This window comes from Chionomys nivalis, chromosome 14, assembly GCF_950005125.1.
Source record: "Chionomys nivalis chromosome 14, mChiNiv1.1, whole genome shotgun sequence".
NCBI classification, from domain to species: domain Eukaryota; kingdom Metazoa; phylum Chordata; class Mammalia; order Rodentia; family Cricetidae; genus Chionomys; species Chionomys nivalis.
Window position 1 is genome coordinate 37,127,064 of NC_080099.1, and position 144,179 is coordinate 37,271,242.

Genomic DNA, 144,179 nt, shown 5'->3' on the forward strand with positions numbered 1-144,179 from the left:
TGAACTCTCAGAATTCTGCTTACCTTTGTCTTTTGAGTGTTGGAATGGAAGGAGTTTAGCACCATGCCTGGTAGTTTTTCCTTTTGACCATGTCCAGGATCAACTTTTCCAGACTTTAAAATGTGAAGGTCCACCATGTTGCTGAGAAGCTCACTTGAAATGGACTTATGCTGTGGAATAATACTCTTTACTCTGTAAAGATTTATCTTTCATGTTGGTTTAATTAAATTGGCCAATAACCAGGTAGGAAATATAGGTGGGGTGGCCAGACTAAAAGAATTCTGGGAAGAGGACAGGCTCGGTCTGCAGTCACCAGCCAGATACAGAGAAACCAATAAATATGAGAATGCCTCATTGAGAAAAGTACCAAGCTACGTGGCTAACCATAGACAAGAATTATGGGTTAATTTAAGTTGTAAGAGGTAGTTAATAATAAGCCTGAGCTAATAGGTCAAACAGTTTATAACTGATATAAGCCTCTGTGTGTTTCTTTTGAGTGAACAGCTGTGGGACCATGTGAGACATAATCTTGTGTCTATAGACTCACATGATATTTATTGCCTGGTGATTTCAGATTCATGTTCCCATGTAGTCAGAAGTTTTTCTGTCCTGACCACCTGCTTTCTGTTCCTACAACTGCTTCCAAATTACCACATAGAGAGTTAATATCATTTATAAATGTTCAGCCAATAGCTCAGGCTTGTTACTAGCTAACTCTTACATTTAAATTAACCTTTATTTCTAGTTGTGCTTTGCCACATGACTCATGGCTTGTTATCTCATTTTTATACATCCTGCTTGCTCAGAGGCTGGCTGATGTCTCCTCTGAGTCTGCCTTTCTCTTCCCAGAGTCCTCTGTTTCCTTCTGTCTCACCTATCCTTTCTTTTTTGTGTGTGTTTTTTTAAAAAATTTTTTATTATTTATTTATTTTTATTCTTTTTTAATTAAAATTTCCACCTGCTCCCCGTTTCCCATTTCCCTCCCCCTCCTCCCATCACCTATCCTTTCTACCTGGCTACCAGCCTGTCAGTTTTTTATTAACCAGTGAAAGGAATACACAGTCACAGTACACAGAAGGATTATTCCATAGCACCCCACCAAAGTAGAGATAAAAAGAGTACTAGGCTGTGCTGATCAATCTTGCCCTGACTTCTTTGAAATGTTATCAATTTAATAGTGCTACCAGAGGAAAACATGGCTCCTTCAGGCAAACTGAAGAAGCCTCTCTCATTAGAAGAGATGGGGCAGGGTATAAGATGTTCCTTCTCGAAGAGTCTGCAGTTTGACAACCTGAAGTGGTAACTTTTCATAGCTTGCTAGACTCGGGTTAGATTATGACCCTGCTACACGGTCTTTCTAAGTGTATTATTGTTTCCTTTCCTGGTTTACCTGGATGGATATTGGTAATGGTTTGCCCAGGGATCCATGAGAAAGACCCTTCCTCGTTTTCACTGTTGTAATTTGTGTTTTTTTTCTCTGCTTTACTTCTTTCTTTCTTTCTTTTTTTCTTTTTTTTTATTCTTTTTTAATTAAAATTTCCACCTGCTCCCCGTTTCCCATTTCCCTCCCCTCCTCCCAAATATTGCCCGCTCTCCCCACTTCCCTCCCCCTATCCCCACTCCTCTTCTCCTCCCCCCACTCCATTCCCCCTCCCTCTCGATACTGAAGAGCAGTCCAAATTCCCTGCCCTGCGGGAAGACCAAGGTCCTTCTATCTACGTCCAGAAAGGTGAGCGTCCAAACAGGCTAAGCTCCCACAAAGCCAGTTCATGTATTAGGATCGAAACCTAGTGCCATTGTCCTTGGCTTCTCATCAGTCTTCATTGACCGCCATGCTCAGAGAGTCCGGAATCAACCCATGCTTATTCAGTCCCAGACCAGCTGGCCTTGGTGGGCTCCCAATAAATAAGTTCCACTGTCACAGTGGGTGCGTGCATCCCTCGTGGTCCTGATTTTTTGCTCATGTTCTCCCTCCTTCTGCTCCTCATTTGGACCTTAAGAGCTCAGACTGTTGCTCCAAATTGAGACTCTGTCTCTACCTCGATCCATCGCCAGATGAAGGTTCTAAGGTGATATGCAAGATATTCATCAGTATAGGATAGGGTCATTTCAGGTTCCCTCTCCTTAGTTGCCCAAGGTACCAGCTGGGGACATATTCCTGGACACCTGCGAACCCCTCAAGAGTCAAGTCTCTTGCCAACCCTAAGATGGCTCCCTTAGATAGGATATATACTTCGCTGCTCCCGTATCCATCCTTCCTATATCCCAACCATCCCAATCCCCCGAGCTCCTCCCATCCTCCCCTTCTCATATTTCTCATCCCATTTCCCCTTTGCCCCATGCCACCTCACCCGCAAGTTCCCAGTTTTTGCCCTGCAATCTTGTCTACTTCCCCCTCTCCATGCGGATGACTATATGATTTTCTTTGGGTTCACTTTCTTATTTAACTTCTATAGGATCACACGTTATATGCTTAATGTCTTTTATTTATGGCTAGAAACCGATTATGAGTGAGTACATCCCATGTTCCTCTTTTTGGGTCTGGGATACCTCACTCAGGATAGTGTTTTCTATTTCCATCCATTTGCACGCAAAATTCGAGAAGTCATTGTTTTTTACTGCTGAGTAGTACTCTAATATGTATATATTCCACACTTTCTTCATCCATTCCTCCATTGAAGGGCATCTAGGTTGTTTCCAGGTTTTGGCTATTACAAACAATGCTGCTATGAACATAGTTGAACAGATACTTTTGTCATTTGATGTGGCATCTCTTGGGTATATTCCCAATAGTGGTATTACTGGATCTTGGGGTAGGTTGATCCCAAATTTCCTGAGAAATCGCCACACTGATTTCCAAAGTGGTTGCACAAGTTTGCATTCCCACCAGCAATGAATGAGTGTGCCTCTTTCTCCACAACCTCTCCAGCAAAGGCTATCATTGGTGTTTTTTATTTTAGCCATTCTGACAGGTGTAAGATGGTATCTCAAAGTTGTTTTAATTTGCATTTCCCTTATCGCTAAGGAGGTTGAGCATGACCTTAGGTGTCTTTTGGCCATTTGAATTTCTTCTGTTGAGAATTCTCTGTTCAGATCAGTGCCCCATTTTTTTATTGGGTTCATTAGCATTTTAAAGTTTAGTTTCTTGAGTTCTTTATATATTTTGGTGATCAGACCTTTGTCTGTAGCAGGGTTGGTGAAGATCTTCTCCCAGTCAGTGGGTTGCCTTTTTGTCTTAGTGACAGTGTCCTTTGCTTTACAGAAGCTACTCAGTTTCAGGAGGTCCCAGTTATTCAATGTTGTCCTTAATGTCTGTGCTGCTGGGGATAAACGTAGGAAGTGATCTCCTGTACCCATATGTTGTAGAGTACTTCCAACTTTTTCTTCTATCAGGTTCAGTGTGTTCAGACTAATATTGAGGTCTTTAATCCATTTGGACTTGAGTTTTGTGCATGGTGATAGATATGGATCTATTTTCATTCTTCTACACGTTGACAACCAGTTCTGCCAGCACCATTTGTTGAAGATGCTCTCTTTTTTCCATTGAATACTTTTAGCTCCTTTATCAAAAATTAGGTGTTCATAAGTTTGTGGGTTAAAATCAGGGTCTTCTACTCGGTTCCATTGATCGACTTCTCTGTTTTTATGCCAATACCAAGCTGTTTTCAATACTGAGGCTCTGTAATAGAGTTTGAGGTCAGGGATGGTAATGCCTCCAGACGATCCTTTATTATATAAGATTGTTTTGGCTATCCTGGGTTTTTTGTTTCTCCATATAAAGTTGATTATTGTCCTCTCAAGATCTGTGAAGAATTTTGATGGGATTTTAATGGGGATTGCATTGAATCTATAAATTGCCCTTGGTAGAATTGCCATTTTTACTATGTTGATCCTCCCTATCCAAGAGCAAGGGAGATCCTTCCATTTTCTGGTATCCTCCTCAATTTCTTTCTTCATTGACTTAAAGTTCTTGTCAAATAGATCCTTTACTTCCTTGGTTAGGGTTACCCCAAGATATTTTATGCTATTTGTGGCTATCGTGAAGGGTGATGCTTCTCTGATTTCCATCTCTGCTTCCTTATCCTTTGTGTATAGGAGGGCAACTGATTTTTTGGAATTGATCTTGTATCCTGCAACGCTACTAAAGGTGTTTATCAGTTGAAGGAGTTCTTTGCTGGAGTTTTTGGGGTCGCTTATGTACACTATCATATCGTCTGCAAATAATGAAAGTTTAACTTCTTCCTTTCCGATTTGAATCCCTTTGATCCCCTTATGTTGTCTTATTGCTATTGCTAGAATTTCAAGCACTATATTAAAGAGGTATGGAGAAAGTGGACAACCTTGTCGTGTTCCTGATTTTAGTGGAATAGCTTTGAGTTTCTCTCCATTTAATTTGATGTTAGCTGACGGCTTGCTATAAATAGCTTTTATTATGGTTAGGAACGACCCTTGTATTCCTAATCTCTCTAAGACCTTTATCATAAAGGGATGTTGAATTTTGTCAAATGCTTTTTCAGCATCTAATGAAATGATCATATGGTTTTTTTCTTTCAGGTTATTTATATGATGGATTACATTGATAGATTTTCGTATGTTGAACCAGCCCTGCATCTCTGGGATGAAGCCTACTTGATCATAATGGATAATTTTTCTAATGTGTTCTTGGATTCGGTTTGCCAGTATTTTATTGAGTATTTTTGCGTCGATGTTCATGAGTGAGATTGGCCTGTAGTTCTCTTTCTTGGTTGTGTCTTTGTGTGGTTTTGGTATCAGAGTAACTTCAGCTTCATAAAAGGAATTTGGCAATGACTTCTCTGTTTCAATATTGTGAAATACATTAAGGAGTATAGGTATTAGGTCTTCTTGGATGGTTTTGATCGGTCTTTGTGTGAAGTCTATCCTCCTAAATGTCTTAAAAGCATCTCTGGTGGATAACAGTGGTATAATTCTGGGAGTCCGTGTGTCTGAGATTCCTAGAAGCAGCACTAGCAATGCTACCCACATCTTCACAAGGACCAAGTATAGACAAAGGGGCAGGGGTTATGCTGTCATAAATCACAGCTATGCACTAAACTTTCGGCCAATTTATTTTAAACTTCAGCTACAGTAGATAGCTCTCCCATCATGTTCAGGGCTTATCTGAAAGTGTTTAATGATGTCCTTTCTGTGAGAACAAATTGATGCCATGATTCAAGTCGCATCCATGTTTGAGGTTAATAAAATTTTCTACCTTTCATGATGGGATTGGATATTTTACAACTCGGTGGCCCTGAGTTTAATCTTCCTCACCGCAAAACAACAGCTTAGCACTTTAAACTCTGAACCAAAAGTCAAAGACAGCCTAGTACATGGATGAGCTTTTTTTAAATTTTTAGTTGTAACCTTGGAGCTTCAAATTTAACTAACTTAAAAATAACAGCTTGAACTTCCTTTTAAATTTTCGATAAAATATCTATTCAGGTATTTATGAGGAAAAGCATGTTTTTCATACTTGGTAGAATTCATTTTTGGCTAAGAATGGCAAATTTTGGTAAGATAAAATATGCTGGTTATTTGAACATGGGCTTTTAATTTTCAAAGGAACTTTGAAACCCCAGAGCAGATTTGCATTGTTTCAACAATCTCTCTCTCCACTTTCATCTTCCTTCCTTGTCCCCATTTCCATTCTTTTATTTTTTCTTTCCTCCCTCTTTGCTTTCCTCCTTTTCTCCTATCTTCCTTTCTTCTTACCCCCTGCTGCCCAAAGTATGCTTTATGAAGTCTCCAGCTGTGTTAAGTGTGAACATGTCAGCACAGGCTACACAGCCTCTGGGATGCCAGTTGACATCAGATATCAAAAGGTGAATTTCTCAAGCTTGGTATGTGTCTCAGGTTTTCTATTTCAGTGATGAAACACCATGGCTGAGAGCAACTTGAGAAGGAAAGGGTTTATTTCACCTATATTTCTACATCCCAGGCTATTATCAAAGGAACTCACAGTACAAGGCAGGATCCTGGATTAGGAACTGGAACAAAGACCACAGAGGAATGGTGCTTACTGCCTTGTTCCTCATGACTTACTCAACCTGCTCTCTCTCTCTCTCTCTCTCTCTCTCTCTCTCTCCTTCTTTTCTTTGTTTGTTTCTTATATTTATTGACTTAATTTTTTTCATATATTTTTGTTCATATTCTTTCCCCCAACTCTATTTCCTTGGAGCTGAGACAAGCTGGAGCACAGACCCCACAGGGCTGCCCGAGAACGCAGCGTAGCTGCAGGACAAGGAAAAGGTAATGGCAGTTTTAGGTTCTGCACGCCGCAGAAGAGTCTGCGACAGAGCGAATTTAAATCAAGAGACTGCCCTATTGTAAGAGCAGAATTGTCTAGATATCTTTTAGGTAATTGGTCTGGTGAATTCGAACAACAACTGGAAAAGCTGCGAGTGACGATTGCGACTGTGAACTCCACACGCATGGATACCAGCCTGGCAGAAGGACTATCCTCCTGGATCACTCCATGGATCATCTGAAGGAGTGGGCGGGAGTAGGTGCCCTAGCAGGCTTAATGGTGCTTGCCTCCCTGGTATACCTGTGGTGCGTCTGTCACATAAGGGTTTCACAGCATCGCAATGCAGTTATGATCATTCAGGCCTTCACGGCCATTGAAGCAGGACAGTCCCCTCAAGCTTGATTATATTTGAGCACAGGATGCGAGGCTTGCGCACTTCACTTGAGGTAAGCATACATCAACCTCAAGAAGAGCAAGTCTGATTGCATGTGGGTTGGTGTCTAGCTCCCATCTCTGTAAAAGGACACCGGACAGGTCTAATGTTCTCTGGGTGGATGACACCTGGACAGACACTAGTATATGTTCCATTTTTAACAGAGATCAGACCTCTACTCTTGCCTGTTTGCTTTACAAAACAAAAGGGGGAACTGTAGCAAGCTGTGTGAAGCCACATCTGATAATCAGCTCCTAATTATGGCTAAGACCTGACTTATGCTGTGATCACGCAATGATTGTCAGCTGCTTGCATATGCGTGGACCTATGGGCAGTGCCCACCTGGCAATCCAGGGTTGGTTGCCCATGCCTACTTAAGGGCTGGGAGGTTTTGCCTGAGAAGAGAGGAAGAGAGAGAGAGAGAGAGAGAGAGAGAGAGAGAGAGAGAGAGTAGTTGTGAATAAAGTCCTGAATAAACTGCAGCAGGAAGAGCTCCGGTGTTGCGTCCTTCTTGCTGGCCGAGAGGGACCGCGACATCTCTCTAGTAATCACTTATTGCCTATAAATACTTCGGGAGGGGTATGGCATTTCAAGCCTCCCCACCCACTGCCACAACAGACTGTTGCTAGACCCCAGTTATGTGTGATAATTACAGGTACTAGGGAGTGCACCCAACAGTCGCGCTGTGCTGGGAAGACAGCGTCCCACAATACCTGTCCGCCACTTTTTTGGGATCTTACATTCTTTCTGTCCCTTCTCTCATGGTGGCCACTGAGCTTGGGAGGGTGTGTTGTGGACATGTCGCTTGGAGAGGAGCATTCAGTAGCCACTTATTCTCATTACTTTGATTAGTTATGAACCTCCAATAACAATGTTCACTGCAGAAGGACGTTTCCCTGACCAATGCTCATAGCAGCAATAATTGAGGCCCATAAGCATAAATGTTTGAGAGGTGATTTGACAGACACATCATATCTGTTTAGCAAAACCACAGCAGTGGCTTTCCCATCAGGACGTGGCCTTCCCTGCTTTCGAGCAGTAGTTAACCCCAGCTTTATATTTAACCCAAAGTTGTTTTCATAAAACTTCTACTCATACTACCAGAATTTAAGCCTAGGACTGTGTGGGGAAATTCAGTATTTTAGAGCTAGAAAGCAAGAACGGGTCCCTCTTGCCTCTTTCTGTGAGCTAAATAATTCTTGTTCTACCAGCCATGTTTTTTTTTAATTATTAATTTTAATTTGTATTATTTTGTGCTGAGAAAGAGAATCTTTTATTTTTTTTAAATTTGTTTTAGAATTAGCATGCAAAGTAATAAATTTTCTCATGGAATTTTTATGCAACCTTTGCTTTCATTGATCCTCCCTTGCCATTCCTTTCCTCTATCTCCCTACTGACCCCTTTGCTTGTCACCTTCCGCAGTAGTCCCTGCACTGCTTTCATGTCATAAGTGTTCTATTATTCTTTGCCTGTTTTCTTCAACTCCTTTTCTTTGCTTATCACATCCCCTTTTTAGCTTCATGACTTACATTCATACACACACACACACACAGAGATACAAAAATTAACAGCTAGGCTTTATGTATGAGGAAAACCTTGTAGTATGTATCTTTTTGAGTCTTGACTTAATAGCATTTCCAGATCCATTCATTGTCCTCCAAATTTCATGATTTTGTGTTTCTTAACAGCTGAATAAAATTCCATTGTGTCTTTGTTCATTTTCGTTATATTTATCTGTTGATAAACATCTAGACTCATTCCATTCCCTTGCTTTTGTGAACAGAGAAGCAGTAAGCATGGATACTGGAGGTTTTTCAAAAGAACTGGAAATGGGACTACCATATACCACAGTACCACGCTGTAGCTCTCCTTGGTGTATATGCAAAGGACTCTATTTTCTACCTCAGAGAGGCTTGCATATCCATTGCTTAATTTATAGAAACGTCATAGGCTCCTTCCAGAGAATTTGAAGGGGTCTAAGGTGTTGACTCTGACTCCCTTGGAGGAGGTGACATGGTGGGTCCTGGTGGAGACAGAAACCGCATGCGCTTTCACGTGGTCTAGGGGTTTCTCCGCTTAGGAATATCTAATGAACTGACTCTTGCAGATACCTTTAATTGCAAGTGTTCCTGGGAAGGGAGCTCCAGTTCAAGGAAGGGGTTAACCACATGTCAGAACATACATCTGTTGTCCATTTCTAGGACTGGAGAGCATCCATAGCAGGCACTGCTGTAATCCGGCAGTTATGTCCCCATTCCTCCCTTCCCATTCCTCCCTTCCATTCCTCCCTCCCCATTCCTCCCTCCCCATTCCTTCCTCCAGAGCCTGCATTTGTTCACACAGATATCCCACTTTCTCATGACCAAGTGTTCAAGGAAACAATCTCTTCTTTGAGCTTTGTGCTGCTGGGTTTTTGTCTTTCACTCTTTACTCTTTGGGGATCCTGCCACCCAGCTACCAACTAAATATGTGGAGTCTTATTCTTATTTATGGATGCCTAGCTTTGGTTTGGTGTGTTTCTAGCCAGCTTTTCTTAAATTATCTTTTGCCTCTGGGCTTTTATCTTTCTCTATTCTATATACCTTTCTTTACTTCTTACTCCATGATTTGCTGTATAGCAGCTGTCTGTCTGGTCCCTGTTGTCTTCCTCTCCTCTTTTCGTTCCTCAATCTCTCTTCCCAGATTTCTCCTTCTATTTATTTTTTTCTGCCTGCCAGCCCCGGCTATCCTTCCTCCTGCCTAGCTATTGGCTGTTCAGCTCTTTATTAGACCAATCAGGTGTTTTAGGCAGGCAAAGTAGCACAGCTTCACAGAGTTAAACAAATGTAACATAAAAGCATGCAGCACATCTTTGCATCATTAAACCAACGTTCCACAACATAAACAAATGTAACAACTCTTCAACTAATATTCTACAACACAGCTGGGCTCCTGGTTAGTCTTTGGAAATAACATGTCCTATTCCTTTTTTCAGTGGCTACTTTAAATGTGGGGTTGTTGCCCACCTCTGGTTAGTAGGATGTAAGGGGAGAATGCTATGGGAGGGGAGGCATCTGAGACATCCTTATTGCCAAATATGAGATGCCAGGAAAGGTAGCAATACTGTGCTTGTGGACTTTGGTACCTCTGGATTTGAGTCTAGGCTGCCTATGACCATCTGGCTCCTGGCTGGGGGATGAATGCCATACATGAAGAGCAAAGTCAGGCATACCACAGGAATAGCAGTGTTGGGCTTCTGAATGGCTTGTTTTGGAAATCATGGACGAGAGTTTTAGCAGAGTTTTCAGTGACTAGCAGCTGGGGTCAAATTAACAGTCATGACTCTTTCAAAATGAGATACTAGAAGAAGAACATTGTCAGGATAATGCTGTGTCTAATATTTCACACACAGTACTTCTGGGCATGGGCTGTGCATGAGAACTCCTGGAAAGAAGCTGTGTCTGCAGAGGCTGATTGACTGATCAGAGCTCCTGATGGAGAGAGGTTGAAATATTGCAGGCCCAGAGCCCAGTTAGTCATAACTTATCTCAAACCATCATTAGCCTCCAAAATAATCATCCATTGCCTACCTCTGTGTCAAAGCTAATGTACTGTGACTAACACATAAAAACCTCTTGGAATGCATCAACTTAAGAAAACCTTAGTTTTTACCAAGCCAGAGGGTTAAGCATCATCAGACAGCATCTGAGACTGTAGCCAAAATTCCTCTAGGTTCTTAGAATCACCTCCTTAGTATTTCTACCAATGTAGTAAAGTGCAATTTATGGCTTTCTTTGTTCTGTCACTATTAAAACAGCAGCAAACTACTTCAATGTTAAAAAATGTAAATGATAAAAATCTATGTTTCTTGGCCAAGGGCACTCATATTTGCCTCCAAAATAAACTACCTCATATCTCCATTGAGGCCAGAGCTGTGTTTTTGCTCCAACAGAGGCCACCCACTCTTGACTGCTTTAGTTTGATCATGGTAGCAGCACCTTTCATTTGGCCCTGGCTGTTCTTGTGGGTGGTAAGGGCCTTCAAGTGTTTCGCCTAACATGCTCCACTCTTCATGCAGTGAAGTGCCTTACAGATCTTTCTGCTTTGTGCTCCAGAGTCTGGGAAGTGGCTAGAAATAGGGTAGGGACATTGGTAAGTGGTCAGGAACTCTGGAGAGGGCCATCTCACTCATGACATGAGGTACATAGTGGAAACAGGGCTGTCCGTTACTCTTGGCAAATCCCCCAGTTGTACATATGTGTGAGGAGGTGTCCGTGACTGCTACCAGTGGCTCTGGACCCATTGGTAGCTGGTCAGAGGACCACAGGCCTTGTTCTCTACCCCTCTTCCTAAAATAATCATCCATGAAACACCTGCCCTTGATCGACATCAGTTGACCTACCCTTCCAGGGATGTACCTCTGTTTATGTACCTAAAGACATAAGAACATCTTTCCTAAAACCGTTGTCCATTTGAGCTCACTCTAGATGAGCGATTTTTTTCAACCTGGTGACTTTCCCCTGCTGTGAATGGGTTTATCAGGGCTCACTATGCAACCGTGGATGCTGAACTATTTCTTCTCACAGGGAGGGATCCCTGTGTTCTGATTTAAGCTGCCTTTAAATGCATTTGCTTGTGTATGAAACCAGTGCAAGGGAGTGGGGGAGACAAAACTTTTGACATCTCGTTTTAAAAGAATAAGCTGTCAGCTACCGAAAAGGCATTTCAAAGCCTCCTACCACCTCCCCTCTCTCACCCTAGCAATTGGGATTTGATGATTCTTGTATAAAATTCAGATGACCGTTTATTTGGGCGCTGGCTATTGCATAACCCCAGATGGCAGAAAGTGTCCTGAAAGAACCGTCCTGTAAAATTATTCAGCTAAAGCAGTGGGGAATGAAGAGCTCCAGGGCAAACAGCCAATCATTGTGAACCCTGCCAGTCACCTCTTCTGCTTCAGAGCCTCCATCCCCTCTGTGAGAGACAAAGGGACCCAGATGGGAGGAGTGCCCGCAGGCATATTGGACACACTCCTATGACTGGCTTGTCCTTGCTGTGCCATTGTTGGGCACATGGTAGCCATGGCTTGATGAGTAGAGGGAACAAGCTGCTAGTGGGCTACAGATCAATGTCCAGTGACATTCACGAGTTGCTTTTAACTTCTGTGACCATGAGCATCATGGCTACCATGACTAAGCTACATAGCTGAGGAGGACACGTGTCTCTCTGTAATAGATACAGTAAGTGTCTTGTTTTGTTTTTTTTTTTTTTTTTGTTCAGAGGAGAAATGCTTCATTGTTTTTTATTGCAATGGGTGGAGTATATAGAAATTTTTATTTTCTTACCTTTGACACCATGGAAACTGTTTTTCAGTGTGGCTTCTCTGGATGACCTCCTGGCCATATGGAATTGCCTTCCTTCTAGAAGAGGGAAAGCTCTGCCTGTGTTGTCCCATATTGTTTTGTATTCCTGTTAGGTTCCCACAGCATCAAGTTCATTACTTGCTCATGAGAAGTAACAAATTGGACCTACGTGAAGGGATCCAAATGTGTCCATCATTGTGAAAGACAGAACAGTTGCTTAGGGCTTCTTCAAAGCTGGAGCAAAACGAGGAAGTAGAACAATCCAGAAATCTACTTCAAACATAAGTCAATGCTGTATTGCTTCATTTTTTTTAAAAAAATATATAAATTTTATAATTTTTATAAAAGGAGATTTTATAATCTTATTGCTCATGTGCAGGTGTTTTGAGACCTTAGTGCAGCCACGACCTTCCCCTGGCAGAGGTGTGAGAGCAAGCAGAGGGGTTGCTGATGCTGAGCCACAGCTTGTGCTGTGCTGGGCCCATCATGTAAGAGAGCCGTGTCTCAGCTGAACTGTCAGTGCAAAGTGGCTCCCCCTCAGTGGTCACATGCCCCATTAATCCACACCAGCTCCTCGGTGACAGAAAGGTTGTGGGCGGGGAAGGACATTGGTAGGGGAGCAGAAGTCACCAACTTTACTATGTTTGAGTTTACCATGATAACTTGTTAAAACACATATTGTCCAGCCCGATGGAAGTCACAAAATAATCCCACATATCCCCACCTTATTTATTGGTCAGCCTATTAATCTGGGTTTGCAGTTTTAGACTCAGACATCATTTTTGTAAAATTTAGGCAGATACAGTGATCCTTTTCAGATTTACCTTCTTGTCCAAAAAATAATGACACCTAGCAGCAGAGATGCCTGGAAGCTAGGGCCTGCTCTTAGGAGCCTTCGCCAGGTGAATGTACTTAATGGAGTTATTTGGTAGGAAGGCAACAGTTCATATAAAAAGCTTGTTACATGTAAAACTAGCTTATTTCATGAAATTTGAACTTTAAAAATACCAGACGTCCCTTTCTTGATAAGGTCTTATGTAGCCCACCCAGGCTGGTCTCAAACTCCAGCTGTAACAGAGGATGGACTTGATCTTCTTATCCTCCTGCCTCCACCCACCAAGTTCTTGGGATGACAGGTGTAAGCCACCATTCCTAATTTACATAGTGCTGGCATGGAACCCAGGGTCTCAAGCATTGCTGGCAACCACTCTCCCAACTAAGCTACACCCCCAGCTCCCATCATACATTTCAAGATTTATGTATTTAATTCTTACTACACAGAAGGAGATTTCACAGAATAGCTATATGGTATGTTATTTAATGAACAATCAATAAATTTATTTTAGCATCTCTGTTATTATTATTGCCAATGTTGTCTAGGTTTCTGGTTTTATGCTTTTTATGACCATATATTTAATTTTGGTCACTTGTCAGTGGTCTGCTGACTCCTGGTTAGTCTCTGATCATATAACATGAGGGAAACTTTAGAGTAAGTGAAAATAAAATTGGATTATTACTTCTCTTTTAGCTGCATTTGCATGCAAGGGAAATTTTTTGCAGTAGATATTTGACTAGCAATATTGCCTTTAGGGTTTAGAGAGATAACTTAATGGTTAAGAGAGCTTGCTTGTTTGAGGCCAGCCTGGTATACAGAGTGAGTTCCAGGACAGCCAAGACTACACAGAAAAACCCTGTTTCAAATAAACCAAAAAAAAAAAAATGCTTACTTTTGCAGAGGGTAAGGATTTGGTTCCCAGCACCCACATCGGGTGGCTCATAACTGTGTATAACTTCAGCTCCAGGGGATCCAATTCCCTGTTCTGGCCTCCACAAGTACCACACTCATGTGCACAACCCTTCACTCATGTGCACAACCCTTCACTCATGTGCACAAATCCTGCACTCACGTGCACAAACCCACACAGTCACTCACCCACACACTTAAAAATCTTTTTAAAATGTGACTTTTATGTGACGACGATATCTTGGGCTCTGCACTGTAGAACAACACTTCTCGGAGGTACAGGTAGAGTTTGATGAACGATCTGTCATAGCGTTCCTCCTCCACCCGTTGCTGGTGCTGTCTAACTTGGTCTTTCAGGTGAGCGGTGTGGTGAACAGAGCCAGGTTCTCTGTGTGGAGAGGGCAAACAATATGCACGTGTGTATGATGCCAACTGTTGATGTCTCTGTGGAAGAATCAAAGTGTGCAGTCAGGCCAGGTGCTGCGTAGGCCACCATCCCTTCCATTCCTCTTGCTCTCCCACCTATAAATTGTCAAAGCCTCTGATTCTGGCCTCCGTTCTCATGGTCTTCAGAGGCAGCAGCAAATGCCTTCCGCAGCAGATTGTCCTCATTTGTGGTGGGTGTTGATTTTCTCCCGAGAGATCTGAGTCTGGGACTGTAATCAGTGCCCTTGGTGAGGATGGCCATGTGGCAGTGACTTCATTATCAAGCTGGCCATGCACGCAGACCCATCACTCAGCATCACACAGCAGTCCTGCTTGACACTTAGTCGACAGCCATCATCCGCGGCCAGAGCACAGCTTGGGCCTCATTTCAAAGGTGACTAATTGGCAGTTCCTGCACATCCTCTTAGGTCTAGCTAGTGTATTTGTTTCTCTGACAGATAACCCAAGCCAGGAAAACCTCAGAATAAACACGTATTACTTCTTGAGGACAAAGGGGCTGTGTGCTCATTATATACATTCAAATGCCCCAGACACCTGTGATGGAGGAGTCCTTCACATTATCCCATGCATCCTGCGCAAAGCAGAGGTCTCAGTAGTTGCCAGTGTGCTGAAGGAGCTACAACACTGACTTCTCTCCACCCACACTCTTGCTGGTTCTCAAACTCAGTACGAGAGTATTAGTGGGACAGAGGAGAGGTGGATTTATGGGGAGGTAAATATTTCATTTGTTTTCAGGGCTGGGGATTGGACCCAGCTTTCCTTCTTGCTAAATATGTACTAAGCCATTGAACTATAACTCTAAACCTCATATTTTATTTTAACAGTCTGCATTTTTTTTTGTTTAGTATATCAAGGAAACATTCACATTCAACTCAAGACTCATTTATTATAATTACTTTTCAGTTGAGGTTCATTCATGTAAAAATTGATTTCAAGAAAATAGTTATTAATGTCACAAATAGTATCTCAATACCTGAAGGAGTTAATATTTTTTATAAGATTTATTATTATTTCAGTTATCTTATTTTTTTACAATTATTCTATAATTTTATCTTTCACATATACTATATTGAGCTTGTATCTATCTCAGAACACATTCATTTCCTTATTTTTAAACATTTTTTTGGAGTGTGTGTGTTTTGTGTGAAGGTCAGAAGGCAGCTTGTGGAGTCCGTTGTCTTCTTCCATATGAGTTATGGGGTTTGAATTAAGTTGCGAGCCTTGCACGGTGAGCACTTTCACCCTCTAGGCTATCTTGATGGTCTTAAAGTCACTCTTTCCTATCTCTTTTTCTCCTTTTATTGAAAATAGCTTCCCCCTTCACATACTATATCCTGATTCTACTCCTCCCAGTTCCTCCCTATCTCTCTTCCCATCCAAATCCACTCACTTTCTATCTCCCATTAGAAAATAAAAAGGCTTCTAAGGGATAACAATAAAACAAAACAAAATATAATTATAATATAAAACAAAAACTAATATATTGGACTAAGACAAAACAAATAAACAGGAAAAGAGGCCAAGAAGAGGCCCAAGAAACAGATAGAGACAGAGATCACCTCATCAGCACACTCAGGAATCCCATCAAAACACTGAGTTTGAAGATATAATACACATATACAAAGGACACCCTTTCTGTCTTCTTTTCCAAAGGGTTCCCTGAGCCTTGAGGGAAGGAGTTTGATGAAGGCATTCCATTTAGAGCTGAGTGTTCAAGGTCTCTCATTCTCTGTGTAATGTCTGGCCGTGGGTCTCTCTGTTTGTTTCCATCTGCAGCAGGAGAAGGTGTTCTGATCTATGAGTATGGGAGTCATTTTATTACTACTTTAAAAAAAAGGCCCATAGTATTTTAGTTTACCCTAGGTCCTTGGGCTTTCTGTTCTCAAGTTCTTGGTCAGCCAAGCAGCGTCAGGTATGGGTTTCATCTCATGGAGTGAGCAAATCAGACATGGGTTAGTTACTCTCACAAGTTTTGAGCCACCATTGTCCTAGCATAACTTATAGGCAGGATGCCATTATAGAGCTAAGGGTTTGTGGATGAGTTGGTGTTTACATTTCTCCTTTATTAGCATGCAGAATATCTCCCAGTACCACAGATGCTAACTCGTATATACGATGAAGTCTCAGCTTCTTTATGCTCAATGAATTGAGTATCTGTTGTCTTAAAAAATGAGGCCTTTTTATGGAGAGCAATCTATAGCTGGGTTGTTTGGGGAGTCCCATGAGATCCCCTTAGGCCAATTAGATGAAACCCAATTTAAGGACGGGAGGCTTCATTTGGTGACAAAAGATGTTCAGCTGGGGCTCTGCCGCCCAGTTTTGGTTATTTCATTTAACTTACCTTCTATTTGTATATATTTTAGGAAACCTCTACTGTATTAGATGGGGGCAGAAAGGAAGGAGAGACTGAAGCTGGTGGTCCGTTACAGAGCTGGGGATGAGACTGGGGGATTGGATATGAAGTGGAGGAGGAAGAGGTGAAGATCTGTAATTAGCCTACCTGCTTCCCTGTATGCAGTGCTCTGAGGGTTTCCAGGGAATTCCTGCTGGAGTTGGGGCTCTCATTTCATTCTTTTAAATGGATACATTTAATGGAGTGATATCGTCTAGATGGATCAAAGTCATTTAGTACCATATGATGAAAATTGATTATGCCAAACATTTTTGCTATTTTTTAAAAATTGTTTTTACTGAGCTATATATTTTTATCTGCTCCGTTCTCTTCCTCCGCCATCCCTTTCTACCCTCTCCCATGATCCCCATGCTCCCAATTTACTCAAGAGATCTTGTCTTTTTCTACTTCCTATGGAGACTAGATCTACGTATGTCTCTCTTAGGGTCTTCTTGGTGGTCTAGGTTCTCTGGGATTGTGAATTGTAGGCTGGTTTTTCTTTGCTTTATATCTAAAAGCCACTTACGATTGAGTACATATTATATTTGTCTTTCTGGGTATATGCTATGCATGTGTACTGTGTGTATTTACACTTTTATTTATCCAGGGCTAATTCCTCTGAATGAGAGCTAAAGGATATTTACTAATGAAGAATATAATTAAATTTCCCTCCAAAGGTACAATGTGAATTTACACTGCTACTGACAGTATGAGATTATTTCTATAATTTTTGGATTATTTCATCCGAACCCAGGCATGATGCACCTCTTCAATCCCTGCTGGATTAAGAATGATATTGTTTCAAGTAGTTGTCTTACTGACATAGACTGCTTCCTTACACATTTCGGTGGCAGCTCTGCTTCCTTTATAAGTTGCTAGTTTATACTATTGCCCATTATATTTTTACATAGTCTTTTTCTATCTATGTGTAGATTTTCATAGTTTTCTTCATAACACAACAGTTCAGAGCTGGGAGTGGTGGTACATACCTGTAATCCAGTTTGGGGGTTGGAGGTAGAAGGGTCAGGAGTTCAAGACTGGCTTCAGCTATATAAGGAGCTTGAGGTCAACTTAGGCTGTGTGAAGCCATGTCTCAGAAAAACCAAAGAGAAAAAAAAAGCCACACTCTAAATTAGTCTATTTATTGTTTTGTTCAGTCTTAAAGAACTCTCTTAAGTGTCCCTGAACATAGTGAATTATAATTTTGCTAAAGTTAGAGACATCAATTCAGTTAGATGGGTTCACATTATTTATTTTTATGTGATTATTTCAAGGGATAGTTTTAGGAATTTATCTATCTTTTAAGTTTTAGAATCATTATTTATCATTGAACCAAGAAGTGATAGTTCTATGTAACTTCTTTATCCAAACTCTATTCATAAGAAACTATTGAATAGAGTATCAAATAAAAGTCCCATTGCTAAAAAGAGTAAGTACTACTACAAGAGTAATAAATAAAGTATTAATGGAGGCACTCACATACATGCCAAGTCCTTGTTAAGAAAGGTGGATACAAGGATAAGAAGTGTCTCTCCTTTCAGATGGTTGCTCCATAAGGAGGACATACATGTTTGAACATGTAACTGTGGTAGGATATGAGGGGTGCTACCTGTGTGCAGGGCACAGTGTGGGTACTCTCTAGTGAAAGACCCTTTCTACCTGTGACGTCACAAAAGGATGGTGATCAGGCAGGTTCAGAGATAGGTGTCTCTGAGGCAGAGTTCTGGCAGATGACATGGAAAAGAACCCCCAGAGGTTTTGAGAAATGCCTGGAGGTGCCAGAGAGTCTCATGATCTTTGCATTATATTGAAGTTGGTGGGTTAAAGGGGAGTAAGCAGGAGTCTGTGGGGACGCTTTTACACCATCAAAGTCTTTGGATTTTTCCCCTGCAGTAGTGGGGAGCCACTGAAGTCACAGAGCAGGGGGGTCCTGTGGGGGACGTTCATGTTTAGAGGGCCCACCGTGATCGGGACGCTGGAGTGCCGGTGCAGCATGCATGGCCCGGGGTGGGTTCGTGATGAGGGAGGAACAGAGCCCGGAGTCTGCAGCTGGTAGGGGACAATAGCAGTCAGTTCCTTCTAAGAAAGAGAGCTGATGTGGGTGGATGGCAGTAAGAGCTGCTGTATAATGGATTCACATGTGACTTGCCTATGAAGGGCCGAGGCAGCACTATCTTTGAGTTCGCCGTGTGTATCCGTGCACCATTCACATACCTACACCCTGTGCCTTTCTCTAAACAAGGACTTTCTGCTCTCGCCACAGCCACATATATACAGTTTCCCTGCCACTCCGAGCCACTCCTGAGGTGGTTAATGTTTGTTACTTTTTTCGTTTCCAAATCTTATTCTCAGTATTGTATGTTCACCTGTTGTTTCCATAAATGGGCCACACATAGAACAGAATCAATAAAATAGTATTTTATACATTAAACATGTGTTTTTATGCTGGCATCTCATGGTCTTGCCAGTTTTTTTTTCTTCAGGTGTGTGGTTTTGCTGAGAAGTCTTTAATCTGGTAGCTAGCAACTCCACTACAGAGGTTCAGATCTTATCTGGCTATGTTGAGAGGTGTTATAAAAAATTAGTCACAATCTATGGCTTTACCATCCAAAGCATGCCTGATCTTGTCTGAAAAGTCAGACACCTACCTGAGTATGCATATATATCTGAATATACATATATATCTATGAAAATGCATCTATACTTTTATTATCAATGGGAGCATTAGTGATGAAGAAACCCAGTATTCCCAGCATAGCCCCAGTACCCTTTGTTGGGAAGGGATGTGATGGCTGGTTGTGTTCATACATCATCCAACTTGTAGACTAACAGATTTGTTACTCCTTGCATTCCCTTGTTTTCTCTGTATACTTTCTCTGAGCGATTCCACCTGCTGCATGCCTTTGCTTGTCTCTCACAAGCCAAAGGTTTTTTTAAACTAAAACATCTGAGTTCCAGAGAAGTTAGTGCCCTGGTCATTGGTATCTTAAATTTAACCCTTCTAAAGTTCCATCATCATCACCCCCCACGTTTGCATCTCCTCCAAGAGTCCCCCCTCCTTGGAATGGTGTGAATCGGCAACCTGGAGGTCATTCTTCCCTTATTCTTTGTTACCCCCTAATCTTCAAGCTGTTTCTAGGTTCTGTTGGTTCTGCTTCCTAACTCTCTGTCTCTCATGCGTTCTCTCCTCTGCTAAAGCCTTAGTTTGTGTTTTTACCATTTGTGACCTGGATTATAGCAATCGCCTCCCAGCCAACTACTTCTCCTCGCTTTCCTTTTCCTTCCAATTTCTTCTCTCCACTCCCTTGACACTGAGCCTTGTAAATACGAAACTCTAGTTTTGTTGTTCTGCACACTGTTTACAGATGCTAGCACCTTTCCCTTTTGGCGCACTGGGACAATGAGTAAGGCTTTGTTTCTATGTCGTTTAATGCTCTTTCTTACCCCTTACATATCAGACTTATTCCATTTTCACCCTCTGCTGTGAGTTCTTCTCCTTGGATTTCTCTCTTCCTAACCTCCCTGCTTGGAACATTCTTCTATCCTAATATTGTTGTTCATTTCCCCAGCTTCATTTCATAGCATCCCGGGTTGTACATCTGCCGGCATCTCCTCTCTCAGGCTATGTGGGGAGCCTCTCTGTGTTGTGAGAGCTTCCTTAAATCCCACCACCAGGGCACACACCCTGCTATGCTCTATATTTCACAGAGGCAAGCAGGAAGTATATTGTTCATCACTGTAAAGCTCAGTGCCCAGGTAACTTTCTGTCAAAAGGCAGATGTTCAATAATTACTAACTAAATATAAATGAATGAGTGGATTTAACAGCTGGGGTTAAACTGGATTAACCTCTAAAGTCCATATTCTGTCTGCTCCCTGAATATCTTATTTAGAGTCTTTTATGACACATCTTCTTTGACTATTTTTTTTTTGTTAACTTGACACAAGCTAGAGTCATTTGGGAAAAGGGAAACTTAATTGAAGGATTATCTCTAACTCATTGCCAATAGTCAAGTCTCTAGAATGTTTTCTAGATTAATGATTAATGTGAAACGCAAGGTCCACAGTGGGCAATGCCACCCGTGGGTAGATGGTCCTGGGAGGATAAGAAAACAAGCTGAACAAACCATGGAGAGAAGGTCAAGAGTCACCGTTCCTCCATATCCTCTACTTCAGTTCCTGACTCCAGGTTCCTGCCCGGCTTCCCTCAGGGATGGACCATAAAGTGTAAGGCAAAATAAACCCCTTCCTTCTCCAGATTGCTTTTGGTCATGGTGCTTAGCACAGCAACAGAAAGCAAACTAGGGCGATATTAAATTGAAATTGATAAAGGAAGCACAAGGCACAGTTTTACCTCCAGAACCAGATGCACAACTGGATTGAGCCCTCAAGCCAGCTGCAGGACTTGCACAGGAATCAGGGCAGGCCTGGTGGAATAGGGGGGGGAGCCATCTGAGCACATTTGGTGCAATTATAGACACTCTTGGGGTATACACATTAAGCTCCTAAGCCCATTTCATAAAGTCAAAGGAAACGATATCTATTAGAAAATGAGCATCATCCGAGCAGCCTCAGAAGTGGACTAGCCTTTAGTGCTGCAGCTGCAGTTGGAGCCAATTATAGGCTAGAAATAGAAAGCAGAGGAGGAGCTGAGAACAGGCTATCATAATAACCCAAGCATGTTTCCTCTGAAGCCTAGGGCTGAGTCTTTAAGAGGGAAGAGGCTGTTGAGGACCTTGGGATACAGACGAAGCTCGACCCGGACTATGTCAGGCTCTGATACCCCAGGCATTGGCTCTTTTCTTCTCCATTAGGAATCGATTTGTCTTTCTCTTGTCTTCTCCTCCCAGCCAAGTGTCCATTTCCTAACAGTTCACAGGCACTAGTGATTATTTTCTATGATCATGACTATTACTTTCACATTTTGTTTTTTTTTGGCAGCAAACTGACTTTGGATAGACCACATCTAGGGTACACAACAGGGTGTTTATGTATAGACACTGTCTCAGCTTGTGTCTGTGGTGCCTAGCACAGTGTGAACTGGAGCTGAGCCAAAGGTTCAGACAACCAGAAATTAAATTACAAGTGATCATGAATGAATATTCGCTCGTTAAATTACAAGTGATCATGAATGAATATTCGCTCATAGTGGGATTCATATACAAAGGTAAAGTTTACAGTTCCTTTAGATAGGTCCAAATATGGTGATGCAGTTGCAGCACCTAGAGCCTGTATCTGAATGATCGACTATGGGGGAACTGTGAGAGCAGGGATATGAGTACAAGAACATGACTAAGTGTTGGGCAAATTATACAGACAACTGGTCTTCCAAGCTCAGGAACCAATCTGTTTTGGAAAGGGTTTCTGAGGGGTCAGATAGACTGAAGTACTGTTGAGTAGAAATGTTAGAAGCATAGTTTAGTGTAGCTCTCATACCAGGCATGCATGAAGTCCTGGATTCAATCTTTATGTCCAGAAATTTGGAAAATAACAAGCAAATGTTTTGTGCTGATTCAGCTTGAATGGATAGCCAGTGATCTTGGGTTAAAATAGCCTGGACATCTTTGAATGGTTAAGGAAAAGTAGAGAAGAGGCAACAAAATTCGGTGGACATTTTCTTCCTCTAAACACAAAAGATTAGAAATTTATAAATTTCTTGTGAAATGAAAGCTAACCAGAGCGTTCCAAAGTGGTTTATCAGACTGTTGCACTTTTTGGAGACCATGTTTTTTTGTTTGTTTGTTTAACTCAGCTCAAATGTCTTAACAAGAGTGGTTCCATGTTTTGTGCTCTGTTATTTACTATCCTCTGCTTCTTTTCATAACTCCCTGGAAACAACGTAGTAGAAGAAAACCAGGAGTATTTAAGCAAGAAAATGGGTCACATCTATCAGCCTAGACCTGTTCCATTTTAAGTAGGTCTGGCATCATCATGGTATTGTATGAGCCTTGAGCCCATGTGTAACAGGTGTGAGGCAGGAGGGACCCAAGAAAGGCTCCTTCCTTGCGCGTTATTACTTTGCACTCCCCTTTGATAGCTCCTGTAAGTTTAGGAGGGAAATGTGTTTCTTGGTGTCCCTAGTAGGCAACAAACAGAACGAAACCATGTCAGTCTTATTTCTGTGACTCTAACCAAAGACCTGATGTGGAAAGGTTGTGATGAGGTGATCCTATCCTGTCACATTCTGGGGACAGCCCCTTTGTTTGAGTTATAATAGTATAGAGAAGCAGAAGAGGGTGCAGAAAGGCTGAGCTTGTGGAATGGCCTTGCTTTAAATAAGCAACACTTTCTTGAGCAATAACTGGGGTTCTGATTCCACCGTTAGGCTGTCAATCTCCCACTAAGCCTCACCTCTTAAAGGCCCCACTACTTCTCCAATTTTACCAGACTATGGGCCAAATTTCCAGCATCTGTAATGTTAACCTAGATCCAAACCACAACAAAGCCAAAATAGAGTTGACAGTTGGTGTTTACTGGAGCTGCCCCTGCTCCCCTGCCTTTTTTTTTTTTTTTTTTTTTTATACCCGGTTCTACATCAGCAGTGTTAAAATCTTGTTTGAGCATCCTTTTCGGATGTGCCTAAGAAGCCACCATGGTGGGTTTCTTTGAAATTCTTGGCTAACTGGTACTATTCATTGTATCACATGATTTCTGTGAAGAATAGCGACTCCAAGGTTGAGGACATGTCTGAGGCAGTCCGACATTTTTGCCTCAAGAATATCTGTGCTTTGGAAACCAGACTTGTGGAAGTCCATTTCAGGATCTCCCCCAACGCTGTAAGACATTGCTTAGAGAAGTGTTCCATTTAAATGCCTGCTATTAAAAACCACTCCTGCTATTTCATAGTTTTTAGGGGATCACATGCCTTTCTAAGTCTCCTGACGTCAAACTAATTGTTTTCTGCTACAATATCATCTGCTAAACTGTTATCAGTAGAAATAATCTTATTGATGTCACTCTTATTAGCCCTTTACCTATTTAAAGAAAATCACTAAGTTTCCCCTGAGCCACTTCTTTTCTAGGTTAAATAGACCTCATTTCTTTCATATTTCCCTCTTGGGAGCATGTTTTTGATTTATTTTTTTCTGAAACCCTTCCAGATTTTTCGTGTTGTAGTCCATCTGTGGAGCCAAAATATAGGCAATGGCTAAAGTTTTACCAATCATAGTATGTGGATTTCCTGGGCTGTCTTGAAGTTTCGTATTGCTTTAATTGACTTCTTTACAGGTAACACACATGTCTAGTTGTGCTTTAACTGACTTCTTTACAGGTAACAGAGATGTTCAGTTGTGCTTTTGCTTGCTTATTCTAGATTCTGTTTATTCTGATGTTATTTGTTTTGTCTGAAATAAAAAAGAAAGAAAAAGAAAAACAAAAGGCAGTCAGGCAAGAAGGAGCTTCCAGTCTATGCCCATGTCCTGGATTTGTGTTCACATCTCAGCAAAGTCTCTCATCCCTGGAGGCTTTACATAATACTCTCATTATTTTGTTTCTTACAACCCCTGACCGGTAGATCTGGGGAAAACTGTATTTCACTTTGAACATCAGCATCTGCAGGAATTTGGAGGCTCTCGCTTTGGCAACATCAGCTCCTCAGAAGGCATCTCTGTGTATGCTCTGCCTGCTCTCCATGGGCATCGGCACTTCAGTTTCTGAAGTGTCCTAAGGTTTTGGTGTGAATTCAATTTCATTTCACCTCACTAACCATTTTCTACAGTCATGACTTGGAAAAGCAAAACTATGTGTTATCTGAAAGAGCACTCAAACATCCTTCAGTAGGTTTACTGGGGAGAAAAACCATCGAGTCTACTAGTGCGGGCCACAAACTAATGAGAAGCTCTGTATGTAGCATGCCCTGCCCTCCATGTCTTCCAAGGGTTAAAATCCTGGCTGCAAACTCTTCCCCAAGTTTCTGCTGCTTTAGCATTTTTGTATTTCTGGAACTCTAAGTCTGACACTGCTGGCAAGAAGATCTGCAAACAGCTGGAGGGAACATCTGTTTCACATATTGAACAACTTTCTCTCTGTGTCAATGAGTTCCCAGTTCCTCATTTCAGATAATTTCATTATTACTGATCTTTGAAATAATTTCCCTATCATCAGATACTCTGTGTTGTGGAGGGAGGGGTGGAGGGGGGTGGCAATGTAGATATGACAAGATTTACTTTCTTTGACTCTAAAATGAAAAAAAAAGAACTGATTTTAAAAAATAGTTTAAATTCACAGAAAAGCTGAGTAGAAAGTAGAATCCTTTTATAGTTCTGCCCTCATGTTTGCATAGCAAACCACAACATTGGTATCTTTCGCCAAAGTGTATGTTGCTACAACCAAAGTCCTGGATGGTTGTGTTATTACCTGAGATCATAATTCATGCTAGGGCTTACTTTTTGGAGATGTACACCCTACTGAAAAATATGTATTGACATGAATCTATAATTAGTTTTACATACAATGTTTTCACTGCCCTGAAAAGACAAATCTGTGTTCTACCTATTCAGCCTTCTCTCTTCCCCCAAACAGTGGCAACCGCTATTCGTTTACCGCCTCCTTGGTTGACCTTTTCCAGCGTGTCAAGTAGCTGGAACAAAGCAGAATTTAGACTTTCAGAATGGCTTCCTTCGCTGTGTTCCATGCTGTTGCTGCCTTCAGGGCTTTTCGTGGCTTTCTAGTTCACGCTTATCTGTCTGCTTACTTCATGAAGGTCACCCTGCAGGGACATGTGTGGTTCAAGGGTCCCACAAATGTGATTAAAGCTGCTGTAAACCCTCACGTGCAGTTTGGTTTGTATACTTGTGTTCAGCTCAGTTTGGAAAAATACCAGCACGTTTGCTTGTCAGATTGCTTCAACCCTGTTAAAGACTTATTTTCTTTGATTGTATAAACTAGCATATGTTTAGGACCTACTAAGTGTAAGACATTTCTTTTCTTTTTGTTTTTGGTATATTATTTGCTTTTTTAAAAAATTGTTTTTATTGAGCTATATATTTTTCTCTACTTCCCTGCCTTCCTTTTCCCTCCATTTCTACCCTCTCCCATGATCCCCATGCTCCAAATTTACTCATGAGATCATGTCTTTTTCTACTTCCCATGGAGATTAGATCCATATATGTCTCTCTTAGGGTCTTCTTTGTTGTCTTAGTTCTCTGGGATTGTGAACTGTAGGCTGTTTTTTCTTTGCTTTATGCCTAAAAGCCACTTATGAGTGAGTACATATTATATTTGTCTTTCTGGGTCTGGGTTACCTCATTCAGTATGATGTTTTCCAGATTCATCCATTTGCCCTCAAATTTCAAGATGTCATTTTTTTCTGCTCTGTAGTACTCCATTGTGTAAATGTACCACATTTTCTTTACCCATTCTTTAGTCAAGGAACATTTAGGGTGTTTTCAGGTTCTGGCTATGGCAAATAATACTGCTATGAACATAGTTGAGCACATGTCTTTGTGGTATCATTGAGAATTTTTGGGTTATATACCAAAAAGTGGTATTATTGGGTCTTGAGGTAGGCTGTTTCCTAAATTTCTGTAAAATTGCCATACTGGTATCCAAAGGGGCTATGTGACCTCCTGAAACTGAGACGCTTCTGTAATGTCAACAAGACAAAACAACAGCCTACAGAATGGGAAAAGATCTTCACCAACCTCACATCAGACAGAGGTCTGATCTCCAAAATATACAAAGAACTCAAGAAATTGGTCATCAAAAGAACAAATAATCCAATAAAAAAGTTGCATAAGACCTAAACAGAGAACTCTCAACAGAGGAATCTAAAATGGCTGAAAAACCCTTAAGGAAATGCTCAACATCCTTAGCCATCAGAGATATGCAAATCAAAAAAATTCTGAGATTCCATCTATCACCTGTAAGAATGGCCAAGATCAAAAACGCTGATGACAACTTATGCTGGAGAGGATGTGGGGTAAAGGGACCACTCCTGCATTGCTGGTGGGAGTACAAAGTGTAAGACATTTCTAAAGATTGTGTTATCTTGTCTTAACTACTGCTGTCTTTCTACACACAAAGAAACTGATCCTTGGAAAAGCTGAACAATTTGGGGTTGGGAGATGACTCAGTAGGTGCAAGAGCTTTCAGGCAAGCATGAGAAGCCTGATTTGATTGTCTGGAAGCCACGTAAAAGTTGACTATGTAGTCAAGCATATGCCATCCTACTGCTTCTTCTATAGGAACATGGGAGGCAGAGACACAGATTGATGGATGTCTTGAGAGCCAGCTAACATGGCATATGCAATCTGAAAAACAAAGAAACCCTGTTTCAACCAAGATAGATTATGAATACTGATACCTGAGGTAGGTCCTGTGACTGCTGCAGGAGTGCTATAACATATATATCCACAGTCACATGAATGCACATACACACATCATGTATGTACACACACACGGAACAATTTTCTGGAGGAGAAATTTGAATAAATAAAAGATTTAAACAGAGGAACATCTAGTATCAGAGTTCTATTCTTTACAATAAATTTGAATTTAGGAATATTTGGTCTTGAATAGATACAACTGTAGCATTTCTAGAGCTTAGAGCAGAATGTACAGGGGAGCCCACATGCCTATTGTTTCTATCTGTAGAAATGTGTAATCATTTTTATATGAGATATTCCAACAAGACCATTTTCATAGTCAATGAAGAGCCTAGATTTGAACTTGAAATTTTCTGACTTTCCAGAGTTCAAGACAAGACTGTAGGAGAACTGGCTTGTTGCTGCCTGTCATAATTAGCTGCAGTTGTTAACCTGAGGTAGACCTAGAGTCAACTGGGAAGAGAGAAACTCAGCTGAAGAAAATAGCTTGTTCAGATTGGCCATATCTATGAGGCATTTTCTTATTGCTAGTTGATGTAGGAAGGCCTAGAAGACTATGGGCACTGTCATTCATAGGCTGGTGGGCCTGGCCTGTATAAGAAAGCTCATTGAGCAAGCCAGAGAGAACAATCCATCTGAGTAGCAAGATGAAATCACATTACACTTTTCTATCCTGAGAAGCAAGCCATCCTTCTATTGGTCTTTTGATACTTATCTGCTAAACTCCTAGTAGCTATCTTGGGTGTCTACTGATTGACTATATGTGTATAATAGTGCTTATTTCCAAATAATCATTGTTTGACTTAATAGTGACCTCAAAATGCAAGGCCAGCAACAGTGATTGTTCAGAAAGAGTTTGCAGTTTTCCAAAAGCAAACTGTAAAGTACCACTTTTTGGTATATTCTCACATAACCATAAGAAGGGTAGGTAAAGTATAATGCATTGCTTTGAGAAAGAAACCATGTATACTTTTGAACAAATTTTTATACTTATTTAGTTATTGTTGATTTTTGTTTTTAGTTAATATATAGTAATTATACATATTTATGGAGTACTTTGTGATATTTATTTATTTCTTTGAGACATAGTTTCTCTATGCATACCAGATTGGCCTTCAATTCCTGCCTCTGCCTTTCAAGGGCTTGAACTAAAGGCACACACTACCATACCTGGCCAATGTGATATTTTAATATAAGGGAACTTAGCAGTTTCTTCTTTTTATCGTTTCTTTATGTTAGATTCTATCTCAGTTTGCTTTCTATTTCTGTGATAAAACACTGACCAAAAGCAACTTCAAGGAGGAAAAATGTTTATTTGGCTTACAGTTTACAATAGAAGGAAACCAAGGCAGGGACCTAAGGCAGAAACTGAAGTAGAGACCTTGGGAGAATACTGATTATTGGCTTGTTTGCCCCAGATAAGCTATCTTTCTTATATACCTAAGGACCTGCCCAGGGATGATATTGCCCACCATAGGCTGGGCCTCCCACATCAACAATGAAGAAATGCCTTACAGATGTGACCATAGGACAACCTTATGGGGGCAATTCATTGACTAATATTCCCTCTCCTGCGGTGTGTCAAGTTAACAAGTAGGATTAGCCATCACAGAGCCCCCTCGCCCCTCGCCTCTAGCTTTGTTAACTCAATAGTTAGGTTATATGAACAGTCACTCTCTTAGGCTGTAGCGTACCAGAATTCAGGCCTGCTGTCTGTTTCAGTGCCTATCACATGACATTCTTTTCTTCTGCCTCTATATGCTTCCTAATCTCTAAGCTTGGCTCTTCTATGCTTAGACCATTTTGGGGAACTTCTATACATGAAAGAGAACATGTAATACTTCTCTGTGTTTGGTTTATTTCACTTGACATAATGCTCTTGGGCTCCTTCCATTGTGCAGTAAATGATATAACTTATTCTAACTACTGATAATCTTTAACTGTACCTGATATGTAAGCATGTAAGCCGGTCTTTATCGGAAGTAGGTTTTTATTGAAAAATTATAGACTGCTTAGAATTTGGTGTTACTGTCAGTTTCGGGTGTCTACTTGAGGCGTACCTCCTCCAGACGAAAGGAGATGCCTCCAGGTGCCTCTGCATGGCCCCATCCCAGAATGGCCTCTAGTTCCCAGAGAGCTTAAAACCTTGCCGTGATATGACTTCTCTCCACAGCCAGGTGCTCTGGAATGAGCAAATATCTATTTACTCTTGTAAGGTGACATTCCAAAGCAATCAATACCTTAGGAGATTTCTAAAGGCTAATTTGAAACTTTGGGGACATCAATCACAGGACAGTGCCAGAATCATTTCCTAATTATGTCTTATGGAGGTCAGCTTATTGATGTGCATGCGTGAGTCAACAGGCTGGCTAGGAAAGCACAGTGAGAAATGTGAGTAACATAGACTTGGTTGAAATAACTAGCAGATGTCTTTGACGATTTGCATATGAAGCCGTCGCCAGCTTTAGAAATCCAGCTTATTAAGGGCTGAGACTATTTCAGACATTTTTTTTTTTCCTGCTGGAACATGCTGAAGGAAGCTGTCTATTAAAATGTCATGCATAAATGTCTTCCAGTATTGGGCTTCACTTGGCATGGGTAATTCCTGATAGTGTGTGCCTACACATTTATAAATAGCTCTCTCGATATATTAACATTTGCACATTACTCATTTCCTATAATGCCTCTTTGGGAATGTCCCCTGTTCTTCATCTTACAAACAGCCTTCAAGGTAGCCTTGGCAAAGGTGTCACCTTCTGGGTGTTTCCAGTTGGGGATGTTGAGGTGGCTCTCATAGCCCGTAGGTGCCAAGCCGGAGCTTGACTTCCAACTCTGTACACTTCACATCATGACACAGCTTTTTCTACTGGTGTGAGTCCCTCAGTCCCTCTTAAAGCTCAGAGCGGAGTGACTTTACATTCTGGGCATTCCTGTCATGTCCGCATTATCAGCCTAAAGCAAACAACATTTATATGAGTCTATGAAGCCTTGCTTCCTTGGCTTCCAACCTGTGACTTTCAAAATCACACAGTTCAAATATATTCTGGAGCTTTTTTTTATAACCATAAGCTAGTTAATAAAATATAAAAAATGTACGCTACCACTTCTCATTTGTAATTCAAATAACTGTAGTTATCATTATATATTTTATTCCTTACTTTGTAATCAGTGAATTTTTTCTCTGTGTGTATGTGTGTATGTATGTATGTATGTGCATATATGTGTGTATGTGTGTGTGTGCACATGTGTAATAAGCCTGGCTCTTTGTGGGTCCTGAGGATCGTAACTCAGGTTCCCACTCTTGTGCAGCAAGCACTTTACCCCCTGAACCCATATCCCCAGCCCCACTGAATTTGCATCTGTGTTTTTATGCTTTGAAAAGTCAGAGTGAAACCCAGGCATGGTGGCGTATGCCTACAAGCCTCGCACTAGGGAGATCAAGGCAGAGGACTGAGAGCTCGGGGCCAGCTACAGATACATGCTGAGAACCCTGTCTTAAAAAGCCAGGGGAAACCCGCAAGGAAAAATAGCTAGAAAAAATCCTCTCTGAACTTATGTTTGCCTGCTCTAAGGCTGGTTTTCTTCAGCCCAATCAGAATGGCTACCAAAACCAGTGGACCTGCAGAGGGAAGGAAGGGAAAAGACTGACTCTGTTGGGAGTACTGTTGACTAAGCTATCCACTTTCTCCTTGAGCCACAGAGTGTGTTCCTGCGATAAGGATATTATTAGTAAATGTAAACACGACAGGGGGAAAGTAGAGAAATCTAAAGCAAAGGAATCTCTCTGGTGGGAAGTATTTCTGGCACTCCTATAAGAAAATAGGCTGAACACTTTAATCATTTTGCTGAGTAGAAACAGGCAAGTGTTCTCCATCTTCTGCCTGGATCCAGATTCAGCAGGTGATCAGGTAGGAATGGCTCTGATCTCACAGGGCAAAGCGTATGGATGCTGAGACAGGTGGAGAATGGGCTCAGTCGGCCTTTTCCTGTAGAGGGTCAATAGGTCCAGAATCTCTGTCACTGTTGATAACTACTTGACTCTTGTAGCACAAAATCAGGCTTTTCCAATAAAACTTCAATTACATAAATAGACATCCAGTTACATTTGTCTCACAGATTGTAATGTAGTTTGCAAATCCCCATAACATACTTGAGCTGCCCCGTCAAGGTTACACCAATATCTCAAAGGATGCCATTGTGACCGTGTGACACTAGGGCCTCCCCTCCCTACCACTTATTATTGTCCTAGGCACACAGCTGTCTGGCTCCACATATACCGCCTTTGCTTCAGTTGACAAAGTCTGGATCCAGCAGAGAATTAGACCCACGTCTTCAGTGTAGCTAGCTGCAATTTCTCACGGCAAAGAGGATGGATATATAGGTGGGCAGTTGGCTATTCATTCTGCCAGAGTCGTCGTCTAGGAGATTTAACCTCTCTGCAGCTCCACTTCTGTATGCCTCTATTCCTTCTCCAGACTTCTACTGCCTGAGATGGACACATAATGATTCTCCTGTATTCTTTTTCCTGCTCTCCAGTGTCGCTTTTTTTGTGGTTGACCTCTGGTGGTATCAGTCCCATAATTAACGAATTCAGTGTCTACCTACAGATTTATCTTGGGTTAATTTCCTAAGAGTCCTCACTGGTTAGATCTATTTACTTTTCTGCTTTGTGTCACCGTTAGCGGGGACTGCTCCCCTGTTCCCCGCTCTAACCATACTTCACCTTCTCTCCCTCCAAGCCTTTGGGTGTTTTTCTTTTCTTCCTGTCTCTGATTGTTGAAGTTGTGTCTCCTTCCAGAGGAATCTCAGATGCTAGCCTTTTTATTTATTTTTATTTATTTATTTTTTAAGACTAGTGCAGGTCTCCTTCCCTGTTGGGGGAGGGCCACTGCTTACAAACCCAGGATCTTTCCCTCTGGTCTCTATCAGCGTTTGGCACCTTGTGTTTTGACCTAATGCTCCCAGCAGACTCACAGATGTTCCTGGTATGTAATGTCACAAAGGGGACATTCAGAAGAGGTCTGTGGGAAAGATGGAACACTTGAATGAAGGCAACAAGGAGCAGGGGTCTCAGCCACCCAGGAAGTAACGCAGTATTTGGCTCTCACAGAGTGCTTCTATCACTTCAGGTTCCGATGGAGAAGAAACCACTCTCCTTTCATTTATATCCTTGTAAAGCCAAAAAAGCCAGCACAGGACTGAAGCCAGCTCAGCATCTGCCTGAGGCTGGAAAGGTTCTCTCTCCTTGCATTTTAACCATAACCATCCTGTTGTTGTTAAGATATCTTTCTCTAAAAAGGACCCTTGGCTTGAGGGAGGAGTACGGTTCTCAGTTGCTGACTGTGTTGTGTGTAATTTCATCTCACTAGGATTTCTGGGCAGAGCAATGCTGAGAATCTAGGACTCATCCCTTCTGTCCTCCTTCCTCCATCGTGCCATGACCTCTGACCTCTGATGCTAGCTCCTATGCCTTACATGTTCACCATCGTTGGCTGGCGCCATCTTCCTCTGTCCTCATGGCATGGGTCCCACCACTTAGGTTCTGATTATCTGCAGGAAAACCAGAGGAACTGTAATCAGATTATTCTGTCTGTCAGACATCTGTTTTCTACCGTCATTGCTGAGTCCACTTTCCTTTATGTAGTGGATCATGCTGGGCCAAGGCTTTTGCCATGGTTTATGGGCCCATGACAGTACCCTAATGGTACCACGTCTTTTGGCTAACAACACTTTTTGATATTTTTTTTCAGTTTTGTCATATTTTCATGTGAACAAAAATTGTATTTATAATCTTAGTTAGGCAACAAGGCAGGCAAATAGGAATAGAACAAAAATGCGTTTCTTGGAAAGAGGTAGATAATTCTTTACTTGGATAATATTATATAGGAGCAGTGACCACTCCCATCCTCAGTGTATATGATGTTATTCATAACATGGTGATAAGGTGCATGGGAGAATAGCTGCTTTTTCTCTAATTTGAAAATAGATTTTTTTCATACAATGTATTCTGATTATGGTTTCTCCTCCTTAACTCCCTACCCACCCAAGTACACATCATTACTTTCTCTCTTTCATTTGAAAACAAACAGGCATCTAAAAAAGTAATAAAATAAAGTAAAATAAAAACAAATAAACAGAAAAAAATAGCTAAAGAAAAAACACAAGAAAGATACACACACACAGATTCACACACATAGAAATTTCATCAAAATCCAAAATCAGAAACCATAATATGAACAAAATATCTAGAAGGTAAAAAAATATGCCTGGATAAAGGATTATGAGACAAAAAACTCCTCCAAAATTACCCTTGAGCTTGTTTTTGGCCATCTTTGCCGGGCACAGGGCTCTAAGTGTGGTTTGTATAGCCAGTAAGGCTCTGCTGGAGAGGGAATAAACATTTTTTAAAGCAAATAGCCACCAATGAGAAAGGCTAGGAAACCTTTAGGGATACAGCTTGTCCATCCAGAACAGCCAAGTGTACTATGCTTAAAATGAAGAATCACTGTACAATTCACCAAGGAATGCTAAATTTATACAAACTTAAATCAAAAGTCTACTAATTTTTTTTTTTTTTTGTTTTGTTTTTCGAGACAGGGTTTCTCTGTAGCTTTGGTGCCTGTCCTGGAACTAGCTCTTGTAGACCAGGCTGGCCTCGAACTCACAGAGATCCACCTGCCTCTGCCTCCCGAGTGCTGGGATTAAAGGCGTGCGCCACCACCGCCCGGCTACTAATTTTTATTAATAGAATTTTCATCAAAGTTTTTACTAGTAGTTATTTTAAAATTTTATTAACAGTTCTTTGGACATATGACTTTTTATGCTCATTGTTATATTTTATAGAGAAAAACATATGTGTTTTCTTCCCCCATTGATGGCCACCCCAGTTTAAACTCTCTCCCCAAACTCAAGGTTCCCATGCAGCAAGATATTCTCAACAGTCAGTACATAGTCAACACTGTATGTCTGTCCAGGAATGAGCAGACAGCATCCTCTCCCTTGGTTGTGTGGAGCATCTTAGGGAAAAGGAATGCAGCTGCTTGCTTTGTGTCAGGGCCAGGGAGAAGGTGACTGCTTCTGTGACCTTTCTGCACTCTTAGAAAGAGACATCTTGAGGAACTGAGAAAAGACATTGCACACCCGGTCACTGATCACCGGGTGGAAGTGAAGTGTATAGCTTGGCCATTTGGATAAAGAATGTACCCTTCGTGAGACAGCTCCTGTTTCTTTCTAAAATGTGAAGTTTTAGTGGGGTCCTGCGTTAGAGCCTCTGACAAAGCACACTTCCCCTACGTCTACAGTTTAAAATCGATCAAGCAGAAAAGCCATTTGATTTGGTTTTCATCGCTAGAGAGGAGAGTGGATTTCCCAAAAATAACCATTGGCTGAATGATGCCAGTTTTTTTTCTTTTTTACTAGCAAGCAGCTGAAATGGGTTTTTAACCTCCTCCCTTAACTATTTTAGGTTCAGAACTCAGGAAAAGTATGAATGTAAATACAACGGGGGAAGTTTTGGATGGTTTATGGGTTCTGGGGTGTCAAACATTAGCTTGGGAGTTGATTATTCACTGAAGAGATTATAGCTATAATGTCACACTTCTTTCTTCCGGATTCTTTGGAACATTGAATGTGGTGTCCCAAGCAAGTATTCCAACTCCCTCTTCAAGACACCCAGAAAGGCCTCCATTCTATTCAGGGACTGTTCCTTCAGAACCCTCAGCTCTTGGTTAGCATGGCCAGCTGTAATTGCAGCACTATAGAAAGTCTGAAGACAGAAAAAAAAGAAGACTGCTTATTTGATTCCCAGCGACCTTGAATGATGTCCACACGTCACAGAAAAATGCTGGGGAACTAAAAGAAAATGACCCTTGCGCCCGGTATGCTTTTATGTTCTTTCAAAGTGGACAGGCTATGCTATGCTCCCCCAGCACCCTGGTGGGTGGATTGCCCTGTCACAAACCCCTCACTATAAGCCTTCAGAGAAATCAGAGGGCAGACAATCTGCCTGAGATAAAGGTCTCAGAGTGGAGTGCTGGGAATAGCAGGATAAGGAAGGGCAGTTGAACACAAGTCCCAGCTACATTCCTAGGAGGTGGAGACCAGAGTCACGGGGAAGTGTGGCCTTATCTCTGAATGAGTCCACAATGATGCTGGCAGGAAGCTAGAGTTCTGCAGTCTAATGGTCAGAAACAAAAGAGAAGAGGAAGTTAGTGACTGTGACGTAACCTGAGCTACCTAAAGACTTCCCACTTGGCTCTACCCCTTGAAGGCTCTCCTTCCTAATAGTGGCCATTCTGGGCCCTAAGTCACAGCACATGGGTATCTGTGATACATTCAAGATCCAAACCATAGCAACACAAAGAAGCCTTGAGAGACTGCCTGCTATCCTTTGGACATAAGTGTCCACCAAAGGGCCACACGGTAAAAGGTGTGCCCTTAAAAGGTATTATGGGACATCTACTCTCTCCTTTTCTTTCCTTTGCTTCCTGGTCATGAGGCAAGCAGTTTTGTTCTGTCAATATTCTTGGCACATGACAGACACAAGAGCATAGAACCAGCTGAGCATGGCCTGGAAGTACCATGACTGTAGGGCAAAAACCTGACCTTTCCTCAGATGTCTCTATGCAATGGAAAGCTGACCAACAAACGTAGCATCCTCAGTGGAAAAGCACCTGTGAGTGGCAGCTACCATCACTGATAATTAAACTAAGAAAAACCAAGAAGGAAATCAGTTGATAAATCTGGCCATGACCCACTATATCTGGATTAAAATTTCACCTGTAATGGTCATGGTATCTTCTCGAACTCCTTTTTTTCTGTGTGGAGACTTGGAGCAAAGCCTGCTAATCTCTGTGTCTGCTGTCTTGAATGAAGGAGAATTGGCAGGTAACAGGTGCTTTATAGACAGTGCACTAAGAGGGAAAGCAATGTGCTTATAACTGATTGCATTTCTAGCCTCATTAGTGCCCATTCATCTCCAGGCTTCCTCCTTGTGACTGCAGCTCAGGACTAAGGGAAGCAGTCTGTGAGAGGCCCATCTGCTCCTAAGCTCTTGGTCCTACGTCTTCTCCATGAGACCTGTTCTGAAAAATGATCCGGTAAACACATTTCCAGGGCAAAAGAGCGCAGTTCCCATTAGCCTGACGCTTTGGGGCCTCCTGGAAAGGAAAGAATAGCTTTCGAGGCCTAAACAGAGCCCTGCTAAAGATTTTCCCAGGACCTTTGTGCAAATGAGAACTATGAGGTTTACATAACAATGGCAGAGATAAATTGGGAAAAAAAATACAGCCACTCACTGTAGAAAACCAACTTTCGGTAATGGACGGGATAATTGCAAGATACAAGGCTGGGGCCTAGCGGCTTTTTGTCTTCCTTCTGCATTATCTCCTGTCATCAGAACTGAAAAGGGCCTATTCACCAGCCCGGTGATGGAATATGGCTTTGCTGCTTGACAGCTGGGTGGGCCTCATCCTGTTAATCAAGCCATGGAGCCTCAGTTTTCTTATCTCTTCTCTGAAATGGGACTGTTACCGGGCCCCTTGCATTGGGCTACAAACATGCCATGTGCGTGTTAGGGGTTCAACTCAGTCCCCAGAACTTGTGGTCAAAAAGTGGTTTCTTTTATTTTCTTTCTAATAGGGTTTGCTTTCAGAATTGCAGGGCTTTCTAGTCTGTTTTATTTTACCACGTTGGCTTCATCATATCACCTTGGAGACTCAAACATAGATTCCGAAGGCTCAAAATCATTCGCTTTCTCATAGCAGCTATTAATTGTGTTTTTTTTAAAAAAAAGATGCTCTAGGCATAGCAAAAATAATTGAAAAATCCAGAGAGTTGCATATCTCAGAGGCTCAATTAAAGCAGTCTTACATCCAAAGGAACACAAAGTGGCAACTAGTATTCATAAGTAAATAGGCCATTGTCACACAAGGATTTCAATAGCTGTGGAAATAAAACATGTACCATAGGAGGCCACACTTGATTCACCTTTCCAGTCTTTTATGTATTCATCCTGCAGTGTGGTCCAGAGTTGGGTGAAGTATTTGGATCCGTGTTGGGAGTGCACTGAGGCAAAGCAGATGTAGTTACATTCACAGATTAGCATTTGAATGGGAGACAGGGGAACACACACAAAGGGAACAGCCAAATTATTAAAAATCACGGCAAACTGCAATAAAAACAGTCATCTTTCAGTGTCGGAAAGGGGGTTGTTTCCAGGACACCTTCCCACCAGTCCTCACAGATACTAAAATCTATAGATGTTCGAGGGTCTTTATATGAAGTGCTGTGGTATTCGCATGGCTCTCTCCCATCTGATTGTCTCTCTTAGATCTCCCCTTGATACTCATATTACCTGGTACAATGTGAGTACCTGCTAGACTGTAGTTCTTAGGGAATGGTGACAAGGAAAGGTGCCTGCACATACACATTACAGAGGCAGTTGGAGGGGTAGTTGTGGTCTGGGATTCGTTGAATCCATAGATATGGAACTCATGGCTGTGGAGAGCCTGCTGTGTTAGAAAAGAAGCCAAAGCTAGCAGTGGTGGAAAATGGGGGACAACTGCCTTATCTCCCCAAAAGGGTGGGAAGAGATATCCATAGGTATAGGAGGGGACATACTAGATGAAGGACTAGACTCCTTGAAAATCAGGCAAAATACCTCGTGGTTATAGAGCAACAGGTGAGGGAATTCTTGCCAGGGAAATCCAGGGCAGGCAGGCCCTGTGGCAATGTGTGTGTGTGTGTGTGGGGGGGGATAGTTTTTTCATGCCACAGAAAGGGAAACCATTCGAGGTCCCTCCCCCATTTATTGTTTTTAAACAATATGAGACAGGGTCTCATATAGCCCAGGCTGGCCTCCAAATCTTCATGTAGTCAAGACTTACCTTGAACTCCTGATATTCCTTTCTCTACTGCTCAAGTGCTAGGATTATTGGAATGCTTCACCAGAACTGGCAAAGAATTTAAAGAGAAAAAGCACATGATACCACTCTGGCGTATGTGTGCAGACTGTCTGGAACTGTCTCTGGAGCCGTTTGGAAAGATCACACTGGGGCAGTGGTTCAAATGGCCGGGGCCTTGGCAGTAGAGGTAAAGTGTGCACTCAATCAGTCAATCTGTTAGGTTTGTACCAAATGAATCAGTTTCGGACCATGAACTTCAAGTCATAATTAGGCTCAAACACATGTTTATGAATCAAAATAGGAGCCACTACAATCAACACCTTTTTATCAGTGAGATCTAGTTTGTTTATTTCCATACTGTAAAATATGTGCTTTGGGGTTCAACAAACTTTGGAGAGCATCTTCTGCATCCCCCTTTTCCCTGGGAAATATTGCTGAGATGCTTAAAGAAACTGTAGTCAGTTTGTTGCCAAAAGGGCAGGTTAATATGGTGTGCAAGGCAAGACTTTATAATTAGTTCAACTCTTAAAGTCTTAAAGACTTGGTTGTGTGACCCATGGAAGTTGTAGTGGAAAAGAATTAGGCCCTTTCTGGAGACCAATGCCGGCTGCAGGAATTGCAGTTTTCAGTGCACCCCCTTGATTTGCTGTGAGTACTTCCTAGACATCATGGTGTCCCTGGGGTTCAGAAATCTGTATTGGATCAGACTATCTGAAGATAGACTGGTTCTTCTCGCCTTTCTACTTTGCTTTAATGGCTCGATGACATTCAAATGGTCCACACTGAGCTCTGAAGGCAACATCTCCTATAGATGCAAGAGGATCTGCTTTGGGGATTGTTCTCTTTTGGTCCTTGTTGGCTTCTGCTGACTGACAGCCTCACTGATTGTCTTCCAGGTTCTCTTGTCTCCTTGGCAGAACGTTTGCTTGTACCACTGTCCAGGTTCAGTGCCTTGTTGACGTCACTCTCTACTCATTTGCAGATCCAGGCCAAACGCATGATTGACATCACAAGCTGCCTCAGAGGCTTTACAACACATTTGGAACTCAAATAAAATACTCTGAATTTGCTTTTGTCTAACATTATTTTTATATTGTAAAATAAATATGAAGTAGACAGAAAATAATAAATCACTAGCAGAAACCAACCAGTAAGAAATGCGCATTAAATTGATATATGACATAGTCAACACCTACTAAGCAGGTATTTTAATACCAAACAGCAAATTCTAGAAATTCAAAAACCATTAGAGTCATAAACCATTAGCTTTTGCACAAAGCTAATGCATGTCCATCCCTCTAATGTGGCTTGGGTGGAACTTTCAGTTTCTGAAGCTCAAAGGAGAAGTCTGAGCTAAGACATCAATGTGAGAGTTGCTGAGCCACATGTACTGTAGTATTTGAAGTCACCCAAAGCTCCTTGGAAATTGTGGAGAGAGTAGATACTAGATCTTAGAATCAGCAAGCTTGAGAATTAGGGAAAGGGTGACAAAGGAAATCTTGAATGACTAACTAGCAAGACCAGAGGAAATCCTGGGGATTGCAGACCCCAAGAGATTAAGCAGTTTTAAGGAAGGAGGGGCCCAGAGTGGTTGAAGACTGGCAAGAAGTAGAATAAGGAGGCTGGAGCAGGTGCTAGCTTGAGCAGTATGGAAATAGTTTTTGGCCTTCGTAAGAGGCCTGGTGAGTGGCAGAGTAGTGTACATTGAGAGCCTATTAGAGTAAGCTTAAGAGTAGATGGAGATAAGTTGACAGTTTTGTAAGCATCTCTTTTAAGAAGGCCGGGATGGTTAGGTAAAGGGAAAAGGAGGGCTTTCCAAAGACAGGCTTTAAGAGAGTCTGTTTTCACATGATGGGAATGTTCTTCCGGGGAGGTGGCAACTGAAGAAGCAATGTCCTTGAGAAGGTGAGAGGGAATTTTATTCAGGGTACAAGTGGAGGGTTTGGTATTCTATGAAGTCAGGAAGTGATAAAGCATGAACGAATGCGCATTGAAATAGGTGAAGCAGGCGCTTTGCCAGCTTATGTTATTTTCTGTCTTTAAAGAGTGGGCAAGACCATCGCATAAGGCTATGAATGGAGGAGGGAACATAGAAATTTTGAAAGAAAGTAGAGGGGAAAATGATGAACAAATGATGATCAAATGATGATCCAGACACTGGAAAAGGAGCCTGCAAAGAAAATTGCCCAGACTTGTTGATTTTTCTTGAGTGCACACAAGTACAAGCACTTCAAGTAAAATCTCCCCTGTAGGGTATAAGCTATACGGAAGGGTGGTTTTATTTTGCACTATTTTCATGGGCTTGAATAGGTCTAGAAAAGTAGTAGAAGATTAAGAAATGTTCATTAAAGGAATGAATTCAGTTGTGAACTCTCCAGCAATGTTCAGCTGCTCAAAAAGGAACGTTGAAAAGGAAGAAGGTAGAATCATAGTGGGCAGGGGTTTTATCAGGCAAGAATGACTGCAGTAAGCAGCCAGGGAGCGGAGTGTATTTGCAAGGGAATAATTACAACGGGCTCTATTATCAAGGATGAAACAACAAAAGGAAGACTAATGGATAATTAGCTAATGGGGAGGGGAAAGTGGTTTGTGGTTAGCAAGTTTGGTGGAAGGGACTGAAGTCTTCTCAAAGAATAAGAGGCTGTTGTTGCCAGGTAGTAGGTTTGAACTGGGATTTGGGAAAGGGAGTAGGTATTGGTCATGGCATAGGTCAAGGTGGAATGAGGGGGCAGAGTCAATCATGCCGGTGAGGTCAAAGAGCTGAGAGACCCTTTCTCTCTTCACATCACTGGGTTTGTCATGCTTGGGGTCCCATACTGTGGGGAAAGCAGGTGGACTTTAGGATACAGTCCTCAGAGTCTGAATGCAAATCTCCTTTTGCTCTCAACACCAACAAACATCATAGCCAAGCATGACTGTCTGGGGGATAAGGTTATTTTCATGGCTATTTGAAGAGCCAGAATGTACTAAGCAGTGATTTGGTCAATATGTACCTGTAATTGAATTACAACATATAGTGCCTAGAGAAAAAGCCCCTTGGGGCATAAATATAAATTTAGTTGCACTAAATAGTGGCTTGTGAATTATGTTGTTGAAATTGTAGTAGGATTACATTTTGCTAAATATGGTACAATATAGTCAGGTAGATTATCACAGCACTTGGCAAGATCTTGGCCTTTAATTTAAAATAGTGTGAGGGAAGGAAGTGATAGAAAAGACACTAGAGAACTTGTCGATTCAAGAAAAGAGGGGAACAGCTTGTGGTATGCCTACTTATAATTTTGGTCCTGGAGAGGCTGAGGAAGAATTGTGAGTTTGAGTGAGGTCAGCCTGGGCTACACTGAGTTTAAGGCAAGCTTGAGCTATATAGAGAAACCCTGTCTGGGAGAAGAAAGAAAAGAGGAGCCAGTCTTTTTTTTTTTTTTTTTTTTTTTTTTTTTACTGGGGGAGAATATCAGCCTCTTGGTACCACTAGACCATGGAGGAGCAATAATTGGAGTGCAGTGGGAATCTCAACAGCCTGAAGTGGGATACTGAATCAGGTATCATAATGTCATTTTTCTTGTTTGTTAGCAGCAATATGTTCTCAGCTGAGAAGTCCTCTCAAGGAAGGGCTTCTTGGGGAGAAATGTAATTCTGTAGTCAATGCCATTTGGACCTGAAAACCACACAAATTCTATCATCCAAACAATTTACAATTCAGCTGATGTCTGAAAATCTTTATGATGATCACACTCACGAATCCCTTAACTCCCGGATTGGCCTACTTGTTGGATCCCTGGCAGTGGGAGCAGGGCCTGTTCCTATGACTTTTACTGTTTTTTGGGGAACCTATTCCTCATACTGGCTGCCTTGACCAGCCTTAATACAAGGGGAGGAGCTTAGTCCTACTGCAACTCGATATTCCATGTTTTGTTGATACTCATGGGAGGCTTGCCCCTTGCTGAACAGAAACAGAGAAGGAGACTATTGGGCAGGGAGAAAGGGGAGGCAATGTGAGGGAATGGGAAAAAAGGAGGGAGGGAAACTTTGGTTGGGATATAAAATAAATGAATAAATTTAATTGATAAAAAGGAAAAGTTTATACCTCTTGCATTACTTGTGGACTAAAACAGATACTATAACTGTAGTCACCATACCACAGTCCAACCAGTGTAAAAGAGACTAATTTGCAGGAAACACTATATGATGAAAATATCACTTTCTCATCTTGTTAGACAGAATATAGCCCTCTGGAACACATAGCTGCAAGGGAAGCTGAGAAATGTATGTGAGGGGGTTAGCTGTAGGCTATGTTACAATGTGGAGGAGTTGCTAACCACAGAAATAAGAAGAAAGTATAGCATACTTTGGGAAAACCCAGTAATTTCTGGAACTTGATTCCACAGATGCCATCTAGGACTGGCTGAGCTATTATTTAAAGAGGCATGGAGTGCATGCTATTCTAGTCTGGAATATCCACTCATTTGGGGGTAAGAGTGATTTTAGATGCTTATCCAGGGTTGGGCCCTCTATCCCCTGGGCTGTTTAATTCCTCACTCCTTGAATGAGCTCATGTCTAGCAGGAAGCTAATAGCTTCACTTTGAGCTGAGTGATGGAAATACATCAAGGACTGTTCTTAAGTTTCTGGGGCTGGAGTTACGTTTCAGTAGCTTCAGAATATGGATCTTATTAGCATTATTTTTATTCTTATAATCATGAAAGTATCTTATTGCTTCACATATAAATTCGTGATAGTCTACTCACACTCATGATCCAGCTGGTTCATCACAGACTTATTATAAAGTAATTATTAAATACTGAATGGTAATGTTCTTTCCATTTCTTCAGGTTTTTAACATTCATCACCATATTCTCAATTTCCTATTTCCCCAGCTACAAAAGTTTGGAATGTTCAGGATGAGCTTTTGTTTATCACACCTGGGATTCCTCCTTCTTTCTCTTGTTTTATTTAAATCTACCACAGTTCTAGAAGGTTTCATGGGGCCATTGCCAGACTCTTTTAAACTCATTGATTATATCTTTTATTTTAAATGGTTTTCCTTTTCTCCCTCCCCCACAATTCTCCTGGTTTCCACACTGGCATATTTCAGTATGGCTCTTTCTCTGAAGTAGGCCTCTCTAATTTCTTAATTCTCTGCCTCTTGTTTCCCACAATCATTTTTCTGTTTTTCTTTGACATTTGCTCTATCCTTCTAATACATTCCCAAGTTCTACCTTCATCTCTGTATCTTCTAGATATCTGTAATTACATGTAGTGACTTCTGTTTGACTCCTTGAAAGGTGTTTGAGTACCTGCTTTCCTGATTATACTCCAGGGCTTTGTGTATTCATACCGACAGTTTCTCAGCACCACCGCAAATACTTCCTAAGGTCTGATTCTCACACTGCCCTTCACATTGCTCCCCACATCAGGACAACACTTAGTGAGCAGCCTCTCATTGGTGGTGTCCCCTCCACTACTTTTCTCCTAGCTTTTTCTTCACACCTCTCTGATGAGAGAGAGGATACATTTTTCATGGTGTCTCTGAATATGACACTACTCCCTTAAGGTCATACTTTATGTATATAATAAGACCCATCTTTCCTAAAGAGTCAGAAATTTTAAAGAATTGGGACCTGTATAGGTTCAAATAATAACATCTGTGCTCTTGTCCCCTGCCTGAAGTTATTGAAGTCCTGGGAGTGATGTAGCTCGAGGAAGGGTTGATCCTGGGTGTGACCCCTCTGCAGACCTAAAATCTGACATAGATGAGGTAAAATGGGTTCTTTTTCTTATTTCTTTTGTGGCAGAAGCATAGATTGCAGAGTTTACTTACTGTGCACTCATATGGTTTTGACATTGAGGGTCAACTTTTATTTATTTCTTGCTAGCATCATATAAAATGTTCATGAATTCAAGAACAAAGAAAAACTACAAGCAAAAGATATAAACTATCCTCCCCTCTTGTGGAATAGCTGCTATAGTTTTAGTAACTTTAACAAACTGGTGGCATTGATGAGGTGGGACTTGGTGTGCCAATTGCTGCTCAAGGCTTCCTCCACCTCATGCTATGAAGGTGAACTTGAATAAAGTAATCCCACACCAACATAGAATTAAGTATAATAAAGGAGTTATTTATTTAGGGGAACTCACAGATCACAGCCCTTTGCACTAACACGGAACAGGAACAAAAACCAGCATCCAGGTGTGAGAGCAGAAGAGAGAGCAATCAGTGGGTGTGCACCTTTTTGGTATCCAAGGTCATGCCCAACCTGGTCCAGTCTCTCAAAGGCCATTGTCTGAAGGCAGTTCCCCATCAGTGTTCTTACTGTTGAGCTTAGCCATCATAAATTATGCCACACAGGTCACTAAATTACCACTGCATTTTCCTCTTGCCTATCTTCCAGACTCGATAGTATGGAGTGAAGAGAAGGTAAACTCTAGGAAGCTTCTCTGAGAACATAAATGCCACATTAGAGCATATCACATGTTCTTTGGAGTAAAAATGTGTGAAGTCTACTGTATCCTCTATAACTGAACTTTTATCCCATGCACTCTTTTTTATTCTCAAAATCACCTACTTCCCAGGGAAGGTAACCTTTGATAGGAATTTAAAGAAAAATGGAATCAAAAATAGAATTTGAAACTCAAATTTTGGAGGGGATGGTTATAGGAGCTGGAATCTTTAAGGGGTATTGTTTTAATCAAAATAGGGAGTTTGTAATCAAAACGATGATTCATACTTCATAACAGATATTTTATTCTCACCGTTTTATTATGAAACTTCAAAGTATGCATGAAAAATAAAAGAAATGCCTATCATTTTTCTAGACTATGCAATGAATACTTTGCTTCATTTACTTTATTGATCCAAACTTAACAAGCTTTGTTTCTTATTTTATGATGGTTTCCAAGATCGACGATATTACATTTTAGTCTCCAATATATAGTAAGGATATCCTTAACTGACTCAATTTTCTCCATCTTTTAAAACAATCAAATTAAAGCCTATGGAAATGCTCCTGCCCTGCGTGCATATTCAGTAGGATCAGGTGTGCTCTACGCCCTTGTGATCCTCTACCTACTAGACTTCAGGGCATTACACCTGCATTATTCCCTTAAGGGCTTCCCAATAGTCTCCACCTGAGCCATTTTGGTGGCAGCTTTAACAATTTCTCCTGATATTTCTAGTTTTTGAGTCATCTCAGTTCAGTTTTCATTAATCTTTTTTTTCTCTTGAACAAGGTCTCCATGTGTCTAGTAGTTTTTAGACTGCATTCTTGACTAATTTGCAACAGTTCTCTGAATAAACTTGAACCCAAGTTCTGTTTTGTTTTTCGGTGACAGTAAATAAAGCCTCTGCCTAGTCCTTTTAGCCTTAGCTTAGTTCTTTACATTTTTTTCCCCCAAGCAGCCACATTTGAGGGTGAAAATGAGACTTGAATAGAATTTATATGCAGATGTTTGGGGTCTGCCTTTTTTTGGGGTTTCCTCTTTACTTTATGTGAGTTAGTGTTTTTATTTAGTATTTAGTTGGTGTTTTTATTTCTGTGATGAAGCACCATGACCAAAACAACTTGGGGAGGAAAGAGTTTATTTGCCTTACACTTCCATATCACTATTCATCAATGAAGGAAATCAAGACAAGAACTCAAACAGGGCAGGAACCTGGATACAGGAGGAGAGACAGAAGTTATGAGGGATGCTGCTTACAGGCTTGCTCCCAAAGACTTGCTCAGCCTACTTTCTTATGGAACCCAGGACCACTATCCCAGGGAGGCCCAGCCCTCCCCTGTCAATCACTAATTAATATCTTATGGCAGCATTTTTTCAGTTGAGGTTCCCGCCTTCTTGATAGTTCTAGCTTGTATCAAGTTGACATAAAACTATCTAGCACAGTGAGGTATCTCATTCTTTCAGTTAGCAACTCTTCAGGATTTTATATGTATTTAGATGTCCTATTTGTGATAATTGCTTTGGGGAAAAATCTTAGAAAATACATATTGTTTCTTTTCTTTTTTTTTTGTTTTTTTTCTTGGGTTTTTGAATTCTTCTTTTTTTTATTAATTAATTTATTTAATTATTAAAGATTTCTGCCTCTTCCCCGCCACCACCTCCCATTCCCTCCCTCTCCCCCAATCAAGTCTTCCTTCCTCCTCAGCCCAAAGAGCGAGCAGGTTTCTCTGCCCTGTGGGAGGTCCAAGGACCACCAACCTCCATCCAGGTCTATTAAGGTGAGCATCCAAACTACCTGGGCTCCCACAAAGCCATTACGTGCAATAGGATCAAGAACCCATTGCCATTGTTCTTCAGTTCTCAGTAGTCCTCATTGTCCATTATGTTCAGCGAGACCGGTTTTGTCCCATGCTTTTTCAGACACCAGCCAGCTGGCCTTGGTGAGTTCCCGATAGAACATCCCCATTGCCTCAGTGTGTGGGTGCACCCCTCGCGGTCCTGAGTTCCTTGCTCGTGCTCACTCTCCTTCTGCTCCTGATTTGGATCGTGAGACTTCAGTCCAGTGCTCCAATGTTGGTCTCTGTCTCTGTCTTCTTTCATCGCCTGATGAAGGTTAATATTCAGGGGGATGCTTATATGTTTTTCTTTGGGTTCACCTTCTTATTTAGCTTCTCTAGAATCACGAATTATAGTCTCAATGTCCTTTATTTATGGCTAGAAACCAAATATGAGTGAGTACATCCCATGTTCCTCTTTTTGGGTCTGGCTTACCTCACTCAGGATAGTGGTTTCAATTTCCGTCCATTTGTATGCAAAATTCAAGAAGTCATTGTTTTTTACTGCTGAGTAGTACTCTAATATGTATATATTCCATACTTTCTTCATCCATTCTTCCATTGAAGGACATCTAGGTTGTTTCCAGGTTCTGGCTATTACAAACAATGCTGCTATGAACATAGTTGAGCATATACTTTTGTTGTATGTTCGGGCATCTCTTGGGTATATTCCCAATAGTGGTATTGCTGGGTCGAGAGGTAGGTTGAACCCGATTTTCCTGAGAAACCGCCACACTGCTTTCCAAAGTGGTTGCACAAGTTTGCATTCCCACCAGCAATGGATGAGTGTGCCCCTTTCTCCACAACCTCTCCAGCAGAGGCTATCATTGGTGTTTTTGATTTTAGCCATTCTGACAGGTGTAAGATGGTATCTTAATGTTGTCTTGATTTGCATTTCCCTGATTGCTAAGGAAGTTGAGCACGATCTTAAGTGTCTTTTGGCCATTTGAACTTCTTCTGTTGAAAAGTCTCTGTTCAGCTCAGTGCCCCATTTTATAATTGGATTGATTAACCTTTTACGGTCTAATTTCTTGAGTTCTTTGTATATTTTGGATATCAGACCTTTGTCAGTTGCGGGGTTGGTGAAGATCTTCTCCCAGTCAGTGGGTTGCCTTTCTGTCTTAGTGACAGTGTCCTTTGCTTTACAGAAGCTTCTCAGTCTCAGGAGGTCCCATTTATTCAATGATGTCCTTAGTGTTTGTGCTGCTGGGGTTATACGTAGGAAGTGTTCTCCTGTGCCCATGTGTTGTAGAGTACTTCCCACTTTCTCTTCTATCAGATTCAGTGTGTTTGGACTGATATTGAGGTCTTTAATCCATTTGGTCTTGAGTTTTGTGCATGGTGATAGATATGGATCTATTTTCATTCTTCTACAGATTGACTTCCAGTTTTGCCAGCACAATTTGTTGAAGATGCTCTCTTTTTTCCATTGTATACTTTTAGCTCCTTTATCGAAAATCAGGTGTTCATAGGTTTGTGGGCTAAAGTCAGGGTCTTCTATTCTATTCCATTGGTCGACTTCTCTGTTTTTATGCCAGTACCAAGCCGTTTTCAGTACTGTAGCTCTGTAATAGAGTTTGAAGTCAGGGATGGTAATGCCTCCAGACGATCCTTTATTGTATAAGATTGTTTTGGCTATCCTGGGTTTTTTGTTTTTCCATATAAAGTTGATTATTGTCTTCTCCAGATCTGTGAAGAATTTTGATGGGATTTTGATGGGGATTGCGTTGAATCTATAGATTGCTTTTGGTAGAATTGCCATTTTTACTATGTTGATCCTCCCAATCCAAGAGCAAGGGAGGTCCTTCCATTTTCTGGTGTCCTCTTCAATTTCTTTCTTCAAAGACTTAAAGTTCTTGCCAAATAGATCTTTCACTTCCTTGGTCAGAGTTACCCCAAGGTATTTTATGCTATTTGTGGCTATCGTGAAAGGTGATGCTTCTCTGATTTCCCTCTCTGCTTCCTTATCCTTAGTGTATAGGAAGGCAACTGATTTTTTGGAGTTGAGTTTGTAACCTGCCATATTCCCAAAGGTGTTTATGAGCTGTAGGAGTTCTTTGGTAGAGTTTTTGGGGTCGCTTATGTATACTATCATATCATCTGCAAATAATGAAAGCTTAACTTCTTCCTTTCCAATATGGATCCCCTTGATCCCCTTATGTTGTCTTATTGCTATTGCTAGAACTCAAGCACTATATTGAAGAGGTATGGAGAGAGTGGACATCCTTGTCGTGTTCCTGATTTTAGTGGGATGGCTTTGAGTTTTTCTCCATTTAATTTAATGTTAGCTGTCGGCTTGCTGTAAATAGCTTTTATTATATTTAGGTATGACCCTTGTATCCCTAATCTCTCCAAGACCTTTATCATAAAGGAGTGTTGAATTTTGTCGAATGCTTTTTCAGCATCTAATGAAATGATCATATGGTTTTTTTCTTTCAGTTTATTTATATGGTTGATTACATTGATAGATTTGCGTATGTTGAACCAGCCCTGCATCTCTGGAATGAAGCCTACTTGATCATAATGGATAACTTTTCTAATGTGTTCTTGGATTCGGTTTGCCAGTATTTTATTGAGAATTTTTGCGTCGATGTTCATGAGTGAGATAGGCCTGAAATTCTCTTTCTTGGTTGGGTCTTTGTGTGGTTTTGGTATCAGGGTAACTGTAGCTTCATAAAAGGAATTTGGCAATGACTCTTCTGTTTCTATATTGTGAAATACATTAAGAAGTATAGGTATTAGCTCTTCTTGGAAGTTCTGGTAGAATTCTGCATTGAAACCATCTGGTCCTGGGCTTTTTTTGGAAGGGAGATTTTTGATAACTGTTTCTAATTCTTCGCGACTAACAGGTCTATTTAGATCGTTCACCTGGTCTTGGTTTAGGTTTGGTATATGGTACTTATCTAAAAAAGTGTCCATTTCTTTAGCATTTTCCAGTTTTGTGGCATACAGGCTTTTGTAGTAAGATCTAATGATTCTCTGAATTTCCTCTGTGTCTGTGGTTATGTCCCCCTTTTCATTTCTGATCTTATTTATTTGCGTGTTCTCTCTCTGTCGTTTAATTAGTTTGGATAGGGGTTTGTCAATCTTGTTGATTTTCTCCAAGAACCAACTTTTTGTTTCATTGATTCTTTGGACTGTTTTCTGTGTTTCTATTTTGTTGATTTCTGCCCTCAGTTTGATTATTTCCAGTCTTCTACTCCTCCTGGGCGCGTCTGCTTCTTTTTTTTCTAGAGCTTTCAGGTGTGCTGTTAAGTCCCCAATGTATGCTTTCTCCGTTTTCTTTAAGTGGGCACTTAGTGCTATGAACTTTCCTCTTAGCACTGCTTTCATCGTGTCCCATAGGTTTGAGTATGTTGTCTCTTTGTTTTCATTAAATTCAAGGAAGACTTTAATTTCTTTCTTAATTTCTTCCTTGACCCAGGTGTGGTTCAGTAGTTGACTGTTCAGTTTCCATGAGTTTGTCAGCTTTCTGGGGGTAGCATTGTTGGTGGCTTCTAACTTTAATCCGTGGTGATCTGATAAGACACAGGTGGACACTGATATTTTTTTGTATCTGTGGAGGTTTCCTTTGTTTCCAAGTATGTGGTCAATTTTCGAGAAGGTTCCATGAGCTGCAGAGAAGAAGGTGTATTCTTTCCTATTTGGGTGGAGTGTTCTATAGATGTCTGTTAAGTCCATTTGATTCATTACCTCCAACAATTCTCTTAATTCTCTATTAGTTTTCTGTCTGATTGACCTGTCCATTGGTGAGAGAGGTGTGTTGAAGTCTCCTACTACTAGTGTGTGTGATTTGATGTCTGCCTTGAGTTTTAGCAATATTTCTTTTACATAAGTGGGTGCTTTTATATTAGGGGCATAGATATTCAGGATTGAGACTTCATCCTGCTGAATCGTTCCTGTTATGAGTATAAAGTGTCCCTCTCGATCTCTTCTGATTGATTTTAGTTTGAAGTCAGTTTTGTTAGAAATTAGTATGGCCACACCTGCTTTTTTCTTAGGACCATTTGCTTGAAAAACCTTTTCCCAACCCTTTACTCTGAGTAGATGCCTGTCTTTGTGGTTGAGATGAGTTTCTTGCAAACAGCAGACTGTTGGATCCTGTTTTCGTATCCAATCTCTTAGCCTGTGCCTTTTTATTGGTGAATTGAGACCATTAATATTAAGTGATATTAATGACCAGTGGTTGTTAACTCCGGTTATTCTTACTGCTTTTGGTAGAAGAGTTTGTGTGTCTCCCTTCTTTGAGTTGTGCTGTTGAAGGGTCGCTAGATGCCTGGGTTATTGTAGGCAGTGTTGGCAATGTTGGATTCCTTGGGTTGTGATTTTCCTTCTATTACTTTCTGTAGGGCTGGATTTGTGGCAACGTATTGTTTAAATTTGTTCTTATCCTGGAATGTCTTGTTTTCTCCATTGATAGTGAACGATAGCTTGGCTGGGTATAGTAGTTTGGGTTTGCATCCATGGTCTCTTAGTTTCTGTAGTACCTCTATCCAGGACCTTCTGGCTTTCATGGTTTCCATTGAGAAGTCAGGTGTAAGTCTGATCGGTTTACCTTTATAAGTTACTTGGCCTTTTTCCTTTGCAGCTCTTAATATTTTTTCTTTAATCTGTATATTTTGTGTTTTGATTATTATATGGCGAGGGGACTTTTTTTTTTGATCCAGTCTGTTTGGTGTTCTGTATGCTTCTTGAATATTCAAAGGAATATCTTTCTTTATGTTGGGGAAGTTTTCTTCCATAATTTTGTTAAAAATGTTTTCTGGACCTTTGAGCTGTGCCTCTTCTCCTTCTTCTATCCCTATTATTCTTAGGTTTGGTCTTTTTATTGTGTCCCATATTTCCTGAATGTTTTGTGATGAGAATTTGTTGGTTTTGGTGTTTTCTTTGATCAGTCCGTTTATTTTCTCTATGTTGTCTTCAGAATCTGAGATTCTTTCTTCTATCTCTTGTATTCTATTGATTATGCTTGTTTCTGTAGTCTCTGCTCGTTGACCTATATTTGCCATATCCAGCTGGTCCTCAGTTTGTGTTTTCTTCCTTGCTTCCATTTCAGTTTTCAATTCTTGGACTGTTTCCATTACCTGTTTGATCGTTTTTTCTTGGCTTCTCAGGGTATCATTTACGTATTTACTCATTTCTTCAAACTTTTTGTTATACTTCTCATCCATTTCTATGAGGGCGTTTTTTACATGTTGTTTAAGGGACTCTATTGCTTTTAAAAAGTCAGTTTTTTCCTCTTCTCCTGTGTTAGGGTGTTCAAGTCCTTGTGTTGTAAGATCACTGGGTTCTGGTGTTTTCATGTTGTTTTTCAGATTGTTGGGTGAATTCTTGCCTTGGCGTCTGCCCATCTACTCTTACCGATGCTATCTATTGGGTTTGATTTAATTGTAGCCGGGCAATCTGCTCTCAGTGCGGGCTTCACTGTTTCTTGCCCGCACTATCCTGCATCCAGTGCCTCCGCCGCCCGGGCCTGCCCGCCGGTGCCTCCGCCGCCCGGAACTTTCTGTGTGCCGGTGCTTCCGCCGCCTAGGCCTGCCTGCCTGTGCCTCCGCCACCTGGGCCTGCCTGCCGGTGCCTCCGCCACCCGGGCCTGCCTGCGCGCCGGTGCTTCCGCCGCCTAGGCCTGCCTGCCTGTGCCTCCGCCGCCTGGGCCTGACTGCCGGTGCCTCCGCCACCCGGGCCTGCCTGCACGCCGGTGCCTCCGCCGCCCGGACTTGCCTGCGTGCCGGTGCCTCCGCTGCCCGGGCCTGCCTGCGCGCCGGTGCTTCCGCCGCCTAGGCCTGCCTGCAGGTGCCTCCGCCACCCGGGCCTGCCTGCGCGCCGGTGCCTCTGCGGCCTGGACTTGCCTGCCTGCTGGTCATTGTTTCTTTTCTCAAATGTTGACCTCCTGACAGAATTTCTTCATCTGGGAGTATATCCAAATAGTTAGTGTCCATATTTTTGTCCAGAGTTTATAGTGTTATCTGCTGTTGGGTTAATCTGACAGGAGTTCTGTGCTATTGTTACAAGTAGAATCTTTGTGTCTTTTCTGTTTCGCTTCCCAAACTAGAGAAAAGCTTGACGACTCAATAGAGCAAAGCAGAAGTACAAAGACTTGGAGTTAGCATTTTGTGCAAGGTTGAGAGAATGTGGGACAGTCAAGATATCAGTGTTCTCATACCCCTCACCGTGTGCAAGCATAAAGCAGAAGTGCTTAGACACAGAGAATCTTAGTTTTCTTATAATGAGGATGGGAAGAGAACATTGTTTCATTTTCTCTATGCCTGCTGAAACTGTCAGAGAAATCATCCAAGAGGCGAAGGACCCAGAAAGCCTTTCTCTGGAGTCAGGGGTGGGAGTTCAAGGATGGCTGCCATGGAGAATGTGACCGACCAGGGTCTAGAAGCATGTGTGTGGCTCTGCACACATCTGTATGGGGAGGTGCCGATCCATGGCGAGAGGGATCTAGATACTGCAATGGGTGTTAGTGTAAGCAGATGAGGCAACGGTGGAAGACCGTTTCTTGTGCAGAGGTTGGAGGACAACTGTGGAAATTGGTTTACCCTTTCTAAAATATGGATCCTGAAGATTAAGCTCAGGTTGACAGCTTGCCTTTACTTGCTAAGTCTTTTTCACAAGCTCCAATTTTCCACATTTTGAGGCAAAGTATTACAACTTTGCTGTTGTTCTTAAACCTTAGTTTCAACTCCAAAGGATTAGAGCTAAGAAATAAAGTTCTGATTTTATTGAGATTACTTAGAAATTTCTGATTTAAGATTTTTCCCAAAACATGAACAATAAAATTAAAGACAAGAAAGAAGATCGTATCGTTAGGTAGTTGCTAAGATATTGGCAAACATGAAAGTAACTGAGAACGGACCCTCCCAATAATCAGTTCTGGGTCCCACTTGTGGCCCAGGAAACACTAACTTCACAGGAGAAAAACAGTGATAGGTAAAAGAAAAAGGAAGTAGCACAACTCTTCATTTTTGGAATTTGAAATATCTGAAAGGGAGGAGACATCAGAGTTGCTCCTTCTTATTTTTAAAGCATCATGGGAAAGAAGAGCTGGCTGTGCACTGGGCAGCAGAGAGTACGGTGGAGGGAACAGGGCCTTGTTGAGGTCCATTGACGAAATGGTGCTTTCTTTGTCTAAGGCATTACTGTTGATCTGAGCTAATGTTCCACTGCTGTGATGAAACACCATGACCAAGACAAATTGTTAAAGAAAGCATTTAATTGCTTACAATCTCAGAGGGTTAGTCTGTGATCATCAAGGGGGAGCGCTTGATGGCAAGCAGGCAGGTGGGCAGGCATGGTGCTGTAGCTGTAACTAAGAACTTGCATCCTAATCCGGAGGCAGCCTTCAGAAATTGAGCTAGCCTGGGCCTGGTGTGGCCCAGTTTTGAAACCTCAACCACCACTCTGAGTGACACATCTCTTCCAACAAGGCCACACCTCCTAATCCTTCCTATACAGTCCACCATCCGGAAAACAAACATTCAAATCTATAAGCCTACAGGAACCATTCTCATTTAAACCACCACAATGTTTTAGTAGACTTAATTACTATTTTTTTAATTACTATTTTAATTTATTCACTTTATAATGAATCTATTTTATAACGTTTAGTTAAAAGAATGGAATCTAGGGAGGCAGGGACAGGCAGATCTCTGAGTTCAAGGCCAGCTTGGTGTACAGAGTGAGTTCTAGAACAGCCAGGGCTACATAGAGAAACCCCATCTCAAAAAACAAAAGCAAAAACAAACAAACAAACAAAACATTATGTTATGAAAATCTGTCAATGTGATCCACTGTATAAAAAAACTGAAAAACCACATAATCATCTCATTAGATGCTGAAATAGCCTTTGACAAAATACAATACCTCTTCATTATGAAGGTCTTGGGGAGAACAGGGATACAAGAAACATACCTAAACATAATAAAGGCAATATACAACAAGCCAACAGCCATCATCAAAGTAAATGAAGAGAAACTCAAAGTGATCCCACTGAAATCAGGAACAAGACAAAACTGTCCACTCTCTCCATATCTATTTAATATAGTACTTGAGGTTCTAGCTAGAGCATTAAGACAACAAAAAGGATAAAGGGAATACAAATCAGAAAAGAAGAAGTCAAACTCGCACTTTAATAGATTGATACAGGAGACCACTTCCTAAATATAACCCCAGTAGCACAGACACTGAGAGAAACAATTAATAAATGGGACCTCCTGAAACTGAGAAGCTTCTGTAAAGCAAAGCACCTTCTCTATCATCCAGTGGTACTAAAACATAGTCACAGCATACCGAAGGGACTGCCACATCTCGCTCTTGTCTTTGAGAATGCTTCCAAGTCTGAAGAACACTGCCTATCTTTGTCAGCTTCTAAATAAGAAGTATGGCACACCATGCTCCTAAAGTCAAAACACTGAACTCTGCAGCAACCTGAGAAGCCAGTGGCTGACCTGCAAATGAGTCTGCACCCTCCATGTCTCTTTAATATGCTTTCTCCACATAGAGGCTGTGGTGGTATGAGCGCTCACTATCCAGTCCGAGGCAATGTGCTAACCAACCGCAGTCACTAGGCTTCTACTGTATACACTGTTGTCCATGTGCAGCAAAGCAGATGCTGTTCCCTGAAACCATATCTGTGGTGTTTCATCTCCTTGCCCTTTACTGACCCACAGGCATTGCAATCTTGCTTTCCACAGGAAGGAAAGCAGGCTGGACCATGGAGGTCTGTAAGCAAACACATGGCAGCCAGGCAGTGGTAGGACAGATAAATAGTTACATGATGGAAGTAGCTGTGCTGAGGGCTCTGGAGAAGGAAAAGGAAGTCCAGAGGGTTGTAGGAAGCATACTCAGATTTTGGTTAGAAAGAGACAGAAAAAAAAAAAAACAAAAGGAAAAAGTTCAAGTTTCTGGTAAACCAGGTAAGTGGACAGGCAGCACAGCAGAGGCTAAATAAGTCATTGAATGGAGGAGAGGGTTCTAGAAAGAGCAAGTACATCAAGAGTCACATCAAGGGGAGGACTATTCCTCAGCATGTCTTAAAGTGAATCCGACTCCCAGCTACATGTCTTATAGGCATGGTTGGATTAACTTAAAAATTGTTTTGGGGTTTATTTATTTTATGTGTATGACTGTTTTGCCCATATATGTTTTTGCCTGCTGCCTGCAGAGTTTAAAAAAAGGTGTAGAATCCTCTGGAACTTGAGTTAGGGATGGTTGTGAGCCACTCTGTGGGTGCTGAGAACCAAATCCCAGTCCTCTGCAAGAGCATCAAGTGCTCTTAAATGCCAAGACATCTCTCTAGCCCCTTGTTGGATTAAGGCCTAATGGAAAAATACAGTGGTATATAATTTTATAATCTTTGGAATAGATTAGAATGTCAAATCTCCATCCAAGTCCACAGGAGTTCAGTCTTTTGGCTAGAAGTCTCAGCGAGTGGTAAAGCTGATATTTTCTTTCTAATGTCACCAGGAAACGGGGTAGGGTTGGGGCCAAAGTCAAGTGTAAGGTAAGTGTCCTTATTCAGTGACTTCTCACACCCTAATGTTTCCCCCTCGAGAGCTGAGTTAGGTAATAGACACCACTCATTTCCAGAAACCCAATTCCATAGCTGTTCACTGGGAGACATGAGTGTTTGGAGTTCAGTTCTCACCACGCCTTCCCATATGGCTTCCAGGCAAGGGTGCTCTTTAGGAGAACACAAGAGGCCAGAGCTTCTTTCTGGCATCCCTGGCCCACAGACATTTTCAGTTTCTGGCCAAGAACACAAACATAGTTGTTCACTTATGGGATCCCAGAACCTAAATCTGCCCAACCAGCATCTCTTCCCAGTTCTTATCAAATCATCAGAGATGACAAAGTCTTGGGAATGGAGGGGAGGAACCCGATAACAGTACATAGAAAATGCGGCTGAATTTAAACCTTTGTGAACTGAGATTCTGTACCTCCACACACACGTAGTGTTGATATAGCCGGGATAACTGAGTGCTAGCTGGTGATAGAGAATCCAGGTGATGACTTCAGCAGTGCAGGGACGAGAATGCGGGCTTGTTTTGGCCACGATTCTCCAGGCATGGAGTTTTGAGTTTCATTTCAGGATTCTGCTAATGTCCCTCTAGCCAACCAGTAATCAAGGTTTTACTTTTCTGTCTTGTTCTCATTTATAACATCCATAATTTGCATATATTTGCATTTTAATTTTTTTCTAACGAAAAGAATTGAATAAACATGCATTCTCTGCATACCACTGGAGCAGAATCACATTGAACTCCGGAGGTATGAACAGAGGGCACTGTTGGCATATTCTTTAGCTCAAAATTATATTTTAGACTGTGGATGTCCTTTCCTTTTTGGCTCTTGAATCAAAAAAAAAAAAAAAAATTCCACTGGGTATTTTCAGGTTTCCTTATGTTGATGAGAGGTTCCGGATAAGCAGGTAGGGGAAGACTTTCATTATAGATGGAGAAACTGAAGCACAGAGAAGATTTAGCTCTGTTAGCAATGAGGCAGTACAACCCCAGTGCCTGTCCCTCTGTGTCCTAGCTCACTTGCCCCTCTGTACAGACAACTCACTCCTTGTCCATGAGAAAAGGATGAAGGCACATGTTGTACCGCACAATCCCCTGAGCCAAGTAGCCACCATGGTCATGAGTTCAGTTGTGCATGCTTGCCAAAGATCACTGCAGTTGGATTTGTTGATGCTTGACCTTCCCTCATAGAAGAAGCGGGTGGGAAGGGTTACTGGTTCCTCACACGAATATCCAGCTGCTCTTCCCAGAGAGTTGCATGAAGTTCTGACCTAATTGCGTCTGCCCTTGCCATCTTGGGGCAAAGCTAGATTTTATAGGCTGTGACAAACAAGGGGAAGGGATCCCTACCTATGTGGGTTTATCATACATACTGGGTGAAGATTTTTCAAAATGAGTGCTTTGGGATCACCCACGCTCTGCAAGTAAGCCCCATAAAGTCAAGGCCCCCGCCCAGGGTGAACTTCGCTGGAGTCAAACTTTGGTTTGTCACTGGATCCTTAGAAAAAAAGGACTAGATATTGCCTAGATTTCCTCAAGAAGAAAATTCATGCAATAGTTTTTGTTTTTGTTTAAAAATACAAGTTAAAAAGGTTTGGCATCCTTTCTCATGTTGCCTTCTAGGTGGTAGACCATGTCAAGATGAAGCTAAATATCTCCTTCCCAGCCACCAGAAGTCAGAAACTCTCTGGAGGGGCAATGATGGCAAGCTTCCTACTTTCTATGAGATTCACATGGCTACAGCTTCTTAAGCTGCTCTGGGAAGAAGAGAACCTGGTGAAGATTAGCACAGTTATGTGGCCCAAGTTAGTGGTAGCTGCGACACACAAGGGTTTCCCATGGGCAAATCATCTTGACCGATGGCAGAGTGTGGCTGCTGTTTTGTAAAGGGTACTTTTTATTATAGATCTAGCATAACTGGAGAGAAGAAGTGAAAGTCTGTTCCGGTTGCAATGTGGATGCCAATCTGAGTATTCTCTACTTGGTTATTGTAAAAAAAAAAATTAGAGAAGGATGTTTTTGGACTAACAAACTCTCCTGTGACTCAGTGGTCCCAAAAGAACTAGCAGAATTTGAAAGCTTTCTGATTTCTCTAAAGAAGTTGATGTCCACCAATATTTACTCAGAAAGACCTTAAAGATAGTAAAGAGCCCAGGACCAATGCACCAAACATTCAGTTTTTTCTTTAATCTTTACATATCCTGAAACACAAACATCAAGGTATTGTTCTGAAGAAATGCACCAAGGAAAACAGGGGAGAAGCTGCAGAATACGCTAAACTTGTAGCCAAGAGAGTGAAGAAAGCCAAAGGAAAGCACCAGGAACAGATCGCCAGGAGACGTAGGCAGGCCTCACTGAGAGCTTCTACTTCTAAGTCTACACCCAGTTGAAAACAAGTTTAGCAGTAACAAATGAATGATCAGACCTTGAAAAAGAAGTCTGACGATGTGAAAATACAAATGCCCTCACGAAGCTGAGGTGATTGGAGATGCAGAAGGGTTAAGGAGATAAACATCCTCATCTTCAAAGTGAGGTTCAAGGGCTATGGTTAATACAAAGTTAATGAAGTGATAATCAAAATTTAAATACAATATATAAGACAGCATTGGGGGTGGAGAAATGGCTAGTGTTAATGAGAACTTGCTGCTCTCTCAGAAGACCTGAGTTTGGTTCCCAGCACTCATATGGTAGCTCACAATTGTCTGTAATTCCAGTTCCAGGGGTAACATCTTCTGCCTTCTGTGGCCACCAGGCATGCATGTGGTGGACATACACACATGTAAGCAAAAACACTAATATACATATAACAAAAAATAGAACACATACTGCATATAAAATACATTTCCCTATCTAATTTAGCTATACCATCTATGCATAGCCTTGCAAGGTACTTAGGAGACTTATTAAATATTTGCAGTTTTGTAAACTGTGGTGTTATTAAGTTAATATGCAATTTAATAAAACTGATCAATAAAGAGTTGGAGAATAAATGCCTTATCTCAAATAATAGAGGTTACAACCAGATGGCTAATGCAAGTGGGGTCAGGATAGGTTGTGGGGTTGCCCTGGGGATCCAGGAATGCAGCTGTTCAGAATGGGGTAATGAGAGGGTGTGGCTTTTCAGCATAAACATTTCTTTATCACTTTATAGATTTATGTATATGCTATTTTACCAAAAGGTATACTTGATGTGTTTTTGTCTTTTGGTCTGTATTTGTCAATATAGTCTTCAAAAAGTCCAAACATTTGTAAATAATTCTATCAAGAAAGTAGGCAACACACTTTTCCTTTACATACTTGCCCAAAGTATATATTGCTTATTTCATTTTCATTGGCTCTTCCTCTTGTGTATTTAATTTTAAGTCTCTCCTTTTACCCTTCCCCTCTTTTAATTCGGGTTCACATATAGCCCAGGTTGGCCTTGAACTTGCTTTGCTGCCAAGGATGGTCTTGAACTTCTGATTCTCCTGCTTTCACGTCATGAGTGCTGGTGTTACAAGCACGCAGCACCATGCCACAATGAGGATTTAATCTAGGACTTCCTGCATGGCAGACAACTATTCTACAAACTGAGTTGAATTCCCCAGCCCTGTGTTGTCTTTTATGTGCAATGAAGTGAGTTCTTTTGAAAGACTAAAATTTACTAATGAGGATGCTTAATTCCTCCATGTCATTGTTAATATGATTTTTGGTTAAATTATAAATCAATGAGAGAGATACTAGAACATTCTACTATAAATGTGGATTTATTCATGACATCCCTTCTGTCAACATTTCTAATATATTTCATACTAATCCATTAGACAAACACAAATATCACTTGCTATATTCTCCTTGTGATCGACTTTATTGTTGTATGATGTCTGATGACTCAGGTAAGTAAGGATACCTTTTGGCTTAAATCAATGTGGCTTTTTTATCTATATAATAAGGTCAAAGAGGGGAGGAGTAAAGTTGTCAAAACGAGGCAGTGATGACCATGAGAATGTGCCTTGGGGACCTCCATCCTTGGAGAGCCTGACTCACCAACAACCACTGTGGCTTTTCTCAGAATATTCTCTCTGCATTTCCCCGGAGCTTGTGCTTTCTGCACCCAGACAGTATCTGTGCACAGCCAGGAGCCTGGAGAAAGCCTGTTCCTGGGAGAATTGGAAGGCCTCTGACAGCTGCTGGTAGCTCACTGGTCCAGACAGCTGTGGCCCTGTCTGTTCAGCCTCCCTTCCCTGGAGATTCACTTGTTTTGTACCCAGTTGGCTCTTCAGCCTTTCTTGACTTGCTCCCACTTTCTCTGTCTCCTTAAGACAGTCCCACACATTTATTCCTGTCTCACGACTCCTTTCCAGGGCTCCTGGATTAACTCAGAAGAGGGCACCCTTTTGGGTATTTATCAGCTTGATGATGTCATGAGGAAACTGGGTTCCCTTGCTGTGTGGTTCTGCTGTCCCTGTAATCTGTTTTGCTCTCTGGTTATTAGTTGTCCTTCCTTCCTCCCTCCCTCCCTCCCTCCCTCCCTCCCTCCCTCCCTCCCTCCCTCCCTCCCTCCCTCCCTCCCTCCCTCCCTCCCTTCCTTCCTTCCTTCCTTCCTTCCTTCCTTCCTTCCTTCCTTTATTCTTTCATATGAGGTTTGCTCAATTGATTCAGAGGCCTTGTTTTCCTAGTGGTCTCTGTTCCCTCTGGCTCTTACATTCTTTCCACCTCCTTTTCTAGAGGATTCCCTGAACTCCAAGGGGAGGGGTTTAATGAAGACATCCCACTTAGAACTTTGTGTTCTCTGCATAGTGTCTGGCTGTGGGTCTCTTTATTTCTTCCTATTAGCTGCAGGAGGAAACTTCTCTGATGACTGAATAAGGCAGAGATCTATGAGTATTGTTTTGTTTCTTCTTTTGTCTTTCTTTCCCCTTTAGATCAGTAGTATTCGTTTTACCCTATGTCTCTGGGCTATCTAGTTCTCTGGTTCTTAGTCACCCAAGCAGTTTCAGGTCTGGGTTCTACCTCATGGAGTGAGCCTTAGGTCAAATCAGACACTGGTTGGCTACTCCCACAAACTTTGTACCACTATTGCCCTAGCATATATTGCATATAGGTCAGATTTTACAACAAAGGTTTTGTGGATGGGTTGGTGTTTATGTTTCTCTTTTGGTAGCCTGCAGAGTATCTTCCCATGCAAAAGATGGGGGTGAAGTTTCTACGTAGGCCCCAGTTTGACTTTTCCGTGTTCAGTGAGTTGTGTTGCAGTTATCAGATAGCTACTCTTCTGAAGACTTTAGAATTCTTTAACTTTCTCACTCAGCATGCTATTTTCGTTTGGTAGTTGAGTTCCATATTGGCAGTCTCTTAAGGTTAGACTTAGCTGCAAGTGGAGACAAATACAGAAATCCTAGTTTCTAAAAGAAACTTGTTTTCTTGTTCACAACCCAGTCTCTTCTGGATTGGGAATCTCTTCTCTAAGCAGGATGTCTTAGACCAGGCTGGCCTGGTCTCCTGCATCATCACGAATTGGTGACTTCTAAACTATCTATGGTAGATAAGAAAAAGCTAGAGGGTGTGGGGCATGGTTTCAAAGGCCTGGATACCAACACTCTGTTTAATGTACCAACTCAAACACATAGAGCTGTGGGTAGATTGTAAAATGGAGCCACAGGTGCAGGCATTGGGATATTTGGTCCCTAGCTAGTGTGCTGTTTGGGAAATTTATAGGGACCTTGGCAAAGTAGAGTCTTGCTAAAGAAAGTATGTCAGTGGGGATGGGCCTTGAGGTTTGATGGTTCAGCCTCACTTCCTGTTTGCTTTCAGCCTCCGAGCAGCTGATGGAATATGACAGGCTAGCCTCTTGCTTTTGCTGCTATGATTTATTACTCCAGCATGGTGGACGAGTTTCCCTCTGGAACTGTGAGCCAGATTAAACTCTTTCTCCATTAAGTTGCTCTTGTTAGTGTATTTTATAACAACACCAGAGATGGAAACAAGATGTGCAGACTTGAAGTTTTTTTGTTGGTATGTAGGAAAGGTAGGATCTTTGTATTTTTTTTAATCTATAGCACACACTGATTCTAACTTTCGTTTTTGTTTAAAAAGGATTTTATTTTATTATTAATTTTGTGTATGTGTGTGTCTCTGTGTGCACTGCATACATAAATGCAATGCCTGTAGAGACCAGAGCAGGTGTTGAATCCCCTGGGGTTGGAGTTACAGGTGGTTGTGAGTTGCCTGTTGTGAGTGCTAAGTTGCCTGTACCTACTCTTAACTCTTGAGCCATTTCTCTAGCTTCCGACATTTAAAATAAATGGCTTCCTTTCCTTACCAGTCATGCCAGGTTGTCATGACAGTGTACCAAAGACTGGGCAGTTTAAGCATCAAAACTTTTCCTTCTCATAATTATTGGGGTCAGGAAGTTCAAGGTCAAAATGTCAGCAAAATTAGGTTTCATTCTAAGGCTTCACCTATATTGTAGGTTGCTCCCATCTGTCCATGTGTTTATGGGGCGTTTCTTTGGTACGCTCAGATGGCGAAAGAGTCTTGATATCTCTTTCTCTTGTTATAAGATCCCTGCTTCATGGGTTTAGGGAGCCAGCCTTCTGTCACCATGTAACTTGTATTACCTGGCAGTCCCTATTTTCAAGTTACAGTCATGTAAGGGGACACCTTCCAACCTATAGATCACTCTTACATTGAACAACACTATGATCAAAGACATCTGATCCTTTCCTGAGGTTTACATAGATGCTGACTTAGAGGGCATGTTCTTTATAGTTGGCATTAAGAAATATTTAAAATTGGCCAGACATGGTGGTACACTCCTCTAATCCCAGCACTTGGGAGACAAAGACAGGCAGATCTGTGTGAGTTTGAGGCCAGACTGGTCTACAAAGTGAGTTCCAGGACAGCCAGGGCTGCTTAGTCAGATCCTGTCTCAAAAACCAAAACAAAACAAAGAATTATTTAAAATTGGATTGGTTGGGAGTTGCTGACCTACTTGGCATAAAGCCTGACTGATAATGCACATAACTGAGTAAAAAACAGAATGGGGAGGACCAAAAAGTGAGGCAGAATCCTGACATCACTAGAAACTGAATTTAGGTGGAACCAATAGAGTCCATGTTTGTGCTTAGACTTTCTGACATGAGCAGTGGCAGAACTCTGAGGTATGCTGATTAAACAGATAAGTCAAGAGGGTCATACAGCTTACTGGCTCACACCGTGTTGACTTATACCACGCGATAGAATATTGTCTATCTCTGATTTGTGGCTCAGGATTTCTTCTCCCAAGGTAAACCAAATGACCAGGAAACTACCACTTCGCTGGATGCCTGTTGGACAGAGCTTAGGCTTGTCAAGGTTAAAGTCATTGTTTTACCTTTCGACTGGTCCTGCATTCTATGTCAATGTTCAGTGAGAACACTTTTGAGTGTTAGAATCAGGATGTCTTGACTCAATGTGGTTACCCAATAAACAAATTTATTATCTTATATGTTTGATTCAGGTGACTTATCACAGTGGCTTACAGATGCCATGAGGACTTATATTTTGTTGGACATTGTATTGGTTCAATTTTAAGACTGTTCTAGCATTTACTTAAGGGTGGCTCTCAAGGCACCTGTGCCACCACTGCCTTTCTTTGTTCTCCTGCCTGGCCAGGAGATACTATTTTCTGGCTGACTTATACTAAAGAAGACCTGAGTTTTGTGTGTACCAGGCTAGCTATCAACTGGTCTCTGCTGTTTCTTTGAGCACATCACTTCTCATGGTAGGGGGTGGGTCATTGATGAGGTTCTGTTCTTAAGGAGGGAGAAGACAGTATCTGTAGAGTTAACACTGTACAGTGCTCTCCACACTCTAATGTAACAGTGAAAGATGAAAGCAGGACCTCCCTAGGAATTAGATGCACAGGCCCGAGAGCTTGCTACCCGGGCCATTTCTTACAAGTAATAGTATCACTCTGATAGTTCCCATGGCAACCAGAATTTCTGGTGAGTCATCACAACTTATACTTGTCTGTAGCAGGGGGAGAAGATGATGCTAAATATGTTCTTGGTGAGCATTAAAGTCTCAGATCTAAATTCGGTGACAGAATGGATTACACAACAGCTAGCGACTCTACACAAAGGTAAGACTTAAGTTATTCTTTAACGGACGTCGGGGATGTGAAACAGCCTCGGAATTTCTGCAATAATGGGAAAGCCGCTGCACATCACCCTGGTTAGACAGCTTTGGGAAGAAATGGTGAACATTTTAGTAATTTGGTTAGAATTATAGAAAACTGGTGTAAATAGTTTATTTATTAGTTGTGTTAGTAGAATAATAAGTCAGAAAAGTGTAGGGTTCCCTTGATACCTGGGCTGCAATGTTCTTGTGGCTGTGGGCATTTCTTTTCCCCAAATCAGAGAAAGCTTTAGACGCGTAATGCAGATAAAACAGCTGTTCCGTCAAGCTGTTTTCCAAATAGGCTTTCACCATGATTGTTGTTGTTAGACAGAAAGGGAAGTGATGTCAGCGTGAATGTGAAAATGAATTAATGTTGCCTGTCAGGAAACAGAACTGCTGCCAGGGGAGCAGCTCCTGCACAGCTGAGAGATTTAAAGAGAAAACTGGGAAACCAAAGATCCACAAAATCAGTGTTCTGTAATCCACAGTAGACATGGAAAACATAGACATCTATGTCCGTCCCAGGCAGGGAACAGCTTCAGATAACAGTTTGGATCACCACCCAGGCGGATGTGAACCATGATGATATGATCAGTGCACCCCATTCCCCAACCGTTCCTTGAACCCAAGTTAGTCTGGGAGAGGGTTGCCAGATTTAGTAAGTCAAAATTAAGAATGCTTCACTCAATTTTACTTCAAATGAATATTTTTTGGGGGAGGGCTGGAGAAAAATATCTCCTAAATGTTGCATGATAGTTACAAAACCAAACCAACAACAATAAAAAAGCTAGCATTGTTTATCTAAGTTCGAAGATAACTAAACGCTCTCTATCTTGTCTGATAATTCTAAGCTGAAATAACGAATACTTTTGGCTTCATTCTCAGGCCATTTTGATGGAATTGTGCTTAAACTCTCCTTTGAAATGCTAATGTTGACGCATAATTCAGTGTGGCAGAATGTATTATACATGTCATACCACTCGACTTCTTAGAACAAAACATTGACTCCATTGAAAACTGATCTGGGTGGGCCCCAGAGAGGGTTTGAACAACAGAGTGTTGCCCCACAGCAGGCTTGAACAATAGCGTGTTGCAGGAGGGGCACTCAGGCTAGTGACTAAAGGTGGCTATTTCTAGCTGGCCTTCTCCAAACATTTCCCCCAGGAGCCGTGAGCTGAGGTGCTGAAGTCATCAGGCAAGAGATGGTGTGAGAGCTACACAGTGATGAGGGATGCTTGAGACCAGTCACTCTGGTTTCCGTCTGTTTACGTATTTGGATGACCCTGTTTCAATACCACTTCAGTGATACCTGGTGGAAGATTCACCTGAACCATCCACATGCTCCATCTCTCCGTTTCTGATGCCCAGCTCTGCATTAACAAATGGTTGTAGTTGTTTTTATCCGCTGTGTTTTAGGTTGATGAACTACCACTTAACACTACTTCAGGCAAGGGGAATACTAGCATATTTTCATGTATTGTTTTTACGCCTTTTACAATAACTAGTTTTCAGGACACTGTATATCCCATACTGGCTTAGAATTCATAATAGTCCTTGATCCTCAGGCTTCCAAATGGTAGGATTTAGGCATTAGCTACCATACACAGCTGTATAGCTTTGTGTTTAGAAATTTCAACATAATAGCATATAACAGCTCAGATCTTTATTTAAGTTGAACTATTGATGCTTTCTTTTTTAGGATGTCTCAGACACTTTAAGTTTTATTAAGTTCAAAAACGGGATTTGTACATGTAAGACTGAATTATATATAAAAAGACAAAAACCAAATAATATCTGTATATCTAACATAGCCCCCTAAACTCACTCCAGAACCAGCTGTGGAGGAACATGCTTATAATCCCAGCTCTCAGGAGATGGAGGCAAGAGGATTTTGAGTTTGGAGCCAATCTGGGCTGCATAGGGGGACCCTACCTCACTCTCCGTACTCCCTCAAACTCTCAACCCAGTATTTAGTAATAAAATGAATAGTGATATAGACATTGGTTATTATTGGTTTTACTACTAAAAGCTGTTGAGCTTTAAACAAGTTGCTCAATTAAAGAAGTTCTTTACAGCTGACTCTAAAATTAACTTTTAGAGATAAAGAGGTTTCATAGCCACAAAAAAAAAAAAATGGGCTGGAAGTAGTAAAGGTAGAGAAAAATCTAACTTAGTAGAAATAAGGGAAGAAAAAATGCTTTAGGAAATTCCACAAGAAATGAGAAAACCATATTTGAGGACATGTTAATGTGTTTTTGGGATACTCAATAGAATACTTGAGGACATAGCAAAACATCCCCGGTTGACTCCCAGAATTCATTTGAGAGTTTCTTATAATTTCTGTAACAAAGCTAGTAAATGTTCCCATGAGGTCCCCAAGTTCCTTCAGAAAATCCCTTGGAAAATTAGCATACTCAAGTACCAGCAGGGTTAGAAAGAACAGAAAGCTATGAGGGGAAGTGACCTCACCAGACATTAAAACACAATATAAAATAGTGTGATATTGGTACACAGGTACTATTATAATTGGGATCTAGATTGTTCCTTAATGCCTCATGTGTAGAAGGCTTAACCACCAGCCCATGGTGCTATTGGACAGTGGCAGGAATGTTGCAGAGGGGGAGGGACTAGTGGAAGGAAATTAGGTCATTGAGAATTTATTCTTGGCAGGCACTCTTTTTTCTTTCTTTGAAAGCAATATTTATTTCATGTATGTTCACAGTTTGTGTGTGTGTACATAAATGTATGGAGCGCCTGTTGTTCTATAGCACATATATGGAGCTCAGTGGACAATGTTCCAGATTCAGCTCTTCCTTTCTCTATTGTTGAGGCAGGGTCTCTCCCTTGTTCCTGGTGATGACCTGCATATGCCAGGCTAATTTACTCACGGGTTTCCAGAAATTCTGTCTTGGCTGCCCATCTGGCCAAGGTGTACTGGAATCTGGGATTACAGATCTATGACAATGTGTGGATAAAATGAGTTCAGAAGACTCAAAAGCATATGGAGATTAAACATATAATGTAATTATGAGAGGGCTGGGTATAGTGGCTCACATTTTTAATAACAGCACTCGGAAGGCAGAGGCAGGCAGATCTCTGAGTTCGAGACAACCTGGTCTACATAGCGAGTTCTGGGCTATCTAGGCTATGAAGTGAGAACCTGTCTCAAAAAAACTAATAACCAGGTCAAAGATATACTTTTAAATGAATAATGTTGAAACCAAACTTTTCACCAACTTAAAAAATTCCTATATAATACACATAGGCGTAAATTCCAAGTGTAAACAGTTTTTTAAACATAAAACATGACATCATCTAATTTGTAGAAAGAAAAGTAAGTGAATTGTTCTTTAAGTAAATATTGAAATTATTTTTAATATTGGTATGCATTCTTTTTTAAAGTGCTGGGCATGGAAGCCAGGTGGTGTACTGCTGAGATTCAACACAGTTGGATTTTTATGTGTTCTTTGCAGAGTTGTCTATACAAATGTTTTGTTCATTATAAAAAGAATAGCTATTTTTCTGTTATGGGGTTATATTATATAAAGAATAAAACATCTTTATAAGTGTTGGATATAAACCCTTATCTGACACATGCTTTTTAATGTTTTTTTGTTGTAATATGAGTGGCGGGGCTGCGTCCCCGGCACCCAGCCGCCCACATGGCTAGCTTATGCCCCGAAATAATTACACGGAAACTGTATTCTTTTAATCACTGCCTGGCCCATTATTTCCAGCCTCTTATTGGCTAGTTCTTACATATTGATCTAACCCATTTCTAATATTCTGTGTAGCACCATGAGCTGGCTTACCAGGGAAGATCTTAACCTGCATCTGTCTGGAGTGGGAGAATCATGGCGACTCCTTGCTCGGCTTCTTTCTCCCAGCATTCTCTCTGTTTACTCCGCCTACCTAATTTTCTGTCCTATTAAAGGGGCCAAGGCAGTTTCTTTATTACTTAACCAATGAAACAACAGATAGAAAGATGACCCACCTCCATCATTTCCCCTTTTTCTGTTTAAACAAAAAAGAAAGGCTTTCACTTTAACATAGTAAGATTACATATAGCAAAACAGTTATCAAGCAAGAATTACAATTACAATATTTATATCTATTTTATCTTTATCATAAATAAGGAAAACTATAACTATCTATCCATTCTTCAACTCCATCAAAGACTCCAGAAGGATATAATATTACCTAAGTAAACAAGAAATAAGAAAACTCTAGAAATGACAGAGACATCTCATTGCCTGGACAGTCACCCAAAGTTCTTTTGTACTGTTGGGGCATCCATCTTCAGCCTTCAGGCCCATAGTATCCAGCAGACATTTTCATCAAGCAGGAAATTCCAAAGACAGTTCAGTCACTTTTTGCTGTGTCCTGCAGAATGTCTTGCAGACTCTTTTATGAGTCAGGAACCCCGAAAAACCATCTCACCTTTAGGCAAGTTCAGCAGTCCTCTCTCTGCGGGTTCTTTGTGTCCAGTTTATGCATCAGTCCATGCAAGAGCAGTTTCTTGCCCAAATGGCTATCAAACTCCATAAGGAGCCTCTTCGATGCCCATCTTCCTCTCGAAGTAGATTGGTACTACCAGGAGCAGATGTGTCTCATTGTCATGGAAAGCCCTAAGTTATTAAAACATTAAATGCCATATTCTGCAGTCTTTGAAAGATATGAAGAATGCCTATCTAGCTGAAATATATCTATGCACATCCAGAAAATCTAACTAACATGACTAAAAGCTTGACAATTATCAATGATTATCCATCAACAACCTATATACATTACATTTTTAAATGAACTATACAACCACAATACCTTAATCAAGATTAGAAATATGCAAATACATATAACAAAACTGACCTTCAAATCCACACCAATGTAAATTATTTATATCTATATCATATCCCCCTTTAAATGTAAAAGAACATTTATAAACAATTTTGGGAACATGGGCGCAGTTTTTTCTCTCCAAACTGCTTCCTGCTGAATGGGGGCGCTGTTATTCAGATCTTTCATGGTGTAACCTGTGTGTCAGGGTCATCTCGGTTGGCAGTTGAGTGAAGTAATTTTCTGAAGGTGTTCACAGCAACCTTTCCGGAGGGCGTGGTCTATCATACCACATTGGGATAGACGCAATCCACAGAGTCTCATCCTCTGTGAAAACAAAAGAAGACCCTCTCCAAAGCATCATATCCTTAGACCCATATTCTGAAATCATAATACCCTTATATCCATTCTGGTTTAGCTTGGCAGCCCATATAATGAAATGTCTCTCTGCACTTAGCTCCTTTACAGTCAAAAATTTAAAGAAAACACAATACAAAGAATCCAGACTCTCTGTGAATTTTCCATTTTTACGTGGCTTATTTTTCTTTATTTCTTTTAATCTATAACTAACTGTACTCTGTCTCTTTAAAGACTTTATCCCCCCTTTTTAAGGGCATTAACTTTATTCTCTCTCTATATATATATATTTTTTCTCTCTCAAGCCTACGTACATTCATCCAACACTGTGACCCATAGAGGTCTTTTATGTCTGAATCTGTTTTATTGTGAATCTGTAATTTTTTTTTTCAGGAGCATTTCTTAAAATGTTAAGCAGTTCTTAAAAACTTAAGTTGCACCATGTAGGGGTAATACGGTACCACCTGTGTCCGGCTCAGTCTAAACCTTAACTGCGCTGTTATTATGGTAATTACGGTAGTTCCTGCCTGAGACCAGCACAGTTTAGTATGGCGGAGTTGAGCCGCTCCTGCCTCAGAGCCATTTGGTGCCCCTGAGCCACACACAGTTCCAGGCACACAGCAGTCCACATTGCCATCAAGCAAGCCTTAGTAGCACTTTACTCCAAATGATCCATTCAAAGACTCTGTCTCCCGCAGGAGCCAGACAGAGATTGCGATGGCAGTGCAGCCCAGAAAGCCGGCATTTTAAAACAGCCAGTTTTTTCCTGCTGCTGAGTCAGGACAATTTCTTTGCCGCACGCAACCCACAAACAGCAAAAAGCTGTCTTAAATTCTCTCTTTCTCCTTTTTAAGCCCTCTCAGGTTTTACATGGAGTTCATTAGCACGTTGGGTGCCACTCTGTTGTAGTAGGAGCAGCAGGGCTGCATCCCCGGCACCCGGCCGCCTGCCCGCATGGCTAGCTTATGCCCCGAAATAATTACACGGAAACTGTATTCTTTTAATCACTGCCTGGCCCATTATTTCCAGCCTCTTATTGGCTAGCTCTTACATATTGATCTAACCCATTTCTAATATTCTGTGTAGCACCATGAGCTGGCTTACCAGGGAAGATCTTAACCTGCATCCGTCTGGAGTGGGAGAATCATGGCGACTCCTTGCTCGGCTTCTTTCTCCCAGCATTCTCTCTGTTTACTCCGCCTACCTAATTTTCTGTCCTATTAAAGGGGCCAAGGCAGTTTCTTTATTACTTAACCAATGGAACAACAGATAGAAAGATGACCCACCTCCATCATTTTTTTTTTCTGAATCCATGGGTACCATTTTTGTTTGGTTATTTCCTCTGTTTTGCAGAAAGTTTGTGTAGTTTCATATAGCTAATGTTACTTATTTTTGCCTTTGTGACTTGAGCCAAAAAAGTCCATTACCAAGGTGATGCTCTGGAGACTTCTCTTCATGCTTTCCTCTTGGCTTTAAATATACGGTTTTCCATTCTGATCTTTCATGAGTTGGAATAGGCTTCTGTGTCTCCTTCAAGGCCCCAGTTTCATTCCTTTGCATGTAGAATCTGGTTTCTCCAACACATTTATTGAAGAGACTCCTCTTTCCTATCTGGTTCTTTTGTCAAAAATTAGTCAACTACAGGTGTTTGAATTCATTTCTGGGTTTTCTGTTTTATTCCACTGGTCCATGTATATGGTATTTGTAATGAAGTTTTGTTTTTCCGTGAATTTTAAAGTTAGGATATAGAATCCCAGGCTTAACTGTAATATATTCATGCACATAGATCCTTATAGCTTCTTCTGCCCATGTCCCTAATGATTCTTCCTCCCCCAAGTAGTTCCATTTTGCTTTCATCTCTCTGTCTCCCTCTCTTTCCCTCCCTCTCCCTTCCTCCTCCTCCTCCTTCTCTCTCTCTCTCTCTCTCTCTCTCTCTGTCTCTCTCTCTCTCTGTGTGAGTACATGCACATATGAAAGATAAATGTGTGCCATTTTGTCTTGCATTCCATACCCTCTCTTTTATCTATCTTTCCTTAGTCTCCTTTATCTCCCCTGATGTGTCTCCTCTACTTTCATGTTATCTATCATCTATGAATCATTTATCTGTCTGTCTGTCTGTCTGTCTGTCTGCCTGCCTGCCTGCCTGCCTGCCTGCCTACCTGTCTATCAATCATCTATTACCTGTCTTGCTTAGGGTTTCTTTTGCTGTGATGGAACACCATGACCAGAGAAACTTGGGGAGGAAAGGATTTATTTGGCTTACATTTCCATCACTGTTCATCATTGTAGGAGGTCAGGGTTAGGACAGGAACTCAAAGAGGGCAGGAACCTGGGGACAGGAACTAATGCATTGGCCATGAAGGGATGCTGCTTACTGGCTTGCTCCTCGTGGCTTTCTCAGGCTGCTTTCTAAAATAATCTAGGACCACCAGTGAGGGATGATATTACCCATAATGGGCTGGGCCCTCTCCCATCAATCACTAAGAAAATGTCCTTCAGTCAGATTTTATGGAGGTGTTTTCTCAATTGAGTTTCTCTCCTTTCAGAGAACTTTAACTTGTGTCAAGTTGACATAAAACTAGCCATCTTCCTTCCTTCCTTCCTTCCTTCCTTCCTTCCTTCCTTCCTTCCTTCCTTCCTTCTTTTTGTTCTCCTTCTCTTTCTTTCATCTATTATCTATCTGTCTATATATCATCTGTCTATCTATCTATCTATCTATCTATCTATCTATCTATCTATCTACCTTTCTATCTATCTTTCATCCATCTATCTACCTATTATCTATCTATCTATCTATCTATCTATCTATCTATCTATCTATCATCTATCTATCCGTCTATCTTTCTATCATCTATCTATCTATCTATCTATCTATCTATCTATCTATCTATCATCTATCTATCTATCTATCTATCTATCTATCTATCATCTATCTATCTTCTATCTATCCATTCCTATCTCTTTATCCATCTAGATTCTGTTTATTGAAAACATGATATTTGTCTTTCTAAATCTGGTTTCTTTTGTTTAGCATGAGGATATCTAGTTCAAACCACTTTTCTGCAGGACTATGTCAGAGATGATAGATAACTATAAGGAAACAGTGCTTTCCAGGCACAGTGGGACAGATGCACACATAAACTCATAGTTTTGACTGTCACAAGAGCTTTTCAAGTTGAAGACAGAGAAGGAACCCAAGACAAAATGGTTTAAGAGTCCTACCCCTAGCTAATGAGCTATTGGCAACTGACAGCTACTGGGAGATGGAGAACCACAGTTTTCTTTGAAGATGTGGTCCCTGGTAGGTTAACCATGCTCTGGTGGAAAGCCATATATCCAAGAGTATGTGGGCTGCATCAATTCTATTTGATGTGGTTAAAGAGAAAAAAAGAACACAATTTGGTAGGAAGGGCTGAGTAGGAATGGTTGTTGTATATGATCAGTGCACATGGTATGATATTCTCAGAGAATGTATACAAATGAAAAAAATAAAAGGGTCAATAAAACAAAAACAAGAGTGCTTTTGAAAATAATATACAAAACCCCAAATACCTGGGACTAGATATATGCTTCTTGCACTTATATAAGCTAAAATTTGAATGAAGCTAAATTTGGATCTCCCAACCCCAGACATGTTAACACATCTATAATCTCAGCAATCCTAATGCAGGATCATAGGCCAGCTAAATTTGTCTACCTAGCAATGAAAAAAAAGAGATCTTGCCTCCAAACACAAGGTAGAGGTAAAGACTGTCACTCAGGGCTCTGGTCTCCACACATGTACTCTGAATGAATCCTTGCATTTGCTATGTGTAACATGAGTGGGGCCTGCTTGTTTGTTGGGGTTTCTGTCCCGCCCTGTACCCCCAGTTGTTTAGCCCCAAAGAAAACCACACATAGGTGTCCATAAATTATAGGCTAATTGGCCCATTACCTCTAGCCTCTCACTGGCTAACTCTCACATCTTGATTAACCCATTTTTCTGATCTATGTTAGCCATGTGGCTCAGTACATTTTTCAGTGCGGCAGATGACATCCTGCTGCTTCGGTGATCTGGGCAGGAGTGGGAGGAATCAACTTCCTCCTTCCCAGAATTCTCCTGTTCTCATTGTATAGGACCTTCCTTGTTACAGAATGGTGCCCATGTGGATAACTACATCCACAGAAAGCCAGAGAAAGCTTGGGAAAGACAAGTAAAACATTTTGATTTTCAGCCATAGCAGGAAAACCAGACAGGAAGTAGAAATGATGCAATGAGAACAGGAGAATTCTGGGAAGGAAGAAGTTGATTCCTCCCACTCCTGCCCTTTATATAGTCATTTAGTGCTATGAACTTTCCTCTTAAAAATGCTTTCATTGTGTCTTATAGATTTGGGTATTTTGTGTATTCATTTTAATTGAATTTTAGGAAGTCTTTAATTTTTTCCCTTTATTTCTTCCTTGATTCATTGATGCTTCAGGTGAGCACTGTTTAATTTCCATGTATTTGTGGGCTTTCTGGAATTAGTGTTGCTGTTGAATTCTAATTTTGCGCCTTCAAAATCAGATAAGATACATAGGGTTATTCCAAATTTTTGTATCTGTTGAGGCTTGTTCTGTTACTGAGTATGTGGTCAGTTTTTGAGAAGGTTCCATAAGGTGCCGAGAAGAAGGCATATTTTTTTATGTTTGGATGGAATGTTCTATAGATGTCTGTTATGTCCATTTGAGTCATAACATCTGTTAGTTCCCTTATTTCTCTGTTAATTTTCTGTCTGACTGACCTGTCTAGTGGTGAGAGTGGAGTGTTGAAGTCTCCCACTGTTAGAGTGTGGGGTTTAATGTATGATTAAGCTTTAGAAGTGTTTCCTTTACATACAAGGGTGCCCTTGTATTTGGGGCATAGATGTTCAGTATTGTATATTAATTTGCTTGCTATTTCAATTGTGGTTGGCATACCTTCCTGTCTTTGAGGGTTTTTGTTGGAAGTTCTGATGATATTCTAATGTGTTTGATTTTGTGAGCTATCATTTTCTTCTAGCTTTAAATAGATTTTCTTTGTTCTGTGTAATTGAAGTCTTGTCATAATGGTCTATGAATGTGGCTAATATTCTAGCTGGGAGCAATGAAGCGTCTCTCAAGTGTGTTGGGAGTTCAGGAAAAAAACATGGCATTGGTGTCTATGCAGGTGGAGCTGTCTCCATAATTTTATAATCTGTTACACATTAAGCACGTGATGGAGAGAATGGCTGTGGATTCCCAGTAGTTGGAGGAGCTCCCAAGTTCTCAGAGGCTATCATCCTGCACTTCATTGCTGGTCGATGACTGGGAATGTGTGGCTCCCTTTGCTGAGTCACTTTTGTTTCTCCACACCTTTTATTTGTCCATTTGTGAATATATGTTACTGTTCTTTTCAGTCCCTCCCAGAAATAGACTCCATTCATTCTTATTGCTGTGTCATACTGATATAGTTTCAAATCCACCATCTTACCTAACACTTTAATACAATAAAACAATTTTTTAAAAAATACAAACTTGTTTAATGTGAACTATTTTCAGACTGCTTAATAAAATTTAGGAACAGCTTTGTAAAATACATTTTCAGAGCTTCCAAACAATAAAATAATTTAAAATACCATTTTAAAGACACCCACATTTGTAAAAGAAACATCACTAAAGCTAAAATCACACATCAAATTCCACACACGAAGAGTGGGAGGCTTCAACACCCCACTCTCACCCTAGACAGGTCAGTCTGGGCTGAAATCAATAAAATAGAAACAAAGAGAATAATACAAAGAATCAATTAAAAACAATTTAAAAACAAGAAGTGTGCGGTCTCTAACTTTGTTTCCCCTTCTGAATCTAATCTCTTGTTTAACTTTTTTTCCTGACCATTATCCACAACACCTTGTAACCAACACACTAAACAAAGACAAATATCTATAATCCATTTTTGGGGAATGTGGCCATAGTTTTCTAGGCTACTTCCTGCTGATTGGGGTGCTGGTAATCTTATGGGGATCCAAGGAAAATTTAGGATTATGCTCAGGTCCTGACTGGAGTATTCTGTGAGACTGGATCACCTTACCCAGCTGTCTTGAAACTGTTCTGGATTCTGGATGTAGAATTCAGAGGAAACTCCAAAAGAGGTCCTCTGAAATGTTGGATCATCTGGATCAACCACTCCTATTGGAGATTTTTCAGGAAGTCTTCCTTGATCAAACCTTAGTTTTCTTAACCCAGGATGAACCCACAACGTCTCATTTCCTGTGGAAACAAAAGCAAAACGTCTGTCCCAAAGTAACATATCGTTTGATTTATATTTTGAAGTTAAGATATTTTTAAATAAATAGGTTGGTTTAATCCAGCAGTATTTGTAATCAAATGTCTTTTAGCATCTGTTTCTCCTTCCTCAGCAGTCAAATAATTCAGAGACAACACAATAACATACAGTATTCAGATTCTTTGTGTATTTTTCATCGTTACATGTTTTTTTTTACTCTATTTTTTTATTTTAATTTTTGGTTTTTGATAAAAAGCTTCTCTGTGTATCTTTGGCTGTGGAGACCAGCTGGCCTCGAACTCACAGAGATCCGCCTGCCTCTGCCTCCCAAGTGCTGGGATCAAAGGCATGTGCCACCACACCTGACTACTCTATTTTTTTAAATGAACTTTCTTTGTCCTTTTTCTTTTCTCTCCTCAGCTTATGTATATTTTTAAACACACTGTAAACCATTTAGAGTTTTTTTCTTTCATCTGAATCTGCCTTTACTGTGTTTTCTACCTTTTCTGAGCACATGAATTTTTAATCTGCTAGGTATTATAGCTAAGATTAAAGCTGTGGCTTTTGCAGCTGGATCCACCCCATTCCTTAGCTTTTTGAGTCTACTTTCATGGCAGAGGTACTTACTAAAGCCAGATTTATTACCTCAACTCTGTGGAGTTTCTAGGTTCATGCCATCACGAAGAAGCCTGATGCTGGCTTCTCATAAACACCATTTAAGTGTTTGGTGACAGAATCTCTTAAAAGAACTGCTCATTTTTTTTGCTGTTAATGCTGAATCAGGAAGCCTCTCTTAAAAGAACAGCACCTCTGCTCACTGCCAGCAAACAGAGCCTACAAGAGTGAAGACAATTACCAAGAAGCTGAAATCGATTCTGCTCGTTTGTCTAGAATCCTTTTTAAAAAACAAACAAACAAACAAACAAACAAACAAACAAACAAACACCTTTTTCAGTTTTTATGTGGAAATTTTTTCCCCATATTGGGCAGCATTTGTAGTGTGAAAGTTTCTGTCCTGCTGGGTCCTGCAGCTGCTCAGTTCTAAAGAAACACATAGAAGCTTACATTAGTTTTAAACTGTTTGGCCTATTAGCTCAGGTTTATTATTAACTAGGTCTTACAACTTAAATTAACCCATAACTCTTGTCTATGGTTAGCCATGTGACTTGGTACCTTTCCCCAATAAAGCATTCTTCTCTTGCTTCCTCTGCGTGTGGGTGGTGACTGAATCTCTGCCTTTAATCTTCCCAGAATTCTCTTGGTCTCTTTGCCTTGCCTAACTTCCTGCCTGACTACTGACCAATCAGTGTTTTATTAATAGAAACGAAAAATCTTTACAGTGTACAAGATCATTATTCCACAGCAAGAAATAAATATTTGCTAGTGATAAATACCACTGGGTCAATGTGTTGGTACATTTGGTTTGCTAATATATTACCAAGGATTTTTACAAATATTTTATCAAATATTTTTGCATCAATGTTTATCAAAAACATTGGCTTGTATTTTTTTTAAACATGGTTTTGTTCATTCTTTGATTTACTTGGATATTTTGCTTGAATGTTTGTCTGTGTGCTCTGTGCATGCCTGGTGCTTGCTGAGACCAGAAGAGGGCATCAAATCTCCTGGAACTGGATTTGTAGATGGTTGTGAGCTTCCACGTGGGTGCCAGGAATTAAACTTTGGTTATCTGTAAGAGTAGCCAGTGTCCTTAACCTCTGAGAAATCCCTTCATTCCCTTCCTATAGCTTTCTTGTGATATTTTTCTTCTCTGGCGTGTGTATTAAGGTGGTAGCAGCTGTGACAGTTAATCTTCATTGGTTGCTTGACTGAATTTACAACCACGTTGGAGACACCTTTTTGAGTGTGTCAGTGAGAGTGTTTCCAGAGAAGTTTAACTGAGAAGGGAACACTCATTTAAGTGACACCGACTCCTGGGCTGATGTCCTGAACCGATAGAACAGAAATAAAGGAGAAAGCAACTGAGTACCAACATCCTTCTTGAGTATAGATGTGGTGTGATTATTCACCTTGTTCTCCCATTGCCATGGTACCCAGTCATAGCCCCTCTTAAAGATGAGTCCAAAAAACCCTTCTTTATCTGTTCAGATTTTATTTTTTGCATCTTACTCAGTTTTAGTGAATGACATTCTTTAGGGCTTTATCCTCCCCCCCCCTCCCCAGAGTGCCCAATTTGTTAGCATAATACTGTAATTCAGAATGTTGAATTCCAGCAAGCTCACTTTCCAAACCATCCAAAATCCATAAAGCCTAAAATCCTGCAAATGTACTTCTGAATACATTTATAAAACTTTATATTTTAAAGGTAATTTGTTTGAGAAAAAAAACACTAGAAAGTCCATCAGCTATCCACATAGGTAATAGTAACATAATCTGGAAAACATGCACTCAGGTCTAACAGTTCTGAGCAGATAAACTGTAGTCCATAAAGAAATCTCTAAGAGCGGGTTACTACAATGGATACACCTATGCCCAGCTTTTGTAACTGTGCCCATCTGAAATGCTATCATTGTAACTGTATGGCTTTTTCCTCAGGATACAGGACTACCATCTCATTATATTCTTGGAGCAGAGTTAACCTTGGTCCTGTAGACATAGAAATGAATCAGTCAGGGGCTGGAGAGATGGCTCAGCGGTTAAGAGCATTGCCTGCTCTTCCAAAGGTCCTGAGTTCAAATCCCAGCAACCACATGTTGAAGTAAGATCTTGAGGTGATGCAGCTATGTTAGGGTCACCCATGCTAAGAACTCTATAACATTATTGGTTCAACAAGTTGCATGTGGGTTGAATCCTTGCCATCGGTGTCCTATTTGAGGTGACTCCACACACACACACACACACACACACACACACACACACTCCTAGGAAAGGATAATGTAATCATGAGAGATGAAAAAAGACTGTCTTTTGACAAGATGATCATAATCTACAATCAACCAACAATGCAACAACACACACACATTGCCTAAAGAGCGGAGTGAGATATGGAAAAGTTGTATATTGTGATTACAAATACACAAAACAGAGATCTCTTCATTTATTGAGGGAGTTTCAAGTTTTTTGCATATATGCATGATACTTAATACAGATTTAACATTGTGAGCATGTGTGGCCCTGGAATTCAAATTATAAAAGAATGCACAAGCAAATTGGGCTCTTCCCTGAGTCTTACAGAGTTTATACCTCCACTTCTGGAAGTGATGCAAAGTTAAAGTACATATCATAAAGAAGTACAAAAAATAGTGCTGACCATTGCACAGAAGGAAAAATGAAACAAGCTCAGCCATCCTTTTCTAAAATTGTGTCAATTTTTATTTTCATATGTAATATATAAATGTTCATTACATATTTTGATATTATTGTTACACATTAAAATTGAAGTTATTGCCAAAGAAACGCTTAAATCATACCTTCTTTTAAAATTGGACATGAGCCCAAAGTGCTTGTGCTTCTAGCCTTCATGCAATCATTCTGCTCATGCTCAAATCTTAATGTGTCCAATAAGAAAAGAATTCAGGATCTGCATTAATGTTAGAAAGGAAAAAATCACATAAACTTGCAGATGTTGTGTTTTCGGTTTCAAAATGAAAATAGAATCTGGCGACATACAAATAGTTCTTTAGAGAAAGTAAATCGGGCTGAATGTATAAAACCCACAGCTTTCCATGTGTGATCAGCAAGCATTTAGAAAATACGCCAGGTGGAGAGGAATTGGGGAGTGAGTGGGGAGGAGGCTGTAGACATGTCTGTTAATGTGGGTGGGAAGAGGAGCAAAGGCTGCCTGAGTGTGCAAGAGATGGGAGGGCTTGTGTCTCCCTGTTCCGCGCTCAAAATGTCCCCTTCAGGATGAAAGATAGTAGAGCATCCTTGAACACAGCTCAAAATAATGTGGCAGAGGGAGAAAGATTGACGAAGCTGGAGGCTACAGTCAACATCCCATGAAAGCATCAAGCCAAACCTTAGCAAGGTTACTTCCATTAGTGTAACATAAGAACCAATGCGTATATGCAGCTCATGGGAAGGTGTGCAGACCTGGGGTGATCAGATAAAGACACAGTGGGAAGCAAGCTCAGACTCTGAGGCTGAGAGTGGGGTAGAGGAGGAAAGTGAGGACATAGAAATCATAGAGTCAAAACTCAAGGTTGCCTTAAAAATCATCGACGTTGATGCTTAGTTGGCATTAAATTTGTAATAAAAATATCAATTAAAAGAAAAATATTTTTCTGGCTTACTTAAAATTGTCTGGCACTATTAAACTACTTGGGCACAGGCACAGAAAGGCTGAATTGCTTTGCATCTGTGGTAGTGAGTTGCCGGGTGGGTTTAGTGGAAGAAAATTGGGCAAGGAAATAGGTGATGTTTACAAAGGGATAATTTAATTAATTTCATCTAAGCCAGGCAAGCAGGGAAGTGACAGGGTGAAGGATGTCTACACAGGGGAAAATACATTAAGGGTAATGAATTAGCAGTCATATTAAGGCTGAAACATGTTTAAATGATGACACAAAAGTGAAGAGTAAAATTTCGCACTTAACGTAGCAGAGGTTGTGTAATTTATGGTGGTGACAAAGCCTAAATTAGTGTGGTTCTCAGAATTTGGGGCATTGTTAAAATGACATCTGGTCACACAATGAGGCCATCAAGAATCTGACCACCTCTGAAGATCTTAGACTGATCTTCTAAATGTATGTTGATATTACAAAAATCATACAGGACTTGGGGTTTTGAGCCAGGAGAAGGGTGTCACAGCTAGGTGGCTTAACCTCAAAAAATGAGAGACTTGCAAGAGGATAGATGTTCAATGGAGTTGATAAAGCCACAGAAAATAATGATGACAATGTCTCCAATGTGAGACTGGAGCAAGAACAGCTTTGTGTATGTGTGCGTGAGCGTGTGTGTGTGTGTGTAGAACTCAGGGATGTCTGTTAACAAGACACACCAGATTTAAGTTCAATGAGAAGGCAATGGAATTAAAAGGGAAAGTGTTCAGCTGCAAGGTGACAGCTGAAGAATCAGAGACTCAAGGGGGAGTGGCTTAGACTGAGAAGGGTAGACGGCTGATATACAGCTGTAAGAGTTTTGGTAAAGTAACCAGGGAGGCTTCTACAAGGATTTGAATCCTGATAGGGTTACACATTAAAGCATAATAGTTGGATACAAAGATTGCAGTATTTAATTTTCCCTATTAAATCATTCCTCAGTCCTCATCTGCCTATCGGATAGATAAGAAATGAAGTTTTAGGCTTTGCGGGGGCATCCCTTTCTGCTCTTGGCGTTACAGATAACCAGGGAGTTTCCTCCCTACTCAGAAAATTGAGGAAGTTTTAAACTCCCCATCAGAATCATCGCTTCATTTGCTGGTCATCTCTCAGTGGCACACAGCTTTCTTCACTGTCATTGTTTTTACTGTCCCCCCCCCCCCCCCCATGCACACACAGTTTAACACAAACCTCTGGGCTTGTGTTTCATGGCTCAGTTGGGAAGAATACACTTTTCCATTTCATGAGAAGGTTCTAGTTTTCTTGAAGCACTGAATGGGGTCAGGTCCTAATCTTTGCCACCAGCAGAAACAACTTCCTGATCAGTTCTCCACATCTTCACGATATCCTTCTCAGCTTGCCGATGGTTAGTTCTATTTTTAATTACTTACTTTCATTAAGGTTAGCTTTGGAAACAAATAGCTCTGGGCTGTCTTGGGGGTTATAGCTAGAGATAAGAAACACTGCTCTACTTGCTGAGGAAAAGAGTAGACAAAGATTTTTCCTGTTCCAGCACAAGGCTAGTGGGATGCTTTCAACTGTCTTCTGAATTGAGTGATCACTGAGATCTAGTCTGGGATTTGGATGCATTCCCTAAAGCACAGAAACTTCCTTCACAGCTGCTCCTTCTCCTTTTAAGGGTGTAAGCATCAGGAAACAAGGGACACCGCTCTCCAGAATGAGAGACTCAACATGAGAGACTCAGAATCTGACCTCCTTGCTCTTAGAGCTGCCTGTGGAACCGTGGATAGGACAGACTTCCTCCAGACACGACTCCGGAGCTCTCCACCGGCATGCAAATCAGCTAACACTAAACAGTTGCCTTCACAGTCACACTGTCATGGTGCCCAGAGTAATCATTTCCGTTCCCGCTGTTGGGTGGGTGTGAGAACTGGGCTCATCTCAAAATGTATGACTAATAAGCCCTGATCTGGATGGTACATGTACAGCTGGTAAGTGATGGGAATGATCTGACAAGAAGGCAGTGCACCCGAGACCTGGGAACACAGCGTATGGGCCACTGCCTGGGTCTTTGTGGCTTTGGGCTTGTGGGCGTTGGTGGGAAGATTTTTGGTATTTCCTGTTTCATTCAAGCATTTCATTTTAGCATTGAGCTGAATGTTCCCTGGCAAATTTGCTAAGAAATCATTTGTGTTAGAAGACTAAAGTTTTCTATTCTCTGGAAAATCCAAAGAAAGCAACATTCAGATGGCTTTGTGTATGTTCAGCCCGTGATCATCCCATGTACCTGTGTACCTTTTGTTTTGGTTTCATATAAGGAAGAGCGTATGAGTGTTTATTTCACTGACCCTCAGAAGAAAGTAGATAAAGGGCTGTATTCATGAAAGAAAATGCTATGGATGCTCCCCCAAAAACCTAAAAATAGAATTATCATATGATATGAATATACTACACTTGTATATATATCTGAAGGTTTTGAAATTATCATGCTACATATATATATATATATATATATATATATATATACATTAATGTTTATTGCTGCACTGTTCACAATAGCCAAAGCGTGGAACTAGCCCCGATGCCCATCAGCAGATAGAGACAACGTAGCTTGTTTACACTGCAGAACCTTATTCATCTGTAAAGAAGATGAAAGTCAGGGCAGTCATAAGAAATAAATGGAACTAAAGTTCATAGTGTTAAGCAAAATAAGCCCAAATCAGAAAGACAAATATCACATATTTTTTCTCACATAGGAAATCTAATTAAATTTACACACACACACACACACATGGCATAAGTAGAAGTGGCTCTAAAGGGAGCTAAGAGGAAGGAACTAAGAGAGTAATGAAATATATTTGTCATTAAAGTAAAGGACGAGGAGAAAGGAATGAGAAATAGGAGACCTCAGATGACAGAGGCCAGGAGAAGGACTAAAAAGAAAAAGAAAACCCAAAAGAATAATTATATATATATATATATATATATATGAAAATGTAACAGTTAAAATTATTTGTGTGCTAGCCAAAAATTAACTTGGAAGAAATAAATGCACATCTAACTATATAATTTGATATTTAAAGACAGTAATGTAAGACTTTATGTGATTAAATTAAACATACCACCAAAATGCGCTTTGGTTTTCAGTTATATTACTTACATGACGGCATAGAAAGAGAAGCTCTAAATGAAAGAGAAGTAGGGAGAGCTAGAGGAGAAGGGAAAGAATACGTCATATTCACCGTCAAATACCTCTTACTCATGAAACATCGTTTTCTAAATGATTCCAATACATATGCTTTTATATTTTAAGCATGGTCTCATGTAGCTCAGACATGACCTCAAGTTGTTGTGTGGGTGAGGATGAGGTTGGCCTTCTGATTCTCTTGCCTGTACCTTCTCAGTTCTGGGATTATAGGCATATGCCTCTCTGCCTCTGGCTATATATATTCTTTGGGTTCATTTTCCTTTTTTTAAATTTGGCCTGCGTGGCTTAGATACTTAAATTTAAACATATGAGATATATGTTGATATCATTAAAATAACTTGTCACTTCTCTGTCCTATAATTATGCATTTGGTTTGGATTTATGTGATTGTTAGTTCATATCCCAGTCATATGCTTGTCTATCAGAGTCACAACAGTTTCACACAAACTAAGTGGATTAAAAAACACAGATTCATTATCAAATAGTTCTGAAGGCCAGAAACCCAAAGTTGTTCGTGGTTTAAAATCCTGGTGCCTGGGCTCAAAGTACTGGCAGTGCTATGTTTTCTTTCTATTTTTACTTAATTATTCATTAATTTTGTTTTTATTCTGGAGGCCATAGAGAAAGAAAATCCAGCTTATTGCCCTTTCTGCTTTTTGAAATTTTTCCTATTTCTTTGGTGGGTGTCTCTTTCTACCTTGGAGAGTTAGCAGCATGGTCCTCTATCCTTTCTTCAGCCACACCTCTCAGTTCCTATAGCCCACTGCTTTTACAGTTCATGTGGTTAGATAGGGCTCATCTGGGTACCCTGCCCAATTTCCTCAGTTCGGGGGCAATTGGTGAGCAACATTAATGGCCTTGGCAGCCTAAATTCTTATTGTCAGCCAACATAACACACTCATGGGTTCCAGGACTTAGGTGGTGGTTATGCACAGGTTGTCATGCCAACAACAGTTATTTCATAGGAATTAACTATCTCATTAAGGTCTGTCAGAACATCTCCGACTGTACCTACCAAAATTTGTATATGAGACATTTACATGAGGGTATTGTGGTCCCATAAGTGATTTGTAATCATTTTCTGGAGAACTTATTTCTCTTAGGCAAAATTCTATGTGTGCTTTAAAATGTCATTCTCAAGATTTCAGTCTACATGAGTTAGACTAAACATAATTTATATCTTATTTCAACCAGTGTGTTCCTTACTGTTTATCCTCTAATGAATTTGGAATTATTTTCTATGTTTAGATAGACAAACATGTTAGGGTCAGAGAGAAGCCCCCCGAAGAAGATCAGCAGCCATGCATGCAATAACAAGAGCGCTTTATTAATTCCAACGTTGGGGTGGCACTTGGCGACCTCCAAAGAAGGTCACAAGTTCCTTTTAAGTGGATTTAGGGGAATTCCAGAGAGGAGGGATTAATCTGGAAGTGATTGATGGAGGAAAGATTAGTGTGGGAGCTTATTGGTGGAAGGTCCTAATGGTTAGGGACCTTCCAGGAGCAGGGTAGGGAAAGCTTTAGTTATCAGGAGATTGGGGGTGCCTGCTGAACCAGCAAAGGGGTTTTGGGGCCTGAGTCAGCAGAAGGGACCTTGGGGTGCCTGCTGATCTAGCTGAAGGCTATGGTTTTTCTGAGGACTGTCTAACTCTGTCCCATTTTAGTGAACCAAAACTAAGGCTTATATTTCTGTCAGGCTACTAGGAGAGCCTGGTCTGTGCATCCCCCTCTCCCCACTGTCTCAAGCACATGGCAGACTTTTTTGGGGAGGAGAGATACACACATCTACCTACCCCAGAAACAGAGCCCACAAAGGATTTCATCATAGTGCAACTTGGTGATATAATGAGATCTGTTTTTCTTCAGCCACTACAGAAAGGGAGGTGATGGATTAGCTAGAGGACCTGGGATGACTCAAAAAAGCAGCATGTCATGGGCACGCCCACTTCTACAGGAGTGATGACTCATGAAAGCTATGACCCTGGAGCACGCTGGAGCACGCTGGAGTACACTGGAGCACGCTGGAGCACGCCGGAGCATGCTCCACGATTTGCAGGCAGCTCCTTGACTCTGTCCTCTGGCTAGGGTCTCCTCTCCCATCACCTCTTCACTGTTTTTATAAAGACTAGGAGTCAGAAATCTTCCTTGTTTCTGCTTTCCTAGACATTTGATCTTTTGTTTATGCTCCAAGACTCTTGAACCTTCTCTTTCCTCCTGGAGGGAGTTATTCAGTAAGGAGGAAAAGGACCTACTACAGGAAGGGAGAGAGAAGGTCTATGAGGTGATAGAATTAATCTAAACTTCTTACTTTCTGATTTTGCATTCCTGGTTATCCAGTGTGCCATGCTGTTAGTGGGGAAAGTATGTTGAAGAGTTTATTGGGGTTGGGAAGACAGCTGTTAGTAATATACTTGGCACTTAAGCATGAGGACCTGAGTTGAATCCCAAGTACCCACCTGAAAAGCCAGCTGCCCCAGGGACTGTCTGCAATCCTCGGCTTAGAAAGGCAGAGACTCTTGCCTGGGGCTTGCTGGCTGCCAACCTAGCCAATATATGAGATCCAGGTCCAGTGAGAGACCCTGACCTCAAAATAGGGTAGAAATTGATTGAGGAAGACAGGGGTATTGTCCTCTACATGTGTACATACACACACTACAAATGGGAATATGTACACACACACACACACACACACACACACAGAGAGAGAGAGAGAGAGAGAGAGAGAGAGAGAGAGAGAGAATGAGAGAGAAAGACACAGAGAGAGACACACACAGAGAGAGACTACCAAGAGGGAAACAGTGGCAGAGACAGAGACACAGAGAGAATTTTCTGTTAACACTTCAATATAAACTAATCTTCCCAGGTAGGAATGTCAATATTGGCGACCCGAATTAGTGATTAGTGACATTATCTCTGGTTCAGAATTTACTTTGAGTTTTGAAAATTCTTCTGGCCCCCATCGTATCAATGTAGCAAGGTAAATGAAGATTACCTTGCCACGGTCTCTTTCCCTGCCTTCTTTTCAATTTTATATCCCTCCCAGAATGACTGGTGTAGGGGAGTCTATTCTTTTGTTTTTTAATTAAAATTATGGCATGCTATTTGACTTTTGCATTCTACCGCTAAGCAGCTCCAAGGAGTGTTTTGCACCACACCGTAAACATTAAACATATCAGATAGGGTAGTTAATTCTGCACAAGGACTAATGCCAACATTCATCTCTAGCTCAGTCAGCGTGAAGGATGCAATCATTTTTCCCACGTCACACACATTACAGCCCGGTGTGTATGGTCTTGGGTAATGGGCTCCTCTCGTCTGCCCTGAGGAGAATGGCCCGTGCTGGACATGTCGTCATGGAATGCTCTTTGACTGTGGACAAAGCGTTAACAAAGAGGTGAAAACGGTGCTGTGCTCCAGTTCCACGAGTTGTGATGTTTTGTCATCAGTTTTAGAAAAGGTTGGATACAAAAGAGTGCACTTGAAAAATAAGTTTTCTGTGATTATTATTTCTAAGTTCACCTCTCATTCCTGTTTCTAGATCATATCTTGGGCAGACACCAAAATTTTTCAGTCACATTTGAATTGTCTTAGAGAAAATGAACACCAAAACTTTTCCTCATATATCCAAATTCCTTGCCTTTCTTCAACCCTACCTGGATGTTTCTTCACCAGAGAAAAAGGAAAAGTACAGATGGTCCATTGTTCATTTTCCTTCTCTTTTCACTGTACACATGCTTGTCTGGGATGGAGAAGAGAATGCAGCCTTCTTCTATAAATACTGGCTTTTCCTCTGGTTTAGTTTGCATTGTGATAGCAGAATACTAGAAACTGATTGGTTTATAATGAGCAGAAATTTGATTCACAGTCCTGAGAGTTGGTGAGTCTACAGATGAAGAGCTGTATCTGCTGAGGACATCCCCCCCCCCCCCCCCCCGTATCACTGGGAGATCTTACAATAGCGTGTCAGGGCTGAGAGACAGAAGAGTTCTGATCTCAGCCCCATGGAAATGAACCCAGTCCTGTTACCATGGCATTAATCCCTTTGTCGTGATGGAGACTTTAGGCAGCAATCCTCCCCTTAAAGGTCTTCTTTCTCAACATTGTCGCCTAAGGGGCCATTCAGGGCAAACACGGCAACCATGCTCTGTCTTATGGTCATTTTCTTGACTTTTTGGATATGTTTCTACTGTAGCTTCCACACTGGGCCTTTTCCTAGCAGTTACCACATACAGCAGGCCCTGTCCTCCAGCTCTCGCTCCTTGAGAACATTTCTGCTCACTAATAGTCAGCTGATGTGGATACGGACTAGATAATCTCACCGTCAGCTGGAGTCCATTGGAGTGCCGGCTTGCTGTATTCAAATTATCCCCCACTCTCCAGCCATCTTTCCTCTAGGGACAATATTCCCTGAACATAACATCTTCATGACTGATCTCTTCTCGAGAAGAGTCTAGTCTAGATGCCTTCCATGGAGTCCAGTTAATACAGAGGAACTACCCTGATGTCTTTAAGCTGGAACACAGATAAACTTTCTAGAACAATTCTCATGGATGCACCAAGGAACCAGTCTCCAATATTACGCCCTCCCCACATCTAGGGAACTGGGGTGAAGTCACTCTAAGAATTTTATAATAAATAAGAATTTCTGACACATCTGTGTCAGAAAAGTTCCTCATTGGATTACTCAAGTAAAAGGACAATAAATGTATGCCACTCTCTGCTCTTTGGGATTTTTATCCTTATTTATATATGTGGTATGAGTGTATGTGAATACATATATATGTGCATATATAAAAATATATGTATGTATGTATGCATATATGTAGATATACATGCCTATGGGTGTATGGAGGCAAAGGAAGGTATCAGATGTCTTCATCTATGATCCATGGCAGGGTATCTCTTTGAACCCGGGGTTTACATCTCAGCTAGACTGAAAACCATCAAGCCCCGGTAACAATACTGTCTTCATCCTGCTCAGAGCTGGGGTTACAGACCTGCCTGGGACTCCTGGCTTTTATGTGGGTATTAGAATCTGAACTCCCTTCTTCATGATTTCACACTGAATACTCTTCATTACTGAGCCATTTATCTAGCTCCTGCTCTTTGAAATTCTTGAGAAAACAATCGCTTCTGTTCTTAGAGGCTGCTTAGCCACCTCCTCCTACTCTTTTTTTTTTTTTTTTTGATACAGGGTTTCTTTGTCTAGCACTGGCTGTCCTAGCCTAGAACTCACTCTCTAGATCAAGCTGGCCTTAGACTCAGAGATCTGCCTGTCTCTACCTCTCTGGGATTAAAGACAAGTGCTACCACTGCTGGCTGCTTAGTGCATGAAGTAACATCAGCTGTCAAGTTCTACTAGAAAACTCAAGAAATGTCCATTCATCAATTGTGGATATTTATTATTTATAAATCTCAGCTTGAGACTCAGTCCAAACTATAAAGTATTAGTTTTCATTTTCCTAATGTTGTGTTCCTCATGCCGTGTTGACCCCAACCATATAATTATTTTCATTGCTACTTCATAACTGTAATTTTGTTGCTTTTATGAATTGTAATGTAAATAACTGTTTTCTGATGGTCTTAGGCAACCCCTGGGAAAGGGTCATTTGACCTCCAAAGGGGTCACAACCCACAGATTGAGAACCACTGATCTAAAGCGATAATAAGGAAAAATCCCACTGACCACTGTCACAAGGGGAGGTGATCTCAGTGCTCAAAATCAGGTTATACGGACACACTTATTCTGTAGGTAGAGCACTGTATTGCCCATTTACTGTTTTGATATTCACTGTTGAGTTCTGGTCTCTCTCTTTATCAGGCTCTGCAAGATCATTCACTGTGAGCACGCAGTTGTGCAATGAGGAGCTGGTACTCAGTCATGCAATCAGATTACAGGGAGGACACGGCAAGAATCAAAGATGGATGTAGATACCAATGAAATAAGAAGAGCAATAATTATAGTAGTCAAAGTATAGCTGGTATACAATAAGTATCAGTAATAGGAAAATTATTTTTAACTCAAGAGATCAGATGAAACATGGAGGTTTATCCATAAAGAGATGGAATCATATTGAATAAGATTGAAAGTAGGGGTCCTTAGTTGAGTGACACACACCTCTAATATCAGTATTTAGGGGAGAGAGGTACATAGATCCCTGTGAGTTTGAAGCCAGCCTGATCTGCATGATGAATTCTAGTGTAGCCAGTGTACCAATCAATGCACTGTGTAGCCATGAGACCCTTTCTCAAACACCTAAAACCAGGTAAAGAAGAAAGAAAGTGGGGTCCTCGATATGAAATCAGCAGCAAGCATTAGTGGGAGTAGACTCATTGCTGCGTTTAGACTCTGGGATATGTGAGTATATTTCATTTCATTTTCACAATGAGCTTATAAAAATATGCCGTTCTTATTTGTGTTTAGCTACTGGGGAACCTGAAGAGTGCATTAAGTCAACTTTAAGGCTTCACAGTTACTAATTGATAAAGCTGGCATTGGATACCAGATTTTCTTCTGACTGTATAGATAAAAGGTTACAATTTCTGTAATAGATAAGCATGAATAAATGAAGGTGTGAGTTCATGCATGTGAAGAAATGTTACCTGATGAAACTCCTCTGGTGGTGTGGCTATTGTGTCTGCACCCATGATCCTCTTGGGACAGCCTGCTTCCTGGCTGTTACCACAGCCTTCGTATCTAGGTGTTCTCTCTTCTCAGTCAAATCTTATAGCTCCTTCAAGGTGCAGCACAGGTTGAAAGTCCCTTATTGGAAATTATTAGGACCAGAAATGTTTCAAGGTTTGGAACACACACATTGACACACACACACATGGACACACACACACACACGGACACACACACACGAACACACTAGCTCGTGATGGGAATGGATACCAAGTCTAAACCCCAAATTCACTTATGTTTCATATATAACTATATGCATAGCCTCAAATATTTTTAAACGGTATTTTTTTTTTTTTGTGTGTGTGTGGTACTGAGAATTGAACTGAAGGACTCACAGATGCTAGGTAAGCATTCTGTCTCTAAACTATACCCATATCTTCTTAACAATATTTTTAAATAATTTTAGGTATCAGACCATCAGACTTGTGCGATTCTTTTAGTGTTTAGAAAGCTTGGTTTGGGGCATTTCTGGGTTTTGAAGCCTGGAGACTCTGAAGGTAACCCCAACTCCAGTGTGTTCCAGTGTATTCCAAGGGCCCGAGTTTGTTCACTCTCCGGGTACCTTTTGAAACTCCAGTTCAGGTCACTGAGTCCTGAAGGGGGATACTTCTTGACTAGTTTAAGTCTCCAAATGAACTATAAACTCTTGGAAGACAGCTGATTTGTTTCATGTATCTAACAGTGCCCAATAGTCCTGCCGATTGGTTTCAGAATGGGGTCACTTTCAGGGTTTAGAAAGTTCTTAGAAAAGGCTTGACCTTCCGTTTTTGTCTCACATCAGGATGAAGCTACTGGGTCTGCCTAGCATCTTGCGGATTTCAAAGGCACCGGGGTGTAGGGAAACAGAATGCACGCTTGTACTGCTGATGAGTCACTAAAGAGGCCCCCATGAGGGAGAACACTGGGCTCGATTGGAGCCAAGGCGACAGCAGGGGGAATCCAAAGACTCCTCAGATCAGTCTGCCCAGAGCGGTGAGAAACACTCCTTGTTTCTGTCTCATGCGTTTCCCTTCTTAGCAAGCCAGCCGAGGGAGTATGTGGCTTTAGAGCACCCGTCTGCTCTGCAGCTTTTGTGACACCCCAGCAAATGCAAAGCAGCGCGCGCAGGCATGAATTTCTCAGTCAAACAGGAAGCGCTCAGGAGGCAGTGGCAAATGCTTCACAGTCCCTCCTTGGCGTCTGAGATGGTTTTCTGAGAGAGAACACAAGCTCCTACTTAGTGGATTCCCAGAGGACATCTGTGGGAGGAGTTTTCCACAGTAAATATGTACTCTCACCATCTCCACGGTACAAATCCTATGAGACCGTAAGAGTTGGTGCAAGGGAGAGTCAGGAGGAATTCATAGGAAAACCGGAGATCATATATCTTGTCCAGAACACTGAGAAGTAAATGTGTCCATCATGTGTGCTATTTTCAAGAAACTGTGGAACATGGACACAGAAGAGGACACTCAGGAAGGCAGAAGATCAGAGTAAAATAGACTGAGCCTTGTCTTAAGTAAGATGCAGCTTTTAAGAACTGTCATAATCAGGATTTGGAAAAAAAAATGACAGTCCAAAATGTATCAATCTCCAAATAGCATTAGAAACTTGGCTATGTCTCTGCTGGTTGTCCTCCCACCCCCAAATGAAATCATGGTTGCATATCTGTATCGCGGAGGAGCAATGGATGCTTATCTTCTTGGCTGATATATTTAGATTTTGTTCAGCACATGCCTGATGAAAGTGATGCTTGCCAACTTAATTCAAGTTGTCTTGGATAAGAGCTTAGTCATGTGGCTCTCAAACTCGGTAGAACTGATTAATAATGAATGTCGTGATTTTAAAATACCAGAGAGATATGCAAGAAATAGACAGGGAAAAGGGAGCCTTCTGATGTACTCTCTCCTTTTGGAGCCGAGTCTGCACCGCTCTGACCAAGGAGTCGGGGAGGCGGTCAGGTACCAGGTGGCTGGAACACAAATGATGGTTTTATGACTTACTCTTGCCCCTGGCTCTAAGCATGTCTGTAGGAATAATGCTGTTTTTCAGGTGGCCCAGTTTCCTGTGTTTTGGGACTGCCATTGTTGGCTCATTTACTATGCCATCTAGCACAATGTGAACGTCCCAGGTAGGATCCTGCCATTCTGCCGTTGGCCCAAAGGGTGATGGTGTCCTCCTTAGGGATAGGGTGAAGCTCTATGTCAGCCTGGAGTAGAGAGACCATAAGTGGATAGCTAGTTCTGTCTTCACTCTTGGCCACTGCTCAGTTATTCATTTTACCTTTCTTATCTCTGTTTGTTCATCTCTTGGATCTGAGGTTCACTCATGATTTAATGAATCAATTCACTAAATACATGCTCATAGCAAGGAAGACAAAGACAAGAAGTTCAGGGTCAAAGGGAGCCCGGATCCTGTATAGGGAGGCATATTCTGTGTTCACAAGATGCGCAAGATGCGATGGGGACCCTGAGGAGTGGGGCACGGGAAAGCTCAAGGTGACTTAAAGGGTGGAGCAATGTACAAAGGCTTCCTGGTGCGGGGCGGGGTGGGAAGCAGTTGTGTGCTCACTCATCAGATACCGACTGAGAGTCTAGAAAACATCACTAAGCAAGAAGAGATATAGCAGGACCCATCCAGACAGCAAACCCAAAGCTAACTCCCAACACAGGAAGCTTCTTTAAAATTACAAATGAATGTTTTTTTGTTTTTTTTTTTTTTTTTGTTCAGAAAGACCCCCTTCTTTGCTGGCAGAGGTGGGAAGTAGGGAGTAAACTTGCAATTACAGGCTGACATTTCTTTCTATGCAAAATAACCTGCAATAGGTTAGAGTCAGTTTCTGTGGGACGCTGGTCTGCCTTTCAGAGTCTTTCTCTGTGCAGTCACATGCAGAGAAAAATGCAGAGCCAGGAGTTTCTCCCTTCCAAAAAGTTTCCTTTGGCCCATAGATGTTGGCTGACCAAACTGCAAACCAGAGTTTCTCTGAACCTGCTCTCCTTCTGATTAGCGACCCATTTTGCACTCAGTCACTCTCTGCTAAACTTGTCAAGGTTTTCCTTTTTGTTTTGCTTATGTGTGTGTGTGTGTGCGTGCACCTGAGCACACGCGCACACGCACACATGCATACTACCCAGCAGGAATCTGTAGGTCAGAGCACAACCTATGGGAGTTGGAGGTGCTCTCTTTCCACCATGTGTGATCTAGGGAGTGAACTGGGGTTGTCAGGCTTGACATCTGGTGCCCCTACCCACTGGGCCATCCTACCAGCCTGAAGGTTTTCCTTTTTACCACAGCTAACATTACTACAGCTTTGTATTTTATTTTATCCCTCTGGCTTTTAAAGAATTATTATCTTTGTCTTTAGTGCTCAGGTTTGTGGGTACTGTTTTTTTCGGGGGAGGAAGGGTGGCTACTATGAACCATTCTTCTATATAAAATGATATCTTGGTACCTGTTATGCACACATCCGTGAAGATCCCCCCACCCAAAACCAACAAGGATACCGAGTCTTGTATGTAAAAGCAAAGAGCCTTTATTTTATACAAGTTTGCAAACTCGGTCTCTCTGTGTGTCCTATGTATTGGAGTAATTGCAGAGCCCCAAGTTCAGTTAGAGTTGAGTTTTTATAGTAGTTAAGGTGGGGGTGAGGGATTTCTAAGGTTCAGGACCCCTGACTGGCTGACATGGGGTGTCCTGGTGAGTCTGTGCTGGCAGGTGATCCTATCTACAACAGTTGGAACTTTAGGCATCTCCTTTGGATGGTCTGTTCTTGGGTGATGCCTGGGTAATCTCAGTTTGTAGTCCTTCCTACAACCAGGTATTGCTTCAGGGTAAACTACTGAGACCCAGGCCTCCATTAAATTTATTAATGGCTAAGTTCTACTCTGGCAGGTGATGATGGTTGGGAGTTAAGAACTTCCTTTGGGTGGTCTGTTTCTCTTAGGCCTATCATAGTTGGCTCCTACAGTACCAACTTTCTATGTTTAAATTGGGGTTAAATGGGCTTTATTTTTCCATAAAATTTTCTTTTAATTGAAGTTTTTGGGTTTTGCAGTAATGAAATAGATCATAAAAATTTCAGCACTTAGGCTATTTTATATGCATAATTCTGTGCCCATTATTAAGTCACCATCACCCGTTTCAGAAAATTTTCATGTTCCTGATTTGAAACTGTATCTATCAAGTTCTAATTGCTTACTTCCTGCTCATCCGCTATCTTTTCTACCTATTGCCCTTATCGGTTCAACTACTCTAGGTACTCTAATAAGATGTTGCCATGTTTGTCCTTTGTCACTGACTCATTGCACTTAGCACAGTGTCTCCAAGGGTCATCTCCGATGCAGCGTGAGTCAGTTTCGTTCCTTCCTAAGTTTGAATAATACTCTGCTGTGTGCCCTCATCACATTTCGTACCTCATTTATTTGCTCTCCCTTGGAGGATGCTGCCATGAATATGGATGTGCCAACATCTCCTTGAGACCTTGCTCTTAATTCTTCTGAATATAAATCCAGAGATGGGGTAGAGATGGATCATACGGTAGGTTATATTTCTAAGTTTTGGGAAATCTTTCTCACTGCTTTCAATAACATTTAATTTAATTTCCTACCGCTGTAATAAATTACTCTGAACAAAGAATCTGAAGGGAGGAAATGCTTATTCTGGCTCACAATTCAAGGGCGTGCTCCAACATGGCAGAGAAGTCAGGTGGTAGACGCTTAAGACAGCCAGTCAGTCACATTGCATTCTGCGTTGGGAACCAGAAAGGGATGAATGCTGGCTGCTACTCAGCTCCCTTTCTCCATTACACAGATCTGCATCCACAGATCTGCATGCAATTCAAGCCAGGGAATGGAGCCGCCCACAGTGGGCAAGTCTCTCTACTTCAATTAACACAAGCAAGGCAATCACCGCACAGGCATGCACAAGCGTTTGTTATTTTCTGCTGCTGATGGTGGTCCTGATGGGTGTGAGATGATAGGCTGGTACAGTCAGCATTTGCATTTCCAAATGATTAGCAGATCCTGAGCATCCTTTCCTGATTGTTGTCCGTTTGGTCACCTTCTCTGGAGGAAAGTGTCCAGTCAAGTTATTCATCCCGTTTAAACTGTATTATTTGTTGTCATTGTTGCTATTGTTGAGGTGACACCATCCATGACACATTCTGGATGCTAACCCCTAATGAAGCACATGGTTTGTGTGCATTTTCTTCCGCTTTATTGGTTGCTTTTCCACGTCTTTGATCATTTCCTTTTATATGTGGACATTTTCAAATCTGTTCAAGTCCCTCTTGTGTAGCGCTGTTGTCTTCACTGCCGTGACCTCTTCTGGAGCCAAGGGACACATATCTGCATTCCGTGATGCTGTTGAACTATCACCATCAACGCCTAATTCTACATGCAGCGTTCACCTCTGTGCCCTGTTTTCTGGAAGAAAGTCATTTGTCAGTTCTTGGCAGGGCAAACAATGTCATTTATCTGGGTCTAGGCAAGGAAGCTTCTTCACCTTTAGTGACTGAAATACCACTGAGTCACTTGACTCATTCAGCAAAGCCAATGGTCTTCCTGTCTGGAGACCTGGATGTTGGGCCTGTCTTGGTACAATTATTGCATAGTAACGAGGGTTTGGACATGTGGAAAGGCTGAAGGGAGACTAGCCCACTAGAGCATGCGGCTTTGGCAGGCCTTGCCCTTCTTCCCATTCCCTCTGCCTTGCTGAAAGCCATTAGATTGCATACCTAAAGCTTTGTCCACTTTCTCCTCCTGAGGCTGACTACCAGGGTCCAACTATCAAAGTACTGAAGTCCAGCGATCAAAAGCCCCCTTTTGCTCAACTAATTAATATGCCCAATTCAAATCCAAACACCTCATCTTAACGCAGGGTTTCCCTTTTTACTTTTATAAACTGCCATTTTCTTATGTGCCGTGTCTGTCTCCCCAGAGGCGGTCCTTTGTCCCCCCAGGACCAATATCCTTACCCCTTTCCCTGTCCCCTTCCCCTCCCATCTCCCACATCCCCCTATCTCCTTTACCTCTGCACCCTAGCCCATTCTAACATAGACCTCCCCCTTTACTCTTAAGAATGGCACTGGCAAGGTCATTTGATGCTTTTTCTGAGTCAGAAAGCAGCCACTTTAACTTTTCTTCCCTGATTAGTAAAGAATCTCTCTGTGAAAACAGGTGTTTGTGTGTGGTTCCTGCCTAATCCAGGGTTTGGAGGGAGCCCCCACTGTGTGTCTTTTGTTCTCATCTATTGGCTGAGACTCATTCTCCTTGTTTATTGGTGTTCCAACACACAATGTCTACATTTCTATTAGATAAAGGGTTGTTTCTCTATAGCTGCCAAATAAGTTGAAAGCAGATCTTTTTCTAGGATGGAGTTTCCTATATGTTAGTTGTATGATTTTTTTAAACACTGCAGATTGTCTCTTGATCCACATATCATCTCTACTGGGTATTTTGTTAATTAAAAATATGATTTTGTATGTTTTTCTGCAATCATAGCTGACTCTAATATCATTTATGCACATTAAACTATACATATAACTGTTACCTGACTATTTATAATGACCTAACAAAAGGACCCAATGAGGTTCAGACTCTTTTCTCCAATTGTTCATAAACCTTTAGTACCACAAAGTTGTCTTGAACACAAGAATAGCCCATCATCTACGGCATCCAGCCACCCTCCATAAGCTCGCCTCCCTGTATGTCGCTATGGAGAACAGCATCTTTCTCTATCCAGGCCCTCACAATGAAAGCCAGGGAGTCACTGTTAACCTTTCTCTACCCACCTCAACCTATCCAAGTCACCTATGAGTTTTACCTTCTAAATTTTTTCTTTTCTTTTTTATATTTCTTCCTTTGCATAGTCCAGGTTGCCCAGGAACTCATTCTGCATCCCGGGCTGGCTTTGAACTCACTATGCTATACCGGCTGGCCTCCAGTTTGCTGCAATCTCCCTGCCTCAGACTTCTGTGTGCTAGGATGGCAGGCATGAGCTACCATACTCAAGCTGGATTTTGTCTTCTACAATTCTAAATTCTAAAGTCCAGTTCTTCTACTTTCTAAATCTATCCTAGGCTCATGGAAGTTTAGGTTGGTTCTGGGTCTCTTGAGTTTCCTCTTGACCAGTGATTCTGGAATCACCTGACTGTGACCACTAAACCTAAAAGGAGGGTTCTCATTTCAATGAACAAAATCCTGAGGTAACCCTGAGGTACCCCTGTAGCTCAGCCTCGTTCTGCACAGTTCTCTGCCCCAGTCTCTTTTCCCTACCTACCACCCCTCTCCATCTCTCACATGTCTCTCACTCTATCCCCCCAGGCACTGACTCTTCCTCCCACTTTTTCTCCCTTCCGTGTATTTTGAAGCTTTTCTACTTCCTACTCCTTGAGATTGCAGCTCCGGAAGCCTTTTGGACTCCAGCAACTGGGTCAGACTCACTTCTTCCCAGTTCTCCCCCCAGTTGTTTCAGAATTCTGTTTCACACGCTACAATTTTACTCCTCGTACTTGCAGGATTTTCATCAACATTTGATTTCTCTAAACTGTAAGCCAGGATCTATATCTGTTTGTGTTCTTTAAAGGACATGTCTGTCCTGGTTGGCAATGCACAGACTGGCCTCAACAGCTCTTTTCTGAATCACTGTGTAGGTTCATAACGGGTCAAGATGCTGGCGTCTTTTTAAAAAGCAGACAAAGGCTGTGGAAGTTGCCAAAGGAAGAAACTCAATGGAAGCTGAGTTATACAGTTTCCTCTGACCAGGTTCTATAAGGAAGGAAGCAGTTGGGAAACGCCCCTCACTCAGTAGCTCCTTAAAGACTGGCGAACACAGTACTGAGCATCGCGTTTGACAGATGTCTCAGGACTCTTGCCCAGTAGTAGTTGGTTAACACAGAACAGACTCCACAGTTCTTGTGTGTGTGTGTGTGTGTGTGTGTATGTGTGTTTTGTTTTACTGGTTTTTGTTTGTTTTGATTTTCATTTTTGTTTGGTTTGTTTTGAGAGAGAGAGTAGAGAAGGAGAGAGAGGGAGAGAAAGAAGTTGAGTAGAGGGGTGGGGAGGATTGGTTCTAAGAAAAATTGGAGGAGAGGAAAACACAATCAAAATATATCACAAATTGTTTTATATAAGAGAAAAACTAAGCTGGGGAATGGTGGCACACACCTTTAATTCCAGCACTTGGGAGGCAGAGGCAGGTGGATCTCTGTGAGTTTGAGGCCAGCCTGGTCTACAGAGAGAGTTGCAGGACTGGTTCTATAGCTACTGGGAAACCCTGTTTCAAAAAATCAAATCAAAACCAAACCAAACCAAAACAACAACAAAAAACAAAAATGAAAGAGAGAGAGATGAGAGAAAACTACATGCGAGAGATATTGCTCCCTCTAATTTTACAGAGGAAATTGGGAGACTGATCTTAAGTAGTTGTCTAGTTATCCAAGGATATATAGCAAGTAAGCAACAGGTCAGACAGTTTGGAACAGTGACGACTCTCCATACTCCAGTGCTTTGCATGTTATTAGCTGGATAGAAGCTACCATGGGGATGAAGGGTTGTGCTGGCACAGACATTCTGGGAACCAGTCTTGACAGCACTTTGGGTTATAGCAATCTGGTTTGGCCCCTGCAGTAGATGACAGATAATGTTTCTCTCCGTGTATCCTTTTACCTGTGTTCTTCTGTTTTCACATAATATTCCCTTAACCAGACACTTGCCCTTGTTAATGATCAGGTCGCAAACAAGTTTTATTTTCAGGTATTAGCTTCTTTTCTGTTTGGTCACACTTAAACACACAGGTTTTAACACAGTTATTCCTGTGTAGAAAGAATACTTTAAGACACAGCAGTTAGTTACTTCTCTGTGGATGGTCATCTCAGGAGGCAGCCAAAGAATGAGAGACTCTGGGAAAGGTCCCTGCTTGGAGGAGGAAGATGGCATCAACAGATCTGGTTCTGTCTTAGAAAAGGCAGCCTGTGTCAAGGAGGAAATGAGCGGTGGGCACTCAGCATACAATAGAGGAACCCTGGCTCTTGAGAAATCAGGGCAAGAGGAGAGAAATCCCTAGTGGTCTGAAATGACCCCCATTAGAAGAGATGGGACCATATCAAAGCCAACCTTCACAACTGCATCTACAGCTTGTCCTGGCTGCGGCCAGGCTATGGATGGATATGTCCGGAAATAAACAGCCTTTTTTTAGGACAGTGCTTTCAGTATCTGGGTGCAAATGGCAGGATTAGATAATCAGTGGTTGAGAGTGGAATGCATCCATACTGCTTTTGCTTTTGTGCATGGAGAAGCCTGCTCCTTGGGTAAAATGTACCTGAACTTATGAGTCATTTCTTTCAGCTTTTCCCCTGCTGGACGACTGAACATTTATGTATCACATGCTTTTCCAACCTGCATGTGACTCCCCTCCCACCTTTCCAACTGCGGCTCTAAATAAAGGAAAATAATTTTGGAAAAACCATGACCCTTATTATTTCATCAAGTCAGGAATTTATGAGCCCCGAAAAGAAGCACAGCAAGACCCCAGATATATATCATAGACCCTCAACTAGTGCTGTGTGCCAAAAGAATTGTCTTTGAGAAAATAAAGTTACTCTGCCTCGATTGTCTTGCTGTTTAAGAGAGACAGATGAATAGCAGCTGTGACGTTCTGTTGATGAGTACCGGCAGAGAGCAGAATGCAGCATTCTGAGGCCCAATATTAGGGTGCTGATTTAGTTCTGCTAAAGCCTGACCAGCTATGTCACACTTGATTTACATATGAAAGTTGAGTTATCCTAACTAGGTAAGAGAGAAAAGGAAAAGGAAGAATAAATGGTTTATTTTTTTTTGTTGGTCACACAGGGAAAGGCTGTCTTTTAATCCTTTTATCTAATATATGGCATAGAGTTTATTCCCTTAGGAACCTGACCAATATTTCCAGCAATGGGAAGGCTGAGCCTTATGTTGACCTTATGTTATCTTATGCAACTACACCATTGCCAATAGTTTGCTAAGCCTAAGATCAGTATATATGTGTGTGTGTGTGTGTGTGTATACATATACAATATATGTATCCTCAATAATAGAGTAGCTGACTTCTCAGGACCAAATCTTGTTCTTATTCCCATATTCTTATCCTAGGTTTTCTTGAGCCTGAACATCTGCCCGGATCCTTAATCTTGGTCTGCTCTGAAGCCAGTGCCTGGGAGGAGCTGTCGGTACAGTTATAGGGAAGACTGGATGCATTGTTGACCGCTAGCAAAGCTGCCTAGGAAGAATATTGTCTCAACCTATTCTTTCACTGTTCCAACCTCAATAGCGGTCACCTTTGGTTAAAAGTATAAAATTCACATAAAAATGTGAAATATTGGGTGACAGCAGCCTGGGGACTATGTGAAGACTTGGAAAGGTTAAGTAATTTATTCTCTTCTACATGTACACATATGCACAGCATAAAGGTCTTTGTACTTAAAAGATATACCTACTAACAGACTGGAAATGGATTCTGTCAGGTATCATCATAATATTGTCAGCATTAAAAAAGGATGAGTAGTTTTTATCATTTTGTATGGCTTTTGCTGAAAAAACATAAACAAAATAATCTTCTTACACCAGACAGGGCACCAACCACAGACATAAAAAAAAATACAAAAACTTGATTCCACCCAGATATATGATGGGCTAGTGGATTGACTTAAAGGAGTAAGAGTGAGTGACTAGTTGTAAGAAATGAATGACTCAAGAGTAGCTGCATCATCAGAAAAGGCCACTCTAGCACGAGTGACAGAAAAGCTTTATCCCTGGAATTCCTATCCAGCTTTCTGCGTCTCCTCTCCCTACCTTACTAATTACTGCTTAAATAAACTTAGAGCCAGGCCTTTGAATCTGTTAAGTTTCAAGAACTTCCTGAGATTTGTGAATTGTTTACTTCCTGACTTTTAAGGATTATTCTTTCACTAAGGTGGAATGTTTCACTTTGGATAAAATTGCTATTCAACACCTTTCCTTTGGTGATCTCAGACTAATGCCTCTGCAACAGAATGGGAGAACGCCCTATAAAATTCCTACTATGGAGGTGGAGATTAGAAATCTTTTCACAGAGCTTGGAGCAGTAACGTATCAGCAATCTGTTATCTATAAGATTCTCTTTAAAATGAGAGGAGAGCCTAAAATGTTCTTATGTGTTGCATATTTTAGAACAGTAAAGACCTTGGTGGTTCCTTACATTATAATTGGCTTAGTTCTAAGCATTATCAGAAAATTTTAGAAGTTATGAACTTAAAAAAGGTTAAAATACTATATGTAATTGGAATTGCAGAATTTTTGACCAATGCATAAAGGATGATACATTAGACAGGAATGTAGCACTCCTCTCCTTTATTTCACCTACCCATATATATCCTGGAGTGTTAGTGTTGACAGTTATTGCTAAAATATGTCAATAATCTAGGTATTAAATCTATCTTTCTATGGATAACATACATACAGTACAGACATACATGCTCAGGTATACCCTCACTTGTATTTTTCAAGCTTATTTGTATTAGAATTTTTAATTTTTCACTCAACAAGTTATGAATATGTTTGGTGTGTGTGTTTCAGTATATCCACATGTTACTGATTCTGCCTAATGACCATGGTATTCCTAGTTTGAACATTTCATTTTTATTTAATCAATTTTAAACTGATGTTAGTTCTGACTGAATTTTTACTTTAGTAAAATTTAGGCTATAGTGTTTACTACTTCTTGGTCAGCTCTATCTGACAATTTATTTAGGATGCATTCTTGAAATTAGAATTGCTAGATCAAAGACTATTTAAAAATCTTTGGCAGATACTAAGGGTAGAACTGTGAGAAATACAGGTGTACCTTCTGGAATCTCCTGTCCAGCAGAAGGGATGGGCCCATGATAGTGTACCAAACCATGCTCCATTCGAGGCTAAGGTACCTAAGGACAAATTGCTACATAGAGAAGAACCAACCAGCCAGTCCTCCTGCTTGATAAAAGAGGTTGGATTTATAAATAAAGAGGGGATATTAAATTTGTTGTTAGTCAGGTTGCTATAAAAAACATTGTTTCCCAGATGTTAATGTTTTCCTAGGCAAAAATAAGTTGTGCTGTCCTTACATGCTTTCAGAAGATCATGTTAGAAGTTGAGAACTTATCCTCCTATAGGTCAGAGCTCTCTCTCTCTCTCTCTCTCTCTCTCTCTCTCTCTCTCTCTCTCTTCTTTACTGAATCAATTTGTTTTTGGCTTCACTCTTATTTCCTAGTAATGACTTTGCTAACTTATGGCTTGGGCTCCTTTTTGCAGTTTCATGCCTGGAAACTTTAATGACTTCTTAGAACTATGGTGGTGATGAAGGTACGAGAGTGGTTTCAAATGAAAGGAAAAATGTTCTCCCTGCTGGGCAGCCTGTCTTAAATTTTCTTCCCCACAGCAACCCAAATGAAGTTGGTGACCTTGGTTTATTCCCTCTGGCCATGGCTTTAATAGGTTTGGCATTCTTGTTCAAGCCAGAATGGTGTTTTTGCTTATATATGTAGCCCCAACTCATAAATTGAGTTTTAGTTACCTCATCAATTTCAAGCTAATGTCTGCATTGTTTTCCTCAGTGACCTTTAGCTCTCTGCCAGCTTTACTGAGTCTCCACACAGAATATACATTTCTCTGAGGTGTCTATTCTCCAATTGTGTGAGTTTTCTTTTAGTCTGTTTTACTATGAAACTAATATGCCTAATCACATACAATATAGAAATTATAAGCATAGAATTTAAAAAGTCGCCATAACTTCTTTAAAAAGATTATTATCATTTTTCCAGAATATTTACATTTTGCTTGACATCATTGACATTTTCTTATGTATAATTCTTTTCTTTAGTTTTGTTTGAACGCAGGGTCTTGCACGTGCTTGGCTTGCACTCTACCCTGGAGAGACAGCCCAGCCCTCTTTCTACTTTTTTTACTTGAGACAGAGTCTCGCGAAGTTACCCAGGCTGACCTTGACCTTGTGAACCTCCTACCTCAGCCTCCAATGAACTAGGTTTACAGTCCTCTACCACCAGGCCCATGCAAAACAAGGAGTAATCTTTGTATTTCATATCTCGTTTCTTGCAGTCACATGCTCACCATATATAATTTCTCCTTTTAAATGCGAGTCCAGTGATCTCATGTGTCCACAGACTGTTGAATGACAGACACCACCATTCCCACAGGACTTTTCACCTTGCAAAACCAGAACTCTGTACCTATTAGAAAAATGGCTCCTATCTCCTCTCCTCCTGTACCTCAAGAGTAACCAGATAACCACATACATTTGAACATCCTAAATGTGAGTGCGTCCACAGTTAGCACAATGACTTCATGCTCCATCTGCAAGAGATGTACAGAATTTCCCTTTGGAAGCTGCATATTATCCTATTGGATGTGTGTGTTGTATCAGGCTTAGCTGTTCTGTTGATGGACAGTTGTGTTATTTCTTCTTTGGGGTGTTTATGAACACAAGTGTATAAATATTTTCAAATCCAGAGTTTCAGTTCTTGAGACAGGCACTCAACTATGGAATTGCTCTACCTTATGGTCATGCCGGGTTGAAGTTTGTTTTCCCCAGTGGCTGGACCATGCTACATCCTCAGCAACAGCGGATGAGGGTTTTGTTTTCCTTACCTCCTTTTAACAACTCTTCTTTCCTGTGGGTTTAGAAGTGGAAATCCTTACAGATGTAATGTACTTTTATTTTTCTGGATTATCTTTTCCCAGTGATCAATGATGTCACCGAGACTGTTTTCATGTGCACGTTGGTTATTTGTGTATCTTTTGCAGGGTAATGCCTACTCGAGTCTTTCACCCATTGTCATTTAGGTTGTTAATGATTGTGTCGATCCCTCACATGGATGCCTAGTCGGTACTCACAGTGTCCTTTGCTAGGTATCATTCAAAACTTGGTGCCATCCAGTCTATTTTTTCTTTTGTGGCTGATGTTAAAAAAAATGATTACCAAATTCACTGTCAAGGTTTCTCTCTACACCTTTTCTAAAATGCTTGTAGTCTTATTTTTGACCTGACATCTTTGCTATATTTTTGATGTAACAAAATTTTGTTTGCTTGTTGACGCTATAAGGGTCTAAAATCATTTTCTTGCATATGTACATCTGATTTTCGCAACCCTATAAATGGAAAGATTCCTCCTGCCTGTAGCTGATGGTTTTCATACTCTGTGGGAAGTCATTTGAGCACATATGTGAGCAGTAAGTTCTGAGTTCTGTTTGGATGTATTCTATTACATCAGTATTGTATTCCTTACATCATCCTGTATTTCCACTTTTATACTACTAACAGTGTTTGATTATTGAAGTTTTAAAATAAGTTATATAAAGTCACGAGATATTCTCTATTTTCAAGACTGTTTGCGGTAGTACGTCACTTGAGATCCCCTATAAATTTTGAGATGGATTTTTAATTTCTGAGGGAAAAAAAATCACTGGAATATTAAAAGAACTGCATTGAATCTGTAGATTTCATTGGTTAATGTTTTTACATTTTAATGTGGTTGCCCCAATATTAGAACATGGATTATCTTTCCAGTTATTTATGTCTTAGAAACATTTTAGCACTATTTTAATCTTTAGTGTACACATCTTCAGTCTTCTTGGTGAAGGTTATACCTAAGTGTTTTGTTCTATTTGATACGATGGTAAATTATATTTGAAATTTTTTCAGGTTGATTACATGAGCACAAATGATTTTTTGGATATTTTTAATCCTTTTTTGTGACCCTGCCATTTTCCTCAATTCCTTTTATTGGTTTGACTGTCTGAGGTCTTCAGTGATTTCTAATATTGTGTTAGGTTGTCTAAAAATGGAGATAATTCTCATCATTTTAATAGTAATCTAAAATTTCATAATAGAATACATTCTGTTGCCTTAACCACAAAATTATATCTAGATGAAGATTTTAAAACATTCTTGTCTCCCTCTCTCTCTCTCTCTCTCTCTCTCTCTCTCTCTCTCCCTCTTTCTCTCTCTTTCTCTTTTTCTCTCACTTTTCAGCACAGGGTCTCTCTGTGTAACAGCTCTGGCTATCCTGCAACTTACAGAGATCCTCTGCCTCTGCCTCCCGGGTGCTGGGATTAAAAATGTGCACCACCACCTCCCAACTTAAAACATTCGTACAATGAATTATTTTCTTCTTTCTTGTTAAAACCCCATATTCTCCATTTCCATGGCAGTTTAGAGGCACAGTAAACAGAACGGAGAGGACAGATGGACCTCACACACTGCATGTCGTCAAGCATGCACTACGGATTTTATGAATATACCACCTCAAAGCGGTGCATTTGTTACAATGGAGTCACTTACTTTGACATGTCATTGTCACCCAAAAGCCACAGTTTACATTAGAGTTTTCCATGGGGGTTATATATTCTGTGAGTTTGGGCAAGGGAACAATGGTCTACATCCATCGCCATCATTAATTAAAATAGTATTCTTGCCTTACAATCTCTGAACCCAGCTAACTCACCTGATTCTTTTCTCCAACTACTGACAACCAGTAGTTCTTTTCTCCCTCCATAGTTTTGCTTTTTCTCACTTATCATCTGGCTGGAATATCCAGTCTGGAGCCTTTCCTGTAGGCTTTCTTAGCTTAATAGATGTAATTCCTACAGTGTTCTGAATGGCTGACCAACTTATTCCTTGTTTTTGAATAATATCGTGTTGTCTCGAGATGCCATAGTTCACTTTACTACTCAACTACTGAAGAACATCTTGATGCATCCAAGTTCTAATATTTATAAATAAAATTGCTGTTAGCATTAATGTGCAGGATTTTATGTGAACCTAAACTTTCATTTATTATTATTGCACGTGTATATTTGGGGATTGGTGCACATGTGCCATGGCAAGTGTGTGAAGGAAAACTTTGCGAAGTTGCTTTCCTCTTTCCACCTTCTTGTGAGTTCCGGTTTTGTACTCACTGCAAGGCTTACATGGCAAGCGTCTTTATCCATCTAGCTATCTGACTAATCCAGGCCTAAGCTTTTAATTCATTGGAGTTTATGTTAGAAACACCACTGTTGAATTACATGGTCCCAACAGTTTAGTTTGGAAAGGAATCATTGAACTTCCTTCAATGTAGCTACACCGCTGTGTTTCCCTGCACTGAGTGAGTATCATATCCTAATGACCTCCCAGGTAATAGCTCCAAACACCATCATGTTAAATGAGTAGGATAGAGTTTCAACGCGTGAACACAATGTAGAAACAAATATTTGTCCATTACAGTTACAGTGATAGTACATAATTATCTTATAGGCTTTGATTAATGTCTTGTTGGGAATTTGTGTTCAAAAAATATTAGTCTATAGTTTTCTTATAATACTTTTGTCTTTTTTGGAGTAATTCTGGTTTTGTAAGAGTGGATTAGAAATTCTTTCCCCTGCTCCTTTAAACTAGAAGAAATCACAGAAAATTGGTCTAACAATTGTTTTATGTATTTTGTCGAATTCAGCAGTAAGTCCATGTGGGTCCAGTGCTTTCTGCTTTAGTGGACTCTAACTATGTATTTAATTTCTTCAACATGACTATTTAAATTGTCTAGTTCTTCTTGCGTGAGTTTAATTAGATTCCACCTTTTAACAAATTGATATATTTCCTTTGGATTTTCAGATTTCTTGGTGCCCATGGGGGTTATGGTTGTGCACAATCTCTTGTCGTCTTGATGTTGATGGATAGATGTGTAGTGTACTCCTTTTTACCTTACAACATTCCTGTTTTCTCTTCGCCACTCACCTCTTTATCTCTTTCTTTCATCTGGTTATGAGGCCCAGGCTGGGCCTATATTTGTGTTCTTCCTGCTTCAGCACGAAGGTTCAGGCTTACGTCACCCTTTCTGCCCCCCCACCCCCTTTTCCTATTAAGAGTAGACTGACTTTATAGATCTTTAAAAAAAAAAACAGTTTTCACACTGATGGTTTTTCTCTATTGATTTCTTATTTTCAGCTTCATTGATTTCTGCTGCAATTTTTCTTGTTTCCTTAGAATTTCAGTTATTCTACTTTTTCTGTTTGACAAAGATGGAAACTTAAATCAATTTTATTTGTTTGATTAGTGGGAATATTTAGTTTAACTATGTCTGCTGATTTTTTCTGATGCTTATTATTCCTGTTTGAGATAGGCAGGTGTTTAATTCCCCAGCAATAGCCATTTTTCTTACTGGGTTTTGTTGTTTGTGATTGGATGTTCGGCTGTTAGGCACATGTAGATTAAGGACTGTCGTGTTTTAGCATAATCTGTTTATTATTATTATTTGTTGTCTCCTTTTCATCTCTGGTACAACTGAAGTCTGCTTTGTCTAGAATTAATATAGCTGCTTTCTTTGTTTTGATCTGTTACTACTTTATTTCTCTGTCCTTTTAATTTAAATTTATTCTAAATATTCATAGCATATATTTTGTAGTTGGTTGTTCTATTTTGGGGAACATTTTGAGATAATATTTGCCCTTCTTCCACTGTTTGAAAGATCTTTGTATGCTGTCCAGGCTGACAAAGAACTCATGGATTCCAGCATTCATCATCACTTAGTCTTCTTGGTATCTGGGATGACTACGACATACCATGTCTGGCTTGGTTTGTATCTTTAACTGGTATATAATATTGCTTACATTTAAACTGTCTATAGATAGTTTCCATGTTTGCAGCTGTCTTCTGTTTGCTGTTCTTAGTTTTCATTCATTTTTTGCTTTTCATGATTTTTATGCCTTTTATGGTTTTAATCAAGAATTTTGTATGATCCAGTTTTCTCTCTTTTCTTAGCAAGGCAATTATTTGAAAAAATAATTGAAATTAATTTTTCAAATTGTTTTATTTCAAAATAATCTCAGTATTTCCTCTAGAGGTTTTCTTTTTCTTTTTAAAGCTTTAATTAGTTAATTACATTTGTGAGTGTGCACATGTATGATGTATATGTGAGAGGAAACACATGTGGCACAGTGTACTCACGGATGTCAGAGGACAGCTTTTGGGGGTCAGTTCTCTCCTTCTGCTCTGTGGTGATTGTACTCAGGGCATCAGGTTTGCATGGCAGGTGCTTTTATCTGCAAAGTCATCTCATGTAGGTGGATTTTTTTTTTTGTCCCACCAGTTGGCTGTCCTGCCAGTCAGCTCCCAACTAACTACACAGAGACTTATTATTAATTCTGAATGCTTAGGCTTGTTACTAGCTAGTTTATTTATTTATTTTTTTAGCTCTTTCATCTTAAATTAGCCCACATTTCTTATCTATGCTGTCCCACGTGGCAGTACCTATTTCAACAGGGCATGTTCATCTCCTGCATCCTCTGAGTCTTGCTGGCAACTCTACACCCCTTTTTCTCATCTAACCTCTTCCTGTCTAGCTATTGGTCAGTTGGCTCTTTACTAAACAAATGAGAGTAATACATATTCAGAGCATACAAAAGGATTATTCCACAGCAATCTTGCTGGATATAAACCAACTCTAAAGGTTTATGTTCTGGCGGACAATGAGTGCTGACTGAGAAACCAAGGACAATGGCACTGGGTTTTGATCCTACTGCATGTACTGGCTTTGTGGGAGCCTAGTCTCTTTGGATGCTCACCTTCCTAGACCTGGATGGAGGGGGGAGGACCTTGGACTTCACACAGGGCAGGAAACCCTGACTGCTCTTTGGACTGGAGTGGGAGGGGGAGGGGAAGTAGAGGGATGGGGGAGAGAAATGGGAGGTGGGAAGGAGGTGGGAAATTTTAATAATAATAATAATAAAAGGTTTACATTCTACACTTTCGCTTATCCAAGTCTACTTACAAATATCATACGTTGCATGCCAGTACAAATGCCTTACAACAATAAAATGCTTCTAGTTCTTCCATCTTACCCCTTATACATTTTTGTCATTTATAAACAAGCGTATGTGTATCCATTAGTCATTATTTTTGTATGTCAACTACTTTTTTCTTTAAGTTTCTACACATATCAATCACAATGAAAAATCCTGGTCTAATAATTCTAACATATTTTATACTTAATTCTGGTTCTGATGCTAATTCAGTTTACACAAAGTCTGTGTGTCAAATCTTCTAGCCTGTCCTGTGATTATTTTAGGTTGAAGTGGGATACATAGTACACTGGATAAAAGAAATTGTGGAAGGCAGACCATTAGTGAATGTGGTAAAGTGTGGGCTGGAGAAGCATTCTCGCTATTGATTAGTCTTAATTGTGGGTTGAATGTACGTCCCCAGATTAGGAACTTATTATTACTTCTTAGTCCTAACTCCTAAGGTGGGATGGAATGGCACCTTAGATGGGTAGAGTTGGGAATATCTCTTTTCCTGGGTCAGTTAGGTTCTGGAAAACCCAGGAACCAGGCCTGGTTAAACATTTTCTCTGGAGGGAAGGCTTTATTAAAAAGACCCAATGTGTTCTGGAATACTTCAAGCATGGTTCCTTGCCTTCCTTTTGAAGGGGCTACTGCGTGTTTTCTCAGATGCTCATGGTGACACTGGCGACGAGCTGCTGGGGTTGCAGCCCTGTTGACTACTCCGGTAACAAGGTCTGCTTGGAGTTTTTAGTTCTCAAAGTTGTCCACCATGAACGCCCAGCAGCTCACCTACTGGGGTCCAGCATCTCCTGCTGCAGGACTTCATCTTGCAGAAATTCCTCTTCAAGTGAATTACGATTCCTGAGCAAGCTTGTCTTTCTCTGCTTTCTGGGTAAACAGTTTTCCCAGTGGCCTCATTTCCTGAAGGGTGTATGGAAAGTTATTAGTTTTTATGTTTCCAGGTTTTTACTTGCATTAAGGTTGGAATGGAATCTTCTGAGATCCTTATGTCATAGATTAAAAGTTGGAAACACAATGTCCATTCTTCTATTAAATATTTATAAGTATTTAGGAACATTTTGTGAAGAAAAGGGTAGACTAAACAGTGTGGATCATTTTTCTTTTAGAATCTTGATAATCTTGCTGTCTTGACATCCAGGAAGGCTATGCTTGGAGCAGAGATGTGGCTTGGTTAAGGGTGTCTGCCTAGTTTATGCAAAACCCTATGTTCAATTTCTAATCCTGAAAGAAAGGCAGAAGTCTATTATTACAGATGGTTGGAATTTGACTGGATTTAGAATCACCTGGGGGGTTGGCTTTGATGAGATAATGTGTCTCTAAGTAAGTCAGAATTTATTAAATGAAGAAGAAACACTTTCAATATGGATGCCACGGTCCCACGGTCTGGCAGGCCAAATGTGATAAGAGGAGGCAAGGAGAAAACCGGCTGATTATTGGGATTCCTCTCTTTGCTTGAGATGAGCTACTCTGCTTTGCTCCAAGCTTTCTGCCTCTATAGACTGACACAATCCGCAACTCGAGTGCTCTCCACCCCTTAAGCTCTTTCTGTCAGGAGTTTATTATGGGGCACGCCTGTCAGACCTGGTCTCCAGCCCCTTCTGACTCCGCTCTCACATCCCCTTCTCTCTGGGCTGTGAGTACTCTAAAGAGCTCTTTCTAATCGGAAAGCCTTCCTTTCTGCTCCCCCCACCCCGCACCTATCTCTTCTAGGTGATCTTTGAGAGTGCTCCAATCCCCCAAGTCCACTTCATAGCACAGGTAGAGGGGAAAGGAGACCTACAGCGTGGTTTGTTAGAGCAGTCACGTCTGGTGGAAGAGACAAAGCAGAAAGTTGGGAGTACAGACTCGTCACCCCCCGTGAGCTCTGTTGTCTTCTGCAAAGTGCTGTGAAGACGTGGAATTAAAGCAGATATTCACAGTAATTTTGAAAGGTTTATCTGCAAGGCCAGCAAAGGTAAACTAGGCTGCAGTGGAACTTCAAATGCAGAGACCATTCTTTTGGTCCTTTTGCTTTTTTTTTCGTAGCAGCTGGTGTCTGCTAAAACATTTTGTAAGTATTTTCCATAAATGTTATGGTTATCATAACAAATTTTTACTGGTAGGCTGATTTCTGCCTAAAGTATTCCCTTTGCATTAAAACAAGAAGATTGGACTACTACCCTTTGGGGCCCCTCACAATGCATGCAAGACGGTTCATTTATCCATTCAACCAGGCATCCAGATAACACGCTTATTGAGATCTCCACATGGCAGGCAATGTTTCCAGTGCTCAGTTTGGTCTGAGAGATAGATTCATGAAAGGAAGTCCTTCATTGTCTGAGCAGAGAACTAGGAAGGACTGTTAATCAGAATCTACTGAGGAGATTATACTGGAGCAAACAGTCCAGGCAGGATGTGTGGGTGCCAGGCAGGACAGAATATGGAGGCAATGTCCAAGTCTAGGGATCTGGGAATGGCTTGATGCCTCCAGGTATAACTAGCAGATGGCTAGGGCAAAGGGCTAAGGCAGGAAGCTCTGGGCTCAGATATAAGAGTTTGGAATCAGGAGCAGGATGGCTTGAAACTGCAGATACTGTTTTGACTGTGCCGCCTTATTTGTTTCCCTAAGGCATGCTGTTTAAAATCGCTTGTTTCTGACTTAATAGTCACCCCCTCTCCATGAAGAAGGAACTGATGTGGGGAGTGGGGGAGGTGGGCGAGAAAACAAACTCCATCAGCCGGAAAGATTTATTTTTATTAATTTATTATTAGAGTTATTTTTATCCTATGATTTCATGATAATTTTAGATAGATTTCCCTTATAGCAATGAATGATTGTGTGCTTCTAACAAATATTTTAAACGTGCCCAGGCTGTACGACTTGTTTTTGGCAGAGAAGAAATAGATTTAGCCGCCTCAGGGCTGATATCATAATGCATCAGTCAAGAATAAAACAGCTGAGACAGGCAGGCTCTGACAAAGGCCGTTAGGTCCCATCACCCTCTCTTCCCCTATGGCGCTCCACTCAGAACACAGCTGAATAAGGTTAGACTCAAAATCATCCTGCCTAGTCATTGTCTGTGTTCATGGCCTAAACGAAAGCAAAATAGATTCGTGAGTTTTACAGCTGGCCTTCTGTCAGAGCAGGGCCTGACAACTATTGGATCACAATGTTGGGTTGCATTCTTCGTGTGTCATCGGATCTGAGGGGAGACAATCATGTTGGCTGGTTCTCAGAAGGGCCAACCATTGTGAGAGAGTGGAAAACATCAAGATTGGGTTTGTGTTTTATAAAAGGTGACTCTGATCTGATGATCCGGAATCTGTTTTGAAGAAATGCGCTTTTATTTTATTTTTTTATTTAAGCAACTTGGAACTGAGTAATTGGAGACATTCTTTATGCCATCTTCACAGCCAGTTGTAAAAAGATAAAGAGAAATACCTATTGCTGTTCTGGATTCTCTGTGATCATATTTGACTGGGAGAAATGGAAATCCAGTCTGAAAACAGACTAATGTCTGAGGCTGAGCGTACAGTCACGTGTTTGAATATGGTTTTCGGTTTGGTTTCTCTGTCCAGTCACTACATATTGCTGTTTGGCTTTTTATTTCCTGTGTCTAGCTCATAAGTAGAATCACCATCGTGGATTCTGAAGAGAGAGGTGATGGGCGCTGCCCTGTAAAATACAACATTTATACAGCTGAGTAGTTGCTGTGCCGCAGGCCCACTTGGTGACAGCTCGGAGTCCTGGCTTCATTTTTGTCTGCCAGTCTCTTCCTGGGGAAATCCTATTTTTCCCACAGCCAAGGCCACTGCAAACACCCAGCATGAAGAGTCTTTTTCTGCTTCTGGGACAGCAGTATATGAGTTCTGGGTGTTCGCTTAGGACTGAGCAGAGAGGAGCAACTGCACAGGAGCCATTGGGGAGAAAGGGTGGCCTCTCTAGAAGGCTTGCGTTTTGTGACTAGAGACCAGTAAATGCCGAGAGTAAACCCTCGCTGAAAATCTTAGCATTGTCAAGGGCTTGCCTGTTTGCTGGTGAGTTTCCTCCACAGCATTTCTCACGGCTCTTCCTCAAATTGGTCCTACCCTTCGAAGCACCAACTGTACTCTCCATCCTTAAACTCCTGGCAGCGATCTATTTTGACACTTACTGGTCTTCCCTTTATGTCAGTCTCAAATCTGTACTTTTCATTTTCAGTCTGTCTTGAATGCTGGAGCAGAAATCTGATCATGTTGAATTTACCTTTGACCGTTTAGCTTTCCTGAGCACTTCTTACAGGGTGACGCTGGGGTTCTCTGAGATGTTCTGACTCAGCAGGTCCGAGATGCTGACCATGAACCGCCATTGGTAACAAGTGTCTAGACCTGTGTTTCTCAAGCTACCTAATGCTGCCACTCTTTAGTGCAATTCCTCAGTGTTGTGCTGACCCCGACCATAAAATTATTTTTGTTGCTACTTTATAACTGTAACTTTGCTACTGTTTTGAATCTTAATATAAATATTTGATATGCAGAATATCTTATATGCAACCCCTGTGAAAGGATAGTTTGAGCTCCTACTGAAGAATGTCTTTGTGTGGCCTGGACTTAGACTAACAGGATACCATCCTTCTTTCTTTGGGAGCTGACCCTGTCTTTTCCTTCCATCCCCTCAGATCACATGACCACCCTGCTGCTCTACAGAGATGTGGCTGATACTTCCAATAACCACGTGTGGTTGGAAAGAGGTTGGTCACCAAAGGAAGAAACAGGCTCAGCTCCCAAAGAAAGAAGGCAGGAATTCCTGGTAGTCTAAATCAGGGCTACCCAAAGGCATTATTTGAACAACATGCACTTTTGGATGGTTTTATATAAGGGAGACTTGATGGAGAAGGGTTAGCAGAACAACGAGGACTTAGGCACCATCAAGTACTGAGAATTGGTTGAGAATTTAAAAACTAAGAAACCTGGGCCTCTCTTGAGGTTCCTCTCATATGTGACTATTTAAAACGCCCTTTAGACTCTCGCCAAAGGGAAGGAAGGCTCAGGAACATTGGGGATTTTTCCAAACAAATTATCATTTTTGCCATTTAATATGAAAATTTGCTAGTTTAACTTTGCCACTTGGTGTGTATATTCATGACCAGCTATTTCCTGGCCTGGCACTTTTCAGGCAATAGCAAATAATTTTTTTTGTCTTTATAAAAATGATTTTGAATTTAAATCAGAGTGGCATTTAGTATTTGGTCTTTGTTACTAAGAATAGTGAGAATCATGACACAATAGACCTTGGATATTTTCCTCTATTTCAAGTTGCTTTTGTATACCTCTGAGATTTAAGGTTAAAGGACATTTGTCTGGCAAAGCTGAAGGGGACAGGAGGACATCAACTATTCTGGATTTTCAGTGAAGGTCTCAGTCAATTGTATCAGGAAGTCTATCGTGAAGACGACTCTTCAGAGTTGCAAACAGAGGCAACAGAGCTGCATTTGTGTCTCCTTATAAATCAGTCACTAGAAATGGGATGTTGTTGGGGAGTGATTGACCTTGGGTGAGTTGGGATATACCATTCTCTCATTGTGGCTTCTACAGAGGTCCTTAGCTGAGAGCTATCAGATGACCACACTGGTCCAAAAGTGCTCAACAAGGATCCTGGTGGGGATCTGGGCAGTGGACCCTATTTTCACTTTAGGTTATGGTGGTCTCAGTGGCTGACTGTTAGGTACAGGTGGCATAGGACTATTACTTTATTGCAAGTATTTTGACACATAATTGAAGGGGAGAAGACACAAACTTCTGTGTCTTCTTTCCTCCTTCAATGACTTGTTCCAAAGTGTTCCTGAAACAGTTGCTAAGGTGTTGCTTCCTTGGTTAACACAAACCCATGGTTATGCTTCCTTTCTTTTCTACTTCATTTTCCCTTTTCTTCCCCATTCTTGGTTTTGGAGAATGTACCTTTTCTAGTAAGGAGCCTGCATGGTATCTGTGTTGCATAATTTTATCAGCCACTGTGACTATGCTACAGTGTTCAGCAGCTTGGGAAACACTAGTATAGATATTGCTGTAAAGATATTTCATAAATGTAACACAGCATTCGCATTATGGTTTGGACATGAAATACCCCAGCAACTGCTGTGTTGAAGCCTTGGTCTTTAGTGAGTCAGTGTCCAGACTGGGTAGGAGGGCTCTATCCTCATCAGTGGATTAATCCACTAATAGTTTCATAACTGAGTGGACTATTTGGCATGGGTGGGGATTGTAGAAGGCTGGGCCAAGTTGAAGGAAGTACGTCTTCTGGGCCATTTTCTTGAAGATCTATCGGTCTTGTGTTCAGGCTCTTCCTTCTTTCTGTTTTCTGGTCACCATGAGGTGAGTAGCTTGTGCTGCCATGCTTTCTTCTATGATGGTCAACATTTTCGCAGACACAAAAGATTGACCAAGTAATCACAGAGAGAATTTTTTTGGATATCAAATCAAAATAAATATTTTTTATCTTTTAAATTGATTTTTTCTAGGTATTTTTTGTCACAGTGATGGAAAAGCTTACTAACACAGTTTAAGCAGGCCCTGTCTTTGGTAATGTAGTTAGATTTTATGTAATTGCATGAAAATCTTGAGGGCCCAAACCTGAGGTTTACTAGAGAAGAGAAGCTTTTCAAGACTGAGTTTCCTACCTGTCAGGCTATGCCATGAACTTTGAACTTGCCAGTCTCACAATCATGTGAGCCAGTTTGTTAAAATTCCTTATAGAGCTTACATCTGTCTTTATCACCTTTTATGTACTTACTGATCCATGTAGATGCTTCTGTTCCAGGCTCTGCTTTGTTTTATAGCGAATACTGAATAGGCCCAAATGTCCTTATTGGTACTTCAAACTGCACCATTTAGAAGATATCGGGTTCATTAAAGACCATCTGGAATTTTCCTTCCTGTGTTATGGGTAAGGAAATAGATGGCCAGAATTGGTCATTCTTGGACATAACCCCTTAAGAGCCTAGGCTTTGTGACTCCAGGTTATCTGCCTCTCCTACATGGTCATTGTTGTGTCTGTCTTACCCCATGTAAAAGTGACTTTGCCCCAGAAGAAGGTGTTTTGCTGGGATATAGATAAGGAAGAGCTGGCTGGGGCCTCTCCTAGGTATGAAAGCACTTGCTCTCTCTCTCTTTTTTTTTTTTTTTAAATGGGACATCACATGAATGCTTATCAGAGGCTTTCAAGTAGTACGGTCTCTGCACTCTTGGAGCTGACAAGAAACAGGAAGATGATAAGCTTTGTCTTTTTGTTTTTTTTTAAATCCCCTATATGGTTATGGTTTCTCTTTAGTGTGTTTCTTCCCAGTCTTCTCGTGTTATTTAAATTAATTTGTTTACTGTGCAACAGTCATTTTTCTATTTATCTAAAAATGTAAAAGTCCCAACAAGTGTGACAATACGGTGCATTTATCATGCTATCCTTATTTATATATTAGATGATAAACCTGTGGCTTTTAGTATAAAAATAAATTTACTACCCCATTTAGTTCTCTATCACTATGACCAAATGCCTGAGAAAATCAGTCTATAAAGAGGAAAAGCTTTGTTGTGAGTCATAGTCTCTAGTTGGTTAATTCTTGCTTTGGGGCCTGTGGGGAGGCATAAGGGAACCCAACTAGGGGAACAAAGGGGCTATGTCTGGTGGTGAAAGCAAAGAGAGAGAGACCTGTGGCCCAAGTGTCCCTTGCCAGTGCATGTTCCTGTAACCCAACTTCCTTCTAGAACCCACTTCCTGAAGGTTCCACTACATCTGAGCAGCTTGAGCTGAGAATCTTTGGGAGTCATTCAAGACAACCTGTTGTAGCCTCTGCTGCTTTCTCTTGTTCTCTGGTGCAAGCCACAGGGACATCTTCCTCAGTGACTCCAGGCAGCCTCCTAACTGGCTCCACTCCTATTCCTCATGTAGTCCATACTCTACAGAGAAGTCAGAGTCATTTCTGAACATGCAAATTTTGCTGTATTGTAGCTGCTTCCCATAGATTTACAACACCATGGTAACATTTCATTGTGGTATTGTGTCATTTATTGTTTATCTCCCGGGCTCTACTTCCTTGCTTCTTCTGCAGTGCTGTGCTCCAGTCACTGTCTTTGGGCCTTTGCACTGTTCTTTCCTCCATCCTGAATTGTACACACACACACACACACACACACACACACACACACACACTTCAAAGAAGCAGTTCCTTGATCATCTCACTTTAAGCACTCTCTTATCTTTTTTATTCTATTTTCCATTATCATTATCTATGATTCCCCAACATAAATAAGTAAATAATACTTTCAGTCATCCTCCCCATAAAACGCAAGCTCCATCAGCCAGAGCCTTTTAGGCCATTCCATCAGCTACCGTCGCTGTAATTGCTCATTAGTAGTATGGAAGTGCTTTTGTTCATTCGAGAGAAGGTAGACATTAATCATACCTTGAGTGCATTTGTTCTTTTCATGGTATGTGTGGGGTTTCCACTTTGATGTGTGTATCTCTGGCAAGAAGATTACCAGGAAATTTCCCAGACAAAGTCTCTGCCCTCATGGAGCATATAGTCTATTATAGCTGGTTTTGGGGAGACATCAGGAAGTAAAGCAAACGTACATTACATGGCATAAAAGCTGTAGAGTAAGACAGGACAAAATAAAGGGTTTTTTTTTTTTTTTTGAGCATCAAGAGTGGGAATTGTTGAGGGAATTGAAATTGGGAGGCTGGGAAGGCTAGGAGAGTTAGGGAAGCAGGGATCATGTTAAAATTAGCAGACTTCACTGGACCATATGATGACTTGGGTTCAATGAGAAGAAAACCACTGTTGGATCCACAGTGATGTAATATGTGTGATGCAAACAGAATTTTTCTGTTCATTGTTGTGACAGTCGTCATGGGGATGGCAGCCATGAAAACAGGGAGGTATTTAAGCTACCTTGTGACCAAGGTAGGAACAGTGGAGTCAAGCTGCCTTTTCAGACAAAGCTCACAGGACCTGGTAATGAGTAGAATATGGGGTTATCTTCCTTCCATTAGCAGAGTGATTCCTAGCTTAGGATATAGGCTTTGAAGGAATGGAGTTGTTGATTAAAAAGAAGTCGTACATGCAAGTAACATTATACAGATTGAGCATGTTGTATTTATGTATTTAGAAACACACAGAGACATACACAGACACCTGTACCCACCCATACACCACCACCACCACCACCACCGCTAAGAACAACAACAACAACAGCAAAACAACAAAAAGTAACATCAGTGAAAGAAACAAAAGCCATAAATTTTAAATAGTATATAGGAGAGTTGGGAGGGAGGAAAGGGGAAATTGTATGATTATATAATATCTCAAAAATGTACTATTTAAAAAACTAAAAATTAAAGAAATCAGGAAATCAAGCCTGTTCATATAATCCCAGAAATAAACAAAACCCTAGATATAAACTTACCCCAAAAATGTTAAAAACCTGCACATTGAAAACTATAAACCAGTAAAGGCTGAAGCTGTAGAAGGTGGCAACACCTCCCACACTCACAGATTGGCAGAATTAATACTGCTGAAATGCCCACATTCCTAAAAGTCATATAAAGGTTGAGTCCATTCCCTATCAAAATTCCAATGACATTCACACAAGTAGAAATTACAATGGAAGGCCAAAAAATTATAAATAGTTAAAGCAACATTGAGGGGAAAAAAAAGAGCAACGTTGGGGAAGTGGAAGAACCTGGCTTCAAACTGCATCACAGAGCCATAGTAACAAAGCCAGCGGGATACTAGTGCAAAACAGTCACACAGACCAGTGCAATCAAAGAGAAGACCCAGGCAGAAGCCCAAGCAACTACGACCCTGGAAAAGAAATAGGTAATTGGAAAGGAACTTTAACAAAGTTGTGGGGGAGGCCCACATCACAGGACCAGAGGATCCTATCTCTTACTCTGCACAAAATCAACTAAAGATAGATTAAATTAGGGTTTATTTTAAGAACTGAAACTTTGAAACTGCTACAAGGAAAGGGGCAATTTAATATAGAAGTATGGATAATAAAAATCTGTACATGATTCTAATAGCCTTGGAAATAAAAGCAAGAATCAATGAATGGAAGATGGCTCAGTCAGTAAAATGCCTGCTGTGGAAGCATGAGGACCTGAGTTCAGATTCTCCGAGCCCATGTAAGAAGCCAGGCATGCTGTGGCCTGAGACCTAGAGTGGCTATGGGGAGAAGGGTGGATCCTTGAAGTTCATTGGTAGCTGGAATAGCAGATCCATTTAGTTTCAGGTTCAACGAGAGACACAAAATATTAAAGGTGGAGAGCTATTGAGGATCAACACCTAGTGTCCACCTGGGCTTCCACGTGTGCCTGCGTGCATGTACACACACACACACACACATGCGCGTGCGCACACGCACACACACCCACCACATTCAACATCATAACATACACAAAATAAAAGAAATTTTAAAAAGTACAAATAGCCAATAAATATATAAAAAATTTAACATTATTAGCCATTAGGGAAATGCAAATCAAAATTACACTGAGAATCCATCTCACTTCTGTCAGAATGTTTACCATCAAGCAAACAAGAAAAAAGCTGGCGAAGGTATCCTGGGGAAACGGACCCCTTGTGTGTATGGTGGGTTATAAAGTAGATTAATGCAGTCATGGAAGTTGGTGTTGAGGTTCCTGATACACTAAATCTTACCTACCATATAATTTAGCAATACCATTCCTTTGAGTGTACTCAAGAGAACTGCAGTCAGAACACTATGGAAACACTCATCAATCCTGTGTTGATTATTGTGCTCTTGACAATGACTAAGTTAGGGAGCCAGTCAAAGAGTCCATTAATGGATGAATGATAAAGAAAATACATATGAAGTTTATTATCCATAAGGATGGATGAGACTGTGTCATTTGTTGGAAAATATATGGAACTGGGTTCATAATGTTAAATGAAATAACCCAGGCTCATTGAAACAAGTAGTAATATTTTCTCTCATACAAGGAATTTAGAAAACAAGAGACATGAAATCAAATCAGAGATAACTGGAATACAGGAAGAAAAGAGAGATGGGGGGGGGGGGTTTGAGGAGGAGCAATACGATCCAGGTCCATGCATGCCTGAGAATGTTGTAGTGAAACCCATTACTTTGCATGACTAATGTGTAGTAAGGTAAAAAGAGCAGACTTGCCATTTACTGAGATGGAAAGGTTATGCAGTGAGAGCAAGATTGAGAGAGAAACCCAGTAACATTTTTCTTTAAAATAAACATATAAACTTACGGTGATAAATTATAGAGCTTTAATTTTATTTTATGTTTTTATTTTATGTATCTGTGTGTATATATGCACACATGTGTGGGTGCCCACTGAAGCCAGAAGAGGGCATTAGATCTCAAATACCCTGGAGCTGGAGTTATGGGATGTTGTCATTCACCTGATGTGGGTGGGTGCTGGAGACAGAACTCCAGTCTTCTTTAAGAACTGCAAGTGCTCTTCATTTCTGAGTCATCTATCCAGTCCCAATTCTAGGTCTTTAGACCTCTTTCACATTCATTCCTGGCTGCCCTGACCTGAAATATTCACAAAAAAAACTGTACTAATTACATCACTGCTTTGCCAATCACTTAAGCATCTTTCTAGCTAACTCTTATATACTAAACTAACCCATCTCCATTAATCTGTGTATTGCCATGTGGCTGTAGCTTACCAGGTAAAGTTTCCTCCAGCATCCAGTGTGGCTTTTCCAGCAGGGGCTACATGGCTTCTATCTGAATCCACCTCCTTTCTCCCAGCATTCAGTTTAGTTTTCCTGCCTAGCTCTATTCTACCCTACCCCAGGCCAAACAGCTTCTTTATTCATTAACCAATAAAAACAACACATAGACAGAAGGACTTCCCACACCAACTCTATTTTCCTTGACTCATTATTCTTAGTTTAAAAAAATTTCATATCATGGCTGAGTCAGGAGGATAGCCAGTTCAAGGCCAGCCTGGGTGTGGTAGATTAAATGAGGAATGTCCTCCATAGCCTTTGGCATTTTATCACTTGGTCTCCAGCCAGTTCAAGGCCAGCCTGGGTGTGGTAGATTAAATGAGGAATGTCCTCCATAGCCTTTGGCATTTTATCACTTGGTCTCCAGTTGGTGGCACTGTTGGGGGAGGTTTAGGAGTGCAGCCCTGCTGGAGGAAGTGTCCCTGAAGGTGGCCTTTGAGAGTGAAAGCCTCACGTGTAACTTGGTCTGCCTCATGCTTTTGGTTCAGGATATGAGCTCTCAGGTTCCTGTTCCAGGCACCATGGTTTATACCTTCTTCCTGCCCTTATGTACTTCTAGAACCAACAATAAACTCTTTCTACTATAAAAAAAATTCATAATAATATGCATATATGTGTGTGTGTGTATGTGCTGTCCATAGTCATGGTGATATAGATCCAGTAGCTCCTATGTGTTTAGAATTTCAGATTTCTCTGGAATATACTGGGGATTAGACTCAGGTTGAAAAATGAAACCCACATGTTTCATACATACCTTATGCACACAGCCTGAAAGCAACTGTGTATAGTATGCTTAGTGCACCTGTGTTTTATTTGAAAGTCATCACACGAAGACAGGTGAGGTATTTTCTACTTTTGATGGCATGCTAGTGCTCAAAACATCTGAGTTCGAATCATTTGGATTTGGGATACTAAGACGAGTGAAGCAACCCTGACATTGCCAGGAAAAGCCTGGTTTGGAAACACATGCTGGCTACAGTCTTCTTTCTCCTCTTGTTTTCTTGTTTTGGGCAGAGGAAATCAAAGTCCAAAGCTCAGAGACATGAGTTGGTTTATTTGAGCTGTTTGTTCCCTAGCCAGAGAACACAGATCTCTGCTCCTGGCTCCTTCAGCAACATCATAGCAGTCCTCCATCCATAACCACCCAGGACAGATGGGATCTCCCAGAGAGCAAGGAGTAGAGACAGGTTAAGCCCGATGCAGTTGTACACACTTCTGATTCCTGCACTCTGGAGGATGAGGCAGAAAGACTTTGAGTTGAAGGCCAGCAGGGCCATACAGTGAAATCCTGTCTAAAAAAGAAAAGAAATGCATATTATTTTTTCCTTAGTTACTGTTCATTACTGCGAAGAGATACCATGACCAAGGCAATCTTATAAAAGAAAGCATATATTAGGAGGTTGCCTACAGCTTTAGAGGGTTAGTCTACTCTCATATGGTGAAGAGCATGGTGGCAGGCAGGCAGATATGGTGGTGGAAAAGTCGCTGAGAGTTTGACATCCCCAACAGGCAGAGAGGAGAGGGACAGAGATAAACAGAGAGACGGAGACAGAGACACAGAGAGACACAGAAAAGCAGAGACAGAGAGACACTGGGCCTGGTGTGGGCTTTTGAAATCTCAAAGCCCACCCACAGTGACACACCTCCCCCAACAAGGCCACACTGCCTAACCCTTCATAATCAGTTCCCCAACTGGGGACTGAGCATGGAAATACGTGAACCTTTGGGGGGCATTTTCTTCAAGACAGCACAACTGTGTTCTCACAAGCATCCAGTTTCACAAAAGCCAGGGAGAGGGAAGAGAAGGCAGCATGAATGTTATCGTCTTGAAACGGGAAATGCAAAGCATTTGCCTATAACCCACAAAAGCCCCAAGGATTTGCTCCTCCTTGGTGTCTACAAAGCAGCAGGAGAAGACACACTGTGCCATTCAGAACTGATAGAAGAACGCTACTGCCGTCTGCGGCTGCCAAGAACATATGGAGGACATTCTTGGGGTTTAAGATGCAAACACTGAGCATACGCCTTCCCTCCTAGAATCTCTGTACGTGAGCAGGGAGCCTTGTGGAAGGAAAGCCCATGAGAGTACTTCACTTGGGGGAGGGGATAGTGAATGCCCCCCCTCCCCCCAGCCAGCCCGGGGAGTATGCCTTCCCAATGTGTGAAAGACAAGAAAAGAGAGTGACAAGCATGGGCTCCTTTTGGATGTGTCTTAGGGTTTGAAAGTGAATGATATAAATGTCTAATTAGAGAGGAATGCCGCTCGCACATTGAATTTTGCTGGGGGCTGGGATCACAGGGCTCATTATCGCTCCCGCTCCCTCTACTTTCCTGTCGTTTCTCCTATTCCTTTCTGGCAGTCGTGCCAGCTACTACACGCGAGTGCCAGCGACCGAACCTCCAATTGCTTAGGGGGGTCTTTGATATAGAGGTGACCTGAGGACCCAAGCCGCGGTTCAAGTTTCTCTTGTGCTCTACGGGGGGCGGGGGCAGGGAAAGGCACCAGTTCAAATGCTGTCCAGAATCACAGTCAGAATTTTGGTCCCTCATCAGTTTATCTGTGGGAATCCCGCTAGAAGACGTACAGGCACTTCCAGAAAGTGCCCACCCATCACCGCCAGCGTTTCTTCCAGAGAGGCGTGAGTTTAAAAGCAAATGAGCCACATCTTGATGAATTCACTCGAGCTTTCCCCCTTTCATGTCGGAGGATTTAGCAATGTATTCAGTGGGCGTCTTTAAGAGCAAATGGCTGAGTGTCCAGCAGCTGTTTGTGATTCCCTGTCTGTAGGGATAAAACATTGGAGCTCAGGAGAGGTGCTAAAGACACATCCAAGGACATAGCTCGAAGCGAAAAAATGTTTGGCTTTCTCTGCTGCCCCATGATTTCGGCTAATTAATGTCAAGAACACATCGCAGTTTGGGGAAAAAAATGACAGTTAATATCAGAGAGTTCACACTGGTTAAGGGCTTTCAGCCCAAACAGCAGACAACATCACTTAGATTAAATATAAAAACTTTCCCCTTCCTTCACAGGGTAGACTTGGCTTCATGTTTAATCAGTGCTCAAGCCCATAAGGAAGAATGTGGGGTTTTCTTGTAGGTAGTTGATGTTTTTTAAATTCAGGCAGGAGCTATTTCAATAATATTCAGTAAAGTCACTGACGGCCCCAGTCCCTACTCTGAAGTCTGGGGCTTCCCCCCAACAAAGTTGTGTCCAGAACAAATTCCAGGTTGGTTCAAAAATGAATTAACATTGTGTAAGTAAAAGGAAAACCTTATGCTGGCCAAGTGAGGTCCCTCAGGAAGAGTCATGTTATGTGAGTTCCCACAGTCCAACCCTGGTGCCTGGAGAGGCCACAGAAGAAAAAAAATAAATAAAGAAGAGGAAAAAAAAAAAAAAAACAGACTGGAGTAGCCAGAGGTGGTGAGCCCAGCTTTTGACACACTGGGGACCTATCCCCTGCCAGCAGGCTTCAGGGATGCAGTAACATCTTCCCTCCTCCATATACACATAGACCCTCCCTCTGGAACCACAGAGGACATTCCGTGTAGGGAACTAGGAGAGAGGCAAATGCTGTTTTGCTCTGTGGTGGCAAGGACGGACCGCTCTTTCAGAGCAGGGTCTACCTCGTGACACCCACAAGCCTGCTCCAGGGACTGTGGGGCTCATCTCACCTCCAGTAAGCTTTCTCTTAGCACCCCCTCTGCCCCACCCCCGCCGGCTCATGGATGCTCTAGGGGCCCAGCCACAGGCATCCACTGAGAGGATGGGTGGATCCCTGCTGGGAAGCCAAGCTCTGAATCCTTTCTCCTACTCACATCCTCATTCTCTGGGCCTTCTGTGCAGATTATATCTTAATTTTAAAATAATCAGCAAAGTCGTAGTAGCTAATGCTGCCAAACTGTAGAGAGTCGAGAGGACCAGTGCCTATGGGGCTAATAATTAGTGCCATCAAGAAATCCAGTACAGACGTCCAGGATGGGCCTGAGATCTGTACAAAGGTGTTCGTTATTAGGCAGAGGTTCTCAGACCAGGTACCACCAAGATTCAAAGGCATGAACTACCTCGAAGGGGGCTCGCTGTTGAGGACATATCATGACTTTGTAGTGCAGCACACATACACTGAATCCCCTCCCACGAACCTCCTTATAGATTGATTCCCTTTAACTGGTGGCAAGGGTTCAAATGACTCCCCGATACACGCACACACTGATGGGGATCAAAGCTGTCCCCCCACATGCCAGGCAAGCATTCTATCACAGCTACCCCCAGACCCTCAGAACTTCCAAGTCTTTTACACTGTTTTCTGACAAAGTCTGGGACGAGTGCTTTTTATCCCCACTAAAACTCTAAGTGCTGTCCTCAAAACCATTTAACAATTACCTTATTAATTGGAAGATTTAGGTTTTGTTAATTGGGCTCCAGTATTTCTCCATGCCCTTCTCAATTAACCCAGTTTCATTTGGAAGCAGGGGAAATCTCCAGTGTAGGTAACCCCTGCTAGTACAGCCTTCCTACCCCGCAGGCACACATCCCTTTCCTTCATGCTTTCCTGATGAAATAAAGCAAATAAACCATAGTGGGGGTGGCCCACCAGTCTCTGAGACAGTGTGGTGAGTGGGTGGTCACCTACCCACTACAAGGGCCAGTGACAACCAGAAGCTGCCCCTATTTGAGTGATCCTGGCCCTACAGAGGCAGTTCCTTCCAAGATCTCCAGACTTACATGATGGGAGGCAAGGGCAGCTAAGTAGGTAGGCATCAGCCTCCGGCAGCTTGGCAGAAGGCTTCTTAGTAGCTGCATCCCCTTCCCCTCCCTCCACTGTCATTCAATTGCTAATTTTCCTTCTAATTTTTCAGTGTTTTTTTTTCTTAACCTACTTTCTGGTTTGGTTTGCAGTTCACATGTCTGATACACTCATGCCGTGGGCATGGTCCTCTGCTTCATCTACTCCTTTATGTTTGCCTAGGCAAACATAATTTCACTTTGTAACGTTTTCCTCCCAATTCTCTAGCCACCTGTAACTACGGGAAAATCATTTCTAGAGCTGTAGGATCTCAGATATTTTGGGGGTAGGGAGGTTTTTCTAAAACATTTATATTTTGGTTGTTGTTTGTGTTGATGAGCCAAGCTTATTCACTGGTAGACATGAAGTCATCCATTATGACTTCATGGAGCACCTAGTAGGTTCCAGTCCGCATTCTAAATGCCAGGAAGTACAGGTGAAGAAACTGGTGGAGGCAGCCGACTCTTCCCAACGAGTCCTTCATTCTAGCACAACACACAGTGCTTCCGCTGATTCCCTCTGCTAAACCTTGCAACCTTACGTGGAAAGTTCAACCTCTCTTCTTTTCACATTTTAGCCATTAAGTGCTATGACCACAACCTGAACTCAGTTAATGGACTCCAGGTCATGTCTCTAACCCCTTTGTCTTAGAACCTTCCTCCCACTGCCTGATTGGCACGGAAAGTGCAGGGTTCTGCGGGAGGCTATGGAGTACTGTGCGGGCTCCCAGATACAGGTTTACACGGCACCACAAAGATGTCCCATTCACGTGGCATTGGTACTGTGGTGGTTGAGTTTGGAGGATGAGTCAGATTTCTTGTCAGGGATTTTTAAGGACTATTTGTTATTCTAGTTCATGCCTGAATTTCTAGCAGGTGTTTAGTGAAAACATCTGATTTGAGTAGAATAACTGGAATGGTCTCTTACTGTTTTCTTTCTTTTTATCTTTTATATTTCTGTTTATATTTTCTTTTTTTGTAAAGTAGGTGACATGGTGCTTTGGCTATATATGTTTAATGCACTTTTTAGTATATATATATATTATCACTATCAAACTAAGTAATATATACATTTTTTTGCAGTGAGAGCACCTAAAAATCTGTGTCGATAACAAGTTTCTATTATACCATATATCACTAAGTATAATCTCTGTTGTTTTTGAAGATTTATTTTTATTGTACGTGTATAGGTGTTTTGCCTCCATGTAAATATCTGCACAGCTAGTTCAGGCAATGCTATAAGAGGCCAGAGAGGAGTGTTGTATGCTCTGGAACTGGGGTCAAAGATGGTTGTGCACCAACAGGTGTGTGTTGGAATTGAATCCGAGTCCTCTAGAAGAAGCAGCTAGAACCCTTAACTGCTGAAACATCTCTCTAGCCCTCCAACCCTCATTTTTGACGTTGTGTCTATAAACCTATTTATTCTACATCTTCCCACCAGAACTAGCATGTTCCTTAAAGATGGTAGTCCTTGGTGTTTGTTTGTTCCTGTTACCTATAGAGATCATCAAGCTTGCTAAAGAGTTTATTAAATATAAAACTGTTTATATCCCTCTAAGTTATAGTAATTTACTTGAACCACATGAAATTTTGCCAGTGCTGATTAAATAGAGAAAAATGGTATGGAATACTTACATTATATTTGCAAGTATCGTTTCTAATTTCTTCCTGAAGTGTTTTCACCCCTGAAAAGATAATTTTTAGCGATTTAAACAGTGTTTCATTAGCATCTCAAATTCGAAGTGAGACCGCAGCACCTTATATATCAATTAATAGACGTAAACAAGAGCGAATAGTGTGCCTGGGAGATTTTATTTCTCATGAGCAAATTAGCTGCAGTGTAGCCATGTAGGGTAGACCTCCTGAGCAGAAGTTCCCTCTGGCAACTGTTAATGTCTAGTTCCCTGCTGTACATGAACAGGACACAGGGAACAATTGCATTTGCATTGCCTGATGTTGCCTCCAAAATCGTCAACTTCCCTGTACTGCAAAGAACCGTTGTCCCTTTGTGCTATATCGAATCAGGTAATTTAGTCAACAGTCAGTGATTTTAATCTGTGGTTATGTTATATGCTTTTCTCTGTGGAAAGACTTCGTGCTCATCATTTAGGAATGGAAGCCATCGGAGGACAGGGCAGAGGACATGATGGCTGTCTGAATTTTGGAGCATCAAATCCTCTGAATGCCATTTAGTGTCTTCACTGTCTGTGCAATTTCCACAGAGTAACATCATGACTGTACCATCCCGAGAGGACTTGTATAATGCCAACTAGCTGAGGAGTGGATGAATCAAGACCTGAGTCATTTCGTGAAGGTTTCTTGGTGACTCTGTGTGCATTTGGCTTATTTAAAATGCCAATAGAAGGAGGACCTCTGGGTCCTCAATGCTTATTTTGATAATCAGCAGAGGTATCAAGGACCATTAAAAGATTTCCAGTGTTGTCAGTCTTGGGGTGGGTGGGGAGAGCACAATCCTCATATCATTATTTCTCCTCCTGGTAATGCAACAAGGCTTCTTGTATTAATAACTGCATCATTCAAGCCTCCTTCTGTCCCACAGGAAAGTTTGTTAGCACGTATTAATTATCAGCCATCTCACTGCGTGGGAGTTAATGGCTCTGTTTAGGTAAAGTACAAAAAGGCTTTGAGTCAGGACAAGGGAGACAGGTTCACTCCCCCCTCATCCTTGTTTCTCTTGGTGTCTGTGTTACACAGGGACTCAGCTATTGCAGGAGTGTGGAGATCTTGTTTGTCCCCAAGGGCAACGTAGCACATATTACTGTTTGTATTTGTGAAATTAGAAACTGCAGTTCAAACCATCAAGGAAAGGGAAGGTCAAGAGAGTATGCCCACATCTTTGCTTGCTTTGTTTTTCCAGGTCTACAGTTTATTTGTTCTCAAAGACAAAACAAACCTAGTTTTATATAGAAATTCTGAGCCTGGATCTGGTTTTGTCTGGGGATGAGATGGAACTTCTCCCTGGCCTCCGAGCTACTGAGTGAATCTGCCTGGTAAGGCTAATGAAGCTGCAAACAGAAGAACCCTTCAACCTCTACTGCACACACATGAGGGTTTTTACTTGGGTAAATATGACCCAGGAGGGTGCAGAAGGGTTTCTGGTGAAGAGCTGAGGGGTTGAATCTGGAGGAAAGGTGACTCAGAAGAGAAGCTCTGGATCAGAATGGAATTTATAACATATTCCGGTGTCTCTAGAACTTGCCAGTTTGCTGTTCTGAAATTTGAATGCCAGATTTCCATTGCTTTAATTGGTGTTATTAAAAATGAATTAGGACAGAGTTAATATATAAATTTGTTCTATGTAATTTGATTGGCTTGCCTTGACACCAACACCATCATCACCACCATGATCAGGATTTATATATGACCGTTTTGTGTCCAGATGTGGTCCCTTTATCTCTTGTCTAGGCTTTTACCATAAAGGGTTTATAGATTTTGTCAGTTTCTTTTTCTACATCTGTTGAGATGATCCTATGGTTTCTGTCCAAAAGTCCATTCGTGTGGTAGGTTACATTTGACTCATCCTGCATCTCTTTACTGAAGCTGACTTGATCATGATGGTTAATATTTTTGATTTTTAAAATTCATTTTGGAGGCATTTTATTGAGAATTTTTGAAACTATCTTCATTGGGAAAGTTGGTTTATAATTTTCTTTTCTGTTGTATCTTTAGCTGGTTTAGCTATCAGAGTAATGCTAGCTTTGTAGAAAGAGACTAGAAGCAGTCCTGTGATGTTTTATGGAATAATTTGAGAAGCATTGATTTTAAATTTTCTCTAAAGTTCTGGTAGAATTCTGTATTGAATCCATTTGGACCTAGGATATTTTTTAGTCAGCAAGTTTAATTTTTTTCTCTTTCAATATTGTTGCCTGTAATGGATCTATTTAAAAAATTTAAAGATTTATTTATTTTATTTTTGTATATGAGTACTTTACATATATGTATATATGTGTATAATATGTATGCTTGGTGCCCACAGAAGTCTAAAGATGGCATCAAAGCTCCTGGAACTGGAGTTATGGATGGTTATGAGCCACCAGGTAGGTGCTGGGAACTGAATCTGGCTCCTCTTCAGGAGCAGTAAGCACTCTTAAGCATTAAGTCATCGCTCCAGCTCCTTGCTTCATTTTTATCTCTTCTTGTTTTAAATTTGGTAGGTTATATTATGCATTTAGAAGTTAATCCATTTCTTTTAGCTTGTCCAATTTAGTGGAGTGTAGGTTTTTGAGGTTGGTCCTTAAGACTCCCCGGGCTTCATTGGTTTATGTCTTCCTAATGTGTTTTGATTAATCTGTCTAAAGGTTTGTTAATTTTTTCAAAGACTCAAATGTATTTAAATTTCTTTCTTTGTTTTTATTTCATTGGTGTGTATATGAGCACATACACATACATATGTGGTGTATGTTCATACAGGCCAGTTTACACATGTGGAGGTCAGAGGACAGCTTTGTGGCGTTCGTTCTTCCTTCCACCTTTGTGTGGGTTCTATGGATTAAAATCAAGTTGTCACATTTTCATGGCAATTTCCTTTATGAGCTGATTTGTTTCACTGGCTCTGTGTAACTGATTTCTGCCTTGTTCTTAATTATTTTCTTCTGCATATTAATTTTGGGTTCACCCATATTTCATACACGTATGTTTAGAATGGTGGTATCCTCTTGATTGATTGTGCCCTTAATTGGTATGAGGTGTGAAGTGACCTTTGTTGTCTCTTCTGATCTGTATTGGTTTGAAGTCTACTTTATCAGATATTAGAATAGAGAGTTCCATTTATTTCCTAGTTTGTTCCCTAGAAGTAGCTTGCAATATCTTTGCCCACACTCTCATTTTAAAGTGATGCCTGTCTTGTGTGGTAAAGTGTGTTTCTTGGAGATAAAAAAAGAAAGATCCTGCTTTTGATCTAATCTTCTAGTCTATATTATTTTATTGGATTGCTAAGTTCACTGGTATTCAGTTATTATTGAAATGTTTGAATTCTGCCATTTTGCTGACTTCGTAGCACTTGATATAGCATTTGAGTTTGTAGCATTTGGTGTAGCATTTAAGTTAATTTATGTTCAGTTATTATTGAAACATTCTCAATTCTGCCATTTTTCCGACTTCGTAGCATTTAATGTTTTCTTAGTATGCCTTTGCTTACCAAGTGTCTTAGCACGTTTTGTCTGCTTTTGTTTCTTTGTTTTTTTTTTTCCCTGTAGTTTCTTGATGCTTATGGTGGTTTGAATTAGAATGGCCCTCATAGGTTCCTATGCTTGAATCCCTGGTCTCCAGTTGGTGGAACTGTTTAGGAAGGATTAGGAGACTTGGCACTGTTGGAGGAGGTGTGTTACTGGGGGTGGACTTTGAAGTTTCAAAAGACTCACACCATTGCCAGTGTTTTCTCTCTGCCCCTATCCGTGGTTTGAAATGTGAGTAGCTATTCCTGACACCATGCTTTCATTCCATCCATTGAAATCCTAAGCTCAATTAAATAGCTTATAAGTTGCCTTGGTTATGCTGTTTCCTCACAGAAATAGAAAGTTAAGATAATATTTATCCTTCTTTTCCACTCAAAGTGTTCCCTCTAATATACTCTATAGAGCTAGCTTAGGGGGAATAAAGTGCTTTAGCTTGTTTTTTTTTTTTTTTTCTTTTTGAGTTTTTCTTTTTTCTTCCATTCTTAAAGATAAATTGGCTGGCAACAGTAGTCAGGATTGGTAGTTAAGAGCTTTCAGAACTTGATGTACATCCTTCCATGCCCTTTGGGCTTCTAGAGTTTCCATTGTAAAAGCCACAGTGTATTGGCCTGATGTACGGCTCAGCTCTCTCGGCTTGCTGCTTCTAAGATGTTTCCTTCTTTCCTTTGACTATTTCATGTTTTTTATGATAATATGATGTGTAGAATTTTTTTTCTTGTGTAGTGTTCAGTGTGCTTCTTGTACCTAGTTGGTATATCTTTCTCTATATTTGGGATATTTCTATGATTTTACTTAAAATATTTCTCTGCCTTTGGCATGGGGTTCTTCTCATTCTTTTATTCACATGATTCATAAATGAATTCATAAATTTGATATTTACACAGTGTCCCAATAACCTGACATTTTTTCATATGATAGAAACTTCATTATCCAAAGATTATGTCTATAATCTATCTGGTTTAAATTGTGTATGATATAAATTTCAGTAAAAAATGTTCAATATTTTTACATATGACATACAACTAATCAAGTACCAGTTATTGAAAACTATCCTTTCCCCATTGAATTACCTTTGCATTTTTTTTTCCAAAATTCAATTGACCACACATATGTAGCTTTATTTATGGACCCATTGTTTTGATTTCGAGAGCTATTTTTTCCTAGTAATTCCTTTACTTTTCTAACTCAGTCTTAAAATTAACTTGACAATTTCTGTGAATAAAGTTTCTAGGACTCTGAATGGAATCGTGATAACACTTTGAAGTAATTTCAAAAACATAAGAATTATTTACTGGGGTGTGAGTGTGGTATATGTTTGTGTGGTGTATTTTAAAAGTTAATAAAATGGCAGCTCATAGCTCACTTACATAAGAGTCATGGAGCTCTAAATATTTTCTCCATGGGGGCTTATCAGTGCTTATACCAACACTTAATATCAGTATTTCTCTTCTTTGGTGTTTTGTTGGTTGAGGGCATGATCTCTTGATTTTCCCTTTGAAAGACTGAAGGCTACTAGCTGCTGGAGGTCCAAATCTAAGGCTAAACATAGCACCCTTTCACAGGGACTTTGGGTCCTTGCCCTTCTCCACAGCCATGACTGTGGAATTTGTGTTGTCTCAGAGCCAAGAAACACTGCTCTGGGGGACAGTGAATGGAAATTCATAACATTTTGGAAGTTAGAAAAAATTCAATTTCAAGAAATTTCAGAGCTGAATGGTAGGTTGGTATCCATTAAAATGTCTAGTGATTATTAATAATTTGTTATGAATAATTATATACAATAAATTGCTTATTAATTTGTTAGCTTAAATATACTCACATGGTGGGACAGATGGCTACTGGAACAAACTGATCATAGAATAAGAAAGATATTAACATAGTGATTAGATAATTATTATATCATTATTTTTCACCTTTAAATATGTCATTCATGTAGAAACTATATAAAGATCTAAATAAGTTTATTTATTTAAAAACTCATCAAACTATTGAATATGGAGTTTGTTTTGTACTGTTGGGATGGAATCTATGTTACAATTTGTTTTTTTTTTATTTTTAACTAAAATGATTTAGCTGCCAAATTAATTTTGTTATCTATTAAATATTCCAATATTCTGGGAGCTGAAAATACCTAAGTTTCCATTGGATACTTCTGTGTGGGCTTAGGAAGATTGCTCTTGTATTCCTGTGGTTCTATTTCTTTTCCTTGTGAATAGAAAAAGATCATGATTTCTTGAGTGTGCCTTAGAGGAAGGAGTGGGTGTTCATTTCACATTTCTGTTTAATGACAGACATTCTTTCTGTCCTTGAAAGTTGCCAGAATTATGTCCACCAGCTAAATGAATTTGGCCCATATTCAAGAGTCAGGGCCTATTTGGCATTAGTGCCATGCTGTGGCCAAGACCTCTTTGTACCAAGTTGCCTGCCAAGGTTAGCCACACTCAGCTATTCATCTGATTTCACTGCTAGTGCAGACAGAGCCTGGCTCTCACCTCTTCCTCTAGTGGAGTTTACACCAAAGAGGCAGGACACCCCATCAATCAAGATGCTTAGCAACAGGGATTCTCACTCCTCCTACATGCCTTTTTTCTTATTTATTTATTTAATCATTCATTTATTTGTTTATTGCTTTTATTGAGCTATACATTTTTCTCTGCTCCCCTCCTTTCCTCTCCCTCCCTTTTAACCCTCTGCCATGGTCCCCATGCTCACAAATTACTTAGGAGATCTTGTCTTTTTCTATTTCTCATGGATATTAGATCCATGTATATCTCTCTTAGGGTCCTCTTTGTTGTCTAGGTTCTCTGGGAATGTGAATAGTCACAAAACTGTTCACTGTCCCCAGGATTAGGTAAAGTGAATCAAATTCTGACCCCAGTGAGAATGGCAAAGACAAAAGTGAATACTGGAGGAAGTGTGGGGACTGGGAATGCTCATTCATTCTTGGTGGGATTGCAAACTAGGAAGCCATCCTGGAAATCAGCATGGAGAATTCTCAAAAAGATAAAAATAAATCTTCCATAGGACCCAGATATACCACTCCTTGGCATATGCTAAGAACTTGTATGAGAAGAACTTTAAATCTTTGAAGAAAGAAATTGAAGAAGACACTAGAAAATAGAAAGACTTCCCATGTTCTTGAGTAGGTAGAATTAACACAGTAAAAATGGCAATCTTACCAAAAGCAGTCTACAGATTCAATGCACTGAACAGTTTTGTGACTATTTCTTAGCCATTCTTTCTCTTTATTCTTTGAGAACTCTTTGATAGATTCCAGGACTGCTTTTGATTTTTTTTTAGTTCTTTATGTATTCTGGATATTAATCCTCTGCCAGATGTATAGCTGGCAAAGATTCTTTCCTGTTCTGTAGGTTTCCTCTTCATCCAATTGATTGTATCTTTAGCTGTGTAAATACATTTTAGTTTTATAAAGTTCCAGTTGGGCATTGTTGGCCTTAACTTTGGGATAAGTGCAGCTTTCTTCAAAAAGTTTTTAACATTAATTTATCTGCCTTTTGGTTTATGGATATGATCATGGATTGGAAATAATCTTACATAATTAAAATTCCCTTGCCTTTTTGCCTTTCTTTCCATTATTATTTTAATTTTTAGATTACCTTGCTGACTTTTTCTTGTCTTGTTACTGTCTTTGCTTTCTGAGTAAATGGTGAGGATTCTCTGGGGGAAAGGACAAGAAGAAAGACTCCCATGAAAGCGGAGCACAGGGCGTCCTTGGGCTAATGTTTTCTAGCTGGTCCTACATAAGAAATCTTGGGCTGAGTGACAGAAGCATGGTGTTTCTTCATCATTTTGCAAAGGCTGCACAGTCACATGTAGAATTGGAGAGGTGCCACCTCTAGCTGTGTGGCAGTGAAGGATCTTCCCGCCCAGTCCTCAGTTCTCTGATCTCTGTCATGTGCCAGTAGTAGGCTTCCTCTTGTGTGGCTGGTCGATGCACTGGCTGAGATTCTGTGGAGAAACTATTTAGCTCCATGACTTTTCCATAAATACTCCACAAGTCATCATTTTTATTAGCTTTTAAAATTCTGCTTTTCAGTCAGATCTAGGTCTCAAGATTAGTTCTCTTCTGTGTTTTTTCCTTGTGTGTGTTTTTTAACAGTGTTTTTACTTATTCTTTGACAGTCCCACACCTATATAATCTATCTTGGTCATGCCTAGCCTTCTTCCCCTTCTGCTCCTCCCACCTTGTGGAAATTTCTTTTACTGTGTGTATGAGTGTCTGAGTTTGTAGTAGGAATGAGGTGATGGTGTTGTTGTTAGTAGATCATTATGGAGAACACACTTGCAGCGACTCCAGATCCGCCCATAGGGCCTTTATGAAGGGTCCCCAATAAACAAATAGGCATGGCCGTTCAATCTTATCTCTCCCTTTTAAAGCCACGAGGAAGAGAAAGGACTTCTACTTCAGACACTCAGAAAATGGGGATTACAAAGACAAGTCACTTTCTTATTGTCACCCAGCTAGAAGAGGGCGAGGTGACTGGCAAACCCTCACAGTGGAGAAGGAGCCTGGCTGTTCTTTTCTTCCTCTGTACTACAGCTTTTGTATCAAGGCTGTTATCATTCTTGATAACTTGGAGCCAGTGAATCATCTAGTTGAGGTTCCTAGTTTCTTGTAGTTCTTTCCTAGTCTACAGTAATGGAGTAGACAGGCATCTTAGTCAGGGTTTCTATGGCTGTAATGAAACACCATGACCAAGGCAACTTGGGAAAGTAAGGATTGATTTGGCTTTTGCTTTCGTATCACTGTTCCTCATCAAAGGAAGTCAGAACAGGAACTCAAACAGGGTAGGAACCTGGAGGCAACTGCTGATGCAGAGGCCATGGAGGGGTGCTATTCATCGGCTTGCTACCCATGGCTTGTTCAGCCCGCTTTCTTATAGAACCTGGGACCATCAGCCCAGAGATGACAATATCCACAGTGGACTGGGCCTCCCAGATTGATCACTAATTAAGGAAATGCCTTAAGACCGGATTTAATGGAGATATTTTCTCAATTGAGGTTTCCTCTGTTCAGATAACTCGAGCTTGGGTCAAGTTGACATAATACTAGTTAGCACAACAGGAAACCAGAAAGCTGTGCCTTCTGTCTTCAGTGACCTGTGGGTGCTGATCTTTATGGATGTTGACCACTAGTTAGGGCTGCAGGTCTATGGTGTTCATTCTCCCCATTTTATATCAGAAAGTTTTGGGATTTTGAAGAGGTCACTACCCAGCCGCCTCTTTTTCTTAAAATACTTAGGAGGAACGTTTGGAGGTATGTGGCAAGATTTGGGGCTTTTTGTTGTTGTTATAGTTGGCTAAAACTATCTCAAATATCTGTTTTAAAACATAGGTAGGTTTGTGGCATAAATACTGAATGAGACCAGTTCTTTAGAAAAGAAGATTTGGCTTTAAGAAATGACGTTTGCAGATTCTAAGCTGTCTGTGACATTTGTCACTCTGCAGTCTCTAATTTTGGAGCCACTTGCATGAGGCAGATACCATCATCCTCAGGTGGAATTCTTAGCAGGGCTCTTCTGATGTCACTCAAGTCTCGGTCCTCAGCGTCTTGCCCAGAGCCTACCATGTGGCTGTTCAGCCTTATTTTTATAAATACATGAAATGCTTTTTCTGATTTACAAACTAGAAGACCGGGATTGTGAGGAGACAGATTTGTTTTTTCTCTTGCTCTCCAGCATCTCTAATAATAGAGCAATGCGTCAACAGAAATTACCGCGCTCTTAAAGGCACTGGTGACTTCAGAGGGCCCTCCCTATGACAGGATTTTAAAATGATTTTTTTTTTTGGTAGACAAACATACAACATTTGCTTTTATTTTGTATTGGTTGGGGAAGAGTTTTGGAGATGAGTGGATGAGATGATGTCCCTGCTTTATTTGACCTCTTGCAACTCAATAGCAAGTAGAAAAGGCAAAGGACCAGCCCATGATGATGTAACCACAGAGGGGTCACAAGAGGGTGACCAATCCCAGCTGCCTGACTCCACTGTAAGGAGACTATTGATCTTCCTTTCCTAAGGAAGGGAGTCCCTGGCTATGGTGATAGAACAGCCAAGGACTAGCCTGTTAGCCTTAGGAGAAAGAACGTTTGAGTTAAAAGCCGCAAGGTTGGTTAATGACAAGAGCAGCTATAGTCATTGGATGTTAAGGGCTTTTTAGCCAATGGCTCATTTAATTTTATTGTAATTCCCTCTGTGGATTAAAAAAGGGAGACTTAAACACATCACAAAGTTTGCTTGTAGTACTATAAACAACCACTAGAAAGCCAGGGTTCCACCGTGGATCTCTTTGTCTCCTGAGCCTCCCTTCCCGATGTGATTGTTGAATATTTAGGTGGCCCCACTGGAGGAGAGCTGTGTCCTTAGGAGATGGGATGAGAGAATGCACTGCTTGAGTGTGAAAGTTAAGAACAAGTCCAGAGAAATGTGCTCCTTACGTTTGACAGACATTAGGACCGTTTTAGGCATCTGATTTTTGATTGTAGTTGAAACCTTTATAAAGATAACCAAAAATGAAAGAAAACCAGTATGGTCCTCACTTAATCTTTTCAGTAATAGGCCCATTGGAATAAGTGAATCCTAAACTTTGTAGTGAAGAGGGGGAAAAAAAAGCAAGCAAACTCAACCAGACCACATTGCAATGCATGTCTTCATTTTCTTCTCCAGAAACTGACTAAGCAGGCATGAAGACCTGGGTATCCTGGTGTGTACAAGAGCACGAGCAAGGAACTCAGGACGGCGAGGGGTGCACCCACACACTGAGGCAATGGGGATGATCTATCGGGAACTCACCAAGGCCAGCTGGCCGGGGACTGAAAAAGCATGGGACAAAACCGGTCTCGCTGAACATAATGGACAATGAGGACTACTGAGAACTGAAGAACAATGGCAATGGGTTCTTGATCCTATTGCATGTAATGGCTTTGTGGGAGCCCAGGTAGTTTGGATGCTCACCTTAATAGACCTGGATGGAGGTGGGTGGTCCTTGGACCTCCCACAGGGCAGAGAAACCTGCTTGCTCTTTGGGCTGAGGAGGAAGGAAGACTTGATTGGGGGAGGGGGAGGGAATGGGAGGTGGTGGCGGGGAAGAGGCAGAAATCTTTAATAATTAAATTAATTAATTAATAAAAAAAATCAGCAAGGAAAAAAAATAATTAAAAAAAAAAAAAAAAGATTTCCCTTGGTGGTCCTGATAGCCAGGGACCACACATTAGGAAGCATTGACAAGCACCACCTACTGGCAGTGCTCTTTAATTATAGGCTTCACTGAGCTGCTGGAAGTCAAACGTGTACTTTATGGCTGAACAGGCAATCTTGACCTCCGAAGACAGTACCTCAGCAATAAACTGTTGAGGTGTAATGAGTGTGAGGTAAAGCATTTCTTCCCACCTGTGGATTCCACAAGCTGCTTGCTGGAATGATGTAGGGATTTTAATATTTGGCTGATATTTAAATATCAATTCATATGCTCAAGGATAAATAAAATTCCTTATTTTTTACAGCCCAAGTAGATACAAATCAAAATCCTTCCAAATATCTAAAAATGTTTTAGTTTACTGTGGTGATCTTCTCACAGGGTATTTTCCATTTCACCTGTGTAAGATTGCAATGAACTTTCCCAGCCTGCTAGAAGGAAGGGGTCCCTCTTACTATGAGAGAAAATTCCTAAACCATGTAACACCACTCAAGAAATTATTACAGAAAAGTATATGATCTCTTGTTAAAAGTTTCAATGTTTGTATTACGATGATAGTCTTCTTATATTGCAGAGAGGATGCAGAGAGCATACCTGTGCCAGCTACCTGTCCTTGGACCTAACTGTCTGTCTATGTTTCATGTCTGAATGAGAAACATCACTGGTTTAGCAATTCAGTCCTTTGGCAAAGAGTTTACCAGAGCCCAAGGGAGCATGATCAGGTTAATAATTTAGCCTAGTGTCCTGCAGTATAGTTAAAGATCACCAGCACTCAGCAGAGGACTTGAATATTAAAAGGGAGGGGAGCCATGTGCTCAACTCAACAGCAATTGGAGCTCTCAGGCAGATTCTATTACAAGGATGCAAGAGAGTGGTGTAGCGTTTGCAAGTAGGGTGCAGCCCAATTCCAGGCAATTAAATAAGGACTTCTTGGGCAGCGACCCAACTTGAGGCTCTCCAACTGAGTTGTAGATAAAACAGAGAAGGGCAGAAGGAGAGAGACTAATTCTAGTTGTGTTAGGGGAAAGGGTCCAAGATCAAAGCAGATCGAAGTAGATAATGTTCAATGAGAAGTCAAAACCAGTGGGAATAATACAAAAGCCTCACTTCTTCCAACAGTATATGAAGTAATCAAGGACCGTGTTTTCCCTTTGACCCATCTTGTGTTTCTTATCTGTAACTCTTCTCCTAAATGCTTGTCCTCATGCTCTGAGGGGAAGCATCACCTCTGTGTCACAGGATTCCCTTGTGACTTGCCCGCAGCTCGCTCTCTGTTGCTGAAAACATGCTGAATGAAATAACTTAGGATTTAGGACTTCTGCCATCCCTCCCCCTCCTCTCCCCCCCTTCCCTCCATTCCTGTTTCTGAATGGAGGATGAAGAACACGGATGACTTATTAAAGCTTGCATCTCATAGGTAGCATTTGGGTATAATGCCCTGCTCCGTCAGTACAAATGACTGTCATTGCCTAGGAATCATTCTTGAGGATCGGTTGTGTTGGCTGTCGCTTGGGTTTGTCCATACGCAGAGTTTCCAATAGACGACAGATAAGCCTGGAATTGGAAGGCACACTGGCTGGCAGCCAGCCCTGAGCTCTCCTCCCAGAGGAGAGAAACTGTAAGGTCTGCGTAAGCCTCCCCTCCCTTTTCCCCTTTTCCTCCCTTCTTCCCTCTTTCCTCACTCCTTCTTTCTCCTTCCTTTTCTCCCCTTCCCTTCCCTCTCTTCCCATCCCATCCTGTCCCCTCCACTAGGGGTTTCCCAGCCTATAACAGGGGAAACTACACTATCTTCCATTCCTAAGATATCACCCCTACCCCCCACCTTTTGTTCTCGGAATGAATTCATCTGGACTTTCTGATTTTTAGGCCGCTTTCATCCCTTCCCTCCTTCTCCCTTTCTCCTTTCCCTTTAGAAAAATCGACTTTGCTAGGCATCCATCTTTCCTTTCGTTTTATGTCCTCCCTTAGGGTCTGATGCTCTCCAATGGGGAGACACAAGGACTGCAGATACTGGTTTACTGAGAACCCTGTCTGCATGCTTAGGACTGTGTCTCTCTTGTATCACGTGTCTTCTTTTCCTTTGGCCTGATGGGTCTTTTTGTTGCTGGCTGTGTCCTTCAAAATTGAGTACAGGCTGCAGATGGTACTTTTATTTCAGAACGTGGGGAGGGGCAAGAAAGTGACTGGCAGTGAGAATTAGGCTGTACCACCCCCAACCTGGAGAAATGAAGGCAGGACCATCTTGACGACCCAAGACTAATTTGCTAGGACGATCCTTAAGACACAAGTGAGGGCGGTATCTGAGAGTCAGATTTTAATCAAGGAAGGCACTGGCAAACAGCGACCCCTTGACCATGTAAACCCATGTTCTAGCTTCTGTTCCAAAGGACGGCGGGGAGATATCAAGCAGCAACTGCTCCAACCTCCTAGGACCAGAGTTGCCCAAAGAATAATGGTCTGTGGAAAATAAACAACCCAGAATGTATCTGACAGTATGGGCATGGGGTAGAGTGGGCGTGGGGGCATGCTGAGTCTTTGAGGCCGCTCTAAGATTTGATTTTCCAAGTGAAAAGTAACCTTGAAGAGACATTGTCAAAACTGTGAAAAAGCCCCAGGCACTATATTATCCAAGAATTAACAAAGCAACTGGCTGGGCCCAGGGTTTCTGAGCTGAAAAGTGTACCTTTGTTCTTAAAATAAAAAGCACACCCCCATCCTCACCCCCGCATCCTAATCTCTCTATATTACCGCATGGTACTTACAATTAGAAATAAATTATTTTTTGAAGAAAATGGTTGTTTTTTTTCCCCTGCTTCTCATATGAATTTGATATAAAGTTCCAGGTGTCTGTTGAGTCTCCTTGGTCTGTGGGAACTGGTTTCCCATCTTCCCAGGGGAAGCTCCGTGCTGCAGGGTTCTGTGGGTGCTGGGCGACTATATATAGAGACTGTTACAGTACTGCCTAGGTAGTACAGTGCTTGCCTCTGAGCTCACTCTGTGTTCCTCTCCCTCCCTTTCCAATGCATCGGATGCCTCAGTGGTTTAACTTTTCCATGTCATTTCAATTGCAACTGCTGGGAAGGAGTGAGAAGAAGAGGGAGAACCACCATGGTGCTTGGGTCATTCTGCACCTTGATTCATGGGCCACATTGGTTGTGCTCCAGTGATGACCAGCTCTCCCTATCCTTTAGGGCTGAGCAGTGTCCCTGAATCATAACTGCTGTGGGATAATGCTCTTGTATGCTGTAAAGATTTTCACTTGCATTGGTTTAATAAAATGCTGATTGGCCAGTAGCCAGGCAGGAAGTATTGGCAGGGTGGCCAGACTTGGAGAACTCTGGGAAGAGGAAAGGCAGAGATGTAGTTACCAGCAGTTGCAAGCTAGATGCAGAGGAAGCAAGATGAGAATGCTTTACTGAGAAAAGGTACCAAGCCGCGTGGCTAAGCATAGCTAAGAATTATGGGTTAATTTAAGTTGTAAGAGCTGGTTAGTAATAAGTCTGAGCAATAGACCAAACAATTTATAATTAATATAAGCCTCTGTGTGTTTATTTGAATGAATGACTGAATGGCTGTGGGACAATGATGTGGGATTCCCTTATACATACTGTGGATATATGTTTTATTGCCATTGGTTAATAGGTTAATAAAGAAGCTGCTTTCAGTCAAAGGCTTAACAGAGTAATCCAGGTGGAAAATCCAAACGGAGATATAGAGAGAGAGTAGGCAGAGTTGAGGAGATGCCATGTAGCTGTCAAAGGAGTCAGATGCCACCCTGGAACCTTACTGGTAAACCATGAGCCTCGTGGCAAATATATAAAATAACAGGAATGGATTAATGTAAGAGTTATTTAATAAGAAGCCTAAGCTAATAGGCTAAGCAATGTTGCAATTAATATAGTTTTAGTGTGATTATTTCAGGTCTGGGTGGCCAAGAAACAAACGAGTGGCCTTTGCCTACAGGTCTGGGCAGGACAGAAACTTCTACAAGTAACAGCTACCTTTAGACATTTTTTGGAGGTTGGAGTCTTCAGCCACCTCTGAAGATCAGGAGCACAAGAATCTTAGATTTATATACATTATGATTGCTATTTTCTGTGTTTGTTGGTTTTAGTAGTGCCAAATTTCTTCCTTCCTCTGTTTTCAAAGCAAACCACTAGTATGCTACCCTCAAAGAGGTAACCTTTTTCCCATTCACACTACCAGAAATAATAGCAACTGTTAAGAACTAATGAACCCCCTACAGATACTTATGAAATGTCTCTGGGGTTCCTGGGCATTTCCTCATTTTCCTCAGGATCATTCTGAATCATCTGTTTTGAAACAGAACAAGAATCATTACTATCCCTATACCCTTTTCTTGGGACATAGGTTTTTCCAGTTCTTTCAAAACTAAAAAAAAAAAAAAAAAAAAAAAAATTGTTTTATGTAGTAGCACCTGAAAATTAGACCCAAGCTGGTAAACACTTATAAGGATTAATCAATGCCTGTTTTGGCTCTTTTGAATGGTGTGAAGGTAATTTTACCTGCTGTTACTGGCAGTCTATTTAATTACAATGCCTGCAGACGTGAAGACAAGTAGAAACACAGGTCTCAATTATCTCAATTATGGTGTCAAGTCAAAGAGCTACTCAAGGTGTCTCCCATCAAGGGAGAGGATGCGGCAAGCCTTGCAGGTCATTGACTCATTTTATTATTGAAAGGACTTAATTTCCCTTTTATACGAGACTGTTTTACACACCATGAAAAAGCAGAAAGCTATTATTTGCTGGAGGTTCACACTGGGTCTTTAGCCGCTGGGGACCAGATCTAATCTAGGAAGATGACAGATGACTTTATTTCCATCCAGTGGCCCCACCAAGAAAGGACATAATTATTGTATATAGGCGATTCAGACCATCGAGAGGAACAATGGTTTTGAACCCCACTGTACCCCACTGTTCTTACCTACCACTAGCGGTCTCATCTTCTATAGAGAACCCAGCTTGTCACCTCAACGACCTTGGGCATTTGAACGTGGCTTTGAAAAACTTCACAGTTTTTTTTTCTTTTGAATCAAAACCTTAATTTATCAAGAAAGCACAATGGATTGAACTGGTTAAGTCCATCTGTTGCCAATTTATTTTCCATCATAAACAACAAAAGCAGATTCTACAATTTTTTGTGCCTAAATTTGGTGAGGGGCGGTTGAAACCAAGTAAGACAGCTACACGATGGAGAGACCCTTACCAGTGACATACCTACAGAGTGGTGATACTTCACCCTTGCAAGAGGCACTGCAATAGAATTTGTAGAATGAGTTTTGTGTCCTTGTGGGCTGGGACCAGGTAAACCTGTCTCTAAGCTTGACTCTCCATAGTGACTCTGTCTCTGATCTTTCTTCCCTTCGGTACAAGGGAAATTGTATGTCACAGGCTAAGTGTGTTTATTTGGATCCATTCCTCTGACTGGAGGTCTTTGTGACTAGAAGGTGTGTGATCCTGGTAGTACAACAGAAAATCCCCCTTGAAAAATAACTAACTGATCAAAGGCTCCAAAAGCTGAGGCAAGGAATCACCTTTGAAGCCATAGGGTTCTCAATTTGCAGAAGCGAGCATTTGCAGCGTGAAAACCGTCCTGGGGAGGGAGGGTGCACGTTGACTTCCCTACACCTCCACAGATAATTGTCTGTGTTGATGTATCATTTTTTTTCCTTCACAGGAAACTTCAGGGAAAGAGTGCATTCAGTGAAATGGAAAAAAAGAGAATGCAAAGATGTGTTTTTAATTACTGCGATGAAGTAAGCTGTGCAAAAAAAAAAAAAAGGCTCTTAGCAGCTTTCGTGGTTAAATTTTAAATTTGGTGAACAATTTAGTCAATCTGGGGAGGGGTTATGCACAGAGTTATAAAAGAACAGACTTCCTTGGACATTAAATAGGCATCATTTGTCAAGTAGCAAATTGCATGGCACTTGGAGCAGGGAAAAAGATGGGAGGACATCGTCAGGCGGCTGTGCTGTGACCTCTCCCCGAGCCCACCCCTCTCTTGTCTCTTGAAGTATTCCATTCAGTTCTTAGCTGCCCTCCTCTCACCCCAGTAGGGACAAAGAGGAGGAACAAATGTCCCTTCCTTTGCAGCCTCCCATTTTAGAAGGGACTTGAGGTTGTCTTTGAATATATTTTTGTTTAAATTGCTTTTCCATGCAAATCTTTGTTCTCAATCTAATTTTGGTCATTTCTCTGCAATGCTCTTTCCCAAAACAAAAACAAGAATAAATGCTACTGCCACTGAGAAACTTGGTTTCCCCAACCCCCTAACTGTTCTTAAGCCTATTCTCTTTTATATCTGAGAACTGTGGGAGCTTGGCCTGTTGAGCTAAGTGTCATCCCCTCTCCCCCATGATGCACCTGTCCTAAGATGTCCACTGTAATTGCAGTCTGAAGTTTTGATTCCTGACAGAAGTGGTCCTTAAACAGCTGAATTTCCTTCTGGCTGTTCACTATTTTGTATTCTTCTCTGGTCCAGTTATGTTGGATGCTTTCCAAGCTCGAATGACCATTCAGAAGTCTCTTGAGTGAACCTGTCACACTGGCGAGAATCATCTCTTGCATATAAATACTTAAAAATATCCCTTCATGTAGGTAATGTTTTTTTCATATGTCTGCATTCTTGAATCAAGAAATATTCCCAGTAGTGAGCGTATTGGGTCAAAGGTTATTAGTATTTTAATTTCTTGAGATAGTTTGAAGAGGCAGTATATTCTAGACTATGAGTGCCATGTTGACTTTTGATATTGTCAAAATCCAGCATTTTCATTACTGAATTCTGTTTGCAATCTTAAAAGTTACAAAATGGTACCTGATTCTTTTGAGTTTGCATCTCCTAAATAACTGGCAAGGGAACACCCTTTTCAGTACATGTATTTGCCACTTGATCTATAATTTTAAATGTCATTTTATATAAGTTGAAGGAAAATTGAGTTTATTGAATATTAAATAGGGAAGGGGAGAGAGGAGAAGTAAGGAAATTGTATAGAAGAGAGAGAGAGAG